This window comes from Stegostoma tigrinum, chromosome 3, assembly GCF_030684315.1.
Source record: "Stegostoma tigrinum isolate sSteTig4 chromosome 3, sSteTig4.hap1, whole genome shotgun sequence".
Taxonomy (NCBI): Eukaryota; Metazoa; Chordata; class Chondrichthyes; order Orectolobiformes; family Stegostomatidae; genus Stegostoma; species Stegostoma tigrinum.
Genome location: NC_081356.1, coordinates 109423155 through 109567333, shown reverse-complemented (window position 1 = coordinate 109567333; position 144179 = coordinate 109423155). Strand labels below are relative to the sequence as shown.

General features: G+C 41.7%; 4 protein-coding genes across 5 annotated transcripts in view; 3 read left to right on the top strand and 1 right to left on the bottom strand.

Moving 5' to 3' along the window:
- Positions 1 to 11055, bottom strand: part of LOC125450280 (uncharacterized) — a 33439-nt gene extending 22384 nt beyond the window's left edge. The window contains exons 1-4 of one of the 2 annotated variants that reach the window (XM_048526273.2): positions 10924 to 11055; positions 9379 to 9620; positions 7558 to 7634; positions 4215 to 4297 (exon numbers count right to left, since the gene is read on the bottom strand). In XM_048526273.2, coding sequence (XP_048382230.2) covers positions 4215 to 4297; positions 7558 to 7634; positions 9379 to 9596 — 378 coding nt within the window. In that variant the 5' untranslated portion in view covers positions 9597 to 9620; positions 10924 to 11055. Of the gene's footprint in view, positions 1 to 4214; positions 4298 to 7557; positions 7635 to 9378; positions 9621 to 9883; positions 10471 to 10923 lie in introns of those variants that run through there. The other variant, XM_059644826.1, reaches the window with a different exon arrangement.
- Positions 11056 to 11183: 128 nt separating this feature from the next.
- Positions 11184 to 47239, top strand: cenph (centromere protein H). The gene is made up of 10 exons (XM_048527177.2): positions 11184 to 11293; positions 16674 to 16817; positions 27635 to 27687; positions 28631 to 28679; positions 28852 to 28923; positions 36899 to 36955; positions 40371 to 40434; positions 41189 to 41240; positions 41643 to 41803; positions 46486 to 47239. The coding sequence occupies exons 1-10, from the start codon at positions 11289 to 11291 to the stop codon at positions 46591 to 46593; spliced, it is 765 nt and encodes a 254-aa protein (XP_048383134.2). The 5' UTR covers positions 11184 to 11288; the 3' UTR covers positions 46594 to 47239.
- A 2924-nt stretch (positions 47240 to 50163) lies between these two features.
- Positions 50164 to 74996, top strand: mrps36 (mitochondrial ribosomal protein S36). Its single transcript, XM_048527307.2, has 4 exons — positions 50164 to 50290; positions 53645 to 53708; positions 64845 to 65041; positions 73920 to 74996. Exons 1-4 carry the CDS (start codon positions 50243 to 50245, stop codon positions 73935 to 73937), a joined length of 327 nt encoding a protein of 108 aa, XP_048383264.1. The 5' UTR covers positions 50164 to 50242; the 3' UTR covers positions 73938 to 74996.
- Positions 74997 to 79801: 4805 nt separating this feature from the next.
- On the top strand, positions 79802 to 114997 carry cdk7 (cyclin-dependent kinase 7). Its single transcript, XM_048528028.2, has 12 exons — positions 79802 to 79921; positions 90917 to 90976; positions 95761 to 95794; positions 97112 to 97179; positions 98086 to 98154; positions 98270 to 98380; positions 99866 to 99984; positions 100818 to 100917; positions 102344 to 102430; positions 105792 to 105941; positions 106601 to 106745; positions 114798 to 114997. Exons 1-12 carry the CDS (start codon positions 79856 to 79858, stop codon positions 114824 to 114826), a joined length of 1038 nt encoding a protein of 345 aa, XP_048383985.1. The 5' UTR covers positions 79802 to 79855; the 3' UTR covers positions 114827 to 114997.
- Positions 114998 to 144179: the final 29182 nt, after the last annotated feature.

The following is a 144179-nucleotide window of genomic DNA, read 5'->3' as shown; positions in this document are numbered from 1 at the left end:
TTTGAGTTAAAAGTCAACCACATTGCTGTGGTCTGGAGTCACATGTAGGCCAGACCAGGTAAGGTTGGCAGATTCCTTCCCTAAAGGACATTTGTGAACCAGATGAATTTTTCCCCGATCATCAGCAATGGATTCATGGTCATCATTAGATTCTCAATTCCAGATTTTTATTGAATTCAAATTTCATCATCCTGCCACCGTGGGATTTGAATCTGGGTCCCCAGAACATTACCTGGATCTCTGGATTAACACAGTCCAGTGATAATACCACGAGGCCATCTCCATCCCCTCCCCATTTGAGGGAACGTCCTTGAATATTTTTAAGGCAGAGGGAGATACACTCCTGATAAACAAAGTAATGGTGGTTTTTTGGGAACAGACAAGAGTGCAGAGTAATCAGATTAGCCAAGATTCCACTGAATGGTAGACCAAGCTCAGACAATCAATGGACCTATCCCTGCTCCTTATTCACATGTACGTACATGGTATTTTTACCTCTCCAAGGTTTTCAGATCCTCTAAAATGAATTACCTATTTGCGCCAAATTTGAGTGATTTTGTTTTAAGAGCATACATTCATGAGTAAATGATTTGTCTACTCAAATTTTGCATAAACATTCTCTCGTCAGCTGTCAATATATTTTCCATCTGGGCTATATTTAAATCACACAGATTCCACTAGCATTTTTGTGCTTCTCCTCGCCCCGGCACAATGCTTTTAATTGAAAAGCAATCAATTCAGATGAATTTTGATGATTTTGTGTTTTTCAATCTGGATCCACTTAGATAACTTTTTATGGAGATCGGAAAGGAGGAAGAACGACAAAGATATTGAATATTTTAGACTGGCACATTGATTTGTAACAATAAAGACTTGAAGAATGGGAGCTTACAGTTCCCTAAATGTAACACTACTTCAAATATAAGACTCCTCCTCCAGTAAACAGGAGAATGTGTCATATCATAACAAGATATGTAAAAGAAACAAGGGTGGAGATTAGAAAACAGAAAAGTTATTTGTTTCAAAACCAAAAACATTTAGCTGAAAAAGACAACTTCCACAATCACTAGCTTAGCTACACTCTTACTTGTGGTTACAGTATTCAGCTCATGAGATTTTGGAAAGCCTTGGTTAAAGCAATACTGTGATAGCAGCATATGTTCAAGATGTTATGACCCAAGGGTCTGACAATAATATCAGAAGAGCAATGTTACAGTTTGTAGTCAGGTTACATCCACACATATTCCCCTTCCGCACACAGGAAAAGTAGACTGATAAAAAAAGCTACATCCTGCATGGATTGAAAGTTATATACTGTACAAGAATACCCTTCAATTTATTCTCCCCACCATATTACACAGTTATACATTACAAATTTTTTAAATCAACTTATTCATTAGTTAAACTCAGTTGTGACATTTCATCTACTACAAAATTATACAATTATGTAATTAAGGCATTTTGAATCACTAAAATTAATAGGTGGACTTACCCAATAGGAATAAATGTTAAAAAATATTACACAAGGGAAAAAAATTCATTACAGAATTTTACCAAGGCAAAATAATGGTAAAGGTTTCAGTTAACCCTTCAGAATAAGGTGTTGCAATCTCAATTTTTGTATTTCACAACTATTAGTTTTTTAGTAACGAGGTGTTGTCAGAATTTAAACCTTTAAACTGAAGTACTTATTTTTGAAATTTCAATGTCAATTTGGATGCAGGTGGATGAATCAAGTCACAGAAAACATCAGCACTATAGGAATACAGATCCAACCATTGACTCCTGCATTTAACCCCAGTAAGTGAGAGTGTGTGTATAAAATCCCCTCAGGCAGGTTGTCTGCTTCAATGTTAAATACTCAACTACAATGATACAAACATATTTTGTGCAGTTACCTATGGCTCTGCATTTGCTAGAACTTGCCAGAGAAAGCAAAGTGAGAAGGCAGCAGTAACCAAGAGGCTGAGGACAGGAAAACATGGCGTCAAATGTGATAGTTCATAGTTGCTTGCTTGTCTGCTCAAGGTGAAAGTTTGCTCACAGGAGTTTACTTTTACGGTATTGGAAGTTTATGGCTGACTGGTGATTTGGGGCTCGGACATATTACATCAGCAGGAGCGCTGCTTACAATTAAACTGTTAGTCACAGGCTTCAGAGAAAGAGAGAGAAAAGTATAAACTGCTGCCATTGCTGCCTGCGGCGACATTAACCAGGGCTGCAGAAAGATAAAAGAGAAAGTGGGGGGAGGGGGGGGGTATACCAGCCATTGACAGGAGGTACTGAATTAAAAGATGTTGACGCAAAGAAAGCGACAGCTTATGAACTAAAAGCAACCCGCACCCGGGTGCTAGTTTGAGCCAATTTAAGCCTGTCTGAATTAACTAAGTTCTGTGAATGTATGAAAGATGAGGTAATGCAAAAGTCTTATCTGGACAAGAAATAATGAGGTAATGCTACCCAAGTCTCTGGGCCAGGGCCAGTGAGGTAAGGGCATGTGATAAGTGAATTAGCCTAAGTCAACAGGAAGATGCCAGCACAAGTTAAGAGAGATGAGAAAGAATAAAAAGATGACCCTCAGGGTATACAAAAACTCCCAAGATTGATTTTTGCAGAAGCAGGTGCTAGGTCAAGGACATGGTGACGACATTAAGTGCAGCACCCGGTCAGCCCCGGGAGAGGGAGGCGGTGGGGGGTGGAAAAGAGAGAGAGACAGACAGACAGAGACTCCGTCCTCTTTACAGCTTTGGTTCAAACATGGACAAACTGCCAGAGTCTAGAGATGAAGGGAGAATAACTGCCCTTGACATCAAGGCTGCATTCAATCAACTGTGATATCAAGAAGCCCCAGCAAAACTACAGGTAATAGGAATCAGGAGAGACACTCCATCAAAAATAAAAGCAAGAAGCAAAATACTGCAGATGCAGGAAATCTCAAACAACAAAACTGTAGAGAAACCAGCAGACTTCTTCAGAATTGATTATATTTGACTCAAAACATTCATTTTGTTTCTCTCTCCATAGATGCAGATGGACCTGCTCACTTTCTCCAGCATTTTCTGTTTGTGTTCTGGAAACTCTCCACTGGTTGAAGTCATATCTAATGCAATAAATGATTGTTGTGATTGTTGGAGGTCAATCATCACAGCTTAAGTTAGTCATCAATGACAATCATAAAAGTCAGAAGTGGAGATGTTCACTTATGACTGCATAAAATTTGATGCCCTTTGTAAACAGTCAGATATTGAAACAGTTAATCACAAATGCAGTAAGATGTGTCAATACCAAGGTTTGAGCTGAAAAGTAGCAAGTAACATTCGTGTCACTCAAGTGCGAAACAAAACAGCAACTAACCATCTTCCCTTTAAGTTATAATAGCATTAACATCACTGGTAATCCCTGGGATGAGAGTTTCTGGTCGATGAATCCCAGACTGTATTAGACTCACTATATAAACAGTGGCTACAAGAGCAGGTCAGAGGTTAGGAATACAGGAGATGAGTAACTTGAAAACATCCAGGATAAAGCAGCCCACTTAATAGACACCTAATGTACAAACATCACTCCTTCTGCCAGTGACGCTCAGTAGCACCAGTGTGTACCATCTAGAAGATGCACTGTTTTAAAAATAAAACAAAAATCACTTAAACTCCTTAGCACCCTTCAATTCCATTGCATCCTCCAGTTCCATAAACACTTCCATCTTGAAGGAGAAGGGCAGAAAATTCATTGGAACACCAACAGCTGCAAGTTCCTCTCCAAGCTATTCACCATTTTCATTTAGATCTTTCATCATTACTCTTTCACTATCACTGGGTCAAAATCATAAAGCTTTCTCCCCAACAGCATTGTAGATTCACCTACATCAAATACACTTCAGTGGTTTAAAAAAAGTCAGTACCACCTTCTCAAGGGCAATTAGAGATTGGTCTAGCACTTATTAACTATCAGCAATGGTCATATCCCCTGAAGTGAATTTTTAAAAATTCTTTGGTTTGTTTTTGTTAATTTAGTTACTTCAAATTTTATTTTGACAAGAGTAAGGCTCTTAGTATAAACACAAATGCAACCGTTACCCACTCGTGGAACACCATGACAAAATGAAATGCAAAGCTTACATAGATGTCTCATTAACAAGTACACTGTGTTCTCAGCAAAGTTTGGGACATTATCTGACACAAAGGAAAGCATTCAGAGCAGATATAAACACTCACTCCGCCTCCTACAGGAATCTTGTCCAATGAGGATTTTGCCTTCAGATGCTTTTCTTGTAAAATTTTTTGTTTCTGTTGAAGACCTAGTTCATCAAATGTGCAAGTAAGTTAAAAAAGCTTATCATTTTACTTTATATGCTAGAATTTTGTAATTGCAAACAGCTATACAGCTGCTTCTTAAAACAGTTTAAGAGTTTTCATTATATTGTAGATTAATTTAGCCAAAAGCATGGGGGGGGGGGGGGGTGGTCTGGCTTGATGAGTAAATACAACCCAGGCAGTTCATGTCAGCTAAAGGGAACAAGGCACGGTGGTTCAGTGGTTAGCACTGCTGCCTCAGTGCCAGATACCTGGGTTTGATTCCGGCCTCGGTCAACCGTCCGTGTGGAGTTTACACATTCTCCTAGTGTGGGTTTTCTCCAAGTCCTTCAGTTTCCTGTCTCAGTCCAAAGATGTGCAGGTTGGGTCATGCTAAATTGCCCATAGTGTCTAGCATGGAAAATGCAGGGGGTGGGTCTGGGTGGGATGTTCCTCAAAAGGTCGGTTTGGATGCGATGGGCCAAATGGCCTGCTTCCACACTGTAGGAATTCCAGTGATTATCAGGTGCACTGATGTAGCATAGATTAAACAGCAGGGATAAGTTCCAATTGCTTGATATTTGCTATAAAGTCAGCATCTAAAATGCAGCCAAACAAGAAAAGCAGAACCTTTGAAAAATTTATAAAGTATTGTAGTATGTTAGAACTGTGAATGATGCCAAAAGGGTACTTTCACTTTTGATTTCATCTAGTAACATCAATGTAACATTCCTTTGTACGAATAATCAATCATGGAGATCCGTCATTCTAACAATTCTTTGGAACAACAACACTGCTTCTACTCAACATGTATGAAGGACAGCACAAGACCGAACTTAACAGGGAGCCTGACACAGCAGTGTTCTCTCAAAGCCAGCCTTTAAATAGAACATTAAATGAAAGAAACATTTTAACTCGTGCTAAAGATCCCACCAGACCTTTAATAATGATTTGGGTTCCCTTCCAATTGACCATTTACAGTTGATTTTTCTCTGAATCCAGAATGTAGCTCTAGTGAACTTTTATGGTAGAACATTCAGTTTTTCAGTATTTTGTAAGATGTATAGACACATGCCATAAACACCACAGGTCCATAGTTCCTTGAAAGTGGAGTCCTAGGTAGACAGGATAGTGGAGGTGGTCTTTGGTATGTTTGCCTTTATTGGTCAGTGCATGGATTACAGGAGTTTAGAGATCATGTTGCAGCTGTACAGGACATTGGTTAGGCTACTTTTGGAGTACTGCGTACAATTCTGGTCTCCCTGCTGTAGAAAGATGTGGTGAAACTTGAAACAGTTCAGAAGAAATTTACAAGGATGTTGCTAGGGTTGGGCGGTTTGAACTATAGGGAGAGGCTAGATAGGTTGGGGTTATTTCCCCTGTTAGAGGCTGAGGGGTGACCTTATGGATAGTTGTTGCTGGAAGAACTTGCATACATTTTTCAGTAGCATCGGCTAACAGCCGAAACTATCAAGACTGTTAAAAGTGATGATCAATCTCAACTGCACTCCGCATCAAGTGGTTCAGGTGTGTTCACACCAGTTTGGAAGTGTTCTCATCAGGGAGCAGAAACCTTCCTTGGTGTGTCAGCCTCACAACTGGAACTATCATTTGGAAATCTACTCTGTTCCATTCTATGCGACACGGAAAATGTTTTATACAGGGATTAGCACGCTCGACTGCTTCAAATCAGCAGTCTGTACGTACTACAGCATTCCTACTCTGCCATGCAGAGGTCGTGGAGGTTACTGTTGGGAGCTCTCCCTTTTCAAACAAAAAAAACAGGATTGACGTGGCAAGAGTTATACATGACAGTTCACCAAATTGACTAAACAATTAATTGCAGAGTGCCCCAGCACACCTGCAATTTACGTGCCTGGAAAAATCCATACTTCATATCAAAGAAAGAATGTTCATGGTTATCGTTCTTGCTTCACAATCAGAGGTGAAGAAATTGCTCCTGTTTCAGTCCCACACTGATGTATGATCACCAGTTGTAGATGGAAATGGGTACGTTAGATTAAATTAGACTAGACTAGATTCCCTACAGGGTGAAAACAGGCCCTTCGGCCCAACAAGTCGACACTGCCCCTTGAAGCATCCCACCCAGACCCAACCCCCATAACCCACACACCCCGGAACACTACGGGCAATTTAGCATAGCCAATCCACCTAGCCTGCAAATCTTTGGACTGTGGGAGGAAACTGGAGCACCCGGAGGAAACCCAGGCAGACACAGGGAGAATGTGCAAACTCCACACAGACAGTCGCCCGAGGCTGGAACCAAACCCAATCGAACCTATTGAAGGAAATCCTTGTGGGTCTCTGGTTCAGTTCAGGGTTGGCCATTAATAAGTGGCAAGTAGAAGTTGTTTGGCCTGAAAGTCTCTTCTGTACCCAGCTGATGTCCAGCGATAGTGTCCTACTCTTGGCAAGGTGGTCCAGATTCAAGTTCCACCTGCTCCAGGAGATACGTCATAACTCTGAACAGATTCATTAGAGAATTCATCCACTCAGATTCCCTTGACACCTATGACAACTGGCCCTCAGAGGGGATGGAGTGCAACATTATTTATGGAAATATTACTTCCAGTAAATTAGTTAAAAGTTTTTGTTATTCTTCATATATTAATGAGCACCAGCTTTCTCTATATTGGAAATTTGCTGGTTGGATCATGAGAAATGCAAAAAGGAACAGACTAAAAGAGTGGAGAGTAAGAAATTTATGTTTGCAATATAGGTCTCTAAATAAATATTTAAAGGGTCTAAAGGTTGGCACTGGTGCCAAACTTCACTACGTGGATGTACAGACCATAAGACACAGAAGCAGTAGGCCACTCAACCCATCAAGCCTGCTCCATTATTCATTACGATCAGCGATCTGATAGCCCTCAACTCCACTTTCTTGCCTTTTCCCCATAGTCCATGATCCCCTTACTGATTAAAAACCTATTTCAACCTTGAATATACTTAGAAACCCAGCCTTGACAGCTCTCAATTGTAAAAGGATTCCAGAGACTCACTATTTTCCTGTCCTAATTGGATGACCCCACATTCTAATGTTATGCCCTAGTTTTGCAGATTTTCCCAGAGGGGAAAAAACCCTCTCAACAGTTATCCATCAAGCACCCCAAATAGTCTTTTGTTTCAATAAGGTCATATTTCATTCTTCTAAACTCCACAATAATTTAAGAAAATAACAAGGACATTCCACTTTGTGACATCTGATCTGAAGTAGTAAGATTTTATCAAACAACCAACATACCTGGTGTCATTCTAAGCATCTCAAGATTTGGACTGACTGGTTTCTCTGACTTTCTTTGGCTGTTTTCAACACTAGAGCTATACAAAGAACATCGAAGGAAAAAAAAAGTGACTAATTTTACAAAATAAACAAAGAACTGTAGATGCTGGAACTGTACCAAAAGAGTTTAGAGAAACATCACAGCATGTCTGGCAGCATCTATTTTCTGTATAATGGTTCAAGTCTAGTGATCCTTTATCGCATTCTTATTATAAAAATATAAAAAAATCAGGATTGATTTTAACCTTCATCCATGGTGATGGCAACAAGTAGATGCAGTGTGTTGGTTGGTTGCAATTTTTTAAGCTAGATGCTAAACTAGTGATCAATCCATTAATGCTAATTTCCCCTTCTTCAAAACAGAAAAATCCGTCCTACGACTCTTACCAAATCATTTCAATGGCACAGGCTATATACAGCAAATAGAAATGGTGTGCAGCTGTATAGACAAAGGGCAGAAGATTGGCACAAGATAAGAGAAGCAACGAAGAAGTGAGATTTCCCTTGTTAGACATGGCATTAATTTTAAGTAAGTCTCATTTAGTCCACTCTCCTAGATTACAGGCCAGTGGTCTACACAAACCTGTTCTGTTCTATCTTCCATTTCATATAAAAAGAACTGATTATCCTAACCAGGAAAAACAAATATTATCTGTGACCTAATTAATAAGGGACAGTAAGATCACCTGCCAATCTAAAACTTCTGATGCACTGAAGCTTCTAAAACATTTGAGGAAGACCCACACAAAAGGCTGTTTATTAAATTCAAAGCTGTGGTCATTCATGTAAAATCCTGGGAAACATAAATTGTTAAGTGACTGGTGGGTAAAAAAAGAACGAGTGCACATTAGTGGGTTGATATTGGGGTGACGGTTGTACTGAATGGATCTGTCAGCACTGACGGTTAGGCTGTTAAACTTACTAATTGACTTGTTACCTTAATACAATGACCAAACATGCAGCCGGAACCAAAATAGATGTAGTAGATTCAGAGAAGAAGCTCAAGTCAGATTGAGATGGACAATATAGAAGTGTGGAAAGAAATATAACAGGTGAATTTTCAAGCAAACAGTTGTACAACGATTGTGTATGGGAAAGAAAAAAAAAAAGCACTAATGATGCTGAATGGTACAGGTATCCCTAAAAGAGCAGTCTCAGTAAACTCAACGCTAAAAACTTACTGAACCATTGCAAAGTAGTAATGACAAAATCCAACATCAAAACTACATGACTGAAATGGAGTACAAGTGGCAAAAGTTTCAATCAAACTGCACTAACAGTTCTCTGATCAGATAACATCACGAGTTGTGTCTGTTGTTCTGATTACTGAAACATTCTAACACTGGAGAAAAAGAACTGCACTATAAAGGGAAGAATGAAAAAGTCTTGAGGGGAAAAAAACTCGAGTGATTTTACTGCTGCTCTTGTCCAAGGTTATGGGTTTGGAAGGTGCTACTGAAAACATTTTTAGAATTCAACATTATATCCTATATAAGTAAAAAGGGAGCAATGCCAATATCTTGCAGGCAAATATTGCTGTTAACTGATACATGTAAAGCACACATTGATATGAATGTTTTTTTTTTAATTTAGACATGCTTAAGGACAATAGGTTCCCCATATAACAGCAAGTGCAGTCCAGAGGCAATTTATTCAGTGTTTGAGAGGTTTTGAATGTGATAAAAAAGTCTATACAAATGCAATAAAATATTTAAGAGATCAGCAAGAACATTTAGCAAACAGCTTTTTAATTGATTTTCCATAGTTAACTGCAATACTTACATTAGATGATTCAATGTGTTCGAAATCAGGGGAGTCACCAATCGCTGCCGTGGAATAAAAGCAGTCTTGCCTTTCAGATTAGGAGTCTCCATGCTTTCCAATCTGTTTGCAAAGAGTTGCTGAGATTGTATTTTTACTCCTCTTTGGAGGTTCTTGCACCCATTGCATGGAGTGCCATCTACTTCATGAACTTTGTGTGTTCTGGGAGTAGGAACCATTATGTGGTATTCTGATCAACTAACCTACAAAAACAACAAACTAAAATTTATATAAATTCCTTATTGAGCATCGAAATTTATGTAATGGGTTGCTGAGGGTCAGTTGCAGTGATAACCTGAGCACTAAAATTGTGTGGCTCTACAGACTGTTTAATTCAGTCTGTAGAGATAGTTAACATCAGTAACATTTGTACTAAGTTAGGTGCTATTCATGTAGATGGGTTAATTTTTGCCTGCCTACTGGTCATATTGGAAGATGAAGTACATAGTGTTAAATCTTCCCTTACCTTCTCCATCCTAGGAAACAATTCCAGCTCCATTGGTCTCAGAAGGTTCAAGAATTTAAAAAGTAATTGAAAAACTGATCATTAGTGCCTAAAAATTGGGAGGAGTACTTGCAGATATTTTAACTACTTGTTAACACTATCATGCACTGCATCAAAACATATTATTGCCAGCACTAATCATTGCTAATTAAATAAAACAGAACTAATTCATTTTTATTTCTAAATATGACAATGTAAGAAGTAATTTCTTATGAATTCCAATATTGTATGCCAGCATATCATAATTTGATTCTTTTGGCCAGAACCACATGGGATATCTTGGGAAGAGTCACACCAATCCTTGCTGGCATTAGTCAAGTTACTGATGCAAAGGATGCCCATATAATACCTCAGAAGATAGGCTCTATCTTGATTACACAGTAAACACTTATTACACTTACTTAATAACTAGTTATATTGCATCAAAATATATGATTGCCTGAGAGGCATCAGGCTCAACTTGAGAAAAACACATTACTATTTTCATTATATACTGTTGGCGTTAAGAATATATACTGGAGGCTGGTACAGCAGACTGTAGAGCAGCAGTCCCTTATATCCTGATGGGCAGAACTGCTTATTTCTGCTCTGAACCGGATGGTACAAGAAGAAGGGCTAGATAAAAGCAGCTGATGCAGTCCCCGACCGTATTTCTGAAATACCAACAACTTGATATCCTTTGCAACACTAATACAGGCGCCAATTCTGCACTTTAGAAACTGGGAAATACAATACTACACGGCTGGCCTGAGAGTGACAGTTTAGAGAGATTCGCGTTTCAAATATAATTGGACCTTGGAAAATAAACAAGCATTCTGTAAGGGGTGGGGGGGGGGTGTGTTCGGTTTGCTGTTTTCATAACCCTCTAAGTTTAGTCCCCCGGTTTCCAGTATTCTCTAACTTCTGCTTGCCGGTTTGCAAAGTTCACCGAATGACAGGGAGCTCTTCTGTAAAACAAAACCTTCACAATTTAGAGACTTCCCCATCCCCAGCTCCCGGACCTTGGTTTTCCTGATGATTAGCTCATGTTGTGGCCCGAGTGGAAGCCGGCCCCGGGCCTGACCGGAGCCCAGCAACTACTTCCACTCAACTCCGGCCGCTCCGTTCAAACTGCTCCCGCTTCAAATTGAACCGTCCGGGCTGGTTAGACCTGAGTAATCGAACGAGCGCCGCGTCCAGCGATGTCAGCCGCACTCGATTGAGTAGGTGCATTATGATCGACGAGTACAAGAACCAAACAGAAGTCAGAGCCGGCCCGCCAACAGACCAATCACATCGTGGATGGGCGGGACCAGAATCAACGGCTCTTGAAAAGTTGGCGCCCGCTTGGGTGAGCGAAGCCGAATACCGGGAGAAGCACAAGAGGATGCAGTAAGAGACCAGTTCACTTTCTTGAATTGAGTAGGCGGTCACTGGGTATAAAATGAATAGCCGGGCAAATTTCTTTCCATCCCACCAACCTCCCGGTCCAATGCATCGTCCTCTGAGAGATAATGGGAGCTGCAGATGCTGGAGAATCCGAGATAACAAAGTGTGGAGCTGGATGAACACAGCAGGCCAAGCAGCATCAGAGGAGCACAAAAGCTGATGTTCGGGCCTAGACCCTCTTCCCCCCCCGCCTTTCTGATGAAGCCGAACCGTCAGCTTTTGTGCTCCTAAGATGCTGTGTTCATCCAGCTCCATGCTTTGTTCCCTCGCATCATGCTCCGACACTTCCGCCGTCTACAATCCGACCCCACCACCAAGGACATTTTTCCATCCCCACCCTTGTCTGCTTTCCGGAGGGACCACGCTCTCCGTGACTCACTTCTCCGCTCCACTCTCCCCTCCAGCCCCACCACCCCCGGCACGCTTCCTTGCAACCGAAGCAAGAGCTACACCTCCCCCGTCCCCTCCATCCCAGGCCCCAAGACGACATTCCACATCAAACAGATGTTCACCTGCACATCTGTTAATATGGTATACTGTATCCGCTGTTCCCGTTGTGGCCTCCTACATCGGGGAAACCAAACGGAGGCTTGGGGACCGCTTTGCAGAATATCTGCGCTCAGTTCGCAACAAACAACTGCACCTCCCAGTTGTGAACCATTTCAGCTTCCCCCTCCCATTTCACAGATGACATGTCCATCCTGGGCCTCCTGCATTGCCATGATATGCCACCCGAAGATTGCAGGAACAGCACCTCATATTTTGCTTGGGAACCCTGCAGCCCAATGGTATCAAAGTGGACTTTGCAAGCTTCAAAATCTCTCCTCCCCCGACCACATCCCAAAACCAGCCGAGCTTGTCCCTGCCTCCTTAATCTGTCCACCTATCCCCATCTCCTACCTACTAGCCTCATCCCACCCCCTTGACCTGTCCATCCTCCCTGGACTGACCTGTCCCTTCCCTAACTCACCACCTACACTCACCTTTGCCTGCTCCACCTCCACCTCTTTGATCTGTCTGTCTCCCCTCCACTTATCTTCTTCTTTATCCATTTTCTATTCACGCCCCCTCCCTATTTATTTCAGAATCCTCTTCTCCTCCCCCAATTCTGAAGAAGGGTCTAGACCCGAAACGTCAGCAAACCTGCTCCTCTGATGCTGATTGGCCTGCTGTGTTCATCTGGCTGTACACCTTGCTATCTCAAATTTCTTCCTCTCCCCTTTTTGAATTGGAATGATTAGGTTGGAGTTTCATCAGAACCCCTTTGGGATTTTAAATCACTCAGAGGCAGTAAAAACTGCAGGTGCTGGAGTCAGAGATAACACGGTGTAGTGCTGAAGGAACACAGTAGGCCAGGCAGCATCAGAGGAGCAGGAAAGTTGACGTTCCTGTGTTACCCCTTTGGGATTTTTTCTCGAATGCTGCTTGTCCTCCTCCAGGTCTTAAGAGCTGGGGCGATGAGTGCCAGATGTTTGTTTAATCGTGCTGTCTATTCAGACATGTGGCGTGAGAATGTTGCAGAAATGTACAATGGCTTTTACCATTATTGGTGCATAAACCACCTTCTCACATCCTCCAGCAATTTCAAAGGAAGAAGAGACCCTGAGTTTTGTTGAGCACAGAGGTATTTGGAGTGGTACATCTGTGACCAAGCCACACTTGATTCTTACACTGCAACCTACAAATTGCACCATATGTTTGGTGTAAAGGTGAATGGATAATGGTGTAGGGAAGCGAATGCTAACGTGTTACCTCATTAATGTTCTGTGAATTTACGCAATTGGTAAAATAGTAAATGATAGTCTCAGTTAAAGACAACCGATTTTCAAAAGGTGACCAAAGAAAGAGTAGAGGAGCAAAAGAACCAAAATAAAAGGATAAGCATTACAAAAAAAAACTCCACCTTGTGATGTGCTAACAGAAGGGCACTTGTCTGAAATGTAGAAATACAGCATAATCATTATGATCAGGGACAGTGGAATTGCTTTAATCAAAACTGACAGAACTGTAGATGCTGTAAATCAGAAACAAAAACAGACATTGCTGGAAAATCTCAGCAGATCTGGCAGCATCTGTGGAGAGAAATCAGAGTTAATGTTTCAGGTCCAGTGACTTCTTCAGAACTGATGATAGACAGGAAAGTATTGATTTTTATGCAGAAGATGGGGTAGTGGGATGGCTAGGGGGACTAAGGAGTAAACGATAGTTGAGATAGAGCCTAAACAGAGAACAGTTGGACTGACAAAGGAGTGGATAATGGTCAACCAAGAAGAATGAATAGTTTCTAAAGGAGACACCTCATTGAAGGTCCGTCGCAGACAAGGATGACTCTGTTCCACTCTGAGGTTGAGTCCATTGATGGGTGCACAGACCAATATGGCTACTGCAGCTTCCATTAAACGTGGGTTAGAAGGTGGTCATGAGAAGGCATGGGTGGGACATTAGAGGGTAGCATGCTTCTTTTGTTGTTCTTGCCTCACTTACATTTTTTTCTGGATGGCAATCCTTGAGCTGCTCAATGCTTTCCTGGATGCTCCTCCTCCACTTTGGACAGTCTTGCGCTAGTGATTCTCACGTGCCTGTGGAAATGCTGTGCTTTGCCAGTGAGGCCTTGAGGGTAAGATTGAAGCAATTCCTCTGTGCACCTGGGGCTTGCCTGCCATTTTGAAGCTTGGGGTAGAGCACCTGCTTGGATAGTCTCATGTTGGTCACGTGGTCAGTGCTTCAGTGCTAGGGATGTTGGCCAGGTTGAGGATACTAGTGTTGGTGCATCTTTATTTACACTGAATTTGCAGGACCTCATGCAGGCAGGGTTGATGGTTACTGCTCCAGTGTCTTCAGGCATCTGCTACAGACAGTACACATTTCAGAGCCATACAGAAGGGCTGGAACCACCACAGCTCTGTAAATCATGATTGCAGTATCAGATCTGATGTTGTTCTCAAACACTTGTTGTAGTGTGTAATAGTAAACCACGTGATATCAAGGCCTGATGTCTGGGTGTTGGTTTAATGACATGGGAGAAGGTACTCAAGCCCTAAAATTGTTGAACTCTATATTGAGTTTGGAGGCTGTTAAGTTCCCAGTTGGAAAATGAGGTGCTGTTCTTTCAACTTGCGCTGAGCTTTGCTGGAGCACTGCAGCAAGCCCGAGACCAAGATGTTGGCCAGGAGCAAAGTGGCAGGCACTGGAAGCTCAGGGTAATTTTTGCAGACAGACTGTTTTGGGAAGCCAGTCTGTGCTTTGTTTTCCCAATGTATAGTCAAGATGACTGTGGGAGTCAATTGACTATACATCCTTACACCCTACTTCCTGTAAAGACTCTATTCCATTCTCCCAATTCCTCCACCTGCACTATGCCTATTCTGATGATGCCAACATTGACAGCAGGGCCTCTGAAATGTCTACTGAGAATCTTGCTCTACTGAGAATTCTTCAGTACTGTAACTGGCAAGGCCCTCAGGTAGATCCAACCCATCACCCGCACTTCCTTTCTCATCCCCTCTCTTCCCTCCTACAACAGTGTTAGTGTCCCCATTGTCATCACTTACCTTCTTACCACCATCCAGTGGACCATTAGCTGCCATTTCAGCCACATCCAGCAGGATGCCACTAGCAGTGTAAAGAAAGATACATCAGACATGTATTTCCTTCCCCTTCCTTGTAAGCCTTCTGCAAAGACCACTCCATCTTGTACGCTTTGGTCCACTACTTCCTCATCCCCAACACCACCACCAACACTGCTGCTGCCTGTGTACCCCCTGCCACGCCAACAGCCCCTTAGCACCTTCCTTTGCAACCACAGAAGGTGGGAGTTGCCAGATACAAGTAATGATGAGTGGCTATCAAAAGAGTTTTGATATGTTGCAGCAGTGCATCTTGTAGATGTACATGCTGCTGCTGCCACTGTGTGTCAGTAGTGGAGAGAGAATGTGTTTGAGGTGATGGATGAGGTGGCAGTAAGCTTAGCTCATTGAGTTGTTGAGCTTCTTGAATGATTTTGCAGCTGCACTCATACAAACAAGTGGAGAACATTCCATTACGTTCTAGCTTCTTGCCCTGTGAATGGTGAACAGGCTTTGGGGAATGGGCTGGCTCACACCCCACAAAATCCCCAGCCTCTGACCTACACTTACAGACAAAGTATTTATATGGCTGGTCAAGGGTAACCTTCTAGGATGTTGATAGTGGAATATTCAATGATGGTAATGCCACTGAATGTCAAGGGGAGATAGTTAGATTTTCTCTTGTTGAAGGTGGTCATTGTCCAGCACCTGTGTGGCACATGGTAACTGCCACTTAACACCCAAAACCTAACAATGTCCAGGTCTTGCCATATTTGGCATGTTCAACACCTGAGGTGACATGAATGGTACCAAACACTGCAAACATCACCATTTCTGACCTTCTGAGGGAGATATTGTTATTAAAAATGCAGCTGATGTTATGTTCAGGACATCACAGTCTCCTTTTCTCCAGAGATAGTAGGAACTGCAGATGCTGGAGAATCTGAGATAACAAGGTGTAGAGCTGGATGAACACAGCAGGCCAAACATATTCTAGGCCCAAAACGCCAGCTTTCCTGCTCCTCTGATGCTGCTTGGCCTGCTGTGTTCATCCAGCTCTACATCGTGTTAACTCCTTTTCTCCAGTTTTGTTTTGGTGAGTATCTGATGACTGACACCTATCAACTCTGGTAGTCAGTATGCACTTCGAGGCAAACATCTTCTATTTCACATTCCCTGCAGCATCAGATGGTTAGAGGTGACCTTATACATGCTTATAAAATCATGAGGGGCATGGATAGGGTGAATAGCGAAGGCCTTTTTTCCCCAGAGCAGAGGAGTCCAAAATAGAGGGCATAGGTTTAAGGTGAGTGGGAAGGATTTCAAAGGCAGCTGAGGGGCAGCTTCTTCATGCAGAGAGTGGTGCGTGTATGGAACAAGCTGGCAGAGGAGGTGGTGGAGGCAGTTACGGTTACAACACGACATCTGGATGAATTCATGAATAGGAAGGGTTTAGAGCGATCTGGGCCAAATACTGGGCATTAGATTAGTTTAAGATATCTGGTCGGCTTGGATGATTTGGACTGAAAGGTCTGTTTCTATGCTGTATATTTGTAGCTCTATATCCAGTTGTGGCATGAGACTCCTAGTGACTGATTTTTAGAACTTGTAGAATGATACCTCACTACCTTTATCTTCCATCCACCCAAGTAGGAAATGCCCAGTTTCCACTGAAACTGATTGTGATTCACTCTGCATTCTTAAAAATTACTTCTTCTCAGTTTTTCATCTTGTGGTATTTGTTCTCTCTATATCAGTTATGAAACAGACACAAAGATTCTTCAGGAGCTTGGTTCTTCCTGTGTGGAACTTGGACAGTTAGCACTTGATAACTTCCATGTAGCACCGGCAGTTGATCAAGAAAGTCCTATTGGAATGAATTCCAATTTGCAACTTATGTGGTGAGTAATGGTTGTGTATTTATGTAAAGTATGGTCAATTTTCTACAATATGTTTTCATGATAAAAATATTAGAACACATTGTTTGCTATGAAATCATTAGAATAGTAATAATGAAAACTTTATGTTCTGGAGATAAGTTTAATTTTGAAAATATTTCTGTTTGAATTTATATTTTAGAACTGCGTTTCATTCCCTGGTAGATTCCAACTTGAATGCTTTATTTGAACTTTTCCTAGCTTGTATAGCCTTTGTATAGTGACCTTTGGCTTATGTTTGAAATTGCTGTCTAACTCATCTCACTCTTCTAGTCTATCTACATCAGTATAAATTTTACTCATTTCTGTGCGTATCCAGTTCCATTTTGAAATTTCATGCCAAATCTGCTTCAGCTGTAACTTTGTGCACCACTTTCCAAAAGTGTCATAACTTGCTGCATTTAAAAAAAGTCTTTTTCCATATGAATATTTTACCAATTACATTAAATCAGGTCAAGCACCCTTTCTGACTGCTAACCTTCCTACTGTGGAAACAATATCATTTTTGCATTTAGATGGCTTACTTTATTGTAGTAGTGCATTTCAAGGTGCATTTTTCTTGGAAGCATTAAGAATTTGTGCCTATCCAACTTATAAAAATGCACAATAGATTTTTTTATGTCTGTCTGATAAAGTATAATTATGGCATGACATATCATTTTCTATCTAAATTTGGGTATACAAATGCTGTGATAAATGCCAGCTGTAAATTAAGACACCTTAATGATTTATGTCAGGCCTGGTCAAGCTAATTGTTAACAAGTTATCTTTAAAGAAATTGAAGGACACCTTTGCTATTGGAAGCAAATGTCTAATTCTGATTACGAGGGGGTCTACTATGCATAAGTGGATAGAGTACAGAGAGAGGCACCACCTATGAGTTGGTGGGGGAAAATCCACTGTGTCACCTTGTTTTGCTGGTCAACAGAAAAATTTTCATTTCTTTCAGTTCAACTTAATGTCTTATGATGCAGGATTTCTGACGTAGCTAATTTTGATCATGACTTCAGCAGAACTTGGTGAATGTAACATTCATTGTCATAGAACAAGGTTAATTTTCTTATTATTCATTTGTGGGATATGGACATTGTTGATTGGGCCAGGATTTTCACCCATGCTCATTGCCCTTGAGAAATTGGAGCTCATCTCTCTCTTGAACTATTGTAGTCGATTGGTGCAGATGAGCCCATAATGCTATTTAGGAGGGGAGGTTCCAGGATTTAACCCAGTGATACTTAAGGAACATTAATATATTTTCAAGTTAGGATGCTGACTGGCTTGGAGGGGAGCTTGAAGGGCAATGTTCTCATGTATCTGCTGTCCTTGTCCCATGAGATGATACTGGTCATGGGTTAGGAAAGTGCTGCCTAAGAAGCCTTGGTGAATTTCTGTAGTGCATTTTATAGATATGCGTGCTGCTGTTACTTAATGTCAGTGACAGAAGGAGTAATTGTTTCTGGATGTGGTGTCAATCAAGTGGGCTGCTTTGTCTGGTGGTGTAAAGCTTCTTTGTTGTTGTTGTTGGAGATGCACTTATCCAGACATATGGGAGTATTTCATCACATTCCTGACTTATGTCTTATAAGTGGACAGAATTTTAGGGATTCAGGAGGTGAGTTGCTTGCTGCAGATTCCTAGCCTCCGATCTACTTTTGTAGCAACAGCAACTTTATACAAGTTTAGTTCAGTTTCTGGTTAATGGTATCTTCTAGGATGTTGATAGGTTCCTATCTCCCTGACGGGAGGCTAGAGTGGGTGTGGGCTTAACGAAAAAGAAAAGATAATAAATAAAAACAGGAAGCAGTGAGCTGTAAAGCACTAGGATAAGTGGATACCACGTAGTGACAAAAAGTGAGTTTAAAAACAAAGATTCTTTGTTAGCATGCAAAAAGAAGATATAAAAACTGGCATAAGGGCACTTTAGCTGAATGCTGACAGCATTAGAAACAAGGTAAATCTGTTGATGGCATGAATCACTGCAAATGGGTATGATGTAGCGATCATTACAGAGACATGGTTGCAGCATGGTCACAACTGGGAGTTAAATATCCAGCGGTATCGGACTATTTGGAAGAACAGACAGAAAGGAAAGGGAGGTGGTGTAACTCTGATATGTAAGGATGATATCGGGGCAGTAGTGAGGGATGTTATAAGTTCTGTGGAGAAAAAGGTTGAATCAATGACGGTGGAAGTTACAAATAGTAAAGGGAAAAAGTCACTAATGGGCATAGTCTATAGGCCACCAAATAATAACATCATGGTGGAGTGGGCAATGTACGAAGAAATAACCGATGCATGTAAAAATGGTATGGCAATTATCATTTGGGATTTTAAACAACATATTGATTAGTCAAACTAAGTTGGTCAAGGCAGCCTTGGAGGAGTTCATAGAATGTATCTGCAATAGTTTCCTTAAACAGTATTTAATGGAACCTACAAGGGAACAAGCTATCCTAGAGCTGATCCAGTGTAATAAGACCGGAATAATTAATGATCCCACAATTAGGGATCCTCCTGGAAGGAACAATCACGGTATGGTTGAATTTAAAATACAGCTGGAGAGTGGGAAATTAAAATCCAACACCAGTGTTTTGTGTTTAAACAAAAGAGACTACAATGGGATGAGGGAGGAGTTGGCTAAGGTAAACTGGGAGTCAAGACTAGATGTTGTTACAACAGAGGAACAGTGGAGGACTTTTATAGCGAATTTTCAGCGCTAGGATTGTAACAAATTGAAAGCTAATGCATACAAAGTGGCAAAGATTAGTGGGAAACAAGAGGATTGGGAAATCTTTAAATATCAACAGAAAGCCACGAGAAATACTACAAACAAAGATAAGGTTGACTATGAGAGTAAACTAGCTCAGAATATAAAAACAGATAGCAAACATGTCCATAAATGTATAAAATGAAAAAACGTGGCTAAGGTAAACATTGGTCCCTTAGAAGATGAGAAGAGGGATTTAATAATGGGAAATAAGAAAATGGCAGAGGTGTTGAACAGGCATTATGTGTTGGTCTTCACAATGTAAGACGCAGGTAACATGCCAGTAATTGATGACAAGGAGGCCATGGAGGTGAGGTTTTGAAACGATCATTATCACTAAGGACTTGGAGACAGTCAGGACTACAAATGCTAGAAGCTAGAGTCAATAAATGTGGAGCTGGAAAAGCACAATTGGTCTGACAGCATCCGAGGAGCAGGTAAATCATTGTTTTGGGTTGAACCTCTTCGTCGAGTCCTGCTGAAGAGTTACGGCCTGAAATGTTGACTTTTCTGCTTCTTGGATGCTGTCTGACAGGCTGTGCTTTTCCAGCTCCACATTTATTGACCCTAGCTTCCAGCATCTGCAGTCCTTACTGTCTCCAAGTCGCTGAAAACCATATTGTGAAGTCTCTTCTAAAGATGCTCACCTTGAAGTTTTCCTCCTCTCTCCAAAGAACGCACTCTCCCACTGCAACCCCCGGTTATCTCCTCTGCCCTCAAGCTCTTCGACCACATTCTGAAGTAATCCCGCCACTAGAGCCACGTCTTCTTCCTCAATGCCTATCTACACATCTGGCCAATTCCCCATTGCCTCCAAATAATGTTCATACCATCTCAATTTGGACCCAACTGTGACAGCTGTTATCTGCAGTACCTCCAGGCCCTCCAGAAATGGTTTTCCCTGCAGAATGCTTGCAGCCCTTTGTTGACACTTCTCCTTACAGTCAGCCCTGCCCCAGCTCATTTTCTGGTTGCAGCAGCAGCGCGAGTGGGAGCTTGGAGCAGGAGCCTGTCGGGAAGCCGGTGAGTCACTGTGTTTTTGAATCGTTAAAAAGCTTACCTCGTGAATAGGCGGAGGGACGCTGAGCAGGAGCCGACACGGGACTGGTGAGTGAGTGAGGTAATATATTTGTGTGGTTGCGTTACCCGAAACACTACCCAGGTAGCGTCTCCCACCCATCCTCCTCTAACCGAAAAAAAAGGTTCTGTGTGCCTGATTGGTAAGGTAACAAATTTATTTTTTATTCTTTATGTTTTTTAAGTCTTTGGGAATTTAGAATAATGGGAACAGAGGTCAGGGCAGTTGAATGTTCCTCCTGCAGAATGTGGGAGGTAAGGGTCACCACTAGTGTCCCTGCTGACTACATCTGCAGGAAGTGCACCCAACTCCAGCTCCTTGAAAACCGCATTAGGGAACTGGAGCTGGAGCTGGATGAACTTCGGACCATTTGGGAGGCAGAGGGGATTATTGAGAGGAGTTACAGGGAGGTAGTCACTCCGTAAGTACAGGAAAAAGGCAGATGGGTTACAGTCAGGGGGCGGAAAGGGAACCGGCAGGCACTGCAGGGATCCCCTGTGGCCATTCCTCTCAACAATAAGTATACCGTTTTGGATACTGTTGGGAGGGACGACTTACCGGGGAAAGCAGTAGGGCACAGGTCTCTGGCACAGAGTCTGTCCCTGCTGCTCAGAAGGGAAGGGGGAAGAGGAGCAGAGCATTAGTCATTGGGGACTCCATAGTTAGGGGGACAGATAGGAGGTTCTGTGGGGATGAGAGAGACTCACGGTTGGTGTGTTGCCTCCCAGGTGCCAGGATGCGTGATGTCTCTGATCTTGTTTTTGGGATCCTTAAGGGGGAGGGGGAGCAGCCCCAAGTCGTGGTCCACATTGGCACCAACGACATAGGAAGGAAGACAGATGGGGATTTAAGGCAGAAATTCCGGGAGCTAGGATGGAAGCTGAGAGCTAGGGCGAACAGAGTTGTTGTCTCTGGTTTGTTGCCCGTGCCATGGGGATATTTGTTGCCCGTGCCATGGGTTTGTTGCCCGTGCCATGCAATAGGGAGAGAGAGGAGTTGAACACGTGGCTACAGGGATGGTGCAGGAGGGAGGGTTTTGGATTCTTGGATAATTGGGGCTGTTTCTGGGGTAGGTGGGAACTCTACAAGCAGCATGGTCTTCACCTGAACCAGAGGGGGACCGATATCCTGGGGGGGAAATTTGCTAAGGCTATTCGGGTGGGTTTAAACTAATTCAGCAGGGGGATGGGCACCAAAATTGTAGTTCGACTATAGAAAAGGTTGAGAATAGGGTGGTCCGAAATAAAGTTTCAGGGAAGCAAGATGGCACCGGCAAGCAAGAAGTTGGATTGAAGTGTGTCTACTTCAATGCCAGGAGCGTCCGGAATAAGGTGGGTGAACTTGCGCACGGGTTAGTACCTGGGACTTTGATGTTGTGGCCATTTCGGAGACATGGATAGAGCAGGGACAGGAATGGTTGTTGCAGGTTCCGGGATTTAGAGGTTTCACGAAGAACAAAGAAGATGGTAAAAGGGACGGAGGTGTGGCATTGTTGGTCAAAGACAGTATTACAGTTGCAGAAAGGATGTTTGGGGACTCGTCAACCGAGGTAGTATGGGCTGAGGTTAGAAACAGGAAAGGAGAGGTCACCCTGTTGGGAGTTTTCTATAGGCCTCCGAATAGTTCCAGAGATGTAGAGGAAAGGATAGCAAAGATGATTCTCGATAGGAGTGAGAGAGACAGGGTAGTTGTCATGGGGACTTCAACTTTCCAAATATTGACTGGGAACACTGTAGTTCGAGTACTATAGATGGGTCAGTTTTTGTCCAGAGTGTGCAGGAGGGCTTCCTGACACAGTATGTAGATAGGCCAACAAGGGGCGAAGCCACATTAGATTTGGTACTGGGTAATGAGCCCAGCCAGGTGTTAGATTTGGAAGTAGGTGAGAACTTTGGTGATAGCGATCACAATTCTGTTATGTTTACTTTAGTGATGGAAAGGGATAGGTGTATACCACTGGGAAAGAGTTATAACTTGGGGAAAGGCAATTACGATGAGATTAGGCAAGATTTAGGGAGCATAGAATGGGGAAGGAAACTGCAGGGGATGGGCACATTAGAAATGTGGAGTTTATTCAACGAAAAGCTCCTGTTTGTCCTAGATAAATATGTACCTGTCAGGCAGGGAGGAAGCTGTAGAGTGCGGGAGCCATGGTTTACGAAGGAGGTGGAATCTCTGGTCAAGAGGAAGAAGAAGGCTTATGTTAGGATGAGATGTGAAGGCTCAGTTAGGGCACTTGAGGGCTATGAGGTAGCCAGGAAAGACCTAAAGAGAGAGCTCAGAGGAGACATGAGAAGTTGTTGGCGGATAGGATCAGGGTAAACCCTAAGGCTTTCTATAGGTATTTAAGGAATAAAAGAATGACGAGAGTAAGATTAGGCCCAATCAAGGATAGTAGTGGTAAGTTGTGTGTGGAGTCAGAGGAGATAGGGGAAGCGCTAAATGAATATTTTTCAACAGTATTCACTCTAGAAAATGACAATGTTGTCGACGAGAATACTGAGATACAGGCTACTAGACTAGGTGGGATTGAGGTTCACAAGAGGTATTAGAAATCCTTCAGAAGGTGAAGATAGATAAGTCCCCTGGGCCGGATGGGATTTATCCTCGGATCCTCTGGGAAGCCAGGGAGGAGATTGCCAAGCCTTTAGCATTGATCTTTAACTGGTCATTGTCTACAGGAATAGTGCCATATGACTGGACGATAGCAAATGTGGTTCCCCTGTTCAAGAAGGGGAGTAGAGACAACCCTGGTAATTATAGACCAGTGAGCCTTACCTCAGTTGTTGGTATAGTGTTGGAAAAGGTTATAAGGGATAGGATTTATAATCATCTAGAAAAGAATAAATTGATTAGGGATAGTCAGCACGGTTTTGTGAAGGGAAGGTCGTGCCTCACAAACCTTATTGAGTTCTTTGAGAAGGTGACCAAACAGGTAGATGACAATAAACCGATTGATGTGGTGTATATGGATTTCAGCAAGGCGTTCGATAAGGTTCCCCACAGTATGCTATTGTACAAAATGCGGAGGAATGGAATTGTGGGAGATAGAGCAGTTTGGATCAGAAATTGGCTTGCTGAAAGAAGACAGAGGGTGGTAGTTGATGGGAAATGTTCATCCTGGAGACCAGTTACTAGTGGTGTACCCCAAGGGTTGGTGTTGGGTCCACTGCTGATCGTCATTTTTATAAATGACCTGGATGCGGGCGTAGAAGGATGGGTTAGTAAATTTGCAGACAACACTAAGGTCGGTGAAGTTGTGGATAGTGACGAAGGATGCTGTAGGTTGCAGTGAGACGTAGATAAGCTGCAGAGCTGGGCTGAGAGGTGGCAAATGGAGTTTAATGCAGACAAGTGTGAGGTGATGCACTTTGGTAGGAGTAACCGGAAGGCAAAGTACAGGGCTAATGGTAAGATTCTTAGCAGTGTAGATGAGCAGAGAGATCTCGATGTCCATGTACACAGATCCTTGAAAGTTGCCACTCAGGTTGACAGGGCTGTTAAGAAGGCATACAGTGTTTTAGCTTTTATTAATAGAGGGACCGAGTTCCGGAACCAAGAGGTCATGGTGAAGCTGTACAAAACTCTGGTGCAGCCACACTTGGAGTATTGCGTACAGTTCTGGGCACTGCAGTATAAGAAGGATGTGGAAGCTTTGGAAAGGGTGCAGAGGAGATTTACTAGGATGTTGCCTGGTATGGAGGGAAGGTCTTACGAGGAAAGGCTGAGGGACTTGAGGCTGTTTTCGGTAGAGAGAAGAAGGTTGAGAGGTGACTTAATTGAAACATATAAAATAATCAGAGGGTTAGATAGGGTGGAATGGGAGAGCCTTTTTCCTAGGATGGTGACGGCGAGCACGAGGGGGCATAGCTTTAAATTGAGGGATGAAAGATATAGGACAGATGTCAGAGGTAGTTTCTTTACTCAGAGAGTAGTAAGAGAATGGAACGCTTTGCCTGCAATGGTAGTAGATTCGCCAACTTTAGGTACATTTAAGTTGTCATTGGACAAGCATATGGACCTACATGGAATAGCGTAGGTTAGATGGGCTTGAGACCGGTATGACAGGTCAGCACAACATCAAGGGCCGAAGGGCCTGATCTGTGTCTATGTCTATGTCTTTGTCTATGTCTGTGTCTGTGTCTAGCTCAGAGTTTCTCTTTCCCAGACCTGCAGGGGACCTTTGCTGTTCTTTCTCCTCGGGAGGATCCACACCCTCAACAAATGTTTTTTCTCCACCCTTTCAAACGTCAAAACTGTAAGTATGCCAAAAATGCGTACCAGTCCTGACAAAGGGCTTTGTTCCGAAACATTGACTTTTTGGCTCCACGGATGCTGTCTGACTGGCTGTGTTTTTCCAGCTCCACATTTATTGACATTATTGCTAAAGAGGTGGTGTTGGGCAAGCTAATGGGACTAAATGTAAACATGCCTTCTAGCCCTGATGGAATACATCGTAGGGTATTAAAAGAGTTTGCAGGGGAAATAGCAAGTGAGCTCACAGTAATTCTCCAAAATTCGTTGGACATTGGGGTGTTTCTGGCAGATTGGAAAACAGCAAATGTGACTCCATTGTTTAAAAAGGAAGTAAATGAAAGGTGAGTAACCATTGGCATATTAACTTCTGTAGTGGAGATAATGCTTGAATCTATAATCAAGGCAAAAACAGACATCTGGATAGAAACTGTCCCATCGGGTTCATCAAAGTTAGATCATGTTTAATTAACTTAATGGAATTCTTTGAGAATACTATGAGTGCTGTGGACAGCAGGGAACTGATGAATGTGGTGCATCTGGATTTCTAGAACACAATCGTCAAGGTGATGCACAAAAGGCTGCTGCTCAAGGTAAAGGTGAGCAGAGTTAAGAGTAATGTATTAGTGTTGATAGAAGATTAGTTAGCTAACGTACAGCAAAGAGTGGGGATGAATGGGCGTTTTTCTGGTTGGTGATCAATAACTAGTAGTGTGCCTCAGGGCTCAGTGTTGGAACTGCAATTGTTCACAATTTACATAAATGATTTAGAGTTGGGGACCAAGTGTATTGTGTCAAAGTTTGCAGATGACATTAGGATGAGTGGAAGAGCAAGGTGTGCAGAGCACACAAAGTGTGTCTCGGGATATAGGTAGGTTAAGTGAGTGGGCTAGGGTCTAGCAGATGGAGTATGATGTTGATAAATGTGAGATCATCCATTTTGGTACGAATAACAGGAAAATGGTCTATTATTTAAATGGGGGAAAAATTCAAGCATGCTTTTTAAAAATTTATTCATTTGTACGATGTGGGCATCGCTGGCTGGCCGGCATTTATTGCCTGTCCCTAGTTGCCTGCAAGAAGGTGGTGATGAACTGCCTTCTTGAACTGCTGCAGTCCACCTGCTGTGGGTTGGCCCACAATCTCATTAGGGATGGAAATGCAGGATTTTGATCAGTGATAGTGAAGCAACGGCAATATATTTCCATGTCAGGATGGTGAGTGGTTTGGAGGGGAACTTGAAGGTGGTAGTGTTCCCATATGTCTGCTACCCTTGTCCTTCTAAATGGAAGTGGTCGTGGGTTTGGAAGGTGCTGTCTGAAGATATTTGGTGAATTTCTGTCGTGCAGAGGGGCTTGGGTGTCCTTGTGCATGAATCACAAAATGTTGGTTTATGTGTGCAGCCGGAAATTAATAAGGTAAATTGAATATTTTGCTTCATTACTGGAGGGATTGAGTTTAAAAATTGGGAAGTTATGCTGCAGCTAAAGAGGGTGCTGGTGAGGCCACACCTGGTGTACTGTGCACAATTTTGGTGTCCTAACTTGAGAAAGGACATACTGGCTCTGGAGGTGGTACAGAGGAGGTTCACTAGGTTGATTTAGGAGTTGAGAGGCTTGGCTTATGAAGAGAGCTTGAGTATACTGGGGCTATGCTCATTGGAATTTAGAAGAATGAGGGAGGATCTTATAAAATATATAAAATTATGAAGAGAACAGAAAAGATAGAAGCAGGGAAGTTGTTTTTGCTGGCAGTCGAAACTAGAACTACGGGCCATAGCCTCAAAATAAGGGCAAGCAGATTTAGGACTTCTTTACCTAAAGAATTGTGAATCTGTGGAATTCCCCACCCAGTAAAGCAGTTGAAGCTACCTCATTGAATGTTTTTAAGGCAAAGATATTTTGAACAATAAAGGAATTCAGGGTTATGGTGGATGGGTAGGTAAGTGGAGCTGAGTCCACGAAAAGATCAGCCAGGATCTTATTTAATGGTGGAGCAGGCTAGGTGGGTGGGACAGATGGCCTAATCCTCTTCCTATTTCTTATGTTCTTATGATAGTGGGAAAATCAGCGATATTGTATTATTGGATGCCATAGAGTAATTGTGAGATTTTCTCTTGTTGTGAAACGGTCATTGCATGGCACTTGAGCGCGGTGAACGTTACTTACCATTTGTGAGCTCAAACCTGGACATTGCCCAACCTTTGTTACATGTAGATGTCGATTACTTTAGAACCTGAGGTAATTCTGTGTTTTCATGCTCTATGTATAAAGAGGAAGTTGCAGTAAGCCAACATTGGAAGCAAGGAGAAATTATTTAAGGCAGCGTTTGAAATGGACTTAACTGCTGCTCAGAGGTTACCTATGTAAGACAATAAATTTCATTGAAGTGTTCTCGGGTGTCTTCTGTTTCAACATAAGCATAATATCTAAAAACAGAGAAAAACTTACTCTATCTCTTCCTTATTAATTTGCGTGAGTGTTGTTGTGAAGCAGCAACAGTGTACTGATCTCTGCCCGAAAGTCTGGGCCAGGATACATGTCCTATTGAGTTGATTAAAATAATCACCAGCTGTGGTTCCATGCAACTCCCTTCCCATTTTGCTTTCCCTGTCCTGTCTTACCGTGGTACATAACACAGAAAAGATTTGCTGTTCTTACAGATTTTTTTGTTTCTTTTTAGGCTAAAGGACCAAGTAGTTCAACAAACAGTAGAACTGAAAACTCGGTTAAAAGGTTGTAGTGCTTACGAATTCTATAAGTCATTTAGATACATTTGGGGGCTTGAGTGTTCAACAGTGTAACTGTTATTTCTTCTTCTCATATCCATTGTTTGAAATATAACACAATGACACTTCCAGCAAGTAGACTTACTTCCTTAAGTGAACCATATTTGATAGTCTAATGTTGAAAAATAACATTGATAACAGAAACCATTAATTGAATCCAAGTTATTTTAGGCTGCTCCAGCAGTTTCCACCATAAAACGTTTGCTTCAATCTAAAACTGAACTATTAAAAACTAGAAAAATTCCAGATTCAATGCCTTGTCCAAGTTGTTTTATCTGATAGAAACCTGGGAACACAGGTTCAATTATTGGTCTCAGTCATGGGACAGTTACAGTATAGAAGGAGACCATTTGGCCTGTCATTTCTTTACCAGCTTTCAGTAAGAACAACCTGTATAGTCCCACTTTCCTGGTTATTCCAAAAGACCTGAAAGTTTTTTCTTTTCCAATAATTAACCAATTCTCTTTTGAAAGCTTTGATTGCATCCGCCGTAAACCCACAGTCATACAATGCATTCCAGATGCTAACTGCTCATTGTGTGAAAGTAAATATTGACTGTTTTGTTAATTACCTTATTTTTTTGTGACCCCTTTTTTTTAACCCTTCATTCAAAAAAGAAATAAGAAATCAACCAGGATTCTCATTTGTAAATGTTATGCAGTGACTCCTGTTCAAATTTCTTGTGGGCAGTCTTTGTGAAAAAGTTTGGATTCTCCCATAACAAAAATCAGTGATGGTAATGTGAGATAGAAGGGTTGTTTGTCTTAGTAAATACATAATGCAACTTGAGTCATGAGTAGTGTGAATCGCATAATCTGTTCTGTATGCATACACACCTGTAAAAGCATTTTAAATTCCAACATTAACTGGTATCTATATTTTATTACCAGGCTTTGAAACCAATACAGAGGCTTTGTCAGAAGACAGCCTAAAAGAAGTGTATGTTGATTCAATTTACAATCTTTATATGAACTTCAAAAAAAATCATCTTTCACCTCTAATATTACACAATTATTGTTACTATTGTTACCAAGAAACAATGCAAGGGCAAGAGACCTTTAAGTTCTTGGTGGAATATTAGTGAAATTATTTTCTTTTGCCTCTTTTGCAGAATTCCGGTGCTTGAAAAGGAATTGGAAGATGTTTCATTTTCTTTCCAGCAGAAAACAATGGCTCTTCACAGGTGTGAACATGTCTGGTTCCATTTTTGTTCAGGTTATTTTACTTCATTTGTGATGTCATTCCAAATCTAAACAAAATTTCAACTCCTTTGAGATTGAAAAGACAATGGCAGCTGATACATTATGTTTAGCTGCCTTGATTTTTTCTCATTCATGCCAGAGTCCTTGGTATTTCCAGGTTGGGCAGAAGGCATTTTCCAATACTATTTCACACTCCATTTTATATCCAGGCTTTTAATTAAGATATTCAGCTTCCTCTTAAGTGTAAATTATAATCTTGGACATAACTCCCTCAAGATGGATGAATCAATTTGCCAAGTACCTGAAAAGATACAGTAACCCACTCTGATGAGCATCATGCTTGTACATCTTGGAAAACTTCAAGAAAGGAATTACTGTGTGAATAACGTCTGGTATAGTGTGGAACTTGGTGAAATGTAGCTTTTATTCATTCACGGGATGTGGACATCGCTGGCCAGGGTAGGATTTATTGCCCATCCCTAAGGGTCCAAAGGGCAGTCAAGTGTCAACAACATTGCTGTGGGTCTGGAGTCCGATGTAGACCAGATTAGGCAAGGACAGCACTTTCCTTCTGTAAAGGGAATTAATGAACCAGATGGGCTTTTCTGACACTTTAATATTACAACATTTTAATGTAAATTTGTAATTTCAGAATTAATAGTAGAACTTTGGAGTATAAATGCTCTACAAATAATTTAAAAGTAGCTGATAAAAGGGTAGCTTTGTGACTGTTTAAGGTGTTGTCTTACTCTGTGTCAATACTGGTCAAATTTGCACTTATGCCACTATAATAATCAATGAGAAATCAAGAATGTTGAAACCTGAAAAAGAAAATCTCTTCGCATCACTATGGCTGAAAATCACCCAGATTGAGAAGTGCTCCACAAGCATCCAATTCCCAAAATTAATAGGGATCAGTAAACTAAAGCTTCATGGATGACTTTAAAGATGAAGAGAAAATAAAAGTGACAATGAAAATAACTGAAGGTGGCCAAGCAAGAAAGAAGGCTCTGTATTGAGAGCACATCTCAAGGCTATGTACTTGTGGTTCACCCAGCAGAGAAGTGAAGGTGTACCCATTTCTGGTCATGCAAACTGAGGTAAAGGCATTTTGCTTCCAAATAAGTGGAAATGCCAGTGGCATGGTAGAGTTTAGAGTCAATAAATGTTGTTAACGTGGTTCAAGAACTGACATGGCATTTTTAAAAAAGAAGAATAAGTCTGTGGACAACCCAGCCAGTCGCAAAACGATAATGCCACTGGAGTGGTAATCAAAGGACCCAGTCTAATGCTGTCAGCATGTGTTCAAATCCCACTATATTTGATCGAACATAAATGTGAAGTTGAAAGCTGGTTTCGTAATGGTGGCCAGAAAGCTATCGTGGATTGCAGCAAAAACCCATCTGAATCACAAATAACTTTTAGAGAAGGAAATCTTCCATCCTTCTCCTGATCTGACTCCAGACTACTGATATTGTGTTTTACTCTTAATTGGCCTCTGAATTGATATGGAATACATTCCATTCAAGAGCAATTCGGGATGGGTGTCAAATGCTGGCCCTGTCAATGATCATTTCTGACTGAATTAAAGAAATGCTTCTTTCATTGTTGCCACAAAATTGATTTACACATGCTACCTCCATTTGTCGTAGTTAAGACTTACTAAACCGTGCTTCCACCATTTAAGTCTAAAGTCACTGTCATGACATTACTTTGGCAGTGCCATAGATCTAGATATCATCAGTTACCAAAGTTTGTCTTCACTTTAAATCATGTCAAATTCATAAACCTCTCCCACACAATAAACTGAAAGTTGGGTATCTTGCTGCTTGACAACCACTTGACACACCTATCCCAGAAACGATAGTTACAATTGCATAATATCAAAATTTCAACTCCGTGATGAAGGCATCATATATGCCTTCGAATGTAAGAGAACTGATCAAGGGAATGTTGGATAATAGGGACACTGTGACAAGTTTCCTGAAGAAGTTCAGCATTAAAGAGGAAATCTACAAATACAGCTGTGTTGTATTTGAGACAAATGATAGCAACAATGTGGAGGATTTTAAAGTTCATTTGAGAAGTAAAAATGAGAGTCTTTTTGACACTAGGTCTGTACTGGCCAACATGTATCGATACATAAGATAATAAAATGTGAGGCTGGATGAACACAGCAGGCCAAGCAGCATCTCAGGAGCACAAAAGCTGACGTTTCGGGCCTAGACCCTTCATCAGAGAGGGGGATGGGGAGAGGGAACTGGAATAAATAGGGAGAGAGGGGGAGGCGGACTGAAGATGGAGAGTAAAGAAGATAGGTGGAGAGAGTGTAGGTGGGGAGGTAGGGAGGGGATAGGTCAGTCCAGGGAAGACGGACAGGTCAAGGAGGTGGGATGAGGTTAGTAGGTAGATGGGGGTGCGGCTTGGGGTGGGAGGAAGGGATGGGTGAGAGGAAGAACCGGTTAGGGAGGCAGAGACAGGTTGGACTGGTTTTGGGATGCAGTGGGTGGGGAGGGGAGAGCTGGGCTGGTTGTTTGGTGCAGTGGGGGGAGGGGACGAACTGGGCTGGTTTAGGGATGCAGTAGGGGAAGGGGAGATTTTGAAACTGGTGAAGTCCACATTGATACCATATGGCTGCAGGGTTCCCAGGCGGAATATGAGTTGCTGTTCCTGCAACCTTCGGGTGGCATCATTGTGGCAGTGCAGGAGGCCCATGATGGACATGTCATCTAGAGAATGGGAGGGGGAGTGGAAATGGTTTGCGACTGGGAGGTGCAGTTGTTTGTTGCGAACTGAGCGGAGGTGTTCTGCAAAGCGATCCCCAAGCCTCCGCTTGGTTTCCCCAATGTAGAGGAAGCCGCACCGGGTACAGTGGATGCGGTATACCACATTGGCAGATGTGCAGGTGAACCTCTGCTTAATGTGGAATGTCATCTTGGGGCCTGGGATAGGGGTGAGGGAGGAGGTGTGGGGACAAGTGTAGCATTTCCTGCGGTTGCAGGGGAAGGTGCCGGGTGTGGTGGGGTTGGAGGGCAGTGTGGAGCGAACAAGGGAGTCACGGAGAGAGTGGTCTCTCCGGAAAGCAGACAGGTGGGGATGGAAAAATGTCTTGGGTGGTGGGGTCGGATTGAAAATGGCGGAAGTGTCGGAGGATGATGCGTTGTATCCGGAGGTTGGTGGGGTGGTGTGTGAGAACGAGGGGGATCCTCTTAGGGCGGTTGTGGCGGGGGCGGGGTGTGAGGGATGTGTTGCGGGAAATACGGGAGACGCGGTCAAGGGCGTTCTCGATCACTGTGGGGGGAAAGTTGCGGTCCTCAAAGAACTTGGACATCTGGGATGTGCGGGAGTGGAATGTCTTATCGTGGGAGCAGATGCGGCGGAGGCGGAGGAATTGGGAGTATGGGATGGAATTTTTGCAGGAGGGTGGGTGGGAGGAGGTGTATTCTAGATAGCTGTGGGAGTCGGTGGGCTTGAAATGGACATCAGTTACAAGCTGGTTGCCTGAGATGGAGACTGAGAGGTCCAGGAAGGTGAGGGATGTGTTGGAGATGGCCCAGGTGAACTGAAGGTTGGGGTGGAAGGTGTTGGTGAAGTGGATGAACTGTTCGAGCTCCTCTGGGGAGCAAGAGGCGGCGCCGATACAGTCATCAATGTACCGGAGGAAGAGGTGGGGTTTGGGGCCTGTGTAGGTGCGGAAGAGGGACTGTTCCACGTAACCTACAAAGAGGCAGGTATAGCTGGGGCCCATGTGGGTGCCCATGGCCACCCCCTTAGTCTGTAGGAAGTGGGAGGAGTCAAAAGAGAAGTTGTTGAGTGTGAGGACGAGTTCAGCTAGGCGGATGAGAGTGTCGGTGGAGGGGGACTGGTCGGGCCTGCGGGACAGGAAGAAGCGGAGGGCCTTGAGGCCAGCTCCATGCGGAATGCAGGTGTACAGGGACTGGACGTCCATGGTGAATATGAGGTGTTGGGGGCCAGGGAATTGGAAGTCCTGGAGGAGGTGGAGGGTGTGGGTGGTGTCACGGACATAGGTGGGGAGTTCCTGGACCAAAGGGGAGAAAATGGAGCCCAGATAGGTGGAGGTGAGTTCGGTGGGGCAGGAGCAGGCTGAGGCGATGGGTCGACCAGGGCAGGCAGGTTTTGGATTTTGGGAAGGAGATAGAAACGGGCCGTGCGGGGTTGGGGAACAATGAGGTTGGAGGCTGTGGGTGGGAGGTCCCCTGAGGTGATGAGGTCGTGAATGGTGTTGGAGATGACGGTTTGGTGCTTGGGTGTGGGGTCATGATCGAGGAGGCGGTAGGAGGTGGTGTCGGAGAGTTGGCATCTGGCCTCGGCGATGTAGAGGTCAGTGCGCCATACTACCACTGCGCCACCCTTGTCTGCGGGTTTGATGGTGAGGTTGGGGTTGGAGCGGAGGGCTGCCTGTTCTGCGGGGGAGAGGTTGGAGTGGGTGAGGGGGGTGGAGAGGTTGAGGCGGTTAATGTCTCGACGGCAGTTGGAGATGAAGAGGTCGAGGGAGGGTAGGAGGCCTGGGGGTGGTGTCCAGGAGGAGGACTTGTGTTGGAAGCGGGTGAAGGGGTCAGTGGAAGGAGGGTTAGGTTCCCGGTTGAAGAAGTAGGCATGGAGGCGAAGACGGCGGAAAAACTGCTCTACGTCCCACCTTTGTCCCCCTACAACCACACATCAACGAATACCAGTCACGGTTGGATATACAGCAGTTTTTCCGCCGTCTTCGCCTCCATGCCTACTTCTTCAACCGGGAACCTAACCCTCCTTCCACTGACCCCTTCACCCGCTTCCAACACAAGTCCTCCTCCTGGACACCACCCCCAGGCCTCCTACCCTCCCTCGACCTCTTCATCTCCAACTGCCGTCGAGACATTAACCGCCTCAACCTCTCCACCCCTCTCACCCACTCCAACCTCTCCCCCGCACAACAGGCAGCCCTCCGCTCCAACCCCAACCTCACCATCAAACCCGCAGACAAGGGTGGCGCAGTGGTAGTATGGCGCACTGACCTCTACATCGCCGAGGCCAGACGCCAACTCTCCGACACCACCTCCTACCGCCTCCTCGATCATGACCCCACACCCGAGCACCAAACCGTCATCTCCAACACCATTCACGACCTCATCACCTCAGGGGACCTCCCACCCACAGCCTCCAACCTCATTGTTCCCCAACCCCGCACGGCCCGTTTCTCTCTCCTTCCCAAAATCCACAAACCTGCCTGCCCTGGTCGACCCATCGTCTCAGCCTGCTCCTGCCCCACCGAACTCATCTCCACCTATCTGGACTCCATTTTCTCCCCTTTGGTCCAGGAACTCCCCACCTATGTCCGTGACACCACCCACGCCCTCCACCTCCTCCAGGACTTCCAATTCCCTGGCCCCCAACACCTCATATTCACCATGGACGTCCAGTCCCTGTACACCTGCATTCCGCGTGGAGATGGCCTCAAGGCCCTCCGCTTCTTCCTGTCCCGCAGGCCCGACCAGTCCCCCTCCACCGACACTCTCATCCGCCTAGCTGAACTCGTCCTCACACTCAACAACTTCTCTTTTGACTCCTCCCACTTCCTACAGACTAAGGGGGTGGCCATGGGCACCGGCATGGGCCCCAGCTATGCCTGCCTCTTTGTAGGTTACGTGGAACAGTCCCTCTTCCGCACCTACACAGGCCCCAAACCCCACCTCTTCCTCCGGTACATTGATGACTGTATCGGCGCCGCCTCTTGCTCCCCAGAGGAGCTCAAACAGTCCATCCACTTCACCAACACCTTCCACCCCAACCTTCAGTTCACCTGGGCCATCTCCAGCACATCCCTCACCTTCCTGGACCTCTCAGTCTCCATCACAGGCAACCAGCTTGTAACTGATGTCCATTTCAAGCCCACCGACTCCCACAGCTACCTAGAATACACCTCCTCCCACCCACCCTCCTGCAAAAATTCCATCCCCTATTCCCAATTCCTCCGCCTCCGCCGCATCTGCTCCCACGATAAGACATTCCACTCCCGCACATCCCAGATGTCCAAGTTCTTTAAGGACGGCAACTTTCCCCCCACAGTGATCGAGAACGCCCTTGACCGCGTCTCCCGTATTTCCCGCAACACATCCCTCACACCCCGCCGCCGCCACAACCGCCCTAAGAGGATCCCCCTCGTTCTCACACACCACCCTACCAACCTCCGGATACGACGCATCATCCTCCGACACTTCCGCCATTTACAATCCGACCCCACCACCCAAGACATTTTTCCATCCCCACCCCTGTCAGCTTTCCGGAGAGACCACTCTCTCCGTGACTCCCTTGTTTGCTCCACACTGCCCTCCAACCCCACCACACCCGGCACCTTCCCCTGCAACCGCAGGAAATGCTACACTTGTCCCCACACCTCCTCCCTCACCCCTATCCCAGGCCCCAAGATGACATTCCACATTAAGCAGAGGTTCACCTGCACATCTGCCAATGTGGTATACTGCATCCACTGTACCCGGTGCGGCTTCCTCTACATTGGGGAAACCAAGCGGAGGCTTGGGGACCGCTTTGCAGAACACCTCCGCTCAGTTCGCAACAAACAACTGCACCTCCCAGTCGCAAACCATTTCCACTCCCCCTCCCATTCTCTAGATGACATGTCCATCATGGGCCTCCTGCACTGCCACAATGATGCCACCCGAAGGTTGCAGGAACAGCAACTCATATTCCGCCTGGGAACCCTGCAGCCATATGGTATCAATGTGGACTTCACCAGTTTCAAAATCTCCCCTTCCCCTACTGCGTCCCAAAACCAGCCCAGTTCGTCCCCTCTCCCCACTGCACCACACAACCAGCCCAGCTCTCCCCCCCCCACCCACTGCATCCCAAAACCAGTCCAACCAGTCTCTGCCTCCCTAATCTGTTCTTCCTCTCACCCATCCCTTCCTCCCACCCCAAGCCGCACCCCCATCTACCTACTAACCTCATCCCACCTCCTTGACCTGTCCATCTTCCCTGGACTGACCTATCCCCTCCTTACCTCCCCACCTATACTCTCTCCACCTATCTTCTTTACTCTCCATCTTCGGTCCGCCTCCCCCTCTCTCCCTATTTATTCCAGTTCCCTCTCCCCATCCCCCTCTCTGATGAAGGGTCTAGGCCCGAAACGTCAGCTTTTGTGCTCCTGAGATGCTGCTTGGCCTGCTGTGTTCATCCAGCCTCACATTTTATTATCTTGGAATTCTCCAGCATCTGCAGTTCTCATTATCTCTGATGTATCGATACATGTTTGAATATCGACTCCCAAGAATCTATCATCACGATGATGGCAGGTGCTGAATATTGGCCAATTCAAACTCTAAAGACATCCAGCAACCTGAATACATTGATGTTGAAGACATCAAGATTATTCCAGTGCACCATCTCACACTTATCCACTACCTCGAATTCCTGAAGTCACCAAGTTTAAGGTCATTTAAATGGTCATTGGATAAACATATGGATAATAATGGAATATTGTAGGTTAGATGGGCTTCAGTTTGGTTTCACAGCAACATTGAGGGCCGGAGAGCCCGTACTGCGCTGTAATGTTCTATGTTCTATGTTATGAAAAGTCAATTACTGCAGGTGTTACTCAAATTCATAACTTCCTAACTCTAGTAAAGACTGGAGCAAGGAGTAAAAGTTTTTATTTTTGAGCTTGCATCCACAACCTCTCTTCTTGACTGTAAATGTATATTCACATGACTTGAAACAATTGTCTTCACCCTTTTGTTTGCTTCAGCATTCTAGCTTGGTGCTTTTGAGAGGTCCTTGCTATAACACAGTCTTTCACCTTTCATGTGGTATTAAGTTGTGGACGACATAATACAGATAGAAGGGTCCTAGTGTTCAGTTTCCCACCTTTCAGCTGTGGTAATCAAAAAGGAAAAAATGCATTTAAGTAACTATCTGTTATATTCCTTTGCTGGTTTACAGGCTTCAATTCACACATGCGATTCGCGAAGCAGCACAGAAGAATGATGAAGAAGGGAAGTGAGTATTTGGAGTGTGTGGATATTAATATAATGCTGTATTGTTGTCTTCATCTGTATTGAAATCAAAGTAGGTTCTTAAGTCTGTTTAGTTTTCCTGATAGTTGTTCAAGTTAAATTTGGCATTTAGCACTGTTAATTGAACGAAGCAGAATGATTCACATATTTTAAGGGGAAAGAACAGTGAACTAACATTAAGGTAGAAGAATTCGGGATAACCAAGCAATCTTAATGAAAACGTACAATATGATTAGCACTATACCCAGTTATGTTCAAAATTCTTTTCAGCCGAAGTTTTAGATTAGAATGAATGGTAAGTGTTCTGTGACTTGTATCTGTACAGAATCATATAAAATGAAATCTAATGTAACAAAGTAACTGATCACTCGTAGATTCTTGACTGTAATTTCATGTAGGACAGGAATAGGCCATTCAGCTCCTTGGACCCTGTTCTACTATTCAGTGAGATCATTGGCTGATCTGTGGCCTGACTGTATATACCTGCTTTTGGTCCACATCCCTTAATACGTTTCTTAAAAAAAAAATTATCTTATCTCTGATTTAAATTTAACAAGGCTGAGGACCTTAATAGAAGTATATAAAATAATTAGAGGCATGGTTAAGATGGATAATCAAAGTCTTTTTCCAAGGGTGTAAGTGCCAAACAGATTTAATGTGAGAGGAGAAAGTATAAAGGAGATGTGCAAGGACATTTTCTTACACAGAGGATGGTAGGTGCCTGGTACACGCTGCTAAGGAAGGTGGTAGAAGCAGATGCTATTGCAGCATTTAAGAAGCATTTAAACTGAAATGTGAACAGGCAGGATCTCGAGGGATATGGACCAAGTACAGGCATGTGGGACTGGTTTAGAATGGCATCATGATTGGCACAGACAAAGTGGGCCAAAGGGCCTGAACTTGTGCTGTTCTCTTCTATATTCCAACAACTGATCTAGCATCCTGTTTGTAGAAGAGAGTTCCAAACGTTGCCTCCCCTTTGCTGTGAGGCGCTCCTTCCTAACGTCTCTCCTGAACGTCTGGCCCTAATTTTCAGCCTGCACCCCCCACCCCCCTTGCTTTTAGAATCTGCAACTGCTACAAAATAATTTCTTTATCCATCCTGTCTTTTCTTATTAATATCTTGAAGGTTTTGATCATATTACCTCTTAACTTTTTACATTCTAAAGAAAATAGGCTTGATATGCATAATCTCTCCTCATAATTTAACCTATGAAGTCCAAATATCATCCTTGTAAACCTATGTTGTACTCCCTCCTAGGCCGATATATTTTTCCTCACCGATGCTGCCAGACCTGCTGAGCTTTTCCAGCAACTTTGTTTTTCTTCTTCCTAAGGTGTGGTGCCCAGATCTACTCTCAGTACTCCTAGTGGGTCTAACCATGGTTTTGAGTAGCTGCAGCATAACCTCTGCAGGTTTGTACTCTGATTGCCTAGTATAAAGGCTTGCCCACTTGTACCTTTTTATGGTACAGGTTTTTTCCACTAGTTTTCCATATTATCAGTTCATAGTTTTCACTTTTTTTTTGATTACCCAGTCTCTAGTGAAGTCTCCCTTTATAACTACAGTTGGTTTTGTAGTTGATGGCAACTGGTGTTGTTGCTGGACTAATAAGCCAAAGAACAAAGAAATGATCTGGGGACCTGGGTTCCAATCCTTCACAGCAAATGGCAAATTTGAATTCCATGAAAGAAATCTTAATGACTATGAAATCATTGTCAGTATGTTGTAAAACCCCATCCAGTTCATTAATGTCCTCATTTAGGAAAGGAAACAGTCACTTTTACCTGGCTTGGCCTAATGTGACTCCAGACCCACAGCAATTTGCTTGGCTCTTAACTGTCCTCTGAAATGGCCCAGCTAGCCATTCCGTTATGAAAACCTAGAAAGGAAAAATGGAAAGATATCGGATGGATCACCTGGCATCAACTAAGGCACCACCAACAACAGCAAACATAGCAATGTCGAAACCGCAAAGTCCTCCTTACTGACATCTGGGACTAGTACCAAAATTTGGAGAGTAGTCTCAGACCAGTCAAACAGCCTGATGTAGTCATACTGGGATAATGATGGGAAATTGTCTGTAAGGCATGATTCCTTCAGTATGTTAATGTCAAGCTGTGGGACAGCAGTCAAACTTACCCCAAGCACCCAGATATTGGTAGGGAGATCTTTGCTGGACTGACAAGCTTGCGTTCGCCAGTGTCTAGGTAATTGCTCAGTGATCCATCTGATTTCATTCCTTAATTTACATCTAATAGTGGCTTGGTACAGCTGAATGGCTTGTTAGATTATCCATGCTGTTGGTCTGGAGTGACATGTGGGCCACACCAGAAAAGGATGGCAGATTTCCCTTCCAAAAGGACATTAGTGAAATAGAATTTTTGTGATAATCAACTCTGGTTACTTGGTTGACATTGGACTAGCTTTTAATTCCAGATTTTATTGAATTTCAGTTTCACCATCTGTCATGGTGGGATTCAAACAGTTCTGAGAACATTAAACTGGATGAGTGTAGATCCCACAACAGTTGAGAAGCTTGACACCATCTGGGACACACAAGCCCATGGGACTGGCATCCCATCCACCACCTTCACCATTCACTACTTTTAACAATACTGCATCATGGCAGCAATGTGTACAGTCTACAAAGTGCACTGCAGTAACATAACTAAACCCCTTCAACAGCTCCTTGCTCTATTGTTTAAAAGGACAGTGGTGGCATATATAGGGAAACCCAATTGCTTGCAAATTGCTTTCCAAGTTTTATACCATCCTGACTTGGAACTGTGTCACTATTACTTCATTGTCGTTGGGTCAAAATTATAGACATCCGTCCCTCAAAAAGGATATACTCCAAGAACTGCAGGGGATCAAAAAAGCAGCTCCGTACTACCTAATCCAGGGCATTTGGGGATGAGCAATAAAGCTGGCCTACAAGAAACTCAGTGGGACTGGCAGTATCTGTGGAGAGAAGGCAGAGTTAATGATTCAAATGACCCATTAACTCTTCTTTTTCCTCCAGATTCTGCCAGACCTAGTGTTTCTCCAGCAGTTTCTGTTTTTATTCCAGATTTCCAGCATCCGCAGATTTTTTTCATAGCATGTTTCACACTTTTCATGGATGTGAGCATAAAGAAATGAAAAGGACCAGGAAAACTGCATTGAATTAATGCTTGATTGTGAAACCTGCCATTCCGTGCTAACCACCTATAGGACTGTTCAAGTTGTCTTAATCATTTCTAGTCTGAAATTTTCTGCTGTATTGGACTATCAATTTTGTATTATACGGCTCCCATATAATTCACCCTTTGGTTAAAATAATTAAGCTTGATGTTTATTCTCGTGTGCCACTCCAGCTTTCTGCTTTCTTTCATAAATCATCACTTCTTTTTAGGTTGATAATGAAAACAATCAAGCACTCATTAAATCTTTGTTCTGAGATTATAGCAACCCAGAAAGTAAGTCTTGCATAGTTAATAATGCCTGTATTTTGTGGTTGAATATTGTTGCCAATATTTTGTGGTGTTTTACTATTTGAAGATAGTTTTAAAAAGTATTTTTTAGTTCACTACCCTCCCGTTCTGCCCTCAACTTGATCCACTGGAAATGTAGTTTTCATAAATGTTTTAACATTCCCACACTTGTTGGTATTATCAACAAATTTGTGGATGGTTTCTTGATGCCTTTTACTCAGACCGTTAAGGTGCTGAAACGCAGTAGTTCATAACACCTGTCATGGTTTCTATAACCTGTCCTTCTGCAGAGCCACGACAGTGAACCTTTTGTCTTGAGGAATGAAACTAATTATTTATCCAACCCCAAATCTCCCATTATTCCATCGACCCACTGACTTATTTAGTGGCCTATAATGTGGCATCTTATCAAAGGCCTTTTGAATGCAAAAAAGTTCAGACAGTTTGGCGAAACAAGACTATTTCTACAAGCTAAGTTGTGAGATTAGTACTGAGACACATTGTTGAGGCAGAAGGCAAAAAGGTTTGTTTTCGGCTATATCGTATCTGACCTCTGAGTACCTGATGCAAAGACAGCCTGAAGTGGGAAGCAATCCATTCTTTAATTTGAGCACACAGAAACCAGATAGGTGCTGTTGATGTTTTTTTTTAAACTTCATTTATTAAATTGATTAAAATCGTAACAGTAATTATATAACATTAAACATAAGATTCTGAAGTAAACTTTATTTTGTTGTAGGAAGTTCACACTTTGGAGAATGCAGTACTTGAAGTTCAAAAGCAAAGGCTAAGTAATTGCAGTAGAGATGCTTTTGTTTCCTATTGCAGTATAAATGTGAACAATTTAGTAAAATTTATTTTTGGCCACTAATGTGCTGTATTACTAAAATTATATGATGGCTGTTTGGGATATAACATTGTGTACATAATTCGGATTTTAAATTTTTTTTTGTCTGGTAGTGAAATCAAACAATGTATATAAGTTGTCAACATATCATTGACTTCACCTAGACCTGCCGATGCTTCCTTTAGTCAAATAACATTTATGATAGTACACAACTATTTGAACATGTTGCAAGATAAACACATGCTTGAAATAGTACAGTTCTCAAAAAGTAAATACAAAACTATGCATACATCCCTAACCTTCCACAAACTGAAACAGTGATGCATTTTCTTTTTAATTTATTTAGTGTTAAAACGAAAGATGCAAGGTGTATTGCAGGACATGAAAGCTGAAAAGAGGAAGCAGCAACAAGTGCTGCAACAACTACAGGATGAACTTCCAAAACATGGAGAAAAGAACTTGCTAGAACATGTGAAAATGGTGACATTAATTCAGAAGGTTTTGCAGGTAGACGTTGCTAATATTTATCAACTTGAACTTAAGTATGAAACTTTGTTTTTATATATTTAGGCATTGATCTTGGAGTGTTCAGGCTCGTGTGCTGAGATGTTCCTGCCTCCTTTCCTGAGTGAGTTACCTGCTTTGCATGTACAGTGTCATGGACAGTAGTCTCCATCCAGGGTTGTACCAGATATTCATGCCTTGTTTGTGGTCTTGGACAATAAGACTATGTTTTCAGCAGTTTTCTTCCTGTGCTGTACCATTCTGGTTTCTGAAATAATAAGGGATAACATAGGCTGGCAATTGTACAAGTTTAATCCACAATCCAAGTGTTGGAAGACTAGTCAATTTTCAAAGAAGTAAAAGCAAACCAAAAACTTGCCTTTTTATACTACTATATCAATTTGTGCAAATAACTCAAAACATTTCACAATCATTTCAAAAAAATGCTGTGACAGTTATGCAGAGAAATGAATCATTTGTTTTGCACACAGTCATTACAAATAGTAATGAGGCAAGTAATCAGTTTATCTTTCTTGATAGCATTGATTTATGCAACAAGATTACTTGGGACACAAGGACAACCACTTATTCCCATTGAATAGTGTCACTGATGTATGCAAATAAGAAGCAAAATACTACAGATACTGAAAATCTGAAATTTAAACAAAAAGCATGCTGGAAATGCTACTGACTAATGAACTTTATTCAGCACTATTTAGTGTCAGCAGAATAGCAATGGTGAAAGTAAATGTTGAAAATTTGGAAAGGCGTGGAGAGTTTTAGTGGATTAGGAGTAAGGTGGAAGAAAAACATCAGATTGACACAAGAAATGGCTTTCCTTTCAGTTTTACTGTTTATTTTCAATTTTAGCACATTCTGATTCTTGGATACATCTTCCATTTCTCTGTTTCCTAGGCAAGATATATGGTGCAGGAGCAGGCCACACAGTTGGTGGTGTTAGAGATAATGGGAACTGCAGGTGCTGGAGAATTCAAGATAACAAAGAGTGGAGTTGGATGAACACAGCAGGCCAAGCAGTATCTTAGGAGCACAAAAGCTGATGTTTCGGGCCTAGACCCTTTTCTAGGCCGAAATGTAGCTTTTGTGCTCCTACGATGCTGCTTGGCCTGCTGTGTTCATCCAGCTCCACACTTTGTTATGTCATTCAGTGTGTTTTTGCTCTACTTGAGCTTCTTCCCATCTTTCCTAATCTAAATCAACAATGGCAACACTATATTCCTTATATACTTGATTCGATTCCCCTTAAATAATCTATACTGTTCGCTTCAGCCACTCCCTGTGGACAACAAAATCTAAATTCTCACCACTTTGGGGAAATAAATTTCTTCTGATTCCCTCTTAGATTTTATTGGTGAATATCTTGTGCTAATGGGCTCAGGAATATTCCCTCTGCCTCTTTTCTTACCAAAAGTTTTGAAATATCTTTTATTAGGTTATCCCTCAGCATTTTTATGGCCTGTTAATCCTTTCATGTGTAAAGAAACCAACACATTTCTGTTAAAATTCTTAATCTCCCTGGACCCTGTCCAGTGTCTAAACATCCTTTTTCTATGATATGGTCAATAGAAATAAACTCAGTACTTCTGTGGTTTTACCAAAGTTTGCCACAGGTTTAACACTTCTTCCCTATGTTTCAATGCTATTCCTTTAAAAATAAAGCCTATTGCACACTTTGGCACAACTCCTTATTCTTTTTAACGTACTCCCTCACACTTACCTGTGACAGGCTTCTTTAGCTCATTATTTCACCATTTTGCAATTTTATCTGCAATTTGTTAATCTACCTTAGTTTTGAATATACCCCAACCTCACTTGTGTCTTCTGAAAATTAAAGAATTGGGTTTTTGATTCCTACATTCAAAATTTAAATATAAATGTGAACAGCAAGAATTGAAGCACTGATCTTTGTGGAATACCCTTCTCAACTACTTCGAAAAGCTACCATGTGCTCCGTCTCTCTGCATTCTGTCTTGAAGTCATCTAGCAATCTGTTCTTCCACTTGTCTCTATCTGATTCCATCTGCTCTGACCCTCCTACATTAGTCTCTTGTGGGACACCTTAAGACATTTTAAATGTTAAAAAAATTACATTACCATTGTCCAGGCACTATTGTTTTCTGAGAAGAATTGAGTTAATTGAGTCAGAGAGTAATATAGCATAGAAACAGACCCTTTGGCCCAACTCATTCACACTGACCAGATTTCTTAAACATTTGCCTGCGTTTGCTCCCCTCTAAGTATTTCCTATCAATGTACCTGTCCAATTGTTTTTAAAATGTTATAACTGAACTCACTGATATGCACCACCCAGTGTGTGAAAAGGTTGTCCACCAGGTCCCTTTTTGAATCTTTTTCCTCTCAGCTTAAACCTATGTCCTCTAGTTTTGGACTCCCCTCCCTTGGTGAAAAGACCTTGGCTATTCACCTTATCTGTGCCCATCGTGATTCTGTAAGGTTTCCCCCTCAGCTTCCTACCCTCCAGGGAAAATTGTCCCAGCGTATCCAGCCTCTACTTATAACTTAAACCTTCCAGTTTCGGTATCAACCTTGTAAATCTTTATTTGCACCCTTTCCAGTTTACTAACATCCTTTCTATTGCTGGGTGACCGTAATTGTCTGCATTACTCCAAATGTGGGACTTATCGATGTCTTGCACAGCCCTAACACGATGTCCCAACTCTTGTACTCCGTATTCTAACTGATGAAGGAAAGGGTGCCTGACACCTCCTTTACCACCCTGACTATCTGTGACAACACCTTTAAGGAACTATTCTTAGAGGGCGGGGGTAGATCCCCTCTGATAATTAAAATCGAAGCACAAGCCCCCAGTAATGTTATGGTGGGAGTAAAGCTCCCCTACCAGTAACCAAACCCAAAAAACCCCAGAAGCTCACCTCACCTAATCTGTTAAACTGTTATGGAGATGGGGAGGTTAAATGAAAGAAAATCCCTGATATTCGCTTTATAATTAACAAGTAACAATTTATTTATTTAAATGTAACAGTGAACAAATCAACAGAATTGCTTTAAAACCGAACAATTCTCTCTTAACTACTAACTATTCCCTAACTGAACTAAATTCCACCGGCATGCTGCTCCAATAAAGACAAGTCCCACTCACATAAACCCAAGTAGTAAGAAATTAAAATAAAACTTAGTTTCTCAATGTTTACATGTCTTTCTTCAAAATCCCTCCTTCCCCCTCCCTAGCTGTCAGGGATGTTTTATCTGCGAATTCTTCTGTGAAGACTCTTAGCTACAAGTGCTGTGGTACCTTTTATGGATAGATGGTGCTTTCTTAGAGAGTTTAGCAATTTCTTGAGACCTAGATACTTATGATTTTCAAAAATGCCCTCCTTATATACCTTGGATGACATATCAATTTTCTTAGAAAAGCATTGGCTATCAAAACCCTCAGATTTAAATTCAAATGGCTTTCAATTGCTAAGTGCTTGATTTAAATTAAATGGCTGATTCCAGTTGTTGTCAAAACATCAAAACAAGCCTAAGATTTCCAATCACACAGCCAATTGATATGTTTCAATTTCAGAACTGGCTGTACCCCTTCAGCGACTTAGACACATTTTCTGTATAAATCTCTAAGCTTAGAAAAGTACTTTACCTCTTAAAGGAGCCACACACTCTTCTCCCTTATCATTTTTTACAAACAAACTCTAGCTTCCTGCCTTCCAATTCATGATTACTGTACACAACTTCATAACACTATGTACCCGCACCGCAGGTCTCTTTGTTCGACCATACTCCCTAGGCCCCTACCATTAACTGTGTTAGTCTTGCCCGATTTGCCTTATGAAAATGCAATTCTTCACATTTTTCTAAATTAAAATCCTTCTGCCATTGTTTGGTCCACTGACCCAGTTGATCAAGGTCCTGCCAATTTGCATTCTATGCTGACTATCCATGAATATATTTCATACTTATAGAATTTCTTCAGTAGTACAGATTCCATTTGTTTATCTATCACTGATGTTAAGATGTATATAATTCCCTAGACATATTGTCCTACTAATTTATAATTATTTTGTAATCCACTTATTCAGACTTGTTATGACTTGTTAGGTGGGACTTGAACCCGGACCTTGTGATTTAATGGAGGAATGTCACAAGGACACAACAATGTATTGACATTATTTTGTTTATCTTGTTCTTTCACTACTTGATCATTGCCTGTCCTCTACCTAATTACATTTTTCTTCCCTTGGTTCCATCCCTCCTTACTGGTTGTGTACAATCTACAGATTTGACAGGAAGTCATCAATCTGGAACGTTAACCCTTTCTGACTCTTTCCATGGATATTGCCTGTCTTGCAAAGTGTTTACATTATTTTCTGTTTTAATTCAAAGCAGATAGGATTTTTGGTTAATATCATCGGAAGGACAATAACTTTGATAATGACTCTGATACGCTTCAGAAGTTATTTACAGCATCCCTACTGAAATTCCATCTGTGGTTGACTACCCTGACACAAACTGGAAATTCTGTCGGTTATTTTGTGGATCATAAAGCTTTGTTACGTGTTAATTACATTACTGGAGAACCATGTTTTTATTTTCCATGGGAAATGCGTAAAACAGTTGAAGTACTAACCTCTTAAGTTTTTGGTAATTCAAAGTAACCGGAATCTTGACCTTTATTTTAACAGGGTGTTATTCTTTCCAGCGGAGTGAACTGGGCCAAGGATCCTGTATTAAAGGAAATTGTTTTGCAGCTTGAGAATAATCCACTTGATGAAGCAGATTCAAGCAATTGATTTTTGTCTAATTGTTTTCAATGGTGAAGACCAAAATGAGCCTTGATTTAATGTGCCAAGTACTCATACTATCACTAAACTGTCTACTTTCTACCACAATCAGGGCAACTATATTTTGGATTTATTACAGTGAATACTTATGCTAAATATCAAAAATGAATGGTCACATTTTTGTTTTAATTTTCTTTTTCAACCTACCTTTTAAATTCAACTTTTAGTATGTTGTAGTGAAGTTTAGACAATTGTATTTGGTCTTCATGTTTTTTAATATATAAAATTGTAAAAAATTTTTTTTAAAGATTTGGTGGTTATTCAATTTACCTCTGCAGAATTCCGTATTATCAGTCAGTTTTCTGACCAATGCTGAATATCACCTGGAAGATGTTCAAAATTTAAACATCTCACTGTACAAAATGAACTTTGGATGAGCATTCATAGATGTTAATTTACTTCACTGATTCCTTTCCCCCCACTTTAGTATCTAATTTTCTTGTGAATACAAATGGCAACATTAGACATTCAACCGTAAACATTTTAATATATTGAATGATTTAAAATGTAATATTGTTCATTTACTTTCTGGAGTCTGCAATTGCCCCTGTTAATGTATAATTTTATCATTAAGAAATATAAATAAAACAGTCAAACCCATAAGTTCTTGTGTGTTGGAACATCAGTATAGATACATTTGGTATGTGTGACTAAAAGAAGTACTGCTTTATAGTGGAAGAGGTGTGACAGGGCCAAAACTATTTATTTATGATTCTCCTGCTTTTAACGGTTCAGTGTAAAGTTTACTTCATTGCTGGCATGTTTCCTACAAATTAATTACAATATACTGAGCAAATGTTGTTATTTGGGTGTGGCTGTTGTGGTGCAGTGGTAGTATCCCTACCTCTGAGCCAGGAGGCCTGGGTTCATGTCCCATTTGTGCCAGAGGTGTGTCATGACATCTCTGAACAGGTTGATTAGGAAAATATTGATAATGGATTGCATCACAGCTGTTGGTTCACTTGTCGCTCAAGTCTGTGTTAGGTCAAAATCATTAAATTCCTTCCAGATCGTCATCTTCCAAGGCAGAATACCGGGATTACTGAATTTAATTAATGCCTGGTGGCCTATTTGCTCCAAAATACACAATCTAATCTGCCCTCCCCCACCTAAGCTTAACCATTAATTTAGGTTTGTTTACTTAATAGTCCATGTAAATGACAGAACTATAACAAACTTGTGTATCTTGTAATTTTAGAGTGCTGAACAACATTGGTTTTATTGCTGCTGTTACTTCATTAAGCCGAAATAGAGTACAACTCAATCAGTAAGCAATGTCTCCAGTGCTTTAAATTCTTGATTCAAGTCCAAAACATGAACAGAAAATCCTGGAGATAGCCAACAGGTCAATTGTCATTAAAACACAAGGTAGCTTCAGATGAAAGTCTGTGTCAGGTCAGAAGCTAGGTATTCTGCAGCAATATTGTCCTCCCAATACCTGCCCACTATGTTCAGGTCAGGAGTGTGATGGAATGCACTCCACTTGCCTAGAAGTGCAGTGCCTACAACACTCAAGCTTGACAGTATCCAGCTTGATTAGCATACCCTCCACTATCAAACAGCAACTTCCAACTCTTGGACCACTACAATGACAAGGTCAAGGACAGTAGGTATATGGGAACATAATCACTTATGCTTTCTTCCAAGCCAACATCATTTTAACTTGCTACCATGTTATCGTTCCTTCACTATCAGAGTCCTATCTCTTCCTAGCAACATTGTTCATGTATCTACATCTGAAGGACTGCAGCGAATAAAGTTCCCCAATAACACCTCAAGGTCAATTAAGGATGAGCAACAAATGCTGGCTGATCCACAAAAGCTTACATCCATGAACCCAGTCCATAGGAACAAACTTAGAGTTGTGAATAGTAGATCTGAGATAGCCATTACAATCAGACAGTCATACAGCACAGAAACAGACTTTTTTGGTCTAACTCATCCACGCTGACCAGACATCCTATTCAGATCTAGTCTCGTTCACTAGCAGTAGGCCCATATCCCTCAATCTTTCCTGTTCGTATACCTATCCAGATGCCTTTAAAATGTTCTAATTGTATGTCTGTACCGCTTCCTCTGGCAGGTGGCTCTGTACATGCACTACCCTCTACATTAAAAAAGTTACCCCACAGGCCCTTTTTAAATCTTTCCCCTCTTACCTTAAACCTATTCCTTCTAGTTTTGGACTCCCACACTCTAGGAGAAAAACCTTGGCTATGAACCCTATCCATGCCCTTCATGATTTCATAAACGCCCATAAGGTCCGGTACTTTCTGCCCTCAATGTTACTCATCACTACCAAGTGTTCTAGACTCTCACTCTTAACTGCTTGCCCAAGGAACTGTCCTTGTCACTCATTAACCATCTTGACATTCTTCCTGTATGGTGATTTGCCTCAAAAGGACTCTGATAGTGAAGGAACAAAAGTAAAACATTAGCTGTGCACGGTGTCCGAATAATCCTCATCACCCATATCAGAAGCACTGTGACCCATTTACCTTATATTCCAACATTACAGTAGACACCTCAAGGAGTAGTACCACCAAGGCTGCATGTGCAAGATCCTGTAATCAGCTGGGAAGAAAGATGCACCAACACCAGTGTCCTCGACAAGGCTGACATCCCTAGTATCAAGGCACTGACCACTCTTGACTAGCTATGATAGGCTGGGCATGTTGTCCACACGACCAACATGAGACTCCCCAAGGAAATGCACTACTCCTAGCTTTCAAACAGCAGGTGAGTCCCAGTTAGAGGAAGTGCTTCAGTCTTACCCTCCAGGCCTCATTGGTAAAGTGTGGCATTTTCACAGACACCTGGGAATCAGTGACCCAAGACTGTCCAAAGTGGAAGAGGGGCATTCAGGAAGGTGATGAGTACCTCGAAACTTGCCATCCGGAAAAAAATAGGAAGCCAGGCAAAAATAGCGAAAGGAGTGTGCTGCTACTCCAACACCCCACCCAGCTCTTCCTGCGAACACCTTCGGTGTAAGAGAGCCCGCAGTTGCCATGTCCGGTGTACAGCCACCTATGGGCTCACGCTGAGTGGAAGAGAGTCATCCTCGTCAGCGAGGAACGGTCGATGATGAAGGATACTCCAACCCAGCCTTGATTCTGCATCGTGAGTGATCAGATGTAACATTTTAGCTTAATAATTAATTATTAATAATTCCCTTAATTTTACATTATGGGACAAAAGTCCTATTTTATTTTCAGGACTTTGTGCGTAGGCTATCTGCCCTAGCTCGGATGTGCGCTAACACATTTCATATGTCGCGAAATGCTGTAGAGCTCACACGGACGCGAGCGGCCACGGAAAGGACACACTCAGGTCTCCCAGATAAATCGCAACAATACCTGCTGACGCCACGTGTTGAGGCATCACGTGGAGCAGGGAGGGGGCGGGGCATGCAGTGACGTGTGTTATCGCGGGCGACCCGCCTGTACACGGCCAGAGCCCGCAGCAGGCCGCATAGTGATTGACAGCGCCGCGCTCAGGATCGATCCTCACCCCTCCCCTCCCCAGAAACCAGCTCACCGGAACGCGCTCTCACGCCACCCAACCTTTCACCCGGAAGTGAACGTTGATTAGCGTCGCCATGGGGAACGCAGGAAATAAGATGGCGACCAACAATCGGGTCGTTCAGGTGAGAGGAGTGTAACTTTTCCTGTGTGCTCTGTTGATGGGTTTAGATGTCAGCGACTGAGGGAAGCAGTAGCAGCAATGGTGATTGCACGGTTGTTTGTGTACTCTTCTGTCTCGATGTGGATTTTCCTTTTTAATACATACGCGTAGAGAGGTCGTGTCCTTGTCGCTCATTGCCCCCATTCCCTAAGTTTCTCCAGTGTTTTGGTTTGAGTTCGTTTGGAGGTTGGCTCCCGAGATTCGTTTTTTACAAGAAGACAGCGTAGGGTAAAAATAAAATGTGGAGAGAGCAGGCTTGAACCTCTGCGGCTAGGTCCTTAACTCCGGGCCATAGCCTGTAGAACTGTTCACTCTCACCTGGTGTGTCACCAGCAATTCGCACCAAGTTTTCCAGTGCTTAAACAGTGCTATATATAAAGATGGGATGACAATAACTGTTCTTCTGGAGCGCACCCTCCACCATTTTAATGCCCAAGCTACGCATGTTTAGGTTATAGAGCTGTTGTGCGAGCACTGGCAAAGGTTTCATCTTTATTTCGGTGCGAAAATTCAGCATATCCAGCAATATCTTCGCAAGTCATTAGATTTCTCACTAAACCTCAGAGATTCCAGAATCTGTGGTGTGTTGCTTTAATTTTAATTTGGATATTAGGACGGAGGAAAACGAAGCCAGAATATGCAATTCGATCTGTCCAACAACAGATCCGCCGCTGGTTGTTGTGTACTTTGGAATGTCCGGAGTTCATGAAAGGCCGTATATAAATCTGTGGCTAAGTGTACTTCCAATATTTTTTAGCCACTGAAAGTTCAGAACCTGCTAAGTTTCTTTCTCTGAAAAATTGGTACCTGTAGCTGGATAATTTGCATCTATTTAGATTTCTTTGCTTCATTGACAGTAGAAACTTGGATTTACTGTTCATTGTTAAGAATTCTTGTCACAATTATGCAGAGCCAGCATTCAGAAGTTGTATGGTTTTTGGAATTCCAGCAAAGCACTGCCCACTAGTGCTGTTCTATTTGCAATGTATTACATTAAGCTCTTCTGGTCTCACAGGCTCACTTGAAAAACACAAAATAAAAGCATTAAATAGGCCAATTATCCCTTTTGACTCTGCTCTGCCATTCATGTGATCGTGGCTCAACATCGAACTCATTACTCTGTTCCTGGCTTCTGCCTGTACCGTTTGATCCCTTTTCTCCTCCAAACTATATCTAGCTCCTCCTTGAAAATATTAATGCTTTATGTTTTGTGTAGCAGAGAATTCCACTGTTTCACCAGTCATAACCTTTGGTGGCCTACCTGTATCTTGTGGCCTCTCAAGCGGAGGCTTGGGGACCACTTTGCAGAACACCTCCGCTCAGTTCGCAACAAACAACTGCACCTCCCAGTCGCAAACCATTTTAACTTCCCCCTCCCATTCCTCAGACGACATGTCCATCATGGGCCTCCTGCAGTGCCACAGTCATGCCATCTGAAGGTTGCAAGAACAGCAACTCCTATTCCGCTTGGGAACCCTGCAGCCCAATGGTGTCAATGTGAACTTTACAAGCTTCAAAATCTCCCCTTCCCCCCCACTGCATCCCAAAACCAGCCCAGCCTGTCTCCGCTTCCCTAACCTGTTCTTCCTCTTCACCCATCCCTTCCTCCCACCTCAAACCGCACCTCCATTTCCTACCTACCACCTCATCCCGCCTCCTTGACCTGTCTTCCTTCCCTGGACTGACCTATCACCTCCCTATACTCTCCCCTCTACCTATCTTTTTTTCTCTCCATCTTCAGTCCGCCTCCCCCTCTCTCCCTATTTATTCCAGTTCCCTCTCCCCATCCCCCTCTCTGATGAAGGGTCTAGGCACGAAACGTCAGCTTTTGTGCTCCTGAGATGCTGCTTGGCTTGCTGTGTTCATCCAGCTTCACACTTTGTTATCTTGTGGCCCTTGGTTCTGGATTTGCCAGTCATCAGGAATGTTTACCCTGCACGTAGTGCGTATACACCTGTTAGTATTTTCTTGGCTTCTATGAGATCCTACTCGTTCTAAACTTCATTAAGTGTAGCGCTAACTGATCCTGGCTCTTTCAATATTTCAGTCCAGCTATCCCAGGAATCAGCATGGTAAATCTTTTCCATGCTGGCTCCATAGCCAGAATATCCTTTCCAGATAAGGAGATGACAACTGCGTGCAATATTCCAAGCATTGTCTCACCAAGACTATGCAATTGCAGCAAGACATCACAGCCCTAGCACAATCTGTAACCTCATGGCCTGGCATATCGCCCACACAATCATTACCATCATGCCAAGGGATTGACGCTGTTCAATAAAGAATGCAGGAGGGCATGCCAAAAGCAACAGCAGACATACCTGACTATGAGGTGTCAGCGTGATGAAGCTACCAAATGGGACTACATGACGCCAAACAGCATAAGCAGCAAATGATAGACAGAGCTAAGCAATCCCACAACCAACGGATCAGATCGAAGTTCTGCAGTCCTGTCTTGTTCAGTTGTGAATGGTGGTGGACAATTAAAAAACTCGCTGGAGGGGGAGGCTGTACAAATATCCCCATCCTCAATGATGGAAGAGTCCAACGTGTCATTGCAAAAGATAAAGCTGAAGCTTTCTGCAGCAATTTTCAGCCAGAAGTGCCAAGTGGATGATCGTTTGGTGGTTGGAGTCCTACCTGACACGGGAAGATGGTCATGCTTGTTGGAGGTCATCATCTCCACTTCAGGACGTCTCTGCAGGAGTTCCTTTTAGGGTAGTGCCCTAGGTCCAACCATCATCAACTGCTTTGTCAATGACCTTCCCTCCATCATAAGGTCAGAAGTGAGGATGTTCACTGCACAATATTCAGCAGCATTCATGACTCCTCATACTGAAACAGCCCATCTTGAAATGAAACAAGATCCAGACAATATACAGGTATGGGCTGACAAGCAGCAAGTAACATTCACGCCACACAACTGCCAGACTATGTGGCTATCATCTATAAGGGATAATCTAAATGATGCCCCTTGACATTCAATGATGTTAACATCACTGAATCCCCCACCGTCATCATCCTGGGGGTTATCATTGACCAGAAATTCAACTGGACGCACCACGTAAACGCTGGCTACAAGATCAGGTCAGAGGCTAGGAATACTATGGCGAGCAACTCACCACGTATTGATCCATGTGAGAGAGATGCATTAACTAGTGATTTGTTGGGTTTCGCAAATGCATGTGTTTTTAATATGTGTAGTAGTGAAGGAAGATGAAGCAAATTATTAAATATGTGAAGAGATGCAAAGGAAAGTTGAGTTATAACATTATCCAAGTAAGATACATTTTCTTCTCTCTCAAATGTCTTCTAGATTGTGAAAGCGCATCAGCGATTAATTAAATTTCCAGATAGAAAAGCTGCTCCCCGTCCAAATGGTAAGTGTATTTCATTTAAATTTCCTCAATTCTTTTGGTTTTCTAACATTGACAATAAACTTTGACTGTTTTACCCCGTAGGTTTTATTTTAATATCTCTCACAAATGTTATGAGTGTGATAATGGATGTCCCGATGTCCTTCATAGGCATGTCAGTAGATTTAGAAATGACATTGAGCAAATGGCAACACGATTAAGATGGGTGACTGAAACCTTGATCAGAAGGAGATTTTTAATAGGGTCTTGAAGGTGGAGTTGTTTAGGGAGGCATTTCCAGTGCTGATACCCAGAGTTATTGGGAACTGCAGATGCTGGAGAATCCAAGATAACAAAGTGTGGAGCTGGATGAACACAGCAGGCCAAGCAGCATCTCAGGAGCACAAAAGCTGACGTTTTGGGCCTAGACCCTAGAGTGTCTGGATGTACAGCTGCCAGTGGTAAGACTGGAAGTTGATATCTAAAAAGGCCAAAGTTAGGCACAGTGTTTCCAGAGGGTTGGAGAAGGAAACAGATGAGGAGGATGAGGCTGTAATGTGATTGCAGCCATAAGGATAAAACCCTGAACATTAAGACAGCAATCGAGCAAGGAACAAGATGGGTTGTGAAGCACAAAATAATGTGAGTTAGAAATCGTAGCAGATGTTTGTATGAGATACAGTTTATAGAGGGTGAAGAGTTTATAAGGATTGAATGCCAGCCAGGAAAGCATTTGAACAGATGGATCTGAGTTAGCAAAAGCATTGAGAATTTCCGAAGCAAATGGGGTGACAACAAGCAAAATAGAGAAGGTGGAAGTGAGTAATTTTGTGATGGATAATTATAAAAAATTCAATGCCACTTAACTGATCATTACATTTGGTCGTATTCCAGATTACAATAGAATAACCACTTGCAGGAACACATGTAACCTCTGTGGGTTGCAGGATAGGATGTTATTCACTATTTTTGTCATAATATTCTCTATTTTTGTTGCAAAATTCATGTAAATGTATTTCAGTATTTTATCCGCATTAAAGTTTTTAGAGTTAGAAATTTGCTTGATTCTTGGAAAATTCTAGAGCCTTAGTCATGACTTTAAGGTGTTTCCTTATTAATACAGAATTATGGTTGAAACAGTCTGCCAATGCAAGCTCTTGGTATCTGAGGTTTTAAATTCAAAACACAAATTTAATGAATGGGCTAACTTTTGTGATTATAAAGTGGACATGAACAGCACCTACAAACCCATAATGTTGCTTAAGATTATGGATGGCATACAATCTTTCTGAAAGAAAGGAGGAGAACACGCCCTCATCTACATCAGTGGAGCAGAGGTTGAGAAGGTTGAAAGTGTCAAGTTCCTAGCAGTGATGATAACTAATAACCTGTACAGGACTTGCCACGCAGATGTGTGGGAATGCAGAACAATACCTTTTTGTCCTCAGACAGCTCAGGAAATTTTGAGAGTTCATTTGGGCCCTCATCAACTTTTACAGATGCATCACGGCATACTGTGTGGGTGCATAATGGCCTCAGGGCAACAACTGTGCCCAGTACTGTAAGAAACACAGCCCAGACCATTGCAGAAGCCACCCTCCCATCCATGGACTCCAGTTACTCCTCTCATTGCTGTGAAAAGGCTGCCAACATTATTAAAGCCCCATTCCACCCCAGTAATGCTCTCCAACAACCTCTTTCTTCAAGCAGAAGATACAGAAGCTTGGACACGTGCACCAGCCAGTTCAAGAACAGCTTCTTTCCTGCTGTTATTGGACTGAATCAACTCTCTAACTTTGAATAATGTTGATCTTGTTAATGTCGTTCTTGCTTTGCATCGTAACCTGTATGTCTCACTCTGACAAGTTTTTTTGACCCTATGATCTGTATATCCTTGTTTTCTATGATCTGCCTGTACTGCTCGCAAATGAAGCTTTTCACTGTACTTGGGTACACGTGACAATAAATAAAATCAAAATCAACAGTAACCTTGCTATTACCTTATACCTTAGCACCCTCTACCACTACTGCATCTTGGCTTTTTTTAAGAATTTTTGTTCATGAAATATGAGCATCCCTGACTAGGCCAGTATTTGTTGCTTATCGCTAATTGCACCAGAGAGTGAAGAACGTAGAACATTACAGCACAGTACAGGCCCTTCAGCCCTCAATGTTGTGCCGACCTGTCATACCGATCTGAAGCCCATCTAACCTACACTATTCCATGTACGTACATACGCTTGTCCAATGATGACTTAAATGTATTTAAAGTTGGTGAATCTACTACCGTTACAGGAAAAGCGTTCCATACCCTTACTACTCTTTGAGTAAAGAAACTACCTCTGATGTCTGTCCTTATTATCTTTCACCCCTCAATTTAAAACTATGTCCCCTCGTGCTCGCTGTCACCATCCTAGGAAAAAGGCTGTCCCTATCCACCCTATCTAACCCTCTGATTATTTTATATGTTTCAATTAAGTCACCTCTCAACCTTCTTCTCTCTAGTGAAAACAGCCTCAAGTCCCTCAGCCTTTCCTCGTAAGATCTTCTCTCCATACCAGGCAACATCCTAGTAAATCTCCTCTGCGCCCTTTCCAAAGCTTCCACATCCTTCCTTTAATGCAGTGACCAGAACTGTACACAATATTCCAAGTGCAGCCACACCAGAGTTTTGTACAGCTGCAGCATAACCTCTTGGTTCCGGAATTTGATCCCGCTATTAATAAAAGCTAAAACACTGTATGCCTTCTTAACAACCCTGTCAACCTGGGTGGCAACTTTCAAGGATCTGTGTACATAGACACCGAGATCTCTCTGCTCATCTACACTACCGAGAGTCTTACCATTAGCCCTGTACTTTGCATTTCGGTTACTCCTACCGAAGTGCATCACCTCACACTTGTCCGCATTAAACTCCATTTGCCACCTCTCAGCCCAGCTCTGCAGCTTGTCTGTGTCTCTCCGTAACCTACAGCATCCTTCGTCACTATCCACAACTCCACCGACCTTAGTGTCATCTGCAAATTTACTAACCCATCCTTCTACGCCCGCATCCAGATCATTTATAAAAATGACAAACAGCAGTGGACCCAACACTGACCCTTGTGGTACACCACTTGTAACTGGTCTCCAGGATGAACATTTCCCATCAACCACCACCCTCTGTCTTCTTTCAGCAAGCCAATTTCTGATCCAAACTGCTATATCTCCCACAATTCCATTCCTCCGCATTTTGTACAATAGCCTACTGTGGGGAACCTTATCGAACGCCTTGCTGAAATCCATGTACACCACATCAACTGGTTTACTCTCATCTACCTGTTTGGTCACTTTCTCAAAGAACTCAATAAGGTTTGTGAGGCACGACCTTCCCTTCACAAAACCGTGCTGACTATCCCTAATCAAATTATTCTTTTCTAGATGATTATAAATCCTATCCTTATAACCTTTTCCAACACTTTACCAACAACTGAGGTAAGGCTCACTGATCTATAATTACCAGGGTTGTCTCTACTTGCCTTCTTGAACAGGGGAACCACATTTGCTATTCTCCAGTCGTCTGGCACTATTCCTATAGACAATGACGAGTTAAAGATCAATGCCAAAGGCTCGGCAATCTCCTCCCTGGCTGCTACCTTAAACAGCTAGTCTCCATCGCATGTCATAAATGCTTAAAGTGGTTCTTAAGGTGCTGAACAAATGGACTCCTTCGCCCTGAATGGTATCGAGCTCCTTTAATTTTATTGGAGCTACACACATCTAGGCAAGTGGAAAGTATTCCACCATGTTCCTAACTTGGAGATGAGGAACAGGTTTTAGCAAGACAGAAAGTGAGTTATTTATGCAAATTTGCCAGCCTCTAATTTAACTTTATAGCCATATACGACTGGCTCAGTTCAACTTCTGGTCAATGGTAGTCCTCAGTATTTTTTTGTTATGGAGGATTTAACAATGGCAATCGATAGCAAGGGAGGATGGTTAAGTTCTCTTGGAGATGGTTTTTGAGCGTGTGTGGCATGAATGTTACTTCTCACTTATCAGCCCAAGGCTGAAAGTTGTCCAAGTTTTGGTGGATAAACTACAGTATCTGAACTTCTCCAGTTCTGGCCTTATGGTGGAGGGAAGGTCAATGAAGCAACCTGTAAAAGAATAATTTTTTTAATAAGACATTTGTGCCTACCGATACTAACCAGTTGTCAAATCAGAAGAGCTAGTGAGACATGAAACAAATGCAGTGCAAGTTCAAAACAGTATAGTAAAATGGAAATTTTAAAGTGAAAGAAGAATAACCTCAAAACAGCAGAGACCGTGAGTCATCCAGCTCAAGATTAGTTTTAAACAACACAAAGTTAAAACATTCTGCAAAAGCAAAGAAGGTACAAAAAAGGAACAGAGAGCATTACTTGCAACAATGGCAAAGTGGTACAAAGTGTGAGGGGAGAGAGCAATTTACAGTGAAAGCAAAGCAGGTGCAAAAGTTCAAGGAGACATCAAAACGTAAGATGAACACACAGCAGATACAAAGCGTGGAGCTAATGAGTGATCTAGTGAGGATAGAATGGGTTCAAAATGGTTGGCTAGATGCATCATATATCTGGGTTCAGAGCTTACATTGAGACAGAAAACTTGATGTGACGTGACAAAAGCAGGTGAGTCATAAGTTCCGAACATTTGCTACTCCCCTAAACTGGAGACGTTCATTTGTAGATAAGAAGAACAGTAACTGAAATAATACAGATATAAGCTCAAGCAGGACTCGAGGCAGTAATTAAAAGGTCATTATTTGACAATTATTCTCCTGTAAGTAAAAGGCTGATGATGTGTGGTAGCTGCAGTATAGATTCAAAGTTATACAGCATGGACATGGTCCCTCTGGCCCAACTTATATGGGCTGATTGGATATCTGAATCTGACACAGTCCGATTTGCCAGCATTTGGCACATGTTAGAATTAAATGTTGTAATTATACCTGCCTCCACCACTTCCTCTGGAAGCCTGTTCCATACAAGCACCATGCTCTGTGTGGAAAAAGTTACCTGTCAGGTCTTTTTTTAAATCTTTCTGCTCACCTTAAACCTGTGACCTCTAGTTTTGGACTCCTTTGCCCTAGGAGAAAGATCATGGTTATTCACCCTGTCCATCTCCCTCATGATTTTATCAATCTCTAAGGTCAATCCTCACCCTACGATGCTCCAGGGAAACAATACCGCAATGTATTTAGCCCCACTCTATAACGGGAGGGCTGCATGATGGCACAGTGGTTAGCGCCGCTGCCTCACAGTGCCAGGGATCTGGGTTCAGTTCCACCCTTGGGTGACTGTCTGTGTGGAGTTTGCTCCAGATACCACTATTTTCTCCGACAGTCCAAAGATGTACAGGTTAGGTAGATTGGCTATGCTAAATTGCCCATAATGTCTAGGGATATATAGGTTAGGTGGGTTAGTCATGGGTAATGTGGGGTTACGGGGAGAGGGTAGTGGGGTGGGATGCTCTTTAGAAGAGCAGTGTGGATAGGCCAGATGGCGTGCTTCCACACTGTAGGGATTCTAAGAACTCAAACCTTCCAGTCCTGACAACACCGTTGTAAATCTTTTCTGACCCTTTCAAGTTTCATGCCATCTTTCCTATAGAAAGCTGACCAGGATTGTACATACTGTTCTATAAGTGGCCTAACCAATGTCCTGTATAGGTGCGACATGATGTCCCAACTCCTGTACTCAGTGTACTGACCAATAAAGTTAACCATGATAAAAATCGTCTTCACCACCATGTCTACCCACGACTTTCAAGGAACTTTGCACCTGCAAAGTGATCCGTGGCACCTGATATCCGCAGTAAATGTCGGTACTCTAGGAACTTTACAGAGTTAATGAGCTGGCGGTCAGGTTTCAGATACTGTGATACAACAGGTTGGGGGAGCTTCACCTGGCCATTTAGTTCAGAAGACAGTCACAATCCTTAGGTTAAGTTCTTACCTTTTTGTTCCTGATTGTGGACAAAATTGTATTGACTGCAGTCAGGTAGCCACAGGGATCAAGATTTTAGAAGTAAAGGAGCTACAGCCTCTGCAATCGTATGTTGGAGTGCAGGGTTGCAGGATGAACAAGTGATTTGACCATGACACTGGGTGCCTGGTGCTAATCAACTGGTGGAGGGAGAAGTGAGTGAGAAAGTAGTAATAGTAGTAGGGACAGCATAGGCAGGAGGATCAGCACCTGTTTGCTGTAGATAAGAGTGAGAATTCATAATGCTGTGTTGCCTGCCTGGTATTGACATGTGGTCACCAGCAACCTATCAACCTATTTCAACAAGGGAAGAGGTGAGATAATGATTAGCCTGGGCATAAATTATAAAGAAGAGGTGCTAATCTGTGAATGCAACCTGTACCGTGATCAAGGGATAGGTAGTGCTCAGGAGGAAGGGTGAAGGACATGACAAAGGCCGAGGGGGCGGGGAGAGGAGGCAGCAAGAGTGTGGAGGAGACAGTAGGAGGGATGATAACAGCAAAGTTGGTCAGGGAGGTGGAAAATGGTCATGGGGAGGCAGGAGGGTGACATTTGTGTGAAAGTAGCAAATTTTGGAGGTGCAGATGGGGGAGGTGGACAAGTGAAAAGAAGGAGCGATGAAGTATAAATATGTGGAGCTGGGTGGGTGAGGTGAGGAGGCCAGTACCTTGTAACGGGTGATTGTCTTTTAAAGAGTAAATGAAACAGATTAGCCGACGGAGTTTTTGAGGCTGTTTAGGATGACTTCTTAGAACAGAACATTCCATTGCCAACCAGGGAACCCAGCTAGTTTGGCTCTGGAAATGTGTAATGAACTAGGATTAGCTAATGATGTCAGCAATAAAAGAAATTCTCGGCACTGGCGATCGTAGCATGGTTAAATTCCATATTATCTAAGTTTGAGAAGTTTGGGACTAAGCCTAATGTTTTAATTATGAATAAAGGCAATTGCTAAGGTATGATGCAGATAGCTAATGTGAATGAACAATAGGTCAAAAGGCAGGATAGTAGAGGAACAGTGGCAGATGTTTGAAGAGAGATTTCATAACATTTCCTCTGATGCTGCTTGGCCTGCTGTGTTCATCCAGCTCTACTCCTTGTTATCTCAAATTCTGCAGCATCTGCAGTTCCTGCTATCTTTGGGATTAAGTTTTTAGTTCAGGAAACTTGGCCAGCGTGGCTGACTTGGACCCAGTGGTCTGTGTGCTTGGACTTTGTGCTGTACTGCTGAGTCTTAAAACCAGTGGCAGCACAAATAACATACACGTTTTATCATTTTCCAGGATTCCCTAGGTTCAAGAAAAGATTTTAAAATTGCATATATGATGTCACTGTTCAAAAAAGGAGCAAGACAGACAACAGGAAATTATAGAGCTACAGAGAAGGTGCAGAAAGAGACCAACTCTGAGAGGTCCATTCATAAGTCTGTTAACAGCTGGGAAGCTGTTCTTAAATCTGGTACATGTTTTTAAACTGCCATCCTCTGTTGGATGGAAGGGAGTATAACCGGGGTGGTGGGGGTCTTTGATTATGTTAGCTACTTTCCTGAGGGAAAGTGTAGACGGAGTCAACGGAAGGAAGGCTGGTTTTTGTGATAGACTGGGCTCTGTTCACTGCTCTGTAATTTCTTGCAATCTTGGGCAAAGCAGTTGCCAGACCAAGCTGTGATGCATCTGGACAGGAGGCTTTCTATGGTGCATCTATAAAAATTGATAAGAGTCATTGTGGATATACTGAATTTCTTTAGTCTCCTGAGAGGAATAGAGGCTTTGGTTTGCTCTCTTGACTGTAGCATTGATATGGATGGACCAAGACAATTTGGTGATTTTTTTACTCCTAGGAACCTGAAGCTCTTGGCCATTTCCACCTCAGCACTGTTGATATAGATGGGGACTTGTCCTCTACTCTTCCTGAAGTTGATGACCACTGTTTCATTTTACTGACATTGAGGGAGAGGTTGTCATCTTTACACCATGCCGTTAAGCTCTTTGTATCTTTCTAGTATCGTCTCATCATTGTTTGAGATCCGACCCAATACAGTAGTGTCATCAGCAATTTGTAAATGGAGTCAGGCTGAATTTAGCCACAGTTGTGAGTATGTAAGGAGTGCAGCTAAGGGCTGAGTACACAGCATTGTGATGCACCAGTGTTGAGGATTGTTGTCGCCTATCCTTACTGATTGCGGTCTACAGCTCAGGAAGTAGAGGATCTAGTTGCAGAGAAGAGAGCACAGTCCTAGGGCTCAGAGTTTGGAGATGAGTTTTGTTTTAATTGTAGTGTTGACGGCCAAGCTAAAGTCAATAAATAGGTGTCTGATGTAGGTGTCCTTGTTATCCAGATGTTTCAGGGATGAATGTGGGCCCAGGGAGATGGTATCTGCTGTGGACTCATGTGACGGTTGGCGAATTGTAGTGGACCAAGGCAGTCTGGGAGGCTGAAGTAGATGAGTGCCTTTACTAACCTCTCAAAACATGTCATATTGATGGATGTCAGAGCCACTGGATGTTAGTCATTAAGGCACTTTGTCTGATTTTTCTTTGGCACTGGGATGGTAGTAGTCATCTTGAAATGCATGAGAACCTCATGTCAGAGGAAGGAGAGGTTAAAGATGTCTGAGAATACTCCCACCCGCTAGCCTCCGCAGGATCTGAATGCATACCAGTCACTTCCCATGGGTTCACTCTCAAGAAGGCTGATCTGATGTCTGCAGCAATGACTGTGGGTATAGGTGCATAGGATGCATTAAACATTGGAGATGGATGCATGGTTGCCAGGGAGTCTTCTCAATTTTGCTTTGTAACCTGTTTTATCGTGTAAACCTTGCCACAGTTAATGTGTTTCGTCTCATATTGTACATTGAATGCCTCCACCACCAAGCACATGCTCTGTACCCTTGTTACTTTTCATGTTTCCTCCAAGTGGTCCTCAACATACTGGAGTCCTGATTCATCAGCTGATTGCGGTGGTGGTATGTGGTAATCAGCAGGAAGTTTCCTTGCCTGTGTTTGACTTGATGCCTGAGACTTCATGGGTTCTGATGTCAATGCAGAGGATGAGCAGTGCAACTCCTTCCCAACTGTGCACCATTTTTCCACCTGCTGTGGAATAAGACATAATCATAGTTGGTGATAGTGGTATCTGGGGCATTTTTATGTATGCTATGATTCAGTGAATCTGACTGTTAGGTTATGGCTTGTCTGTGAGACAACTGCAAATTTTGGCACAATCTGTGACGCTAGTGTGAAGAGTCAACAAGGATTGGTGCACTGTTATGGTTTCTGGTGCCAGTGTTGATACAAAATAATCTATCCTATTCCATTTCTGGTTCGGTATAATTAAGTGGTTTTCTAGGCCATTTGCTACAGAGCAGTCAAGAGTTAACCATATTGGGTAAATCTGGAGTTACGGGTAGGCCAGACCAATTGAGAACAGCAGATTTCCTTCCTTAAAGGGCATTGAACTAAATCAATTTGTACTACAGCTGTCACCATTACGAAAACAAGTCTTCGGATCCAGAGGTGTTTTTTAAAAAGAATTCAAAATCAGTTATTAAATTCAACCAAGTGCTATGGTATGATTTGAATGTATGTTCCCAAAGCATTGAACTGGGCCTCTGAGTTAGAAATATGAACAGAATAAGCCATTTGGCCTGTCAAGCCTGTTCAGCCTTTTAATACAATAACGGTTGATTGAATATTTCAAGCCCTTTACCCACACTGTTCCCATAGCCCTTTACACCATTGATAGTCAAAAATCTATACTCAAAGACTGAACTTTCACAGCCCTCTTGGGTAGCGAACTTCAAAGACTGATTCACTCTTCGAGGAAAAGAAGTTCTCTTCATCCCAGTCCTAAATGGCATCCTCTCTTATTTTAAAATTGTGCCACCTGTTCTAGACTCCCATCTGGGGGAAACATCTTATCTGTATCTACCCTGTCTGCACAGCATATTCCTATGTTGCACTTAGAACTTGTGTTGTTGAACTGCACTAATCCAGGTAATGATTGTGACACAGTGCAGAAGAAGCCCTTCAGACCGTCAAGTCTACCACCAAAGCTACACAAAATCTACAGCAGTCTCACTTTCCACCACTAGGCCCATGTCCTTGAATTTATGACATTCCAAGAGGTCATCCAGATACCTTTCTGTTAAAGGTTATGAGGTTATCCGCTCAATGTCCCACCTGTGCAGTGCACTCCAGGTTTCTGTCAACGACTGGGTGAAAAATATTTTCCTCAAATCCTCTCTAAATCTCTTACTTTCATCTTAACATTATGCCCCCTTGATATTGAACCTTCGACTGAGGGTAACATCTGCTTTCTATTCACCCTGTCCATATTCTTCATAATCTTATACACATGTCTATTAGGTCATCCCTCAACTTTTTCTGTTCTGTAAAAACATAAGCTGATCCAGCCTCTCTGTCTGAGATAGTACACTTTGGCTATGTCCTGGTGAATCTCCTCTGTACTCCCTCCAGTGCAATCATATCCTGAAGTGCAGAAACCAGACCGCACACAGTACTCTAGCCGTGGCCCAACCAAATTCCCGTATAGCTCCTACTTAACCTCTCTGCTTTTATAATCTATGCCGTCACTGAGAAAGGCAGGTGTCCTATATGCCACGTTAACTAACCTATCGACCTGCTCTGCCATGATCATTGATCAGTGATCTGTGGACAGGCATCCCAAGATCCTCTGTTTTTACGAGCTGCTTAATGTTCTGACATTTATTGAGTACTTCCTTGTCTTGTTCCTCCTTCCAAAGTAATCACCTCATACTTTTCTGAATTAAATTCCATCTGCCCAATCGACTTTCAGATTTAGATTTTAGATTTAGGTTTTATTGTCATGTGTACTGAAGTATTGCATTTATAGTTAAGTTTCTGGTCAGTGGGAGATTTCCCTGTGGTCAATTATCCTCTTTTATATCAAAAAGAAGTGGTTAGACATTCTCTTGTTTTTGGAGATGGCTGTTAGCTGGCTCTTGTATGGCACATATGTTACTTAACATCTGTCTGAATGTTGACTCAGTCCTGCTATGTTTAAACGTGGACTCCTTAATTATCTAAAGTTCCACATGAAATACATACGTTGTACTCTTTCCATAATGTGGTTTCAGCAAAGGTTTTTAATTCTTGTATTCACTTCCTAGTGCAAGAAGCTCTCAAATCAGTGAAGTATCAAGCACTGTCGAGTTCAACGCAGGGAATGCAACCAGCAGCATCAAGCTCCGTTTCTGTTCCTCGTAGCCTGCTGTCTGGTCCACGTGATACTGTAGAAATAGTAAGGTCTCTACCACAGAAATACAGAAGGCAGCCAGTGTCAGTAGAAGAAATGGAGTACATTCAGGTGAGTTAATAGTGTCTTGATGAAATGTTTCTTGTGCAAGGTTCACTCTTGAAACTGTTGTTCAAAATCTAGAAAATGTAGCTACGCTTGAGAAGGTTGGGATGAAGGTAGAGGTAATCTGAGTGGAAAAAGTGAGAACTGAACCACACCTAATACTGAGCGTTGAGCCTTAAGCCTCACCTCCAGCAGACTAACTGAAATCAGTAGGCGACTCGTCAATATGCACTTGGAATATGGTATAAAAAAAACCTTAGGAAAACTACAGTCAATGGAAATGCAGAATTGGGGAATAGAAACTGTCGACGAAAGACATTCTTCACAGTTCTGACCCATATAAAACACAGGAAAATGATTGTTGTTGTTGTTGTTGTTGTTGAAAAATCAATCATTGCAATCTCAGTATCTTGCTGTAGCAGTTTCTCAAGGTACTGTCTGAAGGCCAGCCACCTTCAACTGTTTCATCAATGACCTTCCCTCCATATGAGGGGCACAAGTGTGGATGTGCAATTAACAATGAACAATGTTCAGCGCTATTTCCCATTGATAGAATCATAAGATCCCTACGGTGTGGTAGCAGGCCATTTGGCCCATCAAGTCCACATTCCCATAACCCTGTATTTACCATAGCTAATCTACCTAGCTGCAAATCTCTAGTCACTGTAGAGAGATTTAGCATGGCCAACCTGCACATCTTTGGACTGTGGGAGGAAACTGCAGCACCCAGTGAAAACCTACACAGACACAGGAGAACGTGCAAACTCCCCTCAAACGGTTGCCCAAGACTGGAATTGAACCGGGGTTCCTCGTGGTGTACTAACTGCTGAGCCATGTGCTCCACAAGTGTCAGGCAATGACCATCTTACAAGAATCTAACTGTCAACATTTTAATGTTCAGTGACACTGCCATTGCTGAATCGCCTGCTATCAGCATAGTGGAGATTACCATTGACCAGAAACTACGCAAAAGTAGCATTTAAATTACATGCCTACAAGAGCAGATCAGACGCAATGAAATCTACTGCATGTAACTCACCACCTAACTCCCCAAAGCCTGTCCACCAAATCAAGGCACAAGTTAAGAATGTGATGCAATACTCTCCACTTGCCTGGATGAATACAGTTGCAACAACACTCAAGAAGGCTGGCGTATCCAGGACAAAGCAGCCTGCTTGATTGGCACTCATTCACCCCCTTCATCACTGCAGAGTGGCAGCAGTATATACCATCTACAAGATGCACTGCAATAACTTATCCATTTACCTCTGAGAGCATCTTCCAAACTTGCTACCTCTACCACTCAGAAGGAAAAGGGCAGCAGATATTGGGAATACACATCTCTGCATTCACCTCTAAGCCACTGACTACTTTGACTTGGACTCCTAATCCTGGAATTCCCTTTTTAACAGCACTGTAAGTATACCCACTCCTAAACCACCTGTTGCTCCTACACCTTTCCATAATTTGTTTACATATTTGTACCTCTATCTCATGCTTGCTGTTGGGAGGCCTGTAGTACAGCCCCAACATTGTTACCACCTCAGGGGTAAAGAATCCAGGGGAGAGACAGCAGAAGCATTATTACTCATTCATTCCAAGCAAGAAACATTTTTCAGTTTCAGTTCTTACCATCACCTTCAGGACAGCTAGAAACAGACAATAAATTCTGGCCTGAGCTATAATACCCACATTCCATCTGTGAATAATAGAACTATTTTGTAAATCAATACTTTTAAAATTGTTTTCAGTGTCAGGAAAATTCTCATTTATATGCCTCGCAGGAATAAAAACAAAGGTCACTGAATTCAGCAGTATTAATTTTTCAGTTCATTTTTATCTTTTTATTTAACATCTTTTAACAATGCACTTTGATTTAAAAGGTAAAGTTGCCATGGTCTTAGCAGACCACAGAGCTACCCTCTCATGAGAGACAGCCAGTGGTGGTTTAACCTGAGGCTCACCACACCTCAGATGAGGGGAGGGGTTGAGAAGGTATGTCTTTTGTGGTAACCTCTGCCGGTGTAGGAACTGAACCCATACTGTTGGCATCATTTTGCTTTGCAAACCAGCCATCCAACTAAGGTAATCAACCTACAACTTTATCTTGCACTTGGAATGTGAAAGCAAATGAATAATCATTATTCCAATCTCTTGGTAATCTTTTAAAAATGCACATTTTGTATATAATGCAGCTTTTTCTACACTTCCACATGAAATGTTTCTGGCTTGGAATGAATGAGTAATAATGCTTCTGCTGTCTCTTCCCTGGATTCTTTACCCATGGGGTGGTAACAATGTTGGGGCTGTACTACAGGCCTCTCAACAGCGAGCGTGAGATAGAGGTACAAATATGTAAACAGATTATGGAAAGATGTAGGATCAACCGGTGGTGATAGGAGATTTTAATTTTCCGAACATTGACTGGGATTCACTTAGTGTTAGGGGTCAAGATGGAGCAGAATTCATAAGGAGCATCCAGGAGGGTTTTCTAGAGCAGTATGTAAATAGCCCAACACTGGAAGGGGCTATACCTGGACCTGGTGTTAGGGAATGAGCCCAGCCAGGTGGTATAAATTTCAATAGGGGATTACTTTGGGAATAGTGATTACAATTCCGTAAGTTTTAGAATACTGATGGACAAAGACAAGAGTAGTTCTAAAGGAAGAGTGCTGAATTGGGGGAAGACCAACAATAGTAAAATTTGGCAGGAGCTGGGAAATGTGGACTGGGAGCAGCTGTTTGAGGGTAAATCCACATTTGATATGTGGGAGGCTTTTAAAGAGAAATTGATTAGCAGGACAGATATGACCCTGTGAAAATGAGTGATAGAAAGGGCACGTTCAGGGAACCATGGATGACAGGTGAAATTGAGACTAGCAAATAGGACGAAGGAAGCATACATAAGGTCTAGGTGACTGAAAATAGACGAAGCTTTTGAAGAATATCGGGAAAGTAGAGCCAATCTGAAATGAGGAATTAAAAGGGCGAAAAGGGGTCATGAAATATCTTTAGCAAGCAGGGTTAAGGAAAATCCCAAAGCCTTTTATTCATACATAAGGAGCAAGAGAGTAACTAGAGAAAGGGTTGGTCCACTCAAAGACAAAGGAAGGAAGTTATGCGAGGAGTCAGAGAAAATGAGTGAGATTCTTAATGAGTACTTTGTGTCAGTATTCACTGAAGAGAGGCTCGTGATGGATATTGAGTTTCAGGATAGATGTTTGGTTACTATAGGTCATGTCGGCATGGGGTCGGGTGGGGGGAAGTGTTGGGTATTCTAAAAGGCATTAGGCTGGACTAGTCCCCAGGTCCGGATGGGATCTATCCCAGGTTAAGAGGGAAGCGAGAGGGGAAATATCTGGGGCCTTAGCAGATATCTTTGCAGCGTCCTTGAGCATGGGTGAGGTCCGGGAGGACTGGAGAATTACTAATGTTGTCCCCTTGTTTAAGAAGGGTAGCAAGGACAATCCAGGTAATTATAGACCGGTGAGCCTGACGTCAGTGGTGGGGAAGTTACTGGAGAAGATACTGAGGGATAGGATCTATTTACATTTGAAAGAAAATGGGCTTATCAGTGATAGGCAACATGGTTTTGTAGGGAAGGTCATGTCTTACCAATTGATGGAATTCTTTGAGGAAGTGACAAAATCGATAGATGAGGGAAGGGCTGTGGATGTCATATACATGGACTTCAGTAAGGCGTTTGATAAGGTTCCCTATGGTAGGCTGATGGAGAAAGTGAAGTCACATGGGGTTCAAGGTGTGCTAGCTAGATGGATAAAAAACTGGCTGGGCAACAGGAGACAGAGAATTGTCATGGAAGGGAGTTTCTCAAAATGGAGAACTGTGACCAGTGCCGTTCCACAGGGATCCGAGTTGGGACCACTGTTGTTTGTGATATACATAAATGATCTGGAGGAAGGTATTGATGGTCTGATTAGCAAGTTTGCAGATGACACTAAGATTGGTGGAGTAGCAGATAGTGAAGGGGGCTGTTGGAGAATGCAGCAGAATATAGATAGATTGGAGAGTTGGGCAGAGAAATGGCAGGTGGAGTTCAATCCAGGCAAATACGAAGTGGTGCGTTTTGGAAGATCCATTTCAAGAGTGAACTACATGGTAAATGGAAAAGCCCGAGGGAAAATTTTATGCACAGAGATCTGGGTGTTCAGGTCCTTTGTACCCTGAAGGTGGCAACACAGGTCGATAGCGTGGTCAAGAAGGCATATGGCATGCTTTCATTCATTGGCGGAGGTATTGAGTACAAGAGTTGGCAGGTCATGTTACAGTTGTGTAGAACTTTGGTTCGACCACATTTGGAATACTGTGTACGGTTCTGGTCGCCACGTTACCAAAAGGATGTGATTGCTTTGGATAGAGTACTGAGGAGGTTCACCAGGATGTTGCCTGGTATGGAGGGCACTCGCTATGAAGAGAGGTTAAGTAGATTAGGATTATTTACAATAGAAAGACGGAGGTTGAGGGCGGATCTGATTGAGGTCTACAAAATCATGAGAAGTACAGACAGGGTGGACAGCAAGAAGCTTTTTCCCAGAGTGGAGGACTCAGTTTCTAGGGGTCATGATTTCAAGGTGAGAGGGGAAATGTTTCAGGGAGATATGTGTGGAAAGTTCTTTACGCAGAGGGTGGTGGGTCCCTGGAACATGTTGCCAGCGGAGGTGGTGGAGGCAGGCATGCTAGCATCATTTAAGATGTATCTAGACAGATACATGAATGGGCAGGGAGCATAGGGATACAAAGTGTGGAGCTGGATGAACACAGCAGGATAAGCAGCATCTTAGGAGCACAAATGCTTTTGTGCTCCTCTGATGCTGCTTGGCCTGCTGTGTTCATCCAGCTCCACACTTTGTTATTTCAGATTCTCCAGCATCTGCAGTTCCCATTATCTCAGAGGGATACAGACTGTTGGAAAATAGGCAACAGGTTTAGATAAAGGATCTGGATCGGCACAGGCTTGGATGGCCAAAGGGCCTGTTCTTGTGCTGTAATTTTCTTTGTTCTTTATGCAATCCATCCATTGTAGGGACTTTGCCTTAAGTTTGTTTAGTTTATTTAGTACTCCTTATTTGAAATGAATTTCGTCTGTTATCTCATCATTTCTTGTTCTGTCTGCCTGTTTTATCTCACTGGTGAATGGTTAAGCCAAATATTTAATGCTTCTTCCATACTTCTACTAAGCTGCGGTATTATGCATGTACTATCATACTCGTATTGTCTCCTATTTATCTTTGTCATCACTGACTCTTTACATTATGCCTATAAATTTTTTGTTTATTTCTATGTTTGTTAATTTATTTTCATAATACTGTTTGCCTTCCTAATCATGTTTTTCTCAATCTTTTCATTCCCTCTCATATTGCATTCCTCTGCTGTGTATGCATGTAATATGTCTTTTCCTAAACCTGAATTTTCCTTTATATCTTTATTATTCATTCTGACCTTTTGAATAATTAATTAGCATTTTTATTTGGTGGAATATGATTTCCCTGCAAATTTGTAAGTGACTTTTAGTTTAAAAAAATGAATTTCAGTTAATTCAAAACAAAGATAAAAGATAAAGCCTCCACAGTCATAGAACATAGAACATTACAGCACAGTACAGGCCCTTCGGCCCTCGATGTTGTGCCGACCTGTCATACCGATCTGAAGCCCATCTAACCTACACTATTCCATGTACATCCATATGCTTATCCAATGACGACTTAAATGTACCTAAAGTTGGTGAGTCTACTACCGTTGCAGGCAAAGCATTCCATTCCCTTACTACTCTCTGAGTAAAGAAACCACCTCTGACATCTGTCCTATATCTTTCACCCTTCAATTTAAAGCTATGCCGTCTCATGCTCGCCATCACCATCCTAAGAAAAAGGCTCTCCCTATCCACCCTATCTAACCCTCTGATTATTTTATATGTATCAATTAAGTCACCTCTCAACTTTCTTCTCTCTAATGAAAACAGCCTCAAGTCCCTCAGCCTTTCCTCGTAAGAGAGTAACTAGAGAAAGGGTTGGTCCACTCAAAGACAAAGGAGGGAAGTTATGCAGCCGCACCAGAGTTTTGTACAGCTTCACCATGACCTCTTGGTTCCGGAACTCGATTCCTCTATTAATAAAAGCTAAAACACTCTATGCCTTCATAACAGCCCTCCAACCTGGGTGGCAACTTTCAAGGATCTGTGTACATGGACACCGAGATCTCTCTGCTCATCTACACTACCAAGAATCTTACCATTAGCCCTGTACTTTGCCTTCTGGTTACTCCTACCAAAGTGCATCACCTCACACTTGTCTGCATTAAACTCCATTTGCCACCTCTCAGCCCAGCTCTGCAGCTTATCTATGTCTCTCTGCAACCTACAGCATCCTCTGTCACTATCCACAACTCCACCGACCTTAGTGTTGTCTGCAAATTTACTAACCCATCCTTCTACGCCCTCATCCAGGTCATTTATAAAAATGACAAACAGCAGTGGACCCAACACCGACCCTTGCGGTACACCACTCGTAACTGGTCTCCAGGATGAACATTTCCCATCAACTACCACCCTCTGTCTTCTTTCAGCAAGCCAATTTCCGATCCAAACTGCTATATCTCCCACAATTCCATTCCTCCGCATTTTGTACAATAGCCTACTGTGGGGAACCTTATCGAACGCCTTGCTGAAATCCATATACACCACATCAACCGGTTTACTCTCATCTACCTGTTTGGTCACTTTCTCAAAGAACTCAATAAGGTTTGTGAGGCACGACCTTCCCTTCACAAAACCGTGCTGACTATCCCTAATCAATTTATTATTTTCTAGATGATTATAAATCCTATCCCTTATAACCTTTTCCAACACTTTACCAACAACTGAGGTAAGGCTCACTGGTCTATAATTACCAGGGTTGTCTCTACTCCCCTTCTTGAACAGGGGAACCACATTTGCTATCCTCCAGTCGTCTGGCACTATTCCTATAGACAATGACGAGTTAAAGATCAATGCCAAAGGCTCGGCAATCTCCTCCCTGGCTTTCCAGAGGATCCGAGGATAAATCCCATCCGGCCCAGGGGACTTATCTATCTTCACACTCTGAAGGATTTCCAATACCTCTTCCTTGTGAACCTCAATCCCACCTATCTAGTAGCCTGTATCTCAGTATTCTCCTCGACAACATTGTCGTTTTCTAGAGTGAATACTGTTGAAAAATATTCATTTAGCGCTTCCCCTATCTCCTCTGACTCCACACACAACTTACCATTACTATCCTTGATTGGGCCTAATCTTACTTTCGTCATTCTTTTATTCCTTAAATACCTATAGAAAGCCTTAGGGTTTACCCTGATCCTATCCGCCAACAACTTTTCATGTCTCCTCCTGGCTCTTCTGAGCTCTCTCTTTAGGTCTTTCCTGGCTACCTCGTAGCCCTCAAGTGCCCTAACTGAGCCTTCACATCTCATCCTAACATAAGCCTTCTTCTTCCTCTTGACCAGAGATTCCATCTCCTTCGTAAACCACGCCTCCCGCACTCTACAGCTTCCTCCCTGCCTGACAGGTACATAATTATCTAGGACACACAGGAGCTTTTCCTTGAATAAGCTCCACATTTCTAATGTGCCCATCCCCTGCAGTTTCCTTCCCCATCCTATGCTCCCTAAATCTTGCCTAATCTCATCGTAATTGCCTTTCCCCCAGCTATAACTCTTGCCCAGTAGTATACACCTATCCCTTTCCATCACTAAAGTAAACATAACAGAATTGTGATCGCTATCACCAAAGTGCTCACCTATTTTCAAATCTAACACCTGGCCAGGCTCATTACCCAGTACCAAATCTAATATGGCTTCGCCCCTTGTTGGCCTATCTACATACTGTGTCAGGAAGCCCTCCTGCACACACTGGACAAAAACTGACCCATCTATAGTACTCAAACTATAGTGTTCCCAGTCAATATTTGGAAAGTTGAAGACCCCATGACAACTACCCTGTCTCTCTCACTCCTATTTGCTATCCTTTCCTCTACATCTCTGGAACTATTCGGAGGCATATAGAAAACTCCCAACAGGGTGACTTCTCCTTTCCTGTTTCTAACCTCAACCCATACTACCTCAGTTGACGAGTCCCCAAACATCCTTTCTGCAACTGTAATACTGTCCTTGACCAACAATGCCACACCTCCGCCCCTTTTACCATCTTCTCTGTTCTTACTGAAACCTCTAAATCCCGGAACCTGCAACAACCATTCCTCTCCCTGCTCTATCCATGTCTCCGAAATGGCCACAACATCGAAGTCCCAGGTACCAACCCATGCTGCAAGTTCACCCACCTTATTCCGGATGCTCCTGGCATTGAAGTAGACACACTTCAAACCAACTTCTTGCTTGCCAGTGCCATCTTGCTTCCCTGAAACTTTATTTCGGACCTCCCTACTCTCAACCTTTTCTATAGTCGAACTACAATTTTGGTGCCCATCCCCCTGCTGAATTAGTTTAATCCCACCTGAATAGCCTTGCAAATTCCTCCCCCCAGGATATCGGTACCCCTCTGGTTCAGGTGAAGATCATAGGCTGCTCTCTTATTTGAGATAACCTCTGGTCATTTAACCTGTAGGTCATCATGCCTTGGGTGAGGTTGAGAAGGTAGGACCTTTATGGTAACCTCAGTGGTGTTAGAATTGAACCCATAGTGTTGGTGTCACTGCACTGCAAACCAGGCATCAAGCTAATTGAACTAAGCGATCCAATAATTGTTACAGCTATGAAGAAGGCAATTTGCCTCCCCTTTAATTGGCCATTTGGTTTATTTGCACATCTTATTGTGCCTTTTGGATGTGTTGCTGCAGTATGTTAGAAATCACACTAACAATTTTTTGTCTTGCAGCGTGGAGGACCGGAGTAACACCAACTACTTATTTCTGTCATCCCTCAATGGCTACTCCTATTTGCTGTCAGATTTCTGGCCTGTGGATATAATTATAACCTTTGAATACACTTTATATTGCTGCACTAATTACATGTCCTCTGGCTAAATGGATGTACATATCATAGCATTCAATAAACACTGAAACATTGTCACCTTGCAGAAAAGCAGAAATCTCCTGGTGTATTTCCCAAAACAATATTCATTGACTTTTCATAGGAAAAAGTTGGTGAAATCAAACAGCATTTTGTATTTTTATCTCCAGGTGGCCTGTTCCTGGTAAAATTCAGTAAGGATACATTGTCTAGCAGAATTATAAGACAATTTCTTTCATAAAGATATTTCAAATTATTGCTTCAGTACATTGCGTGCAACTGATATTTAAATACCTTTTCTAATTGCAATAAATGAAAAATGAACCATATACAAACTTTATAATGACATTTCATATTGTATTTTTCTTAAAAATAATTATATGTGGTTCCCAGAATCTATCATTGCTTCAAAAAAGTGATTGTCCACTAACTTGAACCCATGAAATGATATAATTCTTGGCATATTGTCAATACTCATTTTAAATATAAAGTACATTGAAAGATCAAAGTCTTGTTCTGTTTTTGTAAATAAAGATGCTATTCATCATTGTTTCCAATACAGCAGTTGCTAAAAATAAGCTTAAACCAATTGTCAAATTAAGAATTGTGAATTATATAGTCTAATAGAATTACGAAAATATCCAGTTGTAAACAGTTTTATTTTTAATTTTGTGGCACTACACTTGCCACAATAATTTGTATATATGATGTAACAAATATAGGAAACTAGAAAATTATGTATATAAGACTTTTTAGCCAGATAGTACCCCATGACCTGCATGTAAAATTGTTAAAATATCAATCGAGTGGGGGAATTTTAATGCATGGAGAAGTGAACTAGTATTGTACAGAAATATACGAACATGAACTGTATTCCCATTATTACTCTCATATGCCTTTGTTCAAATCGAATAAACAATTAAGGAATTTGAGCATGGTTAAACCTTGCCTTGGATTGCATGTCTTGTGCAGTACTCAGTTTGAGATTTCATTTCACATCATTAGCTTTCATTGAATTTGGAATTGCTTAAAACATCACAATTAATTTTAATTAAAATTTGTTTACTTGAGTTAGAGCATAAAAGGAGCAAGAGTAGATTACACATGAGTACTGTAGTACTGAACAAGAGTAAAACTGATCTGATTGTGGCCCTAACCCGTGTGCCTCTTTTTCTTTAAATAACGAGTTTAAAACAGGTGCTGGTTCCATCTACTAATAATTGTGCCCTAAATTATCTAGTATGAATTACTGTCGTATGCAATTTTGTGATGGATTTAATTTATCTTTCACAGATGAAACACTAAAAGCTGACTATTTAAAAGTAGTTGTAAGATCCAAGAGAACAAAGTGTGAAGCTGGATGAACACAGCAAGCCAAGCAGCATCTCAGGAGCACAAAAGCTGACGTTTCGGGCCTGGACCCTTCATCCGAGAGGGGGATGGGGTGAGGGTTCTGGAATAAATAGGGAGAGGAGGGAGGCGGACTGAAGATGGAGAGAAAAGAAGATAGGTGGAGAGGAGAATATAGGTGAGGAGGTAGGGAGGGGATAGGTCAGTCCAGGGAAGACGGACAGGGCAAGGACGCGGGATGAGGTGGTAGGTAGGAAATGGAGGTGTGGCTTGAGGTGGGAGGAAGGGATGGGAGATAGGAAGAACAGGTTAGGGAAGCGGAGACAGGCTGGGCTGGTTTTGGGATGCAGTGGGGGGAGGGGAAGAACTGGGCTGGTTTTGGGATGCAGTGGGGGAAGGGGAGATTTTGAAGCTTGTGAAGTCCACATTGATACCATTGGGCTGCAGGGTTCCCAAGCGGAATATGAGTTGCTGTTCTTGCAACCTTCAGGTGGCATCATTGTGGCACTGCAGGAGGCCCATGATGGACATGTCGTCTAAGGAATGGGAGGGAGAGTTAAAATGGTTTGTGGCTGGGAGGTGCAGTTGTTTGTTGCAAACCAAGTGGAGGTGTTCTAAAAGCAGACCCCAAGCCTCCGCTTGGTTTCCCCAATGTAGAGGAAGCCACACCGGATACAATGGATACAATATACCACATTGGCAGATGTGCAGGTCAACATCTGCTTGATATGGAAGGTCATCTTGGGGCCTGGGATAGGGGTGAGGGAGGAGGTGTGGGGGCAAGTATAGCACTTCCTGCGGTTGCAGGGGAAGGTGCCGGGTGTGGTGGGGTTGGAGGGGAGTGTGTAGCGGACAAGGGAGTCGCGGTGAGAGTGGCCTCTCCAGAAGGCAGACAAGGGTGGGGATGGAAAAATGTCTTGGGTGGTGGGGTCGGATTGTAGATGGCGGAAGATGATACTTTGTATCCGGAGGTTGGTGGGGTGATATGTGAGAACGAGTGGGGGTCCTCTGGGGGCGGGGGTGGAGTGTGAGGGATGTGTTGCGGGAAATGCGGGAGATGCGGCCCAGGGTGTTCTCGACCACTGCGGGGGGAAAGTTGCGGTCCTAGAAGAACGTGGACATCTGGGATGTGCGGGATTGGAATGCCTCATCCTGGGAGCAGATGTGGCAGAGGCAGAGGAATTGGGAATAGGGGATGGAATTTTTGCAGGAGGGTGGGTGGGAGGAGGTGTATTCTAGGTAGCTGTGGGAGTCAGTGGGATTGAAATGGACATCAGTTTCTAGCTGGTTACCTGAGATGGAGACTGAGAGGTCGAGGAAGGTGAGGGATGTGTTGGAGATGGCCCAGGTGAACTTGAGGTTGGAGTGGAAGGTGTTGGTGAAGTGGATGAACTGTTTGAGCTCCTCTGGGGAGCATGAGGCGGTGCCGATACAGTCATCAATGTAACTGAGCAAGAGGTGGGGTTTGGGGCCTGTGTAGGTGCGGAAGAGGGACTGTTCCATGTAACCTACAAAGAGGCAGGCATAGCTTGGGCCCATGCGGGTACCCATGGCCACCCCCTTTGTCTGTAGGAAGTGGGAGGAGTCGAAAGAGAAGTTGTTGAGGGTGAGGACGAGTTTGGCTAGGCGAGTGAAGGGGTCAGTGGAGGGAGGGTTGGGCTCCTAGTTAAAGAAGTAAGCGTGGAGGCGAAGGCGGCAGAAAAACTGCTCGATGTCCAAATGTGACTGGTATTCATTGATGTGTGGGTGGAGGGGGACAAACGTGAGCCCCTTGCTTAGGACTGACCGTTCGTCCAAAGTCAGTGGGAGGTCTGGCGGGATGGTGAAGATGCGGCAGGGCTCAGTGTGGCTGTCTTCTCTGGGGTTGCTGGCTGTGGAGGTTATGGGCGGAGCGATGTGGTCGTCGGCTGTGGGCAGGGTTCCGTCGGTGGTGGGAGGAGTGGGGTGAGCGGCTTCCCCCCGCATTGGTCGAGAACGCCCTTGACTGTATTTCCCGCAACACATCCCTCACACCCCGCCACAACCACCCCCAGAGGATCCCCCTCGTTCTCACATACCACCCCACCAACCTCCGGATAGAACGTATCATCCTCCGACACTTCCGCCATCTACAATCCGACCCCACCACCCAAGACATTTTTCCATCCCCACCCTTGTCTGCCTTCCGGAGAGACCACTCTCACTGTGACTCCCTTGTCCGCTCCACACTCCCCTCCAACCCCACCACACCCGGCACCTTCCCCTGCAACCGCAGGAAGTGCTACACTTGCCCCCACACCTCCTCCCTCACCCCCATCCCAGGCCCCAAGATGACCTTCCATATCAAGCAGATGTTGACCTGTGCATCTGCCAATGTGGTATATTGTATCCATTGTACCCGGTGTGGCTTCCTCTACATTGGGGAAACCCGCTTGGGGACCGCTTTGCAGAACACCTCTGCTCGGTTCGCAACAAACAACTGCACCTCCCAGTCGCGAACCATTTTAACTCCCCCTCCCATTCCTCAGATGACATGTCCATCATGGACCTCCTGCAGTGCCACGATGATGCCACCTGAACATTGCAAGAACAGCAACTCATATTCCGCTTGGGAACCCTGCAGCCCAATGGTATCAATGTGGACTTCACAAGCTTCAAAATCTCCCCTTCCCCCACTGCATCCCAAAACCAGCCCAGCTTGTCGCCTCCCCCCCACTGCATCCCAAAACCAGCTCAGCTTGTCGCCTCCCCCCCACTGCATCCCAAAACCAGCCCAGCCTGTCTCCAAGATAATAAAATGTGAGGCTGGATGAACACAGCAGGCCAAGCAGCATCTCAGGAGCACAAAAGCTGACGTTTCGGGCCTAGACCCTTCATCAGAGAGCTCTCTGATGAAGGGTCTAGGCCCGAAACGTCAGCTTTTGTGCTCCTGAGATGCTGCTTGGCCTGCTGTGTTCATCCAGCCTCACATTTTATTATCTTGGAATCTCCAGCATCTGCAGTTCCCATTATCTCTGATACTATTTTAACCCCCAGCCTGTCTCCACTTCCCTAACCTGTTCCTCCTCTCACCCATCCCTTCCTCCCACCTCAAGCCACACCTCCATTTCCTACCTACCACCTCATCCTGCCTCCTTGACCTGTCCGTCTTCCCTGGACTGACCTACCCCCTCCCTACCTCCTCACCTATACTCTCCTCTCGACCTATCTTCTTTTCTCTCCATCTTCGGTCCGCCTCCCTCTCTCTCCCTATTTATTCCCATTCCCTCTCCCCATCCCCCTCTCTGATGAAGGGTCTCAGCCTGAAATGGCAGCTTTTGTGCTCCTGAGGTGCTGCTTGGCCTGCTGTGTTCATCCAGCTTCACACTTTGTTATCCTGGATTCTCCAGCATCTGCAGTTCCCATTATCACGTAAGATCCAAGAGGATGTGTTGCAATTTATCAGTTAACACTCATCATGCTGCTTGGTTACTTAACATAAAAGCAAGAATTCAACTAATAAAACCAAAATTGAGTTCAGAGAAGGCTGCTTGAGAGCAATATACAAGAAGCAGTGTGAAGGATTTTTATTTGCTAAAGCATTTTTTAAAATAAATTGTTCTCTTGTAAGTTCTACAATAAATGGCTGGTTCTGTGCAGCTCTGCTGCACAGATCAGATTTGGTCCCTGATTTCTGCTAAATTAATTGATTTCATGTTCAACAGTGGTAGGTGCACCATGGGAAGATTCAGCGTAATGTCTCGCTTCTGACAACTCTATCTTTATTTAGATATGATGCTACACGTAGATAAAACTAACTGCTTGACTATAACATACACATCTTAATCCTAGTCCTGCTGCTCAGAGACTGAATAAACGTACATAACAATCTGAACAGGACATGATTGAGTAAACCTTTGCGACTTCATTTGGTTTTGAATCTTGTAACTCGTGTTAGTTTTGGTCAAAAAAATCAAAACACCAGTTTTTTGAAGTTATGAAGTTGGAGGTCCAAACAAAATGTTGCACAAATATAAGTAGAGGTTGGCAAGCCTATTTGACACATCTTGTTTAATGTTCCCAAAAATAAGTACACGTTTTCACCCTCCTAGAGTGCTGACCCCAACGTTGGTCTCCCGGAATCCAATTCTAACATGAGTTTTTAATCTCCATAACCTTAAATAAAGAACCATCCAGGCATCTTTATGGATGCTCATGTCCTCAGGCCTCTGGATTACCAGTCTACGTGACACAGCCGGTACACCACTATCTTCTCTCAGTGATGTGCAGTTTTGATGGGTCTCTCCCGTGGAGTTTATGGAGAATATCCCGGTTATCAAGAGGAGGTTACCTTCACCATTTAGACCGGTGAATCGATGGTGGCTTGGCTGTGGTTGCTGAGCAACAACGTTGGCCTCGGTCGCCAGACCGCGGAAGTGAGGTAAGGCCGGCACCGGAAGTTATGGTGCGAAGTTTCTGCTGCTCCTATGAGAGATGGCGGTGGATGTCCGCTCCAGGGCCAAGCGTTACGAGAAGCTCGACTTCCTGGGCGAGGGGCAGGTAAGGTTTACCCCTAAAGACCAAAGCACCCGCTGTTGGCAGGGCTCAGTATTTGCGCTCGTTGCTTTTGTTATGGCGGCGGAGGCTGATTATTACTTCCCAAAACTTCTAACATCGTGTTGCTGGAGAAGCTTTATTCAGTTCTGAACGGAAAATTATCGGTTTCACTCATTCCTGCTTTAAGAATAGCCAGAGAACAGTGAAACAGTTGAGAACTGTCGATGCTGTAAATCAGAAACAAAAGCAGAAATTACTGGAAAAGCTCAGCGGTATCTGTGGAGAGAAATCAGTGTTATCGTTTCAGGTCGAGTGACTCTTCCTCAGAACTCAGTATAAGCAAACCTCGTTCAATTTTATAATGTCGACTTGATAGCACTCGCTCCTTTGAATCACAAGATTCCGGATTCAAGTCTTCCTTCAGGACTTGAGAAAATAAAAATCACGAGTGCTGGAGGTACCGTCCTTTGGATGAGATGTCAGACCAAGGCTCGTTCTGTCTGCTTAGCTGCATGTAAAAGATCTCATGGCACATGTTGGAGGAAGAAGAGGTTTTTGTCCTCAATGTCTTAGCCGATACTTACTACTCCCCCAACATCAGGAAGAACGTTACCGGGTCTTTGTCACATTTCCGTTTGCTGAACACAAACTGACTGCCACCTCTTATATATTACAGCATAGTAAAAGTACTTCATTGGCTAAAAAGCGCTATGAGACACCTGGTGGTTGTGAAAAGTGCTGTAAATTGAAGTTATTTTGTAGCCAGTGTTTTACAAAGAAAAATTAAGCAGTTGAATAAAACTAAAAAGGATGAATTTTAACATTCAGCTGTTGAAGTTAGAATCATATTTGCATGCTAAATGGAATTTATATTGGGAGATAAGGAAATGACTGAGAAGCTAAATAAAGCTGTTTGTATCTGTCTTCCCGGATAACCTACCAGAAGTGCTTGACAACAAAGACACCAGCAGAATGAGGCACAAAAGTTAAAAAGTAGTCCTGAATGTTGATTAATCCTCAGGATCTATTGATCTACATATCTACATAGAGTTGAGAGAAATGGCTGTAGAGATGGTGAATTCTGACCATCTTCAGATTAAAGTTTGCAGATGTAACTACACTATTTAGGAATGAAAGAAGAGTGAAAACAGAACTTTTCAGCCTTATATCAGTAATAGGTAAATCTATTAAGTCTGTAATAACTGGACACTGAGGAAAATAGCTTCCTGGTTCTGATGAAGAGTCGATGGACCAAAACATTAATTCTGCTTTCCCTCCACAGATGCTACCAGACCTGTTGAGTTTCTTCAGCAATTTCTGTTCTTGTTTCAGATTTTCAGCATCTTGGTTTTATTATATAACTGAGAAAATAATGATCTGATTGACAGTCAACGTGGTTTAATGAAAGGGAAATTGTCGTGTTTGTCAAATCAATCGGGAGTTTTTTTTCAGAATGTAGCTAAAAGGATAGATAAGCAGGATCTCTGGATGTGTATTTGGATTTTCAGGAGGCTTTCAATTAAGGTCCTCTACATGAGGTGCGTAAAATTAAAATACTTGGGATTGGGGTAGTCTATTGCCATAGAATTGGCTAAAAGATACAAAACAGAGATAGGAATAAACAGGTCCTTTTCAAGTTAGCATCTTGGGCTACCTCACAGATCCAGATATTCAGTGATTTTGGATGTGGGGACCAAATATATTTTCCAAGTTTGCAAATGACACCAAACTAGGTGGGAAGTGTTATGAGGTGAATGCACAGATGCCTCAAGGGATTTACGCTGAATGAATGGGTAAGAACATGGCAGGTATAATACAATATGGCAAGATGTGAAATTAATCAGGTAGGTGGAAAAACAGATGTGGCATAATCCTTAAGTGGTGAGGGATTGGGAAGAGTTGATGTCAAAATGGACCTGGGTGCCCTAGTTCATTAGTCACCAAAAGCCGATATCCTGGTACAGTGACCAATGAAGAAGCCAAATGATATGTCAACTTACAGCATGTAAACAGACCTTCAGTGAAAATAGTCCCTGCTGACCATGTTCCCAAACTAAACTACACCTGAGTATAAGAAATAAAATAGAAAGATATAACTTAGAGAACCCATCAAGGAGTGTCTTGCTGCACTTGTGCAGTCTCATCAAGGCTGTGTACATGTTTTGGTGAAGTGCACATGGTGTAGAGCTTGGTCTTGCCCAAGAGAATGATATACTTGTTATAGAGAGTGTGCAATAAGGGTTCACAGATTGATTCCTGGGATGGAATAGATCCTGCTGTGATGAGAGATTGAGGAGACTGGGCTTGTAGATTAGAAGAATGAGTAATGACCCCATTGAGATCTACAAAATTCTCATAAGGCATGCCACATAAATGCAGGAGTAGTATTTCCATGGTTGTGAAGGTCTAGATTTATTTCCTTCCTAATTTCTTCAAAGCTGTGTGGACTTCCAAGGTCCATGCTTGGCAGCTGCTGAAGAAAACAGATGTGAGTTCAGCAACACAGAGTCAGCATGCTGACCAGTGTACATGGATATTCAGCTGCCCATGCAGCTTAGCAGGAACATTGGTCTGGATTGAGAGAGCCAGTCTCAGACTAAGGGATGGGGTACTTGAGACTGAGAGGGAGGTAGACTTCTTAACTTCAAATCAAACACTTTGTGAACTCTCCAACTTTGCCAGCACTTGACCCAGACATTGATCAGAGGTGTTGATAAACCTGGAGTCCAAATCACTCTGTCAACTATTCAAACTCAGATCTAGAATCCACTTTCAAACCATCAAGTGAATTGTGTGCTCAGGGTTGCTTGTGTATCTTGGGCAATAAAAAGGACACGAAATTGAAGATATCAAAGGGTTCTGTGTGTTGCTTTCCCCACTGGCTTGTGGGCAGCTTCGTTACATGATGTGGTATTGTTGAAATTTTGCCAATTTAAATGTTTTTAAGTATACTGGTAATTTTTGCAGCATTGAAAGGAGCACCGATTGGTCTCACTGCCATTGAATAGGATCAGGTCAAAAGTCAACCAGTATTTTTATACCTGATCTACCTTGGTGTTTTTGTGATGAGGCACAAGATGAGAATTCATTGATGTTCTGCATTGTCAAATAACTTGCCGACAGTGATTGGCTAGGCTAATGGACAAAAGGCAACATAAACTAGATCCTGTACATCTGCCTTCTGATGTATTAGACAACAAGTATGTCACAGTCTGGAAAAAAATAGGAAGAATAAAAACTGCTTTGTCCCATACCAAGAGATAATAAGAATTGCAGATGCTGGAGTCAGAGATCGCATTGTGAAGCTGGAGGAATGCAGCAGGCCAGGCAACATCGGAAGGGCAGGAAAGTTGATGTTTCAGGTCGGGATCCTTCTTCAGAAAAAGGATCTCCCTGTCATACCCATTCTTTCAACTGAATGAGTGAACTTATTTCTTCCTATTTTGACTATATTTTCTGTTCTTGTCCAATCTCTTCTCACCCACATTCATGATTTTCCTGATGCTTTGTCAGTTCCACCATTTCCAGTTTCCTGGCCTCAGTTGGCTGTTCACCGTGGACATTTAATCCCTATATCCCTCCTTTGCCCCCATTAGGATGAATTAAAAGCTCTCTGCTTCTTCGAAGGAGACCCGAACAATTCCCATCTACGCTGATGTCCTTCACCTGGAGGCATTCGTTCTTAATTTGAACAATAATTTCTTTAGCTTAAATGGCTTTCTGTCTCTAAGTTTAAAAAAAAATGGCTTTGTGTACTTATGTGGGTCCCGTCATGCCCGTCTATCTGTGGGATATGTGGAACACTACTTGTTGCGCTCCTATTCATGTCCCCTCCCAAAGCATTTTTTTTTCTCCAGTACATCGTTCACTTAATTGATGTTGCCTTCTGATCTCATCCAGAATTGGAAAAAATCATTGATTTTTGTCTCATTTTATTTTCAACTAGTCCATCACTGGCTCTCCTTTTCCCTTCCTTTATGTCTTTCTTTACATTTTTGGGGATAGGTTATCTAGGCTATCTATTAATGTTCATTACAAAACCAGCACCTACAATTACCTTGACTATTCTTTCTCTCCCCCTACTTCCTGTAAGGACTCTGTTCCATGATCAGAGATAATGGGAACTGCAGATGTTGGAGAATCCAAGATAACAAAATATGGGGCTGGATGAACACAGCAGGCCAAGCAGCATCTTAGGAGCACAGAAGCTGACGTTTCGGGCCAAGGCTTTTCTGATGAAGGGTCTAGGCCCGAAACGTCAGCTTCTGTGCTCCTAAGATGCTGCTTGGCCTGCTGTGTTCATCTAGCCCCACACTTTGTTATCTAGAACTCTGTTCCGTTTTTGGCATGTCAGTTTTAACGATGCCATCCTCCATGGGGTTGCTAGCGACATGTCTCCTTTAATCCTTAACTGAGATTTCACTCTGTCTTCTCCATGGCTGACAGGGCCTTCAGCTGTGTCTGAGCTACCTCCTGCATTTCTGCCTTCATCTATTCCCCTTCCTCCCAGAACGAGTATAAAATTCCCCTGGTCCTCACTTTCCATCCTCTTCATTTAGAGGATCATCCTCAGCCATTTTAGCCATCTCCAGCATAATACCACCACTAAATCTGTCTTCTCCTCCCCTCATCTGTCACATCTGTCTGTGACCCCCTGGGGGTTCAATAATCTGTTACTCCCAACACTTCTTCACAATACCTTCCTCCATCTGCTACACGCACACGCTCCCACACGGTCGCTCACGCTCTTGGTGCCAGTGCCTTTTCATCTGCTTGATCCTAGTCTAAAACCTATTGAGTATATCTTGCAGACAAGGCTGATTGTCTTCAATTGGCTTCATCAGTCATTTTTGAATTCATGGAAGACATGTGGGTTTTCTAGCACGTAGAGCATATGTTGACGTATGGATGACTGGTTGTATGTTACTGGTTTGGATCATGGCTTATTCTTTTTGCAGCTCTTGCTTTTCCTCAGAGGCATAGGGATCTTCAGCACATAAAAAGACCCTTTGCCCGTCACATCTGTGCCAGTCAAAAGGCCACCTAACTATTTTAACCCTGTTTTCCAACACTTGGCCCATGTTCTTGTATGCCTTGGCATCCCAAATGCACATCTAAATCCTTCTTAAATGTTGTGGAGGTTTCTGCCTGTACCACCTTCTGTGTGAAAAGGTTTCTTTTGTCACGTCTCCTTAACCTTTTGTCCCTTACCTTAAATCCCCTAGTCATTGATCCCCTCATCAAGTGAAATGTGTCTTCCTGTGTTTACTTATGTTATTGTGAGGGATCCATCTTGTTGTTGCTGCTGCCTCTATCTGGTTCAGTCCAGGATAATGGTTTCCTAGTAGTTGGTATCAATGTTGCATTTCTTCATAGATAATGGGAACTGCAGATGCTGGAGAACCGAGATAATGAAGTGTGGAGCTGGATGAACACTGCAGGCCAAGCAGCATCTTAGGAGCACAAAAGCTGACGTTTTGGCCCGAAACGTCAGCTTTTGTGCTTCTAAGATGCTGCTTGGCCTGCTGTGTTCATCCAGCTCCATACCTGGTTATCTTGCATTTCTTCATTTTGGCTTTTAGCACTTTGTTTTGAAATGTTCTTTCCTCTCTTGCCATGGTGCTCCCCCTCCTCTGTCCTAACTGAGCTGGGAGATGATCAGGTTTCACACACCCAACTTATAATCGAATAAACTTGCATTTCAGGTTTTGTCTCCTAAATTGAGAATAAAATACCTTAGCAGAAAGTAGCAGCCAATTTATACAACAGCTATAGGCCTAAGAATGATTTTTGGCTTAAAAATAAGATTGTCTTATGCTCAGACTTTTTCTGCATCACAGTCTACATTTCAATGAGGTCATCTCCTCCTTCTAAACTTCAAGGGATTTTGGCTCTGTCATTTCAGTCACACTGCATAGAACACTCTCTACCCAGGAAATCCCAGAATCAATCTAGTGAACCTTCTATTGTAGATAACAAGGTGTAGAGCTGGATGAACTCAGCAGGTCAAGCTTCTTGAAGGGTCCAGACCTGAAACATCAGCCTTCCTGCTCCTCTGCTGTTTGGCCTGCTGTGTTCATCCAGCTCTACACCTTATTATCTCAGATTCTCCAGCATCTGCAGCTCCTACTATGTCTGAACTTTTTATTGTGTTGTCTCTAGCAAATATATTCTTTCTTAGATATAAAGACTAAAACTGTACACAGCACTTTTATCAGAGCCCAACATACATTACTTCAGAGAAAATGTGCTCCTAAGATGCTGCTTGGCCTGCTGTGTTCATCCAGCTCCATAATTTACTCCATCGTTTCACAAGGCTAATATTTCATATGTTCTAATTTCTTGTGCCTACATGTTAACATTGTCTGAACTTTTTATTGTGTTGTCTCTAGCAAATATATTCTTTCTTAGATATAAAGACTAAAACTGTACACAGCACTTTTATCAGAGCCCAACATACATTACTTCAGAGAAAATGTGCTCCTAAGATGCTGCTTGGCCTGCTGTGTTCATCCAGCTCCATAATTTACTCCATCGTTTCACAAGGCTAATATTTCATATGTTCTTCTAATTTCTTGTGCCTACATGTTAACATTTATAATATTGTATATAAAGACACATTGTTCTTCTGAATAACATGTTCCTTTCTCTCTCTCAGTAGGAAAAATGGAAAAGCATATTCTTTTAAGAATGTAAATAACTTCACAACTCCCCATTATATTTCACATACAATGTTCTTGCTAGTCATTTAACCTATTTATGTACTTTTCAATCTCCTTGTCCTTGCCATAACTAGTTTTCCCATTCAGCTTTGTATTAGCATACATGACTGTCTTACACTCAATGCTGTCATCTAAATTGTTGATATAGGTGGTAAAGTTTTGTGGTTCAAGCATTGATCTTTATCGTATCACGCTTGTAGCAGTGTAGCAATTCATTAAAGGCTCACTCTTTCTACCTACTGATTTCTATGTGTATCCTATTCTAAATCCAGTATACAACTTTCAACCCCACTTGCACTAATTCAGTCCGATAACTTTTTGTGTGATAAGAGATCAAATCCTTTTTAAAAAAAGTCAAATATGCCACACTCACTGGTTTTACCTCATTTACCTGATCAGTTATGACCTCAAATACTAATAAATTTGTCAAACAAAGTTTGTTTTTGGTGAAACCCAATGCAGATTTGTCAATTGTATTATGAATTCTACGTATTCTATTGGCAATCTCTAACAATAGATTCAGTGCAGCTGATGATATGTGAAATTTAAAACCTCCCTCCCTTCTTGAATAGCAAGGGCTATGTTTGTTACTTTTGAATCCATTTCCTTGTCTCTTTCTCCCACACTCCTCATTCCAAATACCGCAAAACTGCTGAATTCTAAGCCTTTTCAGTTTGAAGAACTCATATTGGAATCGAGCATCAACTCTGCTTCTCTCTCTACAGATTCTGGCAGACCTGCTGAGTTTCTCCAGCATTATGTTTCTAATTCAGATTCCCAGCATCTGCAATATTTTGCTTTTATCCTGAGACACATCCTTCCTGTATCTAACCTGCCAAACCCTGTAGGAGTATTGTATGCTTCAACTAAATTACTTCTCTTTCTTTTAAACATCAGAGAACATAGGCCCAGTCTCTACCTCATGAACAGTCCTGTCAACTCTGGGATCAGTCTTGTGAATCTTTATTGAGCTCCCTCTATAGCAAGTGTGTAATTGCTTGGGAAAGAAGAACAAAAATTGTTTCACCAAGGCTGGATACAATTGTAGCAAGACTCCCTCATTCCTGTACTGAAATCCTCTTGCAATATTAAATATGAACAAACCTTCTTAATTACTTGAGGCAGTTTCATGTTAACTTTCAGTGATTTATGAACAAGGCCACCTAAGTTCTTTTGCTTATCAACATCTCCTAATTGCTCACTTTTGTATTTCTATTTTTCCAATCAAAGTAGATAATTGCATGTTTTGCCACATTGTATTCTACCTGCCATTCTCACCCACTCATTTAATCACAAGAAATGGGAAGAAGGCCCAAAATTATGCTCCTCTTTAACTTAGACACAGTAAGGCTAATTGTAGTACAGTATATGATGTGGCTAACATTTGCCATTTTTTAAAATTCACTCACGGGATGTGGACTTCACTGGTAATGCCAGCGTTTATTGCCCATCTCTAGGGTGCTCTACAGAGATGATTGTAGGCTGCTGACTTGAACCACTGCAGTCCATTCTCTGTAGGTGGATCCGGTGCCATTAAGAAGGGAATTCCAGGATTTTGTACAAATGACACTGAAGGAATATATTTCTAGGTCTAGATGTGGAATGGCTTGGACAGGAATAGAACATAGAACATTACAGCACAGTACAGGCCCTTCGGCCCTCGATGTTGTGCCGACCTGTCATACCGATCTGAAGCCCATCTAACCTACACTATTCCATGTACGTCCATATGCTTATCCAATGATGACTTAAATGTACCTAAAGTTAGTGAATCTACTACCATTGCAGGCAAAGCATTCCATTCCCTTACTCTCTACTTTAGCCTGACTAAATCCCCTTTAAAATGTGTATACATCCTTCTCACAATTCACATTGTGGCTCAGGTGGGTGTGCAAAACATTTAAGGGGTACTTGAGACAAATATAGCCAGGATGTTACTTTGCATTTTAATGTACTTTGCAAATCATATCCACGATCAAATAGCACTTTACAATATTGAAGATACATTTAGGCAAGAAATCTATTTCAGTTCAATCTATTCTACAGGTTTTTTTAGGTGTTACGGGAGATTTTGGGAGAGCAATCAAGTCAAGTACTGTTTAAATGCCTGGTGTTTAAACAGATCCAATTATTGATGCCACCTGAATGGCTCTATTGGCATCTTTGGGCAATCAGAAATATGTCTAGTAGGAACAACCTAGATTGTAGTGAGTACTTTTGCTTTGAGTACCTTTGCTTTGAGCACTATCTTAAAACCATACTCTTCTAAATTTTTTTAGAAACAATATTCATGTGAAATTGAATCTGATAGTCAATTTTGGGATATAGGAATGTAGAAATAGAAAAATGAAACTTTGTCTTGTTAATATATTTTAGATGAACATGGAATTCATCTGTAAAATTGCTACTGAGGAGAGAAAATATTTTGATAATTATGTTGCCCCACCCTGCTGGAATTTAGTTGCAAGTAACTGTGCCAAAGGCCAGAAAGATCGCTAATTCAAATCCCAAACATTTATGACAGTTGACTTCCTCCATATTAGCAGCGTGCGCATTTTGCTTAGTCTTAGCTCCCCTGAACAAACCTGGGTATAATGCCTGCTGGTGTTAAGCAGCCAATCAATGTCCTATGTTTATCTTGTGTAAGGTAAAGTCATGTAGTCCCAGAGGACCATAAGGTTGTTCTCTTATTGGAGAGAGACTGGTAGTAATTTAACCTGAGGATCACTGTACCTCAGGCAAGGAGTGAGGGTCAGAAGATAGGAACTTCATGGTGACCCCAGTTGCTATGGGAATTGAACCCATACCCTCAGCATCACTCCACGTCATGAACCAGCTATCCACCCAACTTAGCTAACCAGTGTAGGGGTTGAGTTAGATCATTTGGCTGGACAGCTGGTTTGCAGTGCAGAGTGGTACTGCAAAATGACAATTTGACACTGTGTTGAAGCCTTTGAGGGGAAAGGTTGAGAATAATTTCCAGAATATCTGCAAAATAAGCTTTAGTCTAATGGCACCAAAGAAACAAAACAAGAGTTATGATCCCACTGGACAATTCACATCCAAGTGTGAAGCCTGACTTGATATATCATACATTTAATTTTTGCAGTTAGCTAAGACAACGTGAATCTCTGAAACATTCACGCAAGACTGCAGAGGTTCTTTAACAACAGAACAAAACCTTATATTTAGGAAACAAAAAGATCTCATAGCAGACAGCAGAATAAGATTTCAAACTGTTTTCTATATTGCCCATAACAGGGACTTAATCCTGGAAAAATGGTACTCCTATTTAAGGAACAAATGCAGAAGTTCATTTTTTTTAAAAATAGTTTGGTTGATTTTCCACAGTTTCTTTAACTTGAACAATAGACATATTTTAACAATTCGTTGAGTCAGCTGGCAAGAAGCTTTCAGAATTCTGATGGTCTAAACTTTTAGTTTTAACAATTTTAAGAGTCCTGGCTTTGAAGCTTCACAGAATAGAAACCACTTCTGCTGAAGTGACCAGTTCACTTAACAGTCTGTCCTGATTCCCCTGCTAGGAGTTCTGGAATGAATTCTGCTGAGGTTAAACTTTGAACCTTCTGCACTGAAGTCAAAGCTGAACTAATTGCTTTAATGTGTTACTCTGCCTGTCATAAGCCTAACAATGTTAAAGAAAAAAACTTATCAATTAACGCTACAGACAGCCACTGCAATTGCATGTTTTCTTGGAGCTAATGCATTTTAGGAGATTACCTTCTGACCTGTATTAAATAAAATCTCATGACGGATCACCTCCATTTGCCCCTGTTTTGAAGTGCAAATCCTAAAATATAATACTCCGAAATATCTCACATGCCAGTCATTTGTGAACTCAGTGACTTGGAGAATTTAAAACTGTTGGTCACAAGAGAATTGAAAAATTATACACTGATCTTCTGTACCTGCTTCGATTGTAGAACTCTTTCTAGTCTGCATTTGGTACATCATTGCATTGTTTTTGCAATCTGTTTCGTCTAAATTTAAAAATTTAGATTAGCTATAGAATTGCCATTAAGTCTGAATGTTGCAGAGGCTCATCTGTCGGCTTTCTCCCCATTCTTTCCAACTGCTCTTGCATTACTGTTTTGTGGAGCTATATTTTACACATATTGGTTATGAAAATTAGCTTTTTCTGATTTACTCAAGTCATTTATATTAGAACATAGAACAATACAGCGGTAGTATTGTTTTACAGTGTGGCTTTTTCCCCTACACTAACTCATGCAGTTTTTTTGTTTGCAATTTTTAGTTTGCCACTGTTTATAAGGCAAAAGACAAGAACACAGACAACATTGTTGCAATAAAGAAGGTAAGTACAGCTTTCAGCAGATTTTTTTGTGGTAATTTGGTACTATAAAACTTGAGTATTGCAGAAAAATGGTAAAGCTTTTTGTCAAAGCTTGTTGCCTTGCATTAATTGAGAAAGGTACAGTTAACAAGAATGCCAATTTAAGGGAGAACCAACATTTATGCTGTTTAAGAGGAGAGTGCTATTGGTTGACACGTGACCTCTGGTAGAGGCATTGCAATGAAGCATACAACAGTTAACAATGATTGGCAAATAATGCCGGGCTTTGTCTAAATTTTAAAGCAGGGATATTTGAATCTGATTTCCCATGTCGATGCCTTGAACAATGAGCCAGTGAATGGCTATCACCTATTTTGAGTTGAAACAGGTGCAGTGTGTGTCAGTGTTCCTTCTGTCTGTCAAGGTCAGGGCCCTGTATTGTGAACAGTGAGGCAGGAAATGAAATTTTAATGCATATGTGTGTGTAGTGATTTACTTTTGATGGGGAGAATGCAGAGAAACAAAATAAAAACGAAGGATACAACTCTAAAGAGGGTTCAGTGGTACTGTGTGGAACACCTTACCATCAGCCTGGGGGATTTCTACTGTCCAGAAGCTGAACTGTACCAGCCATATAAGTACTGTGGCTACACAAACAGGTCAGAATTTGGCAGTTCTGAGTTCAGAAACCCATATCGTGTCTCTGCAAAACCTGTCCACCATCTATACGGCATGAGTTACTTGAACGTTCTCCCCTTGCCTGGATGGATACAGCTCCAACAACACCTGAGAAGCTTGACACCATTGAGGACAAAGCTGCACACTTGGGTGCCACTTTATTCGCCATCTGAATGATTCACTCCCCCATCACCAACTCAGTAGCAATAGTGTGTATCATCTAAAGATGCACTACAGTAATTCATCAATGCTCCTTTGATAACACCTTAGCTAATCTGTGATAACTACATTATGAAAGAGTAATGGCAGCAGATTTATTGTAACTCAGTCACTGCAACTACCCTTCCAAGCCGCAAACCATTCTGACTTGACTGTGTCACCAATCCTTTGCTGTTATTGGGCAAAATCCTGTAAATTAGTTCATGATGGCAATGTAGATAGATGGACTGCAACAATTCATGAGTATGGCTCACTATTTGCCATCTCTAAGTTCACTTGAGTAACAAATGTTGGTCTAACCAGCAACACCCACTTCTCTGAATGAATGACAATAAGAGCACAGGGACATAAACTGTTGAAAATGGCAGGACAGGTTGAGAAAGCAGTAAATAAACATGATGGGCTTTATCAGTAGATATATAAAATTCAAAAGCAAGGAAGTTAACTTGAACATCTATAAAACATTGATTTGACCTCCAGTGGAGTATTGTCCAAGGACTTCAATTCTGGGCACCTCACTTCAGGAAGGATGTGAACACATCATAGAAGATGCAGAAAAGATTCGCCCGAATAGTTCTACAGTAGAGGAATTGTAGTTACATAGGAAAATTAGAGAAGCTAGGACAGTCTTAGAGTTATAGAGTCATACAGGACAGAAACAGACCCTTCAGTTCTACCAGTCCATGCTGAACATTATCCCAAATTAAACTAGTCCACCTGCCTGCTCCTGGCTCATTTCCCTCCAAACCTTTCCTATTCATTTACTTATCCAAATATCTTTTAAATGTTATAATTGTGCCCACGTGCACCACTTCCTGAGGAAGTTCATTCTACATTTGAAGCACCCTCCTGTCTTTTTAAAATTTCTCTTCTCCCCCCTTAAATATGTGCCCTTAGCCTTGAAATACCACATCCTAGGGAAAAGACACCTACCATTAATCCTATCTATGCCCTTCATGATTTTATAAACTTCCATACGGTCACCTCTTAGCCAGTAGAAATAAAATCGCAGCCTATCCAGCCTTACTTTTAAATTCAAACCTACTGTACCCAGCAACATTCTGGTAAATCTGTTCTGAGCCCTCTCCAGCTTGATAATATCCTTCCTAAAATTTGGCGTCCAGAACTGGACAGTCTTCTTAGAAAAGAGGTTGAAAGAAGTTTTCATTCAAAATAATGGTGCATACAGACATAACGGGTCCAGAAACTGTTCCAATTGGTGGAAGGATTGAGAACCAGGCAACTGGTATACCTGAGTGGGGTATGTGAGGAAAGGACCCATGGCAAGCAGACAAAGCTAGATTAATTGGAGTTGAAGCATTGGTTCTTGCTCTCCCACAGAGAAAAGAGCTAGCTGTTTGTTGAATCTCTGTTAAGTAGTCAAAGTCTTTTCTTAAATTTAATATACACATTGCTGGTAAAGTTTATAAAATATATAAAAGATGATATCAATGGTAAATAATATATTAAACAATTCAAACACACTAAAGATGATTGAGAGTAGACGGATAGGGCAGTAATTGGCTGGGTTGGATTTGTCTTGCCTTTTATGTACAGGAAGTGCCTGGGCAATTTTCCACACTGGCAGATAGATGCTAGTGTTGTAAATTATACTGGAAGAGCTCGGCTAGAGGATTGGTAGGTTGTGAAGCACAAGCCTTCAGTAGTATTGCTGGAGTGTTGTCAGGAGCAGTATCCAATGTCTCCAACTGTTTCTTGATATTACATGGAGTGAATGAAGACTGTTATCTGTAATGCTGGGGACCACTGGAGGAGGCCAAGATGAGTCATCCACTCAGCACTTCTGCTATGAAGGTTTCAGCCTTAACGTTTACTCTCATATGTTGGGCTCCCTCATCATTGAGAATGGATTCTATTTGTGGAGACGTTTTCCTCCAGTGAGTCGTTTAATTGTCCTCCTCCATTCACAATTTGATGTGGCAGGATTGCAGAGCTTAGGTCTGATTTGTTGGTTGTGGGATCACCTAACTCAGTCTTTCACTTGCTGCTTATGCTGTTTGGTGTACAAGTAATCCTATTTGGTAGCTTTATCAAGTTGACACCATATTTTTCAGGTATGCCTGGTACTGCTCCTGCCATGCCCTGCCACACTTGCCATTGAACCAGGGTTGATCCCAGCCTGATGGTAATGGCTGAATGGGGATGCTAGGCCAGGAGTTTGCAGATTGTCTGAACTATAATAATGATTCACAGTGCCTCATGAATGTCTGGTCTTGAGTTGCTAGATCTTTTTGAAGTCTGTTCTATGTAGCATGGTGGTAGGGCAGCACAACACTTGAGAGATTATTCTCAACGTGAAGGCAGGGCTTTGTCTCCACAAGGACTGTGCAATGGTCACTCATACCGGTAATGTCAAGGGCAGATGCATCTGCAGCCGGCAGATTGATAAGGATGAAGTCAGGTATGTACTTTGCTTTTGTTGGTTCCTTCACCACCTGTTGCAGATCCAGTCTAGCAACTATGTCCTTTAGGACCTGACCAGCCAAATCAGTAGTAATGCTGCTGAGCTGCTCTTGGTGGTAGACATTGAAATCCCCCATCGAGAGTACATGTCGTGCCCTTGCCATCCTCGGTGCATCCTCCAAGTGTTGCTCAACATGGAGGAGTACCAATTCATCAGCCAAGGGAGGATGGTACATGATAATCAGCAGTAAGCTTCCTTGCCCCTGTTCAGCATGATGCCTTGTGACATTAAGGGGTCTGAAGTCAATGTTGAGGACTCCCAGGGCTGCTACTCTCCCGCCTGTGTACCATTGTGCTGCCTCCTCTTGGGTCTGACCTGCCAGTGGGTCTGGACATCTCTAAGGATGGTGATGGTGGTATCTGGGACATAGCCTGTAAGGTGTGATTCTGTGAGTGTAACTATTTCAGGCACCATTTTGGCATTAGCCCCTGGATGTTCAAAAGGAGAACTCTGCAGGGTCGACAGGACTGTCTCTGCCATTGTATTTTCTGATGCCAGATCCAGATCTGTCCAGTTTAATTCCTTTGAGACTTTGTAGTGATTTAATATAACTGAATGGTAAATAAGTTCTTAAAGTTCTGCAGGTTCCTGCTGTAATTCTTGACCTTTTAATCTCTCTTCCAGCAAAATTTGAACCTTGATTGAATACATTTTTGAAACGTTTGAGAGAGCCTATAAACGTTAAAAGTCCTAAATTGAATTTTTAAGAGGAGGAGAGCCTTTCCCTGCGTTTCAGGGATGGAGACAGAAAATCTACACTTGTTAGGGAATTTCTTAGTTTCTAAACCATGGGGATTTACTGGAGATTCTGAACGAAGACAGTTTCTGGAAAGAGCTCTTACATTCCTGAAGAAACTGTTGTTGATCATTAGCTGTAGCAACTTAGTGTATTGATGACTGAAAACAAAAAATACTGGAAATCACAGCGGGTCAGGTAGCATCTGTGGAGAGACAGCAAGCCAACGTTTTGAGTCGAGGTTCCTCTTCATCAGTCATCTAGAATCCAAATGTGAGTTTGCTGTCTCTTCACAGATGTTACCTGACCAGCTGTGATTTCTGGCATGTTTCGTTTTCACTATAAATACCAGCATCAGCAGTAATTTGCTGCTATACTGTGTCAACGGGATCTAATATATCCGCTGCAGAAAGTACAAAAAGCTTCTGTGAGCCTGTTTGGTGCTTTGTCCATAGTTTGCCTTCCTTTTATCTGCACTTAGTTCTAGAAATGGTATAGGTATTCGGTAGCAACCTAAAGAAATGGAAGAGCCACAGTTGCAACCCTTAAGGCAGAAAATTCACAGAGGACTAGTTCCATATTGAAAGCAACGTCAATATGTTGGCAGCATTGTGATGTTACAACAAAATATTTCTCTGCTTAAAATCACTTCATCTCTGATTCTCTATTTGCCTTCTTGTCCTCCAGATTAAAGTTGGGCACAGATCAGAAGCTAAAGATGGTAAGTAATGAAGTATTCTCTTTGATTCAGACTTCAAGGTCCTTCTACAGTGTGCTGAGGCTTTCTAAAAATAATTAATATTTCAGGAAAGAAGGCAACAGTATCCTGGTCAATCTTTAAGAAACCTAAAGGTGTTAAACATGTAAATTATGAAGATAGGAGCAGGAGTAGGTCATTTGACCCTGGAGCTGGCTCTGCCATTCAGTATAATTATAGCTTATCATAGAGCTGAAAATCTTAATTCTTCCCCTGCCCCCATAGCCCTTAATCACTTTAACCATCAGCTATATCTACCTTCATGAAAGCACAACGTTTTGGCCATAACTATTTCAGTGGTAGTGGCTCACCACCCTCTGGGTGCAGAAATTTCTTCTCATCTCAGTTTAATGATAAGCCAGAGAGTGGTGAATCTATGGAATTCATTGCCACAGAAGGCTGTGGAGGCCAAATCATTGAGAATATTTAAGACAAAGATAAATAGGTTCTAAATTGTCAAGGCAGTCAAGGGTTAGGGGGAGAAAGTGGGAGAATGGGTTTGAGAAACTTATCAGCCAAGATTGAATGCCAGAGCAGTTTGGATGGGCTGACTGGCCTAATTTCTGTTCCTGTGCCTTATGGTCTTCTAAGGGAAGAATCTTTTAAGACAATGACCCTTGGTTCAGGACTCCCCCCTGCAATTGGGAACATGCTTGCTGCAACTAACCTGTCTAGTCTTGTTAGAAATGTTGGGTTTCTTTGAGATAGCCCTCATTCTTCCAAACTCCTGTGAAGACAGTACTAATTGACTCAATCTCTCCTCATATTCCGATTTTCATTTTCCCATATTTCCCTAAAAATCATTGAGCACAGTAGTGTAGCAAAACAATTGTTACCTGGGGGATGAGTAGTCAATTTTTTTTATTTGTAGTTTAGACCAAGTTACATCTGTAATGTACAATATCTTGCCTTATTTGCCAACAATAAATTATGCTGTATTCAAATAATTGAGCTAATTTAAATTTTTTTAGGGTTCACATTTATCAAAGTATAAATTGAAGATATGTTTTGCAAGTGGCGCTTGTTTTGTACAGCTTTAGACAGTATTGGCAAAGTAAATCTGTTATAATACTTTGAGAAAACAGTTCGAAAATCGCTGGGGTTCTCGATAGCACTGTAGTCTGTAATGTCCTAAACGTAACTTTTAAGTCAACAGACTATTCCTTAACTTCCATTAGTCAGAATAGCAAACAATATACGTTTAAAGGAATTTGAACCAGTTAAAGAAGTTTAGTTTATAACTGATTCTTTTTCTTGACTAGTAACAAACTTTTGTTATAGGTATTAATAGGACAGCCCTTCGAGAAATCAAGTTGCTGCAGGAACTCAGTCACCCAAATATTATAGGAGTAAGTATGACGATCTCAAATGATTTGTGTCAGTAATTTTTTGAACTTGAGTAGGGAAAACTTTGAAGTGAAGAGAAATGAACTAATCACAATAAACTAATCTGAAATATTAATGGTTGAACTTACAACCAAAGAAAGGGAGGTTTTTAAAACAATTAGAATATGGTGCAAAGTCTTGTAGAAGGTAAAAGCACCCGTTATGTAATTCACCAACTGTACTTGTCAAATGAGATAAAAGACAACACTGAACTCAAAGACAATGCTTGCACAATAAGGCAGATGAATGGAATTGAAGTACAGAGGAATATGGTTCAATGGCTAATCTTTTTCTGATCTTATATTATGCTCAAGTGTGGAATGACTGAAGGATAAAATAGGTATGGCAAATCATTCCACAGACACAAGTTCATGTTAATACACCTTTTATAGGATAGCCTGTGTCAGATGTTTCATTATTTGGAGAGTATTTTTATATTGCCTGAAAGTCAATTCTGGGATCACTTTTAACAATTAATATTCTACTTGCTGGCTCTTAAGCTAAATAACGCATAATTATGCAGTTATTCTGTGTCTGTTCCTGTTAATACAGGGAGTCTACTCTGTAAAACTCTAATCATTAAAAACATTGCTTTGCTGTCAAAGAGCAAGTATCGTCAGTCAGAAAAGGTGAATTTGACAGGAGCAATTGCATTTTTCAAAAACTATTTACTAAAATTAAATAGGTTAAAAATTTAAGCATTTCTACTTGGCAATTTATATTGCCCAGTAATGCTGAACTCAGTAAATTCTGGCTCCACGTAGCTTTAATCTATAGTGAGAGATTATAGCAATATTTTGATTTCCTTTTCAGAATTTAACTCTCAAATGGAAAGTGGAATGCTAACTTTTGTACTTCTTTTTCTGTAGCTTCTTGATGCATTTGGTCATAAATCCAACATCAGTCTTGTTTTTGACTTTATGGAGACCGACTTAGAGGTAATATTTAGCATAACTCACTTTCTGGATTGTATTCCATAAATGCTGAAGGAAATCAGTCACTGTTGTGTCTATCAGTATAAAAAATCATTAATTGCTTTTTCCACGAATGTAGGTAATAATAAAAGATACCAGCCTCGTGCTGACTCCTGCTAACATAAAAGCATATGTGTTAATGACACTCCAGGGTCTAGAATATCTTCATTTACACTGGATTCTACATAGGGTAAGTGTTTTTAACGACATAAATATTCTACCTGTATATCATGATAGAGAATGCATTCCAATCACGTTAAAATGGTATCTCTTCTAAATTCTAAATTTTGAGAGAGAGATTAGTATGACATTATAATCTTGTGTGTACTTTGCTGTAACATCAGCCCTATTGTTATATAGTATTAGATTTTTGGGGAACTTTGCGTCCATCCATTTGCCTTTTTTTTAAGAAAGGCAATGCGCTGTAATATGAAAATACCTCATCAATCAAGCAAGTTCAGAAGGGAAGGGGGAACAAGTTCAGAGAACACTCTGCCGATATTTCCAAAATTATCACTGTGGAGCAGATTTGAAGACTTTCTATGTAACTTGTACAAGGGAATGCAACGCCAATCGCGCTCAAACTTCAGCAAATGTTTGCAATCTGAAAAGATGTTGAGTAGGATAGTAGTGGAATTCAAGGGAACATTGACTGGTAAAGTAAAAAGATGGATGAAATTTAATGTGGATATGACTGAAGCTGTGCCTTTTGGGGGGGAAAGAAACAATGGGGAGATGAAATATAATCTAAACGAATTATGGTGAGGGGAGTTCAAGGGCTCGAGGGATCTAGGGTTGCAAACTCAGATGGTTAGACAATTAAAAAAGCCCATGAGATGCTTGATTTTGTCAGTAGTGAAAAATAAAAACAAATCCATACCAACCTTTATGAATTACTGGTTAGTCATTCAACTGGAGTATTTTATGTACAGGTTTGGGCAGTACACTTCAGGAAGAATATTAAGACAAAGGAGAGGCTACAAAGGTCTTTGGCAAAATGGTAGCAGTCATGGGGGACTTCAGTTTACTCGAGAGCTTGGGAAACCCAGGATTGTTTTTTGTGGAGCAGACAAAATTAGGGGAAAATCTAACATTATGTATGCAAAATTGAGGTGTTTTGGTAGAAGAGGGAAAAATACTTTATCCTTACAGACTGACATTAAGATATTGTTGATTTAAAATAAATGGCACAAGAATGAGGGGGCAGTGAGGTGAAATTATTTCAGACTGTGATTTATTTCCCTCAGGAGCACACTAGTGAAAGAGTGCTTCGATTCAATCAGAATCTCCAACAATTTTTGATAAGATAATTTAGGATTAAGGGGAAAATTATACTGTAGTTTAGGACCAAATTTGATAATCCTTTCAAAGAGCTGACACTTATACAGTGGGTCAAACAACCTTCCTCTTTGTTGTAAAATTCAAAGATTCTTCTATTTGAGAATTCTGAATTTCATATATCCATATCTGCTTAAACTCTTTCATCTCCATGTAAACAGTTCATGAGCTTCATTACAGTCTGTGCAAAATTTCCTTTCTGCTTTAACATTACTGTTCTACATTAGCAATATTTGTTCAGCTTTGAAATAATAGGTAGTTTTTGTTCTAGATTGACTTCTATACTTTGCTGCATATGGGTGTAATTGTGATGTATTCATTTAAATACATTTTTCAGGATATGAAGCCCAATAACTTATTAGTGGATGAGAATGGAATTCTTAAACTCGCTGATTTTGGTTTAGCCAAGTCATTTGGAAGTCCCAATAGAGTATATACTCATCAGGTCGTAACAAGGTAACATATGCACAACAGAATGTTTGAAAACCACCTAACAACATGGACTAAAATGAAGCAAGTTGCACCTTTTCTGAAGATAAATCCAGTACTGGAACATGCATCAAGCCCACTGATATTTCGTCCCAAAATTTTATCCATTTTAAAAGATAAACATTGTCTCCAAATTAATCATTTGCTTTCCTCCTCCACTGTTTACCAATATAGCACAACTGAGATGTGAGAGAAATTTCCTTCTTTGCTAGGTGAAATTGGAAACAATATTATAATATTAGAAAAAACACTAATTTAGGGAATATGTGGAAAATTATTATTTTAATGTTTATATGTATTTATAGTTATGTGAAATGTACATTTACTTTTGGTATTCAGTCTATTCCAAAATAATGCCACACTTCATATTGTTCTGTTTTTGAAAATAATGGCTTAATTTTAACTTATTCAGTAAAAATGGTGTGGCACTCCATTAAATAGTACTTTCTAAATATGGATTTTAAACTTTTAAGCAACATTTCCCTAAATAGTAGTGCTCAGGGTGCTGCTGTCTGACATGCTTATTTGGAATCGGTTTTTCAGTTTTTAAATTTTGTGTTCTTCAATTATGATGACAAAACTAACTAGCCATGATAAATGCTCATGACTGGGTGCGTTGCTTCTATCTCTAAGTTCTTCGAAGTGTTTTCGATTTTAAAATAAACCTATTTTGGGAGGGGTTGGATATAGGAAGAGTTCTGGATATTTATTTCTGTTCCCCAATCAATTCTGCTCACTGGTGATTATGCTTTGCAATTTCTAAAAGCCTGTTTTTATGAAAATTTATTGTTTTATTTCAGGTGGTACAGATCACCAGAGTTGTTATTTGGAGCCAGAATGTATGGAGTTGGAGTAGACATGTGGGCAGTTGGTTGTATATTAGCTGAGCTATTACTTAGGGTAAGTGCTTATGACAGATAAATTAGGTAAATAAGTCTCTTGAAATATTACATTTTAAGATGAAAATTACTTTTCCCCTTGAAATGTCTTCCAAGGATGACTCGATTCTTCCTCACTGTATCATGTTGATAGAGAGTGTGACACTGAAAGTATAAGAACATAAGTAGGAGTAAACCACGTAACCCTTGAGCCGCTCCAATATCTTATACAATTGTAGCTGATTTTCTGCCTCAACTTTCCTGCCTGCTCTTTATATTTCTTGATTCCCTAACAGATCAAAGAATCTCTCTCCTAGCTTTGAATATATTCAACAATCAAGCGTCTGTATTCCTCTGGGATGGAGAATCCAAAGATTCACAAATCTCTGAGTGAAGAAATTACGGGTTCATTTCTATAGAGGTCTGAAGCTGGGAGGCTGACTAAGAGAGCTTTGGAGAAGTCACATCTTTGGGAAGTCTCCCACACCACCACCTCCTCCATATCTGCTTGTTCAATTCCCTTATTTCATTCCTGCTGTTTTTTTTTGCTTGAGTACGCTTTGCTGAAGTAGTTTAAACAGCTGTACCTTGTTCTTGGGGAATCTATTGAATGACTGTACTTCAGTATTATGGCATCTGCTTCTTACAGTTTTGAACATCAATATAAATAAACTTTCAGAAATTTGCTATATAAAAACGATTGAAGTTACATTGTAAGAAAAGCAAATAACATGAAAAGAAGTCAATGTCATTCAGGGTTAGAGCATTTTAAATAGTCAGTTATTATTTATCAGATGACTATCATAATAATTAGCTAAACACATTTGTGTATCTAACCAACAAAATTTTTGACTGGTTGTCCTGTGATTTTCAAGATAATTAAAGTTTGTTATAGACCAGCTTCGAGCATTGAAATCTGTAGGTTGAAAATGGGTTCAACTCAAATGATCAATAGAGAATTAAAGTCATTAATTTATCACAGTGGAGCCATGTTCATAATTTCATGCAGTAGGGTGCAAACACTTGGGAAATGTTAAGGTCGTGTTGTTGACACCAGCGAACAAGTCTAGGTTGCAATTACAATGGAAACGGTCAGGAGCAACCAAACACTTAATCCACTCCTGTCAAAGGAGTTTGTGATCTGGATATGGAAAGCAGTCAGAAGTGTGCTGTTCAAACAGTATATAACAGCGTACCCTACCTGGTCCATGGTAATTCCACACCATTCAGAGGGATCCACATGATTATTTGACCAGCTAAAACAGTGTGGTTCAATGTTTAGACTTATGAAAACTCTTCAATTTCTTTTGAATTCCAACACTTTCTAGCCTGCTATTTTAAAATGTACTGACTACAATTTAGTTTTATTCCTGTGTGTTTCACAAATATGTAGCTTAAAAAGAAAGTACGTACTTTGGCTTAGATGCCTCATTTTTATTTTTATACAGACACCATTTTTACCTGGGGACTCTGACCTAGATCAGCTGACAAAAATATTTGAAGCTTTGGGCACTCCAACAGAAGAACAGTGGCCTGTAAGTTATTTTGAAATTGAACATGGACATTTAATTTAAAGAGTGTGAATAAAACCTATTTGTAGTAAATGGGTTCAAAAGCATGAGTTGTGTCAAGATTTTGTCAGAATGGTATATTTGCTTTGTACCCATATTCTGCTTAAAAACTGTACTCTTCTTTAGAAAATTAATGACAGATACTCGTGAGACACTAGTGTCTGCAGTTGATTACATCTTTAGGCTGGCGCAATCTCCAGACCTAAAGAAAGGACAATAGGTTGACCTGCCTCTACAAAACTTTGAGTGGACAGCTGAATATTTCTCAGCCCTACATCAAGCCAAAGAGTGACTAAACTCCAAAACAGCACCAGTTGTACACCCAACAAATGACCTTTTCTAACTCTCTTACTTAGTAAAATTAATCAAGGATTAAAGTTTTTGAGAAGATTTGTAACTCGAGTGGATGAGGTTGCAGACTTGCTTGCTGAGTTTGATTGCAGATGTTTCGTCACCCTGCTAGGTAACATTATCAGTGTGCCTCTGGTGCAGCATTGGTGTTCTGTCCCACTTGTTATTTATATACCTTGTTTTCCTGGGGTGATTGGTATTTCTTCTGGTCTTGTCCTTCAGTGGTTTGTATTATCTGAAACTGAAGTACTTTCTTGACAACACTACCCACTCCATTCACTCCTCCCAGGAATTCCTCAACATCGTCAAGGACACCAGAATAGAAGAGGATGAGATAATATCCTTTTACGTAACAGCACTATTTACATCCATAAACATCGACCTAGCCAAAGAGACAGTTGCCACACTGCTGGACAAATCAGGAAGGCAGAAGTCCCACCATACTGACAGCATCAACAAGAACAGTACCCTGAAACTGCCTCACAACCCATTGTATCTTCAATGACCATATATTTAAACAAATCAACAGAACACCAATGGGATCCTTGATATGAGGACTGAGTAGAAGCGGTAATGCAAAGATTAGAACGAACAGCACTCCCCACTGTCCAATCCAAACTCTGGGCCCACTATGTAGATGACACCTTTGTGGTTTTCAAACTCACAAGACCAGAAGAAACCCACTGACATGACAAGATCCTCACCAGAATAAAATTCACAAAAGATGACGAGAACAATAACCAACTATGGACGTAATGGTAGAACATAAGAACAACAGGGAACTTCAGTCTAGCGTACACAGAAGGACAATGCATGCAGACCAGATACTTAATCACACCAGCGACCACCCCCAACACCTGTAAACAGAGCTGCATCAGGGCAGAATTCAAATGAACCACAACACACTGCAGCAACCCAGAGCTGTGCAAAAGCAGAACAGGAGCACTTACTTGAAGTTTTTAAAAGAAATGGATACCCAAAAAGCACAATCCGCCATTATGTCCGCGACAGACCACAGCAAGAAGACACAACATGGCCAGACACGCTAGTCACCGTACCGTACAGAGACCTATCAGAGATGACCATAAGACGACTCGGATCCCTAGGTATCAGGGTAGCCCACAAACCAACAATCATCCTCCAACAGCTACTGGTGAATGTAAAGGACCCCATACCCACAACCAATAAAACTAATGTAGTATACAAAATACCATGCAAGGACTGTGAGAAACATTACATAGGCCAAAGCAGAAGAAAACTGGCAATAAGGATACACGAACGCCAAGCAACCACCAAAAGACACAACCAGTTCTCACTGGTCTCAATACACACTGACAAAGAAGGACACAAATTCGACTGGGACACACGTCTATATAGCACAAGCCAAACAAGACATGCTAGGGAATTCCTGGATGCCTGTAATTCCAACCAGAACTTCATCAACAAACACATTGAATTAGACCCTGTGTACAAACCACTGAGAAGCAAAACTGAAGTAATACTAGCAAACCGAGGCGTATAAATAACAAGCAGGATGGAACACCAGCGCTCCACTGGATGCCCACTGGCAATGTTACCTAGCAGGTTGACAAAACATTTGCAATCAAACACACTGATTTGACAAGCAAGTCTGCAACATCATAATCGAGGATTGGAGCTACCTCCCACAAATCTTTTCCATGCCCTCTAACAACTCCCATTTTCTTATTCATTCATGGGATGCAGTTGTCACTGGTGTATGCCTATCCCTGGTTGCTATTGAGAAGGCGCTGGTGAGCTGCTGTTCAACAGTCTGTTTAACTTATTTCTTAACATGAAGAGGCCTTCTTCTCAACCTCTCCCTTCGCCTGAGGCATGGAGTCCCACAGACTAAACCACCAGTCTATCTCTCTGATGAGAGAGCAGCCTTCTGATCCTCTGAAAAAAGAAAGAAAGAAACCTACAGCACAGGAACAGGCCCTTTGGCCTTCCAAGCCTGCGCCGATCAAGATCCACTGTCTAACCTGTCATCTATTTTCTAACGGTCTGTGTCCATTTGCTCCCTGCCCATCCGTGTACCTGTCCAAATATATCTTAAAAGATGCTAACGTGTCTGCATCTACCACCTCTGCTGGCAACACGTTCCAGGTGCCTACCACCCTCTGTGTAAAGAACTTTCCACGCAAATCTCCCTTAAACTTTCCTCCTCTCACTTTGAACTCATGAACCCTAGTAATTGAGTCCCCCACTCTGGGGGAGAAAGCTTTTTGCTATCCACCTTGTCTATACCCTTCATGATTTTGTAGACCTCAATCAGGTCCCCCCTCCATCTCTGTCTTTCTAATGAAAATAATCCTAATCTATTCAACCTCTCTTCATAGCTAGCACCCTCCATACCAGGCAACGTCCTGGTGAACCTCCTCTGTACCCTCTCCAAAGCATTCACATCCTTTTGGTAATGTGGCGACCAGAACTGTACACAGTACTCCAAATGTGGCCGAACCAAAGTCCTATACAACTGCAACACGACCTGCCAACTCTTGTACTCAATACCCCGCCCAATGAAGGAAAGCATGCCATATGCCACCTTGACCACCCTATTGACTTGTGTTGTCACCTTCAGGGAACAATGGACCTGAACACCCAGATCTCTCTGAACATCAATTTTCCCTAGGACTTTTCCATTTACTGTATAGTTCGCCCTTGAATTTGATCTTCCAAAATGCATCACCTAGCGATGCAGTGCATGATAATCTTCATTTCAAGATAAGAATCTCAAAGTTCTTTAAATCCGGAACGACTACCATTAAAATGAATATTGTGAGGTCTAATAGATTCTAGTCCCAAACTGGATGGAAAAGCTTGTCATTTCATTGTAAACATGGTATTGGGCACTGCTGCATTATGACTAGGTGTTATATATTAATTGCATTATTTTTAGATTCATATCCAAAACAGATACTTCAAATATTACATTAATATTTTATAATTGTAGGGAATGACCAGCCTTCCAGACTATATCTCATTTAAGAGTTTTCCTGGAACTCCACTCGAGCATATATTTAGTGCTGCTGGGGATGACCTACTGGAATTGCTACAAGATCTGTTTACATTTAATCCCTGTGCAAGAATAACAGCTACTCAGGTAAATGGATATTATTCATTATTGTGGATTTCATAAAGACCTGAGAGGTAAAGTTCACTCACAGTTCAATTAACTGCAGTTCAGGATTAAATCCATAAAATATGGAAATAGGCTGTTTTCTTCTCTGTCTTTCTAACACTCCGCCCATGAGTCAATAAGTTTATTTAGTGCTTAATTCAGGCAGAACATCTAGAAAGCCATAGATTTTAGTCTCTGGTTAGTGCTGAATTTTCTAGTCTCTGCTGGGGCATTGGTTATTGTTTTGCAATTAACCTCAATGTTTCTGAGCTGGTGTGAGAACTCCCAGTCAGTGTTGTTATCTTGAATGCTAACTAATGGTTTTTTTTGTCAAAAATGAATGTGTTCAGATAAGGACAGGTTTAGATATGATACAAAAAGGGTGGCCAGCATTAGTGAATCAATAGTACAGCAAGGAACTTTGAGAACTCCTTTGAGGAAAATAAAATTGGGAAATTGTAAATAAAAGGAAAAAACTTGCTCTGACCTCATTTTTATATTTCTGGCGAACCTTTGATAGTGCAAAATTCTTAAATCCTATTGGAGTGCTTCAGGAGCTGATAGCCTCTTGTTCTATACTTTTATGAAGTTTGAATCAATTGGTGCTCCTTTGACTATGTTGCAAGTTTAATTCTCTCAAGGCACTAAAGAAGAAGTATTTTAGTAACCGCCCTGGACCAACAGCAGGGCCTCAACTGCCCCGACCAAACTGCTCAACGGAAGTCTTAAAAGAGCAAGAGGCTAAGACGGGTTTCAAACGTAAACGAACTGAAAACATGGAGCAAGGTAATGGATAGCCTTTTCTGTCCAATTGGATTTTTTCACTTCTCTTTCCCACTCAAATTTTTTCTAAGGTCCATAACTGTATGTGTGAGGATTACCATGAACAGCATGCCATCTGTCAGCATTGGCAGCTAACTGGTGCTAAGCAGCTGGCAACTAACAAAAGGCTTGTAACCACATATCCTTTATGATTTATGTCCTGTTTGAAGAATGCAACTCTATGAAAGTCTGGTAGCTTGATTGCAGTCAACTACTTTGACTCCTGAAATTTTTTTTAATCCTGTTCATAGTTGTACTGTTCCATAGACTGGAAGATTGAATGACTGTTGATCACCTGAGACTTGTCCTTTTTCTAACCAACTTGTTTCTAGGATGGAAGCAGAAAGTTGACCATGCATTAGCAGCATGAGTGGTGTTCATCACTAATAGGGTGCTAATGTCTAGTCAAAAACACAGTTTGCCAATCTCATGTTATATATGATTTTCCATGTCAGTTTGATGCTATATATATATCTAAGTTGTACGTTTCAACGACTGGCAAATTATTTTGAACAGGATGTCCCTTCAGCTATTCACAGCAGGCAATATACCAACTACCCAACTAGCCAGTGTTTGCAAAACTCATCATGATTTACAAGGATGTTGGAGTGATTGACCTGTAGGGAGAAGCTAAATAGGCTATGCTATTTTCCCTGGAGCATCAGAGGGTGAGGGGTGACCTTATAGAGGATTGTTAAATCATGAGAGGCATGTATAGGATGAATAGCCGAGGCCTTTTCCCCAAGGTATGGTAGTTCAAAACTAGAAGGCATAGGTTTTTGGTGAGAGGGGAACGATTTAAAAGGGACCTGAGGGGCAACCTTTTTATGCAGAGTGTGGGGCGTGTATGGAATGAACTTCCAGAGGAAGTGATGGAGGGGGTACAGTTACTACATTTAAAAGGCATCTGGATGGGTACATGAATACGAACAGTTTCGAAGCATGATCGCAGGCAAATGGGACCAGATTTATTTAGGATATCTGGTCAGCATGAATGAGTTGGACTGAAGGGTCTATTTCCATTCTGTACAGCTCTGACTATAATATTTGCTGAGTCATCCTGAATTTATGGATAATCTAACTGACAACCAATTTAGGATTGATATTTGGACATGCAGTGTGGCATATTTGTACATACTCTAAGCTTCGTATATTACTACTTGTTATTTGCAGACAGATAGAATGCGTGCTCATTTGAACTTGTCCATTGTTGTCTGGTTCATTTCTTAGGGTAAAGGCTTGACCAATCACAGTCAACATACGTCTTAAAATTTAAACAAAGCTTACCAGTTCATTGTCAATGATTATCTAACTTGTGTATTCTCCTTGGCAATGTCTTTGCCGATTTTAGAGTCAATTTCAGAATCCATTTCCTAACAAATCAACTCCACTCCTCATACAGTGCATATGTCGTTTTCCCTTTATATTTTGTATTTCTTGTGAATTGCCCTGATGATTGCATGAAGAAAAGCTTTGATGAATTGTCTTTTTTCACCTACGTTCAAGTTCTGTGCAACAAAACAACCATCAAAAAATTACTGTGGGCTTGCTGATTTGTTTGTCAGGAGCATAAAACAATAAAATGTATCCCAGTTGAGTAGAACGTATTTTTTATTCCACTTCCCCTCAGGTATGTTTTTTTGACATATGCAATACTAAGTATGATATTTTATTTTATTTGACTTATTATAAATGCAGATATAGCACTGCTTTGGTTACTCCCACATGTTTTTATTAACCAGAATTTTCTTCCTCCTTGTATGGAATATAGATGTTGATGATAAGACTGGCACTTGTTGCCCATTCCTAGTTTCCTTTGATCTGGCTGGCTCTTCAGGCTATTTCAGAAGTTAAAAATTGAGTAGAATTGAAATCAAACTTACTATTTGTCATGGTGTGATTTGAACCTGTGACCCCAGAACATTAACCTGGGACTCTGGACTGCCACTATGCCACTACCCTTCCTTGTATCTGAGCGTCCACAAATTGGAATTAAGATCAAAATTCTGACTGATGCAGCTTCAAAAGGCAGCTGTTTGAATAATCTGTTATTGTGGTTCAGCTTGACAAACCACGAGAAGAGTTGGGTATGGGAGCGATCATTTATTCACAGATATATGAGGAGAGTCAGCCTTAAAATTCTAAGACTGATCTCTGGCAAAAACACAAGTTTTCCATCTCTTATAATCTTAGTTCACACACTCAATTTCTAATCTGATCAATTTAAAATCATATGCTAGCCAATTGTCACCTATTCCTCTCAGTGCTTGGTTGAGGCATTGTACATGTCCACCTAAGGCCTACCTTTATCCTACCGACAGATGTATTCTAAACTGCACAATGTTTCTTATCACTCACTAACCTTGCCTGGCTGTTTACCATCCTATCCAGAGTATGTGTGCTATTTTTTTGTTCTACTTACATTTATTTTATTAGGAAGAATGCATCTAACGGAAAGTGGTGTTGTTTGCAGTTCTTGTTTCCCCCTTATAAACTGAGGAATTACATTTTCTCTCAGAGGGCGGTAGGGTATGAATGCACTGCCCAGGAGGCAGGCAAGGTGGGAAAGTTTGCAACCTTTAAAAAGTACTTGGATGAGCACTTGAAGTGTTGTAACGTTCGAGGCTTTGGGCTGGTGTGGTTAAGTGGGACTAGTGTGGATAGTGGTACTGACTGAGTGGGCTGAAGGGCCTCTTCTGGGCAGTGATTCTATGGTTTTATAAAGTTGTTTAATCCTTAAGTAACCTTTCAGCTTTGACACTTGCACTTTCGTGGAGCTGGTTTATATTTCAGGCAAGTGATCCTGCTACATTACTTTAAATAATCAGCAGTGCTAGAACATAGATGATCACAGAATTAATCTCCTTATCCTTATAGTGCAAATTTAATTCTTTTATACGCTTTTTAGACTTTATAGTGCTTGTTTTCGGGATTGAGATATTGACGTTATCAGGAATTCAGTCTTTAGGTAGAACAGTTTGAGTTGCAGAAGTAATACTTCCTTTACCCTGGATAGACATGGTATCTCAATTCTATTCTGTGAAGAGTGAGCCTCAAGTGTGGCATTTTTATATCCGGTACTATTGACAGATATGATCAGTTCATGCCAATGTCAGAGCTCTTCATGCACCTTGTATGTAACTGAGACTGTTCAAATTAATTTTGCTTAGCATCCTTTCAGTAGACAAAGAGGAGATTTTGACATTCTCTACCTAAATCCTGAATATTTGGTTGAAATGAATTAGAGCTATCTCCACTACATCATTGTCTCCCTAAATTACTGATTTTGAAATAGCATTTAACAAGCTGAGAAATTTAAACTACTGTGAAAATTTTTGGAGTGACCAAAAGGTTTTTTTTACAGGACCGAATGCAGTATAGTTGTGTAACCAGTTTAATTTATTAAATAGCAAGCACTGAAAATAACTTCAGATTAGGTAGCATCTTTGAAGAGAACAATTGTTATCATTTTGTTTGCGTGGAATTATGTTACAGGTGAACAGCAATAAGAAGAAACAGGACACGGGAGCCTGTAGGGGGCGAAAGTCATATAGGACAAATAGTAATCTGTAACCTTAATGTTTGTTACACTAAAAGAATTGCTAGATGAGGAAAAGGAAGATAGATATTTTGGAAATTCTGGTGTAGGAAGGATTGGCATCAGATTCATCACTGAAAGCAAGAGATGAGTATGAAGTCCTCACAAGTAGCAAGGTGGAACTAATCTAAGTAATTCTGAGAATCTGTGGATTTATAATAAATGTTGAATCAAATTTCATTTCCTAAGCTAGAGAGAAGTCCAAGTGAGCAAGCACAGAGTCAGAAATGGCCTACATGAAGCTAAGAAGAATTGGAAATTTTGAAGCAAAATTTATGAACTTTAGATTCTAGCAGGAAGCATCTTTTACACAGACATCAGTGTACTGAAAAGATGATGCAGTGTGTTCAAGATTGGAACAAAAATGCACATCATATCCTCAAAGTTCATAATACTTACCTGGAGAAAAACTGTGGAGTTAAAGGAAAAGTTCAATGAGTTCTGTCTGGCAGAGGAGGATGATAGTGGGATAGTGGCTGGTCTGCTGTTCAAGATAGAGTACCCGGGAGGAGCTTAGAAACAATGTACAACTTCAGTGAAAACTACCACTGGGGCTGGGAAACTAAAAACTAACAAAGTAGTAGAGGACAGAATGTTGTGGATTTGGATGGATGGGGAATGGACAAGGGTGGAGACAAAAACAAAAATCAACATTAACAAGTTGTCTGCTTGTACTGTTCTGTTTATGGATTTTGGGGAAGAGATAGAAATGGGTTGTGCAGAGTTGGGAAGTTGTCAGTTAGGAAATCTCCAGAAAAGGTGAGTTGGGTAATTCTGTGGGAATTGATAGCTTACTGTTTGATACTCAGGCTGTGGATTAAGAAATGTGTGGAGAGAGTTGCCAGTCAGTCTTGACAAGTTAGAAGTCTAAGTCTAAGTCTTTGTGTCTGACAGTACAGTGACAGATCTCCCATTGTAACTCAGTTTGATTACATCAAGACAAGAAAATGTTACCCCTCGCTGTAATTGATATGTATTACTAATTTTCCAGTAATGAACTACTACATGAGCAATGTTTAAGTATTACATTTTCTTATGATCACGTTGCTTGTTTCTTTATAGTTTGTGCTTTCAAAGCTTTCATTCACTGAGATCTTTAAAGTTTTTAACCTTTTTCTTCTGTTGTAAAACATTGTAGCTTAAATTCATTGATTTGTAGAAATCCTTCCAGAGCTTTGATTCTTCTCTGAGGAAATTCTTTCCTTAGTCTCTTAACTATTCATGAATTAAAATGGTGACAAGAACTAGTTGGCTGTACTTTAGCTGAAATGCATTTGCTTTTTCCAAAGATCCTGAAGTGGACATACTGGCATCTTGTGAATACCTAATTTAATGTTTGTCTTCACAATGATTTTGTTTCAGATTGTCATCTTTAAATGAGAAATAAAAGCACAGCTTTTGTTTTGTTTTGAGAGCATCATTTATATCCAGGGTCTGTTTTTGAATAAGACAAATGGTCAGTTTTGTCAATCACATTGTATTTAAGCATAGTTACAGTGGCTGAAATATGTTAACAAGAGGGTGCAGATGCCCTGATTTAACACTGTATGATTTCAAATTCAGCAAATCCACTTCCATCCATCTCAGGTTTATGGTTTGGCCCTTATTCATTCAAGTTTTTTTATCCTTAAGAGGCATATTCTTCTTAGAATCATAGAGTAATAGAATCCCTAGTGTGTGAAAAGAGATTTTTCAGCCCACTGAGTCTGCATCCCACCCAGACCAGCCCCTATCCTAATTTCATAACCACTCATTTACTGTGGCTAATCCATCTAGCCTACATATCCCTAGACACTACGGGCACTTTTAGCATGGCCGAACCTCTCAATCTGCATAATTTTTGGACTATGAAGAGAACCAGAGCACCTGGAGGAAACCCACGCAGACATAGGGGGAATGTGCAAATTCCACACAGACAGTCACCCAAGGCTGGAGTTGAACCAGGTTCCCTTGTCACTCTTAATCACTGAGCCACCATCCCAGCTGCTGAGTACTTTAATTTTAAATCAAGTTGCTTTTTAAGGAAATCTTGACAGTTACACAACTTGGAAGATAAGATCTATATAGATAAGATGCAAATTTATTTGCCCAACTCCAAGTAAAGAGAAGAAGTAATTTTGAATCATGTTTCAACTGATACTGAATACTCTTCTATTCATTTTTGGTTTAAAGCATTTGTAATTTGTGCTAAGAAGAGTTCTTTGAAGAATAAAAGTGGGGATAAAAGGATCTTTCTCAGTCTGGCAGCCAGTAACAAGTAATGTTTTGCACGGGATAGTGTTGGGTTCACAACTTTTTAGTTTATACATTAGTGATCTAGATGAAGGAACTGTGGGCATTCTGGCTAAGTGTGCAGATGATACAAAGATATGTGGATGGACAGGTAGTATTGAGGAGGTGGGGGACTGCAGAAGGATTTGGACAGGTTAGGGGAGTGGGCAAAGAAGTGGCAGATGGAGTACAAAGTGGGAAAGTGAGAGGTCATGTTCTATGTTAAGAAGAATAAAAGCATGGACTATTTTCTAAATGGGGAGAAAATTCAAAAGTCTGAAGTGCAAAGAGACTTGGGACTTCGAATCCAGGATTCTCTCAAGGTAAACTTGCAGCTTGAGTCAGTCTGGAAGGCAAAGGCAGTGTTGGCATTTATTTTGAGAGGGCTTGAACATAAAAGTAGGATTGTACTACTGAGGCTTTATAAGGCTGTGGTCAGGCCACATTTGGAGTATTGTGTGCAGTTTTGGGCCCCATATCTCAGGAAGGATATACTAGCCCTGGAGGAGCGGGTTCAGAGGAGGTTCACGAGAATGGTCCCAGGGATGGAATGCTTAATATAGGAGGGACGTTTGAGGACTGTGGGACTATACGCATTGGAGTTTAGAAAAGTGGGGGGGGATCTAATTGAAACTTTTGGAATACTGAATGGCCTGGACAGGTAGATGTTGGGAAGATACTTCCATTGGTAGGAGAAACTAGGAACTGAGGGCACAGTCTTAGAGTAAAGGGAAGACCTTTTAGAACGGAGATGAGGAGAAACTTCTTCAACCAGAGAGTGGTGAATCTATGGAATTCACTGCCACAGAAGGGTGTGGAGGCCAGGTCATTGAGTACATTTAAGATGGAGATTGATAGGTTTTTTGATTATTAAGGGTTACGGGGAGAAAGTGGGCGAATGGAGTTGAGGAACTTATCAGCCATGATTGAATGGCGGAGCTAACTCGATGGGCCATATGGCCTAATTTCTGCTCCTCTGTGTTATGGTCTTAATAAAATGGATACTGTCTGCAATGTGAAGAGATGTTTTCCACTCTGTAAAATTGTCTTCTCTTCAGTATTGTCTAAATGTCCCTATTCTAACATCTAGTGAGTTCTGAAGTAATGATAGCAAACTTTTTTTAAGCAAGAGTACCATGTGAGAATATGCAACAAAATCCACAGTGAGAAAAGGCCCATCAAGCTCTGTCCATCATTATTTACCATGAATTTTCCTAATGTTAACTGTATGAATTAAGATTAAGTAGGTAGTGTTGGATTTCCTGATTATATAATTTCTTGTGCACGTATAAAGAGATGCTTACTGATACATGGGTTGTAGAGTTGGAAGCTATATATTCCTAATATTTTTATTTGTGAATAAACCCTAAATTTAAAACTGTGTAAGAATCGACTTTTCATAACCCTACCACTCATTTAATGCATTTGGTTAGCTGCTTTCTCAGTATCTGTTCCATTTGTTAAATTGTAACCCGTGAAAATGAAGTTTGTCTGCTATAGAACTTCAGTTGTAGTGCTGTAGTTCTAAGATCTCTGCTAAATAACCCATGCTAAAACTTTTCAGTCCCATTCTCAACATCTTTTGAAGTTGATGTCAATATTGCATGTCTATATTCCCACTTAAGTATTTAATTATAGCTTTAATGAAAATCAAATTTGAAGCTCATCAGTTTCATGTGGCAGCTGTAAACGTGTGTTGTGTTGCTAGTGCCTTGTACAATCCTTTCCACTCACTCTTAGTTTTTCCCCTGAAATTTAATCAGTTTCTCCTCTTGGGCTTTCAACAACATCTTTTTACTAGCTGAGTCTCTGATATACCCATTGTCTCTAATTCTTGGTTCCTTCTTGATTTCCTCCTGCTTAACAGAAAAGGAGTTACAGAACTGAAAAAAGCAATATTTTGCATTTGTTTTTAAAAGAAAATCTCACTCAGCCACTTAATGTGGTGTCAGGTGTGTGCTTCATTTGAAAACCCAAATGTACTCTTAATTAAAAATGAGATTCAATTTAGTTTGCAGCAATGAGGGTTCCAGTGAAGTTGTAGATGATCCATTTATTTCATGCAGTCTCACCACCTAAATTTATTATTGAATATAAATTCATTTTCATTAATAGCCAGATGTAAATGTTGTTGCACTTACTTTTAGGTGGCCTGGCTAAGAGATTAATTTTCTGACCCTTGTCGACTGCTGCTAATACTGGACAGAAACGGAAGCATCATATATAATAAAAATATTCCAGTTACTTGTTGTAACACAAAGACTTAGCTGCTGTGTACAAAGTGGAGCTGCATTCAAGAGTCCTGAATGTGTACTTGAATAATAATGTCTCATTAATTTTTCAATAAAAGTTTAAAAAAGGATGTTTGTTCATCTAGTGCATATGTTGAAATCAAGCACCTTCAATAGTTTTGAATAAAGTACTCTATTTTTACACAGTTTACATGACACACGACTAATGTTGCCATTGTGATATGTTACAGGATGTTTTGAACCTGCATGACTATTTTTCACCTTGCGAGGATTAAAAAAAAACTTAGTTTTGAAATACCACTTTTGGAATATGATGTTGTGGTTGTCTAACTTAGATGTTTCCTTGAGAAAGGTTAGCGTGCAAGATCTATGATACATTTGTTGATTCATACTTTCCATTTTGATTTGCATTTTAATTAAATTTAATCACTGATTTAGTAACTATTTCCTAATTGTTTTCTCAGCCTGCTAACTCATACTTGCATAGTGCTTTTCATCCAAACTTGCCTTTGACCTCCTTTCAATAATCTTGTATGCGAAGCCAGAGGTGTAGGGGACGTCCTTAATGAATACTTTGCTTCAGTATTCACCAGTGAGAGGGACCTTGACATTTGCAAAGACAGCATGAAACAGGCAGGTATGCTCAAACGGGTTGTTGTTAGGAAGGAGGATGTGTTAGAAATTTTGAAAAACATGAGAACGAATAAGTTCCCTGGACCAGACAGGATATATCCCGGTTACTTTGGGAAGCGAGGAAAAAGATTGCTGCCCCTTTGGCAATGATCTTTGCATCCTCATTGTCCACTGGAGTAGTGCCAGAAGATTGGAGCGTGGCAAATGTCACTGTCTTGTTCAAGAATGGGAATAGGGATAATCCTGGAAATTACAGACTAGTCAGTCTGTCTTCTGTGGTGAGCAACTTATTGGAGAGGATTCTGAGAGATAGTATTTATGATTACGTGGACAAGCACAGTTTGATTAGAAATAGTTAGCATGGCTCTGAGAGCGGCAGGTCATGCCTCACAAGCCTTATTGAATTCTTTGAGGATGTGACAAAACACATCAATGAAGATAGAGCAGTGGATGTGGTGTATATAGATTTTAGCAAGGCATTTGATAAGGTTCCACATGGTAGGCTCATTCAGAAAGCAAGGAGGCATGGGATTCAGGGAAATTTGGCAGTCTGGATACAAAACTGTTTTCTGTTGGACAGCCAGAGGGTGGTAGTAGATGGAAAGATTTCAGCTTGGAGCTCGGTGACCAGTGGGATCTGTTCTGGGACCTCTGCTCTTTGTGATCTTTATAAATGACTTGGAAGTGGAAGGGTGGGTTAGTAGGTTTGCCGATGACACAAAGGTTGGTGGAGTTGTGGACAGTGTGGAGAGCTGTTGTAGTTTGCAACGGGACATTGACAGGATGCAGAGCTGGGCAAAGAAGTGGCAGATGGAATTCAACCCAGAAAAGTATGAAGTGATTCACTCTGGAAGGTTGAATTTGAATGCAGAATACAAGGTTAATGGCAGGATTCTTGGCAGTGTAGAGGAACAGAGGGAAGGGGTCCATGTCCATAGGTCCCTCAAAGTTGTGACCCAAGTTGATAGGGTTGTAAAGAAGGTATATGGTGTGTTGGCTTTCATTGGCAGGGGAATTGAGTTTAAGAGCCGTGAGGTTATGCTGCAGCTCTATAAAACTCTGGTTAGATCACACTTGGAATATTGTGTTCTCGTCACCTCATTACAGGAAAGATGTGGAAGCTTTGGAGAGAGTGCGGAGGCGATTTACCAGGATGCTGCCTGAACTGGAGGGTTGGCCTTTATGAGGAAAGGTTGAGGGAGCTAGGGAATTTTTCATTGGAGTGAAGAAGACAATAGACAATAGGTGCAGGAGTAGACCATTTGGCCCTTTGAGCCAGCACCACCATTCATTATGATCGTGGCTGATCATCCACAATCAGTATCCTGTTCCTGCCTTATCCCCATAACCCTTGATTCCACTATCTTTAAGAGCTCTATCCATCTCTTTCTTGAAAGTATCCAGAGAGTTGGCCTCCACTGTCTTCTGGGGCAGAGCATTTCATATGTCCACCACTCTGGGTGAAGAAGTTTTTCCTCAACTCTTTTCTAAATGGCCTACCCCTTATTTTTAAACTGGTTCCTCTGGTTCTGGACTCACCCATCAGCGGAAACATGCTTCCTGCCTCCCGAGTGTCCAATCCCTTAATAATCTTATACGTCTCAGCCAGATCCCCTCTCATCCTTCTAAACTCGTGTATACAAGCCCAGTCGCTCCAACCTTTCAACATATGATAGTCCCGCCATTCCAGGAATTGACCTCGTGAACCTACGCTGCACTCCCTTAATCGCAAGAATGTCCTTCCTCAAATTTGGAGACCAAAACTGCACACAGTACTCCAGGTGCGGTCTCACCAGGGCCCTGTACAGCTGCAGAAGGACCTCTTTGCTCCTTTACTCGATTCCTCTTGTTTTGAACGCCAGCATGCCATTAACTTTCTTCACTGCCTGCTGTACCTGCATGCTTGCTTTCATTGATGTACAAGAACACCTAGATCTCGTTGTGCTTCCCCTTTACCTACCTTGACTCCATTTAGATAGTAATCTGCCTTCCTGTTCTTGCCACCAAAGTGTATAATCACACATTTATCCACATTAAACTGCATCTGTCATGCATCCGTCCACTCACCTAGCCTGTCCAAGTCACCATGTATTCTCATAACATCCTCCTTACATTTCACATTGCCACCCAGCTTTGTGTCATCAGCAAATTTGCTAATCTTACTTTTTAATGCCTTCATCTATATCATTAATGTATATTATAAACATATGTGGTCCCAGCACCGAACCTTGTGGTACCCCACAGGTCACCGCCTGCCATTCTGAAAGGGACCCATTTATCACTACTCTTTGCTTCCTGTCAGCCAGCCAATTTTCAATCCAAGTCAGTATTTTGGCCCCAATACCATGTGCCCTAATTTTGCTCACCAATCTCCTATGTGGGCCTTTATCAAAGGCTTTCCGAAAGTCCAGGTACACTACATCCACTGGTTCTCCCTTGTCCATCTTCATAGATACATCCTCAAAAAATTCCAGAAGATTAGTCAAGCACGATTTCCCCTTCGTAAATCCATGCTGACTCTGACCCATCCTGTTACTGCTATCCAATTAAGTTGTAATTTCATCTTTTATAACTGACTCCAGCATCTTTCCCACCACTGACATCAGGCTAACCGGTCTATAATTCCCTGTTTTCTCTCTCCCTCCTTTCTTGAAAAGAAGGATGAGAGGTGATTTGATAGAGGTGTACAAGATGATGAGAGGCATGGATAAAGTGGATAATCAGAGACTTTTTCCCAGGGCAGAAATGACTATTATGAGGAGGTATAATTTTAAGATGATTGGAGGAAGTTATAGGGGTGATGTCAGAGGTAGATTCTTCACACAAGGAGCGGTGGGTGTGTGGAATGCTTGCTGGCAGTGGTAGAGGAGTCAGTCACTTTTGAGTGACTCTTGGATAGGCACATGGAGGATAGTAAAATGTAGGTCATGCAGGGTAGATTGATGTTAGTAGGATAATAGGGTGGCACAACATCGTGTGCTGAAGGGCCTGTACTGTTCTATGTTTAACCTCCTTCCCTAGTCCCCTATTACATAGAGGCTTTGTTTTGCCTACCCTGCTGTATCATTCCTTTTCTGTTTTAACCATTTTTGGCTTAGTACTAGCACTCACTTCTTAAAGGCCCATTTGAGCACAAACTTAGGCTGACCCTTTCAGTGCCTTGAAGGAATTTGGCACAGTTGTAAAGTACTCTCTTTCATATCAAACCTCTCAGGTGGAGATTAAGGTCCATCAGAGTGATTATAAAGAAGTGGAGATTAAGCCATCCAGTCTCTTGGGCAACACTTGTGTTTCAACCAATGGTTATTTATTTCATTGCTATTTGTGGAAATTTGTTATCTGCAAATTGTTTGGCATAAATGTTTTTGTTATAACAGTGACTACACTTAAAAAGAATTTCAGTGGCAGCAAAGTGCTTTGGAATATCCCGAGGGTTTGAAATTGTTTACTAATGAAAGCTTGTTCTTTATTAATGTTCATTTTTTCATATGTGGGTATCTACAGCAAGATCAACATTTAACGCCAATTTCAAGTTGCTGATGAGTACATTGTGATGGGATATTTTGAGCTGCTGCAGTCCCTGAAACGAGCTACTAAGCTGTTAGTCCCTGGGTTTTTACCAGAATTTGTATCTGATACAAAATGAATGTCTAAGTAAGAATGCATGATGGCGTCTTTGAGGTGATAATATTCCCAAGCATCTGCTGCCCTTGACCTTTTAGGTCACACAAGTTGCCAGCTTGATCATTGCTGCCAAGGCAGCTTTGGTGACCTACTGCTGTATGTCCAGTAGATAACACACAATGTAACCATGTTATGCTGATGGTGGAGAGAACAGATGCTAACTAATGTGCAAGTACAATCCATCTGCCCTTTTCCTTGCTGGTGTCAAACATTCATACCTGTTGTTACAGCTGCACCAATTCAGACAAGTGCAGACTATTTCTAGTGTTTGACTAACATTGCAGATGCTGAGGCTTTGCCGAGACAGGATTTACTTATCCCTCCATCATAAAGTCAGAAGTGGGGGCGTTCACTGATGATTGCACATTGAGCACCATTCACAACTCCTTCGATACTGAGGATGTCCATATTCAAATACAACAAGATCTGGGCAATATCTAGGCAACTAGCTAGTAATATTTGTGCCACACACGTGCCAGATAATGACATATTGGCAGTTACCATGACCAGAAACTTAACTGGTCTCTCTATATAAATACAGTGGCTACAAGAGAAAGTCAGAGGCTAGGAATTCCACAACAAGTTACTCACCTCCTGACTTTACCCCAAAGTCTGTCCACCATCTGCAAGGCACAAGTCAATAGTGTAAGTACTCCCCACTTGTCTAAATGAGTGCTGCTCCAATAATAGCCAAGACAATTGACACCATCTAGGACAAAGCAACCTGTTTGGCACCATGTTTACAAACATCCATTCCCTCCACCACCAACGCTTAGTAGCAGCAGTGTGTATCATCTATAAGATGCACTGCAGCATTCATCAGAGATCCTTAGACAGTACCTTGTAAAACTGTGACCACTTCAGTTTAGAAGGACAAGGCTAGCAAAACTTGGAAACACCTCATGTAAGTTTGTCTCCAAGCCACTCCCCATCCTGTCGTGGAAATATATTGCCATTTTTTCGTTGTTGCTGGGTCAAAATCCTGGAATTCTCTTCCTAAAGACATTATGGGTCAGATTTCAGCAGATGGACTGCAGTGATTCAAGCAAGCAGCTCAACACGACCTCAAGGGTAACTAGAGATAGGCAATAAATGTTAGCTCAGTGAGTGACACCCACATCCCACAATAGAATTAGAAAAAGGGTGGTAAAGGAGCCTGAAATATTGGCTGAATGACATGATGAAGACTGCACTGATCTGTTATATTTGATCATAACAATCCTCTATGAGAATTCTATATTTCTGTAAGTATATTAATGTGGTAGATTATTTCCCACCTTTGTAACCAATCATCAGCCAGATGTTAGGAAGTAGGACTCTTTACAGTATCAGCAAGGCTGATTTGATGCCTTTACTGTGGCCTGGAAGTCCAACTGGTTTCCTTAGTTTGGATTTATTAGGTCACCAGTGCATATTTGGGTGTCAACCACTGCATTGTGAGCTTGGAATTCCATGTAAGCCAAACCAAGGATGGTAAGTTTCTTTCACTAAAGGGCACCAATAAACTAGTTGTTTTATTAACCTACCAACTTGATAGTGGCACCTGTAATAGTGGCTATTATAAGTACTCTCTGGATTATTGGTTGACTTATTTTGTCCAATCTATCTACTATGATTGTATGATCTGTGCATTTTAACTTTTCTGTATTACCAGCTATCTTGTGAATTTATCAAATAGCACTCTATTGTCCAACCTTATCTTTACAGTTGACTGTCTTTCAATCATCTCCCTTATATTCTCTACAGGTTTAGTACCACAGGACTGTAGGATTGCAAATGTTGTGCCCTTGTTCAAGAAGGGTAACAGGGATGACCCAGGTAATTATAGAACTGTGAGCCTTACATCTGTTGTAGGAAAAGTTTTGGAAAGGATTATAACAGATAGGATTTATAATCATCTAGCAAGCAACAATTTGATTGGAGATAGTCAGGCACGGATTCGTCAAGGGTAGGTCGTGTCTCACAAACCTCATTGAGTTTTTTGAGAAGGTGACCAAGCATGTGGATGAGGGTAGGCCAGTTGACGTGGTGCACACGGACTTCAGTAAAGCCTTTGATAAGGTTCCACATGGTAGGCTATTGGAGAAAATATAGAGGGATTGAGGGAGATTTAGCAGTTTGGATTAGAAACTGGCTTGCTGTAAGAAGGCAACGAGTGGTGGTTGATGGAAAATATTCAGCCTGGAGTCCGGTTACTAGTGGTGTGCCTCAAGGATCTGTTTTGGGACCACTGCTGTTTATCATTTTTATAAATGACTTGGACGCAGGCATCGGTGGATGGGTTAGTGAGTTTGCAGATGACACTAAAGTCGGTGGAGTGGTGGACAGTGTGGACAAATGTTGCAGGGAGACTTGGATAAACTGCAGAATTGGGCTAAAAGGTGGCAAATGGAGTTGAATACGGATAAATGTGAGGTGATTCACTTTGGGGAAAAATAATAGGAAGGCAGAATACTGGGTCAATGGAAAGATTCTTGGTAGTGTCGATGTGCAGCGGGATCTTGGTGTCCATGTACATAGATCCCTGAAAGTTGCCACCCAGGTTGATAGTGCTGTTAAGAAGGCTTATGGTGTGTTAGGTTTCATTGGTAGAGGGATTGAGTTCCGGAGCTGTGATGTCATGCTGCAACTGTACAAAACGCCAGTGCGGCCTCATTTGGAATATTGCGTGCAGTTCTGGTCGCCCCATTACATGAAGGATGTGGAAGCATTGGAAAAGGTGCAGAGGAGATTTATCAGGATGTTGTCTGATCTGGAGTGCAGGCCCTATGAAGAAAAGCTGAGGGACTTGGGTCTGTTCTCATTGGAGAGAAGGAGGTTAAGAGGGGATTTAATAGAGACATACAGGATGATCAGAGGATTAGATAGGGTGGACAGTGAGAGTCTTTTTCTGAGGATGATGACTTCAGCTTATAGAAGGGGGCATAACTACAAATTGAGGGGTGATAGATTTAAGCCAGATGTCAGAGGCAGGTTCTTTACTGAGAGTGGTAAGGGTGTGGAACGCCCTGCCTGCCAATGTAGTTAACTCAGCCACATCATTAGGGGCATTGAAACAGTCCTTGGATAAGCATATGGATGATGATGGAATAGTGTAGGGGGATGGGCCAGATTAGTTCACAGGTCAGTGCAACATCGAGGGCCAAAGGGCCTGTTCTGTGCTGTATTGTTCTATGTTCTATGTTATCCTCCCTGTAGTTGACAAATGGAAGCAAGTCTGATGTGTAGGATTTGATGATCATTTCAATTGACCTCCGGACCATTATTAAACTGCACCTCATTCAATCACCATGGCATAAAATTTCACACCAGCATTGCAACTATTTAAAATACTGTTTATTTTAGCAGAAGCTTCTGGCTAAAAGCTCGTGTAACTGTGGTGGCAAACTACAAATACAGTGCAATGGAATTTGATTATTTTCTACAATTTGCAGAATATTTAAAAGCTGTATCAGGACAGGAAGCACTTTCTAAAATTGCTGACATTCTAGTCTTAATTTTGATGACATTCAAATCTTATTTTATGGTCTTTTATGTTTCCAGTGATTTTATTTTGTTTATCCATTATTATCTTATGCTGGAAAACTGAAATGGTCCTGGCTTTGAAAAATAAGGTAGTATTTCCAAGTCCAGAAGATGTTGTACTACATTCAGAGATAGCAGGAACTGCTGACGCTGAGAAACATTTGTACCCTGTAGCAAGGGAATTTTGTTGACAGAGTTTAATAGCTCCAAAATCAAAACATAAACTAAGAGGATAATGTGAAAAAAGAAAATCTGGTAAATCTCCTCTGTACCTTTTCCAATGCTTCCACATCCTTCCTGTAATGGGGCGACCAGAGCTGCATGCAATATTCCAAATGAGGCCACACTAGCGTTTTGTACAGTTGCAGCATGACATCACGGCTCCAGAACTCAAAAAAATAAATGCACATGGATTGAAAATGGAGATTACTTCTTTAAAAACTTCTTTTGCAAATGCATTACTGCCTCAATAATGGCATGCAACATTCATAATTTTCATGTAATGCGGTATTTTATTTGAGTAATTATGTTGCTAACCTTCATCTTCATTTAAAACAAGCATAAAAACTGATGCCCATTGTCTTGGGAATGGACCCTGTTGGTTACTAACGGCAAGAAAGGGCGAAATATTTCTGCTGCAGCTGCAACACTGACATCCACCTGCCCATGTGGAAAATTGTTCAGCTAGGTTCTGTACACAACTAGCAGGACAAATCAAGCCTGATCAATTACTACCCCATCAGTATATTTTCAATCTTCATTAAAGTAATGAAGTGTCATCAACATTGCTATCAAAGCAGCACCTCCTTAGCAATCACATATTCATTGATGCTCTATTTGGGTTCCACCAAGGCAATGTAGTTCCTGACCTTAAAGACTTGACTGTCTGGTATGAAGGAACTTTAGCAAAACTGGAGTTACTGGGAATTGGAGAGAACTTTCCACTGGTTAGACATACCTGACCACAAAAATGATTGTAGTTGATGGAGGCCTGTCGTCTCTGCTCCAGAGTGTCTCTGCAGGAATTCCTCAGAGTAGTTTCCTAGCTCCACCACCTCAAGCTACTTTTTCAGGGACCTTCCCTTCGTCATAAAATCATAAGTGGGGATGTTTGCTAATGATTGTGCAATACTCAGCACCGTTTGCTGCCTCTCCAACACCCTAGTGGTCAGTATCCAAGTACAGCAAGCTGCAGATTATATTCAAGCTTAGGCTGACAAAGGGCAGGTAACATTTATGTCACAAAAGTACTGAGCTATTATCATAACCAGCAGAAAATCTGACCATTGACCCTGATATTCAATGGGATTAGCACCACAACTCCTTGTTATTGACATCCTGAGTGTTACCATTAACTGATACCCAACAGAACATACATGAGCAAGTCAGAGCTTAATGATCCTGCAGTGAGCACCTCACTTCCGGACTGTTTAAAAGGTTCCCACCATCTACGAGGCACAAGTCAGGAGTGCAATATTTTTCACTTGCACCTCCAACAACTCTCAACGTTTGACACCATCTAGGAGCTTCAACCCATTCTGAGCCAGTAACCATTCTGACTTGAAAGTATATTGCTGTTCCTTCAGTGTTGCTGATTTAAAATCCTTGTGCTGCCTCAAGAAAGCAACTCATTATCCTAACTAGAGATGGGCAATAAATGCTGGTCCAGCCAGCGACATCCATCTCTATGATTGATGAAATTGAATTAAAATGTCAATCTTCTGAGCTCAATGTTCTCTCATGGGAATTTATACCTCAGGGATAGTTGATATCCGCAGGTTGCCCTTTGGTTTCACAAGGATCAGTGTATCTGAATTGTATTTCACTTTACTCTCATTTGCTACCTTCCTTGTCTAGCCTTACTGCTGCTCCCATTCCTTCTGTTCCTGAGTATGTCATTCTTCCTTAAATTCTCGTGAAGTCGCACTAATGGCTAGAGGATTTTATGCAAAGAATAATAATCAGCCAAAGAAAAGTCAAAGGCATGCCAATGTTGCTGACATTTATACAACTGGCCTGATCTTCCATACGAGGAAGATAACAAAGTGTGGAGCTGGATGAACACAGCAAGCCAAGCACGAGGAAGGATGGGTTGAAGGTTGGTAGGAAAATACAGAACCACGTTGGAGATTACCAGTTTGGGTTCCACAGAGGAAGAGGGACAAAAGAAGTAGCATTTTAACATCAATAAGAGAATGAGGTTTAGAGTTTGGACAGGAATTGTAGGTTTGTTTTTTTTTAAAATAAAACATCCAGGTTGACTGGATTAAGCTTATGATTGCGATGATTGGAGTTGACTGGACATACTCATAAGAAATTTCTATATGGGACAATCAGCAACAGTGAGAATAGTCAACAGGGAATTGGAACAAGACAAAATATATTTTTCATTGTGTTCTCGCTTGCCCTGATGCTGGGAATAACATACAAAATGGTTTTATATTTAAGTATTAGCCTTGTACTTTATGTAAATGGTTGTTCAACTGTATGCAAACTTACAAATCAGACCTAAACCTGCCTATACTCAACTGTCCACATACAAACAGGAGCAGAAATCTGGATGACCCTCTGATTTAAAATAAAAAGACTCTAATAAGGTCCGACGTAAGAGATTAACATGTAAAATTAAAGCAGGGGGGTTGTAGTATGGACAGATATGGATAGAGAACTGGTTGACAGGAAATGAAATGTAGGAAGTCTTTTTTTCTCAGAGGCAGGCAGGGACGAGTGGGGTACTGTTGGAATCAGTGCTTGGATCCCAGCTTTTCAGAATACATATTCGTAATTTAGATGAGGGAATGAAATGTAATGTCTCCAAGCTTGGAGATGACACAAAACTGGCTAGTAGAGTGAGCCGTGAGGAAGTAACAGACTTGCTTCCATGTGATTTGGACAAGTTGAGTGAGTGGAGAAATACATGTCAAGTATAATGATGATAAAATATAAGGTTTTACACTTTGGTAGCAACAACAGGAAGGTAGATTATTATCTGAATGGTAATAGATTTGGAGAAGGGAGATGTTGAAAGTGACTTGGGTGTCCTTGTGCACCAGTGGCTGAAAGTAAATAAACAGGTGCAATAAGTGGTGAAGGGAACAAATGGTATGTTAGCCTCCGTAGCAAGAGGATTTGAGTACAGGAGCAGAATGTCTTGCTGCATTTGTACAGGGTTTTGGTGAGGCCACACCTGGAATATTGTGTGCAGTTTTGATTTTCTTATCTGAGGAAGGATATTCTGGCTATAGAGGGAGTGCAATGAAGGTTTATCAGACTGATTCCTGGGATGGCAGAACTGACACATGAAGAGAGGCTGGATCAGTTAGGACTATATTCACTGGAGTTTGGAAGAATGAGTGGAGATCTAATAGAAACCTGCAAAATTTTAATAGGATTAGACAGGGTAAGCACAAAAAGGATGCTCCCAATGATTGGAGAGTCTAGAACTAGGGATCACAGCCTAAGGATCCACAGTACATCATTTTGGACAGAGGACTTTCTTTATCCAGAGAGTGGTGAGCCTATGGAATTCACCACCACATAAAGCGGTTGAGACCAAAACGTTGAATGTTTGCATTCTTGGGGTTAAAAGGATAAAAGGGTTTGGAGAGAAAATGGGAACAGGGTACAAAGTTGGATGATTAGCCATGATCATTTGAATGGTGGAGCAGGCTTAAAGGGCTGAATGGCCTACTCATGCTGCTATTTTCTATGCATCTTAGCATGAGATAGTTTAGGATTTTGACAGGATGGAGAGGTATTGATGGAGAATAGTCTGATGAACCACATTGCCTGGGTGCAGTCGCCCACATATGAAAACTGAGTGCAGTTTTCTAAGTAATAGCTTTCAAAGTACAGGGCAGTCCACCCCACCTTGCAATTCTTTGCCTGTATCTCTAATTTTTCTCCTTCAGTTATTTATATAAATTTTCTTTGAAGGCTGCTATTAAATTTGTATTTGCTACCCTATTAAGCTATACATTCCAAATTACATTACAAGTGTGTTACAACCACTCGATATCCAAACCACTCGATATCCAAACCACTCGATATCCAAGCCACTCGATATCCAAACCACTCGATATCCAAACCACTCATTGCATGAAAATGTTTTGCCCCTTGTCACCTCTGGTTGTTTTGCCAATCACCTTCATTCAGGCCCTTCTGATTACTGACTTTTCACTCACAGTTTCTTTCTATTTTATACAAACTTTTCCTGATATTAAGCACATCTATCAGTTATTGCTTTTCACTGTGTAAATGGAACAGCTGCCTTTGTACTATTTTCAGTACTTTGGAAGACTGCAGAATTGTTTTTCTCCTGTCTACCCTCTGTCCCTCTTACACCTCCCATTCAGCTCTGTGTGGATACTCTTTTTTTTAATGGAGCAGCACTTGCTCCTTGTGTATCAAGCAAACCAGTGTCCCGAATTCATGAGGGCCATAGGCTGACTCCAGTGAATCAAGTGAGATCAGTGGCTCCTCCAAAAGCACACAGTGAAGATTCATCACATATACAAAAACAAAGTTGCTGGAAAAGCTCAGCAGGTCTGGCAGCATTTGCGGAGGAGAAAACAGAGTTAATGTTTCGGCACTGATGACCCTTCCTCAGAACCAGACCCGAAATGTTAACTCTGTTTTCTCCATCACAGATACTGCCAGATCTGCTGAGCTTTTTCAGCAACTTTATTTTTGTTCCTGATTTACAGCATCCGCACTTCTTTTGGTTTTTATTCATCACATATATATTCCCCTGCAAAGTTATATAGTTAGCCAAATTTGTTAATATGTCAGCTTTGGGCTCATGTTTTATTTTCCTTTTAGCAGCTGTTTTTCTTTCTCCTGCCCACCCCAACTTCCTAAACTACCCCACCCTACCTAGAGAATGGAGGTGAGACGAAGGGCAATGAGTTGTGGCCAGAGCCCGGATGAGAGTAGAGTGCGCAGGTCAGGTCACAGAACGGCAGCACAGCTCGGAGCGGCGGCGGGGCGAGTCCCAGAGCTGTAGCGGGGCGAGCGCGGGACGAGTCCTGGAGCAGCAGCAGGCCGAGTCCCCGAGCAGGAAGCATGCCAAATCCTGGATGGTAGCCAATGCCTGGAGGCAGCATGGCCTCATGATCGGAGGTATGGTGGCCATGGACTGATGTTGGAAAAGTACTATAATGACTATCACTTGAGTACTTCAAGGACACTTTTTTTTCTAATTCTGGACTTTAAACCCTGAATTCACATGCTAATCTAGTTTTTAAAAAAATTATTTCACTTCTGTGAAAGACTTAAAGTATCTATACATGGGTACCCGTACCTATGATGGTACCGAGAGGCGACATTACAAATTTTTCACTGCATTCATTCAAGTGCATTTGATAATAAAGGATATTCTATTCTACGTACTCTGGTGCCGGTATCAAAGTCTTAATACTGCAGCCTTCCCAAGTGTGGATCAATGATGAAAAATCACAAGGAAAACTGGAGAAACATATTGTTTAAGAATGCATCAGACTGTTGTGTTGGAGCTCTTAAAGTTCTTACCTTATTGATGATGTTATGGAGCTGCTTTCTATTGGGCATATATAGAATAGTGTAGGTGGACTCAGCAAGATACAGGAGTAGATCGAAGATGAAAGATTGATAGAGTTCTGGGATATGCCACAAAAATCTTTGGACATGGTATTTCTCAGATTACCAAAGCATTAACTTGCAACAATAAGAGCTCATCAAAAGCCTAATCCTCGATTTCACCTTCTTCTTGACCAGCCTATTCTCAAACCAAATGCAGTGACAGGATGTAATGCTTACAAGATAGTGGCACTTATGGAGATCAAGAAACAGGCCTGAAGTTGTGTGGAGAAGATAATTTAAAAAAAAACACTTAAAGAGCCACAAAGCTGAACAGCTGCTGTAAAGAAAGAATCTCTGAACAGAAAACTCCTGCAGAGGAACAACAAAGACAACTGTAAGTCAATGGCGGCTTGGGGACTGCTTTGGGGAACACCTACACTCAATTTACAACAAACAACTCCACCTCCCAGTCGCAAATCATTTCAACTCCCCCTCCTACTCCTTGGATGACATGTCTATCCTGGGCCTTCTGCAGTGCCACAATGATGCCACTCGAAAACTGCAGGAGTAGCATCTCATATTCCGCTTGGGAACCCTGCAGCTCAAGGGTATCGATGTGGACTTCACAAGCTTCAAAATCTCCCCTCCCCGACAGCATCCCAAAACCAGCCCAGCTCCTCCCCACCTCCCTAACCTGTCCTTCCTCCCACCTATCCCTTCCTCCCACCTCAAGCCCCATCTCCAACTCCTACCTACTAACCTCATCCCGCCCCCTTGACCTGCCCGTCCTCCCTGGAAGACCTATCCCCTCCCTAACTCCTCAGCTACGCTCACCTTTACTGGCTCCACTCACGCTTCTTTGACTTGCCTGTATCCTCTCCACCTGTCTTCTTTATCCATCTCCTATCCGCCTCTCCCTCTCTCACTATTTATTTCAGAATCCCATACCCCTCCTCCATTTCTAAAGAAGGGTCTCCACCCGAAACATCAGCTTTTCTGCTCCTCTGATGCTGTTTGGCATGCTGCGTTCATCCAGCTCTACACCTTGTTAGATTCTCCAGCATCGGCAGTTCCTACTATCTCTAAGTCAATGAAATGTTTTCCAGCCAATAATCAACGAAGCAAACTTTTAAATGAAAAGTAAAAACAGTGAGAGCAATCAAAGCATACTGGCAGCAAAAGGGACAGATCTGGATCAAGTAACTGTGAAAAAAGGCCAATTATAAGACACCCAGATCACATTTGATTACTTAAAATAAAAACTCAAAATATTAAGCTGGGAACAGAGTTAAGAAATCTGGAAGTCATTTTGGAGATTTAGAATGCTCGCTTGATGGAAAATTTATCAGCAGACAGGTTAAGAATATCCTTCAGTAACAAACTCATGGTCCATCGATCGATTGGCTCTTGCTCAAGACTTTTTCAATGTTGGAATTTGAAGTTTCACAGCCCTAGCAGTGAAGTTAGTTAAATCTTTATTTTGACAATTTGGGCAAGAAACAAGTTTTTTTTTCCATAGCTATGTTGATTTTGGAAGTTTAATTGTTTAAAAAATGCAATTATGGCATAATACGAAAAAAAAGGCCTTGTGGAAGCCATTTTTGATACAGTCACAAAAAAATCAATGAATCTTCTTGATTGAACCATTTTGAGAAAGTTCCTACCCAAAAACCTTTTGAAAAGTATTCAGCCACCTTGGAGAAAGAATACTTTCATTCATTTCTCTAGAGATTGTAGTAATAGAAAACTTAACCTTTCATCAAAAGCTGCAGTTTGAATGGCTGAAACATCAACAGCTTCTAGTTTCACTGTGGCAACTATAGCTTTTACAACAATGATTCAATACCTACTTTAGCGGCACGGTGGCTCAGTGGTTAACACTGCAGCCTCACAGCGCCAGGGACCCGGGTTCAATTCCCGCCTCGGGCAACTGTGTCTGTGTGGAGTTTGCACATTCTCCCCGTGTCTGAGTGGGTTTACTCCCACAGTCCAAAGATGTGCAGGCTAGGTGGATTGGCCATGCTAAATTGCCCGTAGTGTTCAGGGGTGTGTGGGTTTTGGGGAATGGGTATGGGTGGGATGCTTCAAGGGGCGGTGTGAACTTGTTGGGCTGAAGGGCCCATTTCCACACTGTAGGGAATCTAATCTTAATCAATGAATACCATAAAGCAACAAAATTAGTGTCATACAAGGAGATCAAAATCTGTGCGATTTCCTTCCATATCGGGAAAAAGATTAACAACCTCAAGTGCCTAACAACAACCTGCCAATGTGACCACATTAATTGGTACTAATCTTCCCATCTGAGAAAATCTGGCAAGAATTCAAAGTTACTACTGGGCTAAAGCCAGTGCTTGACTGTCAGATCCATTTTATAACTCAACAAATTGGCAAATATGGAAAACACAACTCACGGAAAAAAAATTACTGATGTCCAAATCTGAAAGTAGCTGTTGGCTCCTGAGTGAAAATACTAAGTTCTGCATCCAAAACAAAACTTCTCCCTTAGATTACCAAATTGTCGTAAGCAGACTTCAACTGTTAAGTGATATCCTTCCACTAGATGGCATTGCATTTCTGTTCTGAAAGGTAGAGTAGTGAGATATTTACAAGTTACACAAACGCAGCTATCACCGTTCCTGCTGCTATTTCAGTTATAGAGGATAATATCTGAATGCAAGTTTTGCAACTAGGGCATATTAACCAGTGGCCTAATGTGCTTATTTTTTTTTCACAGAGATCACCAATACTAATTCATGATTTTGAAACTTGGTACAAGGGCCTGCATGTTGAGGTGACCAATATAGCTCTGTCAAATGATGTTCCTCTGCATTAACTGTAGGCCTCAACCACTAGTCCCACTGAGAGATTATGATACACAATCGTTTGGAAAAACACATTTCTTTCAGCTGTCTTTTCCTGCTTTTGCTCAGAATCCTTCATCCATATAGCTTGTACCAATAGCAAGTAATAGAATGAGTAGTTTTTATATAATACCACTCACATGACATTCCAGAGCATTTTAACAGGCACTGACGCACAATGAAGAAACAAGGGCCAAGATTATTTTTGGCTTAGAGTAAAGGTTCCTTTCCAAAGATCTCAGGATTATATGTCCATGAGGAAGCTGACACCAACATTTCAGTCACCTGCTAGATTTTAATTTCCGTAAGGAATCTGTATGTCATAGCTGTTTTTGGCATTTATGTTAGATAATGAATTTCACAATGTGCGGATGGTAGAAGTGGAGCATGCTAGGCCCAGTGGTGGAGCCAATAATTGGGAAAGCAGTTATATCCAGTATGCCCTTGAGCTTTAGGCGCATTACTGTAACTACATGCATAAGTGACTGAAAAATGTCATATCTAGTTCCTGATTTGTATTTTGAAATATCAAAAATTAGCAAATTATTGCACAGTATCCATTCTCACCCTTTACCTTGTAGCTATGATCTTGATCTGGTCATGCTCCTAAAGGTTGGATACTCAATGGTTGTTGGCACTTTGTACGTTGCAAATACTAGCTGCCAATTTTAGGCCCATTCCTGGATGTTATTGTCTGATGATATATTTTGATCTCCTAAAAGGAAGTCGTCTTGTGTAAATTAGAATGTTATGGAGATGTACAGCACAGCAACTGATCCTTTAGTCCAACCCGTCTAAGCCAACCAGATCTCCTAAATTAATCTAGTCCCATTTGCCAGTATTTGGTCCACATCCCCCTAAACCCTTCCTGTTCTTATACCCATCCAGATGCCTTTTAAATGTTGTAATTGTGTCAGCCTCCACCATTTCCTCTGGCAGCTCATTCCACACACGCACCACCCTCTGCGTGAAAACATTGCCCCTTAGGTCCCTTTTAAAGCTTTCCCCTCTCACCTTAAACCTGTGCCTTCTAGTTTTGGACTCCCCTACCCTGGGGAAAAGACATTGATTATTCATCCTTCAATGCCACTCATGATTTTATAAACTTCTGGAAGGTCATCACTCAGCCTCCGACATTCCAGAGAAAAGAGCCCCAGCCTATTCAGCCTCTCCCTGGTGTTCAAACCCTCCAACCCTGGCAACATCCTTGTAAGTCTTTTCTGAACCCATTCAAGTTTCACAACATCCTTCCTATAGCAGGGAGACCGGAAATAAACACAGTATTCCAAAAGTGGCCTAACCAATGTCCTGTGCAGCTGCAACATCACTTTCCAACTCACACTTAATTCACTGACCAATAAAGGCAAGCATATTTCATGCCTTCTTTACTACCCTGTCTACTTGCTGCATTGCCTTCAAGAAACTGTGAATCTACACTCCAAAGTCTCTTTGTTCAGGAACACTCATAGAATCATCGAATCCATACAGTGTGGAACAGGCCCTTCAGCCCAACAAGTCCACACCAACCCTCAGAACATCCCACTTAGACCCATTCACCTATAAACCCACCTAATTGACACATCCCCGAACATTATGGGCAATTTAACGTGGCTAATTCACCTAACCTGCACATCTTTGGATTGGAGCACCCAGAGGAAACCCACACAGACACAGGGAGAATGTGCAAATTCCATTCAGACAGTCGCCTGGGGATTGATTTGAACCTGGGCCCCTGAAGCCGTGAGGCAGCAGTGCTAACCACTCCTCAGGACCTTACCATTAATTGTACAGGCCCTGTCCTGATTTGTCTTTCACAGCACCTCACATCTATCTAAATTAAACTCCATCTGCCACTTCTTGGCCCATCTGATCAATACCTGTTGTATTCTGAGGTAACCTTCCTTATTGTCCACCAAACCTCCAATTTTGGTGTCATCTACAAACTTACTGACCATACCTCTAATGTTCACATCCAAATCATTTATATAAGTGACAAAAAACAGTGGAACCAGAACCGCTGGTCACAGGCCTCTAGTCCAAATAGCAACCCTGCATGGCCACCACCCTGAGTCTCCTACCTTCAAGCCAATTTTGTATGCAAATGGCTACTTTTCTATGTATTCCATGTGATCTAACTTTTTAACCAGTCTACCATGCAGAGCTTTGTCAAATGTCTTATTGAAGTCCATACAGACAATGTTCACTGCTCTGGCTTTATCAATCCTCTTCATTATTGCTTAAAAAAACAAAATCAAATTAGTAAGATATCCTGATGAGAGGTCTAGACCCGAAATGTCGACTTTCCTGCTCCTCCGATGCTGCCTGACCTGCTGTGTTCCTCCAGCTTCACACTGCTGACCACTGATGTCAGCCATGCCGGTCTACAGTTCCCTGACATTTCCTTACTGCCTTTCTTAAATAATGCCAGCACATTAGCCAACCTCACCATAGCCATCGATGATACACGTATCTCAGCAAGGGTCCCAGCAATCACTTCCCACAGAGTCCTAGGGTACACTTGATCCATTCCCAGGGATTTATCCACACTTATGCATTTTAAGATGTCCAGCCCCTCCTCCTTTGTAATATGGACACTTTTCAAGATATCGCTATTTATTTTCCAAAATTCTCTAGCTTCCACATCCTCCATGGTAAACACTGATTAATGTCCTTTACAGTTAGAAAAATGTCAATGACACCAATGTACAGGAAAAGCCTGGTAAAGAAAGCAGCAAGTTCTGGTGCGCAGGTCTTCAGCATTACTACAATCCATAGCTTTTACTGTTTAATTCACTCAACCACTTCTTAATGTCACTTGGAGTGAAACATATTGGACAGCTGGTGTTTCTGATCGTAGGGAATCCACTGAAGATGCCAGTTAGAGTCACCTACATGATATGTTTTGCAGAAGGTATTTGTAATCAAGATTTACCAAGGTTGAGGATAGAGTTAGTAATTTTTAAAAAAATCTCCCCCTCCTGTTCATTTCATGGTTGCTGATGGTAAGCTTTTTGTAGAATATCGCCCTTATTCACATTCAGGACCAGGAAACACTGAAACCCTGGTATTAATGAGATATATACAGCAAATAAAAGACATAGCTATCAATTATAACTTAAACACACGAAACTTCTTTCAGAGGATCAAAAGGATATTAACATGACCCTCAGCAAATCTAGAAACCTCCCTAGGAGCCCCATCATCTTTTAAATGAATAATTGCCTCTTAAATTAATGCCACATTGTCACTTCAATGGGATTGTTAGTTAACTTCCTTCATTTTAAGGTTCAGAATTACATATTTAAAGTGAGCACAGAACACTTACTGGTGACTTTTCCAAAAAACCTTTACTCATTCACAGGTGATCAGGCAAACTATACGAGGGGTAAACTTCTATAACTGTTGAACACTTCAAATAACTGTTGCTGTTTAGACACTAGATTAGAATCGGGCCCTCAAAGGATTTAACCTAAGTTAGTTTTCTAAATTATAAACTGAGCTATGTGCAAATTGACATAGGGTACTTAAAATTAGGGAGATGGAAATGTAGCTGAAAGACTGGTGGGGGGAGAAATGTGTTCCAGATTGCAAGCCATTGGCACCAGAAGAGGGGGCAGGGGGTGGTTCACTATATCATTGGGACAGTCTGTACTAGAACCACAGGGAATGGGGCAGTGGTTCTTATGAACTGCATGACTAGGGGAAGTAGAGAGAGTTTATAAGTAGGAGCAATGAATAAAATATGGAAAGATGTGGTATATTGAAGGGCAGAGGCAAATTACGGGAAAAAAACGTAATATGACAGATGAGGGTCAGAGAATGGCAGGAAGGGAACAAAGTGAATAATCCCAGGAATACACCAATAATCAAGACTAAATGAGACAAAGATAATAAAAGATAAAACTACAGACTCCGTATCTGATTCTCTTTGCATTCAAAACAAAGTAAGTGAATTGGTACACATTAAACTGAATGAATACAGTGTGTTAGCCACTAAAGTAGCATGGTTGTAGGATGATAGAGATTGGGTCTTAAATAATGGTAGGTATGTTACATTCAAGAAAAATAGGAATTTGGCTAAAAATGGAGGGTAGCACTGATCCTCAACGGTAGCATTTGTCCAATAGTTAGAAATGACCTTGGTTCAGGGGATCACGATGTAGAATCAGTTTGGATAGAGTTAAGGAATAGTAGGAAAAATACGTCATTAATGGGAATGGTCTACAGGATTCTAACAGTAACTACAATATACAACAAAGTATACAAGAAGGTATACTGGGTGTTTGTGATAAAGGGACAGCAATAATCATGGGTGCCTTTAACTCTAAACTGGAAAAATCAGATTGCGGGTAATAGCGTGTATAAGGGGTTCATAGAATGCTAGATAGCAGAGACCACAATATAATTAAGTCTTACATCCAAATTGAACATGAGAAGATTGAGGCTAAGACTAGTCTTTTAAACCTAAGTAAAGGCAAGTATGTGAGCAAGAAAGAGGAGCTAGCTGAAGTGAGCTGACGTACTAGGCTAGGGCAAAAACCAATGGAAACACCTTAACTTTAATGATGTGGTCTATGATGAGAAATCTGATTCTAATCTGAGAATTCTAGTGAGTAGTCCAGGTAGGCCTTTTTTAAATGTCAAGAACGACTTTTTTAGTTTCTTGACTAAGTTCCAGATATCGGGATGAGATTCTTGCTAGGTAGCAACATATTGCCAATGAAGGGGGATTATTGCTTGTAACAACCTCATTAATATGCAGCTTTCTATCCTACCATCTGCCGTGAGCAAACAAGATGTTGACAGTTTTCGCTGTAAAATTGGACGGGTGACTCGAGCTCACTGCTTGCTCCAATAGACCTCCATGTTGGACATCAGGCATCAACGTCTCAGACACACTCCACGTCCATAGACTTTGACACCTGACATGTGCCAGCCTGTCAGCAACTCTCTTTGTAATGCTGCAGCAAAGACCCTGTGCTCTCAGGGACATGCATCCAGCTCATGGACTGCACCTGGCTGCACCCCTGGAGCTGTTTGCTTGCTCATTTAGTGCTCAGTCACTTTGAGCCACTTTGATCTGGATGTTCACAATACCTTTGCCTTGCATTGCCTTTCTATGACTTACCCCTCAACCAGAGATAACAAGCTCACAGCGCTACTGTGTCTCTGTGCTGTTTATCACAGGCACTAATCCAGGCAGTTTGTTCCAGTTGTCAGAAGGGCCTCAGTCAAATCAAGGGAGATAACCTTTGGTCAGAGGCTCACTGCACTGTTAGTCAAGGACAGCTTCTGATACCAGTCTAGGGGCTTGGACACTGTCAGTCCCTTGGAATGCTCAGAGTCAGGAACCTGTCCTTATTAGGGGTAAGGATCTGAATGTCAGATAGCCAATCACCCAACTTGAATCTTTCTGACCTAGTGGGGCTGTTTTCCTCCTGGATTGAGAAAACAGCAGATGTATTTAGGGAGATGAAAGTGGGTGACAGGTGAATGTGAAAAGGATATTTCCTCTTGTAGGAGAAACTAGGGGTCAGAATTTAAAAACAAGGGGTCACCTATGAAAGACAGTGATGAAGATAACATTTTTCCCTGAGGGTTGAGAGTCTTTGGAATTTTCTTCCTTAAAAGGTACTGGATGCAGAATCTTGAGATATTTTTTAAAGCAGAGGTAAGTAGCCTTTTGATTACCAAGAAGACAACAGATTATTAGGGAACAAGTAGGAGCATAAGGTGGAGGTTAAAATAAGATAAACCATGATCTTACTGAATGGGAGAGCTGGCTTGAAGGACCAAGTGACCTACTCTCGTTCCTTGTTTGTATGTCCACATAAGTGGCACAACTGTTAGTTTTAGTGCAATGGGGAGGCATTCCAAGTGAGTGAGTGGGCAGCACGCAAGATATACAGGATTAATGGTGTTGGGATGGGTGAGATTGAGTGAGGGAAGGCTGTAGATAATAGCTAAAGAGGGTAGTGCTTAAGGTTTCATGAGAGGTAGATACAGTAGCTGAGAAAGTGTGAGTGTGAGGTATCAGAGAGGAGGTGGTGACATTTACACAGGTGGAGCTGGGAAGATAATTGACTTCTTCCTACATTGCTATGCATTTCACTAGATGGATTGAGAATCCATTGATCTGGGGGCAACCTTGGACCAGGCTGGCATGTTGGTGCCCTGTGTTCATCCAAGAAAAAAAAGAATGACCTGCCTCTTCACCATCCTATCCACCAGGACCTCTAGGTCCCTGCCAGTGAAGCTGGGTGCCAATTCTTCTTTCTTTGCTATGTTCAGGGCATATGTCAAGAACAAGACAGGCAACTGCAGGCTGACAGTCTTTGTTTGAGTGCACAATAACTTTGTAAAGATGGCACTGGACCAAGCATGCTACTCCGTTCTGGGATATCCCAGCAGTGACAAGTTGTTCTGGTGAATGGTATTGGGACTGGAATCAGACAAGAGGGGCACCACAGAGGTGGGACAGATAGGCAATGAGGCATGATCTCACAGAGAGAGACCCTCCATGAAACTCAACAGAAGTGGCTTTTAAAGAAAGGAACAAAAGATTCAGTACACGGTGGCAGGTACTTGAGGGAATTTTCAGAACATTCGGAATGAAAATATTGTTACAATAAAGAAAGATTCTCATGGGAGGACCCACCATCCGAGTTAAATGAATTGGTTAAATTATAAAACTGGAAGAAAAAGCATGCATTTGTGTAAAGTTTCTGCAGGTATTTAAAAAGGAAAAGAAAGCAATTGTTCTCTGAAAAGTGCGAATGGGAGTTATTGTAGATAATAAATGGCAGATAAAATAGCCAAATATTTTTATTCAGTCTCTGAGCCTTTGATGGTGGGTAAGCCAGAGAGGGAAGGAATGATTAGGAATAGTCAGCATGATTTTGTGCGAGGGAAATCATTTCTCACAAACTTGCTTGAGACTTTTGAGAAAGTAACCAATAAGATCGATGAGGGTAGAGCAGCAGACATTGTTTATTGGACTTAACTTTGACAAGGTTCTCATTAGTAATTAGTAAAGGTAGATCACATGGGATTTAGGATAAGCTTGCTAATCGAATACAAAATTGGCTTAATGGCAGGTGATACAGTGTTTTGCAGACTGGAAGCCTGTTACTAGTAATGTTCCACAGGAATTGATGCTGCGTCCACTTTTGTTTGTCATTTATATAAATGATTTAAATTAGAATATAGAAGGCATGCTTAGTAAGTTTGCAGATGACGAGACTGAAGTTGGTGATATAGTGGACAGTAGCAAAGGTTATCTAAGATTACAAAGAGATCATGATCAATTGAGTCAATTAGGTGAAGAGTGGAAGATGGAGTATAATTTGGATAAATACGAGGCATTGCATTTTTGGTAAGACAAACAAGGGCAGGACTTATACAATTAATAGTGGAGCCTTGGATAGTGGTGTAGAACAGAGGGACGCTCGGGTACAGGAGCATAAATCTTTGAAGTTTGCATCACATATAGAAAGGATGGTTAAGAAGTCATTTAGCATGCTTACCTTCATTGCTCAGACCTTTTAGTAAAGAAGTTGGGATGTTATGCTGAGGTCGTACAGGACATTGGTGAGGCCTTTTCTAGAGTGCTGTGTCCATTTCTGATCACCCTATTATAGGAAGGATATTATTAAGATGGAGGGGGTTCAGAAGAGATTTACCAGAATATTGGCAGGAATGGAGGGTTTGAGTTATAAGGAGAGGCTGGATAGGCTTTTTTCATTGGAGTGTAGGAGGTTGAGGGCGACATTACAGAGGTTTATGAAATCATGAGGGTTTTGATAAGGTGAATGGTGGGTGTCTTTTCCTTAGTGTGAGGAATTTCAAGACAAGTTAGCATAATCTTAAGGTGAGAGGAGAAAGATTTTAAAAAAGACATGAATGGCAATTTTTTACAGAGATTGTGGTTCGTGTGTAGAATGAACTTCCAGAGGAAGTGATGGATGCAGGTACAGTTACAATATTTAAAAGACATTTGGTTTAGTGCATAAATGAGAAATGTTTGGATATGGACTAAGCACTGGTAGTTGGAACAAGTTTAATTTGGGATTTTGGTTGGCATAGACAGGTTGGACTGAAGGGTCTGTTTCCATGCTCTATGACTCTATGAATCTATAGAAGCTACATAACCTTCCAGTAATACCTGGCACTCAGGAGGTGAAAGGGAGGGAGGAGTTTACCCAAATTATAATCACAAGGGAAGTGGTACCAAGCAAAGTGATAAATCTGTGAGCTGATGAATCTCCAGGTCCAGATGGATTTCATCCTCTTAAAAGTGATTGATAATGAGGTAGTGGATCATTGGTGTTAGTTTTGCAAAATTCCCTTTTGGATTAGAAAGTAGCATGTATAATACTTTTATTCAAGAAGGGAAGGAGGCAGAAAACAGAAAACTTTTGGACTTGTAGTTTGACATCGTTTGTGAAGAATGTATTAGAATTGATTATTGAAGAGATTATAGTTGTGCACTTAGAAAAGCTCAACTAAATTGGGGAGAATCTGTACGATTTTGTCAAAGGGAAATTATATCTAACAAATGTATTGGAATATTTTTGAAGGGGTAACATGCAATGTCGATAAATGGACCATTCTTGGAATTCCAGAAGGCATTTGATAATGTGCCATATCAAGGATTACTGTGGAAAAGAAATACTCATGATGTGGGGAATAACGTATTAGCATGAATATAAGATTTGCTCGATGGCATAAAACAAACACACACTGAGTATGCATAAAAGGGTCCTTGTCTAATGGAAGGATGTGATGAATGGAGTTCCGCAGCTGTCTGTGCTGCGGCCTCATGTCATTGACTTAGATGAGGGAACTGAAGGCATGGGAACTAAATTCATAGAACACCAAAATAGGTAGGGAAAATTGTTGTGAAGGTGACGTGAGGAATATACAGATGGATTATAGATACGTTGAATGAATCGGCAAAAATCTAGTAGAGAGTCTATACTCTGGGAAAATATGAAATTTTTCATGTTGGTTGGAAGAACTAAAAAAGAGATTATTACTGAAATGAAAATTGACTGCAGAATTCCAAGGTGTGGAGGGATATAGGTGTTCTTGTGCATGAGTCACAAAAAAGTTGGTATGCAGGTTTAGAATAGTGAAGGGGAACTTGGTTGGAGTGTATATGATCCTGAATGGCCTCGACAAGGTGGTCTTGGATGTGGAAAGGATATTTCCTCATCTGAGTGAGTCTACAACAAGGGGGCATTGTTATAAAATTACAGTTCGCCCTTCCAGGACAGAGATGAGGGAGAATTATTTTTCTTTTCAGGGGGTTGTGAAACTTTGGAACTCCCTGCTTAATAATGTGGTGAAGGTGGGACCTTTAAATATTCTTTAAGACAGAGGCAGATAGACTTGTGTTAGACAGCGGAATTGACGGCTGTTCATGATATTGGGAATGAATTTGAAACACAATTAGATGAAGCATGATCATATTAAGTGGTGGAATAAGCTCTGGCAGCCTTTTCTGTTTAACTGAATAGCCTGTTGTTTCAAGAGACATGCTTGATCATTAACCCTTAATATTCCACAAGATCAGACTTACTTAGGAAATCGGTTAAAGCATAGCATTTATTTCATAGAATCCCTGCAATGTGGAAACAGACCATTTGGCCCATGAGGACCATACTGACCCTCCAAAGAGCATTCCTCCCAGACTCACCCCCTATCCTATCCCTGTCAACCTGCATTCCCCATGGTTATTCCACCTAACCTACACATCCCTCAACACAACGGGCAATTTAGCATGGCCAATATGCCTGACATGCACATCTTTGGATTGTGGGAGGAAACCAGACCATTTGGAGGAAACTCCCACAGACACAAGGAGAATGTGCCAACTCCACACAGACAGCCACCCGAGGGTGGAATCGAACCTGGATCCCTTGCGCCATGAGTCAGCAATGCTACCAACTTCCTATCAGCACATCTATAATGGAGACTATTCATCCCTAATCACCTGATTAATTTATTACATCTTCTTATTGAAGGTTGATGAGATAACATCTCCACCGGTTCAAGATGTAGCTTTCCCAAAGTAAATGCAGAATAAATACTAACTCGTGGATATGTTTCTTTAACTAAATATGCTTACTCTTGCCTTGTGACTGTTCCTGAGATCAGTCTGCTAATTTTCCTCCCATCACTTTTAATGGAACTGAAATTGGTGTGCTCTGAGTTTCTGCTGCTTTCCATCCGGTTTACCTGGTGGAGATCTGCACATTAGTGCCGGCAATGAAAGAACTGAAAGTGCTGGAAACACTCAGGCAGGTCGAACAGCATCTGTGCAGAGACTAACAGAGCTAGGACAGAGTTGAATATGACTCTTACTACAAAGTTATGTCCAGTTGGTACAAACTGATCAAATCCTTTTCCTGATGCACCAAACCAAGTACTGCAGTGACCTGTGGAATTCTAGCTCAGACGTTCAGTATTGAGAGCTCCATTCATATTTGTTTTCACTAGTATTCTGGAACACTAATACCACTTGTCTGATTGTACTCAGAAAGTCATGGAATGTAGTTTGCTGTCCGCTGCATATTTTGGCTTAGGGAAAAGTATACATTTTTACATTTAATGAACAGTAAAAACATACACATGAACACAGTTTACATTATCAAATTCATGAAAAGAAGAAAGGTTGAGTGTTGAGCAGAATCTAGTTCTGGAGGTTCTTTCTGTCAACACATTGTAACGTAAATGATTTAAAACCTGGTTATGGGTGTGGAATAATATCAGACTTAAGCTTAGATTGGTGAAGGAACAGGAATGTGGTAAATAAACTTAAATTAAGAAGCATGAAGTTAAGCATTTTGATAGAAAGAATAAAGAAAGACATTATGAACTAAATGGAATAGTTTTAAAGAAGGTGCACATATGAATTTTTAAAGTATCACGACAAGTTTAAAAGACTGTTAAAAAAGTATGTGAACAACCTTTATATGAACAAAAGATGAATATCAGCCTGGCTGAAACACTGTGACCAACTCTGATATCACATTTTATGGAAAGGATGTGAAGACCTTAGAGAAGATACAGAGAAGATTGTAAGAAATTGGGGCAGGAGTAGGTCATTCAGTCCATCAAATCTGCTGTGCCATTCAAAAGGCCATAGTTAATCAGATTGTAGCTATATCAAACTTTCCTGCCAACCTCTCGTCATTCTTGACCAACTTAAATTCTAAAAATCTATTTAACTCAGCCTTGAATATATTCAAAGACTCAGCCGATCCCTCTGAAGCAGCAAATTGCAAAGACTTAATTGAGCCTTTAAGAGAAGAAATCCCTCCTCATCTGAATCTTAAACGGGAAAACCTTTATTTTTAAACTATACCCTCCCCCACCAAATTCTAGATTCTTCCATGAAGAGAAGCATCCTCTCAGCATTTACCAGAATGATTTCAAGAATGGAGCAATTCAGTTTTGTGGAGACAGGTTTGGATTGTTCTTCCTCAAGCTGAGAATGTTATGAGGGCATTTAATACTAGTAATCAAAATTGTGAAAGGTTTTGATAGACCAAATGAGAAAGTATTTTCAGAGGCAGAAGTTTGGTAATCAAAGGGTGGAGATGTGTGGAACCAGAGATGAGTTGAGGAGCAATATTTTAAAACAGTTAGTGGTAATGATCTAGAGTTTATTTCCCAAAAGGGTGATGGAAGTATAATCCCAGTTCTCATCCCAGTTTGATTAATGTGTTTTGAAATTCATTGTGGGATGTGGCATCGCTATCCGGGTGAGCCAGAATGTACTACCCCTATTCGTTATTGAGAAGGTGATAGTGAGCTGCCTTCTTGAACCATTGCAGTCCATGTGCTGTAGATAAACCCACAATGATATAAGGAAAGGAATTCCATGATTTTGACCCAGTGACACTGAAGGAACAATGATATAAGGTTTTGGAGTGGATTTGTAGTTGGGTTGTGGGTGTTGAGGTCAGTCGGCTTGCCGAGCTGGTTTGTTGTTCCGCAGGCATTTTGTTACTGTCCTTGGTAACATCCTCAGTGCAGCCTCTGATGAAGCGTCGGTGTGTTTTCCCGCCTGGCTTTTAAACTCTGGGGTCCGTTGCGATGGACTGCCTCAATTCCGGGTTTCCTCCGTAGTGGAATATATATGGGGTCGAGTTCAGTGTGTTTATTAATAGCCTGCTTCGTGGAGTGCCATGCTTCCAGGAATTCTCGTGCTTATCTCTGCTTAGCCTGTTCAGGGATCTTGGTGTTGTCCCAGTCGAAGTCGTGGTTTTTCTTGTCCATGTGGATTGAGTTGAGTGAATATTGGTCTTGTCTTCTGTAGCCAGTTGGTGTTCATGTAGTCTTGTCAGTAGTTTCCTTCCTGTTTGTCCGATGTGGTGTTTCTTGCAGTCTCAGCAGGGGGTCTTGTGGATGACATTCGTACTGTCCGTGGCAGGGTGTGGGTCTTTCATTCCGGTGAGCACTTGTTGGAGGGTTGATGTGGGTTTTTGTGCCACGCTGATGCCCAGCGGTCATAGAAGTCTTGTGGTGAGTTCTGATGTGTTCCTGATGGAGGGTAGTGTGATGAGTGTGTCGGGACATGTAGAATCTTTCTGATGCTGTTCCTGTAGGCATCTCCTGACCCAGTTCTTAGGATATCCATTATTCTTGAACACTTGGAAGAGGTATTCCTCTTCCTCTTGGCGTAGTTCCATGTTGCTGCAGTGTTTTGTGGCCTTTTAAATAGTGTTCACGCACAGCTTTGTTAGTATGTGCTGGGATGGTTACTATTAAAGTTCAATACCTGGCCTGTGCGTGTGATTTTTCGCTGTACTTTCGTTTGCAGTTCCCCATTTGTCTTGCACTCTACCATGACATTGAACTCAACCCCATATACATTCCACTACAGAGGAAACCCGGAAGTGAGGTGATCCATCGCAACGGACCCCAGAGTTTAAAAGCCAGGTGGGAAAACACACCGATGCTTCATCAGAGGCTGCACTGAGGATGTTACCAGGCACGGTAA

Bases quoted from the DNA above. Each gene is read 5' to 3' on its own strand.
- cenph (XM_048527177.2), top strand. The intron at 27,688-28,630 runs GTTGTAGTGCTT...TTTTATTACCAG, and splicing joins ACTGAAAACTCGGTTAAAAG to GCTTTGAAACCAATACAGAG. The intron at 28,680-28,851 runs GTATGTTGATTC...CCTCTTTTGCAG, and splicing joins GAAGACAGCCTAAAAGAAGT to AATTCCGGTGCTTGAAAAGG.
- mrps36 (XM_048527307.2), top strand. From the start codon at position 50,243: ATGGGGAACGCAGGAAATAAGATGGCGACCAACAATCGGGTCGTTCAG. The intron at 50,291-53,644 runs GTGAGAGGAGTG...AATGTCTTCTAG, and splicing joins CCAACAATCGGGTCGTTCAG to ATTGTGAAAGCGCATCAGCG. The intron at 53,709-64,844 runs GTAAGTGTATTT...TTCACTTCCTAG, and splicing joins AGCTGCTCCCCGTCCAAATG to TGCAAGAAGCTCTCAAATCA.
- cdk7 (XM_048528028.2), top strand. From the start codon at position 79,856: ATGGCGGTGGATGTCCGCTCCAGGGCCAAGCGTTACGAGAAGCTCGAC. The intron at 97,180-98,085 runs GTAAGTATGACG...CTTTTTCTGTAG, and splicing joins GTCACCCAAATATTATAGGA to CTTCTTGATGCATTTGGTCA. The intron at 98,155-98,269 runs GTAATATTTAGC...CCACGAATGTAG, and splicing joins TTATGGAGACCGACTTAGAG to GTAATAATAAAAGATACCAG.